The sequence below is a fragment of the Onychomys torridus genome, chromosome 1 (assembly GCF_903995425.1).
Source record: "Onychomys torridus chromosome 1, mOncTor1.1, whole genome shotgun sequence".
In the NCBI taxonomy this organism is placed as follows: Eukaryota; Metazoa; Chordata; class Mammalia; order Rodentia; family Cricetidae; genus Onychomys; species Onychomys torridus.
The window spans coordinates 15016932-15161110 of NC_050443.1; the positions used below are offsets into that span (position 1 = coordinate 15016932).

At 42.8% G+C, this 144179-nt stretch overlaps 2 protein-coding genes across 3 annotated transcripts; both read left to right on the forward strand.

Moving 5' to 3' along the window:
• Window positions 1-8747: 8747 nt before the first annotated feature.
• On the forward strand, window positions 8748-97646 carry LOC118588777 (cytochrome P450 2B1-like). Of its 2 annotated transcripts, none has more exons than XM_036195323.1 (9): window positions 8748-8800; window positions 9885-10047; window positions 10172-10321; window positions 79244-79404; window positions 82095-82310; window positions 82751-82892; window positions 84757-84944; window positions 85110-85251; window positions 97258-97646. In XM_036195323.1, exons 1-9 carry the CDS (start codon window positions 8765-8767, stop codon window positions 97437-97439), a joined length of 1380 nt encoding a protein of 459 aa, XP_036051216.1. In that variant the 5' UTR covers window positions 8748-8764; the 3' UTR covers window positions 97440-97646. The 2 variants fall into 2 exon arrangements, with proteins under 2 accessions (XP_036051216.1, XP_036051222.1); XM_036195329.1 differs by having other exon boundaries at window positions 82134-82310.
• A 3096-nt stretch (window positions 97647-100742) lies between these two features.
• Window positions 100743-112532, forward strand: LOC118588794 (cytochrome P450 2B1-like). Its single transcript, XM_036195339.1, has 9 exons — window positions 100743-100913; window positions 102939-103101; window positions 103223-103372; window positions 105364-105524; window positions 106210-106386; window positions 106832-106973; window positions 107928-108115; window positions 108288-108429; window positions 111725-112532. Exons 1-9 carry the CDS (start codon window positions 100743-100745, stop codon window positions 111904-111906), a joined length of 1476 nt encoding a protein of 491 aa, XP_036051232.1. The 3' UTR covers window positions 111907-112532.
• The last annotated feature ends 31647 nt before the right edge of the window (window positions 112533-144179 follow it).

A 144179-nucleotide genomic window follows, 5' to 3' on the forward strand; every position in this document is an offset into this window, starting at 1 on the left:
CTTTGACATCTTTGACTCTCATGTTGCAGCAAACACAGATAGGACATTTAGAGCAGAAGGAAGAGCAGATGGACACAAGCAGGTCTTGGAGCAAAGAAAAAGAAAGGAAGTGGAGAATTCTTCCTCAGTTACCCAGCTACCTCATCCAAGGAATACTGAGGCCAGTCTCACACCAGGGGGATGGTCAGAGGCAGGTAGCCCTGTCAGAGACCCAGTTGCTGCTACTGACTGGAAGGCAAAGCCATTAGTGAATGAGAAAGTAGATTTGTTGCAGGTGGAGAGAGAAGGTTGCAGGTAGAGAAGGAGGGTAGGGTTCCAGCATGAAGTGGGTACCTTTGGCGGGCCCTGCCAAGGTATGTCACCAAAATGCCACACACAACAGTTAGTGGAAGAGGTTTATTGGGGTAGGGGTGAAGTGGAAGAGTGAAGGGCCATGTCTGAGTGGGGACTTGAGAGAGGCAGGCAGACAAGAGGAAGAGAAATAAGAGAGAAGAGGCATGACAGGAAATAAGACACAAAGAGAGGAGTAAGGTAAGAGAAGAGGCAAAGAGCGAGCTCTGCCTGGTGGGCTCTTTTAAAAGGGCACAAGTAGCCTAGCAGATGGTGGAAAGGGACCTGGCGATTTTCTCCTTAGCAATTGCTCTGAGCAAAAGTGCTTTTACTTACCAAATGCTACACACTCTGACATAGGTTGCTTAGCCACTTAGCATATGTCCCCCTCTCTACCAGAAAGAAGCTGCAGCTGGGAAGGGAGGAGGGGAAGGCAGAGCCCAGGACATTTTACTTTCTAGTGACTTATTTTCCCCTAACAGTCTACCTAACCACTTCTAGATTTGAGCACAAAAATTACTTTTTAGAATTCCCCAATTGATCTTAGTTGATCCTACTAGAGAACTCCCCTTTAGTCACTCCCCCTTTTGGGTTGTTAATCTAAGTTGATAATTATTGCTTTATGTGTGGATCCTTATCACCTCTCTTTATTACCCTGAAAACTTCAAGCCTCTTCTTGCTTTGCCAAAGAATTACTGATTGTGTATATATACCTGTTCCCACAGAGCACTTGGGGAGTTGATTTAGAAGAACAAAGATTAGGACGAAGATGGAAAGACATGACAGACATGAGAGAGCAGCAGAAGGGACTGAGAGCAGGAGGGACTGAGAAGAGCTAAGTATGAAAACAGAGAAGAAACTGTGTAGATAGAATTGAATTAAGGAGAGAAAGTGAATGGATTAAAGAACTCAATGTGATTAGATTCATTCAATATCCCTCAGATTAGAATCCCAGCCATTTGTAGCTTTTGTTTGTTCTGGACCCTGGTAGAAATCTCAACGCAGGCACTTGGGGTGAATTCATTAGTTTAAGGCCTCTGGCTTCTGATACACCATCAATACTGGACCCTCACCAAAACTTCTCCCTGATATCCTGTTGTTGCCTCAAGTCATGGAGATCTTGCATCTATGATTCCACAGGCCCAATCTGTTCATGTGCTGCAACAGCTCATGGAAGGGGTAAATGTTGGGGTAGGCCAACTCAAAGTCCTGGATGTGGTCCTGGGTGGTAGCTAAGTTGGTCAGTCTGGGCCTCCATTGGGACTGACCCTTTCAGGTAAGGGTCAGCTCTCCTACATGCATGGTGAGGGGATGGGACCAACTCTCCTGAGTGTGGGGCCAGCTTTCCTGTTGTGGCAGCAGGTAAAGTTAGGGGCATTTCTCCCAGGGCCATTGGTGGTCAGGGCCAGCTCTTCTGTGCCCATACCATTGGGCCCATTTTTTTCCATTGGGGGAGCCCCTTCTGGTGTTATGGCCTGTAAGATGTGCTCTTGCATATTATTAAAAGACCAGCCTTAACAATATACTTCCCAGGGTCTCAGAAGAGAAACTACAAATGGTGAGATTTATTTTGGGAAATGAAACTAAGTACACCAAGCTCTTTGTCCTTCTCTTTTATTTCTCTGGGAATAAATCCTATCTACACAGCTAAAGTCCTATACTCAGGCCTAGTTCCCTCCTTGCCTGATTTCTCTATACCTTTATCTTTTGTCCCCTCTCAGTCCTATCTTAATTCTCACAGCTTAGTTCTGCCTCATCTAGGTCCTTCTCATCTCATTCTTATCCATTTAGTACTTCCCATCTTGCTCTTCCTCATCTTCCAGCTTGTCCTCAGTTCTCTAGTCAAAAATTCTCTCCAGCCCAAATCCTCAAGATCCTCTCTTCATTCTCTGTATACCTTAGTTCCCTGACTCTGAGGTGTTCAGTTATGTGTCTAAGCCATAGTGATCCTCTGGCAGAGCAAGGTCACCAGGCTTGATTGTATGGGATCATAAAGGCAGGTAAGAATTTTCCTAAGGCAATAGATGTCAGGCTTCCTTTTACAACCCAAATGAGTGCTAATGTTCGATTAATCAAAAAGGGAATTTATTTACTCAATCTACATTGCTAGAAGTTAAATAAGAAATTAGGAGTCTATTAGTAAGGCTATAAGGAGAGTCTCACCCTAAATTGCACAAGAAATAAAGCTATCCGCCTGACCTAGGAGACAGGTGTTGTTTCCTTTGGCCTTGGGTGCTTGATTGGTACTTTAGGTAAATACACTGTTAGGAGTTCTTGGAAGTATGCATAATATTGCAAGAAAATCACTGTAGGAACCAGATAATATATATACAAAATCTAAAATATTACCAAGACTTCTAAAGTCATGGCTTGGCCTTTGGAGAAGTCCTTGAATTTTCCAAGTAGCAGCTTTTGTGATAGTAGCTGAAGTCCATTACATTTTCCTGTGGCTTGCAGCAGTGTGCAGCCAGTTTTCCATTGCCCAGGCCTCCAGGGCCAATCTCCCATGGCTCCTAGGAGTAACATGTACCACAAACATCAACACTGACCCCATCTACCACTGAATTCTAGAGACAGACATGTCTCAGAGTACCCCAACACAGGCATCTGCTGTGGAATAATCCTTTTGTACCCTGTGATGTCTTGCTCTCATTGGTTTAATGAAAAGCTAACTGGCCAATAGCTAGGCAGAAAGAGGTTAGGCAAGAGAGCCAGAATGAAAGAATGTTGCAAAGAGGAATGTCAGAGTCTCCAGGAGACATAGGAAGAAGCAAGATGAACATGCCATGCTGAAAAAAAAAAGGTACCACCACATGGTAGAACATAGATAAGAAATATGGATTAATTTAAGTTATAAGAGCTAGTTAGAAATAGGCTTAAGCTATCAGCTGAGCTTTTATAGTTAATGAGAGGTCTCCATGTGGTTATTTTGGAGCTAGATGGTAGGACAGAATATTCTATCTACAAGCCACTTTGGAGCTTCTTCAGAATTCCACATTCTTTCCATAAATGAGTTCCAAAACCCATATTGTAGATGGACACTTTTCTCTGTCCTTCCTCAGTCCTGCAGTCCTGCAGCTGATTTTTGAATAATCCCTCAGAGGCTTAATATTAGTTACCACCTGTTTAGTCTATTGCCCAGGATTATTGATAACTAGCTCTTTTATTAACTCATTTCTATTATTTTATGTATTTCCATGTGGCCCATGACTTACCATTTCTTTCACATCTTGCTTCTTGGGTGGATCACAGTGTCTGACCCCACTCCATGCTTCTTCTCTCTGTACCTCTGCTTGGATTTCCCACCTAGCTTTACTCTGTCTTGCCATAGATCAGAGCAGCTTCTTTATTAACCAATGTTAGCAACACATATTCAGAGCATACAGAAAAATATCCCACAGTACCACATGGTCACATTTATTACAACGACAACCCTCTCTTGTACAAAATTTCAGGAGGAATTCCTTGTTAATTTCTGTGACTAAGAACCTGATAAATGTCAAGAGGAAGAGGAAAGTATTTGTTTTGAGAGTGCCATTCATGTAGGCAGGGAAGGTGTGGTGGCAGAAGTATGTCAGAAATTGTCACAATGTATCCATAGCCGTGAACCAGATGTAAATGTGCACTTGTGGTCATCATGAATTCTTCTTTTTATTTTGTTCAAGAACCACTCATTAAGGGTGGTATCCATAGTCAGGGTAGGGATTACCTATTCAATAAAAATTTGTAGAAGTTCTCTTCAAAAGACACACCCAGAAGTGTGGTTGATAAGATCCTAAATATAGTTGAGTTGACAATGAAAGTGAACCAAGTTATTCCAGTGAGTGAGGGAGAGGAGATGGTACTCTTCTTTCAACATTTAGTCAATATCTGTATTCATACAGGACATGACCTCCAGAGCAGAGTTACACTTCAGTGACCAAGGAGGGAGGGAACAGAGACATGTAGATTTCAGACACAGGACCTATACTTTCCTGAGTCTGGTATGGAGCCACCTTAGACTCAACTGACACCAGGACCTTGTTTTTGCCAAGCTGGGTGATCTGGCATTGAACTTGTGTCATTTTTCCAGCTCAGGATTCCTGGGGAAGCCATGAAGTGCATTCCATGCAGGAACTGACAATTAACACTTTGGAGAGGTATGTTGCCTTCCCCTACTAATATACAGAAGAGGTATAAAGAGGTTGTGAGATTACCTAAGGTCACACAGTGGATTACAACTACTTTGTGCGATAGGAAAGCTGCTTTCAAAACATGAAATGTGCCAGAGGTGATGGCACACATCTGTAATTTCAGCACTAGGAGGCTGTTAGAATAGCTTTGAGTTCAAGATGAACCTGGGATACATAGGGAGAACTTGTCTAAGACAAACAGATAAACCTACCAATTTAAAATGTGGGATGGATAATCAAATTCAAACTTGGAAGTTCTGTGATATGCTTGAAACAGCAGATATTTGAATTATCTTCTTTATATAATCAAATATTTCTGAAGGAAAATTATGATACAAATCAAGTTATCACTTTGAAGATATACATTGGATTTTACACACAGTATGAATACCATCACCACCACCACCAAAAACAAAATCATACCCACAGCTCATGGCATGAGCCTGTAGTCTTAGTTTCTAAAGAGAAAAGATCACAACTTCACAGTCAGTCCAAGCGGCAGAGCAAAACCCACCTGCAATCCAAGTGGAGGCAGGAGAATCAAGAGTTCAAATCCAGCCTGGAATACATAGTGATATTATGTTTCCTAAAATCAAATAAAGCCAAAACAAAAAAATGGGTTCTGTGGATTTGGCATAATTGGTAGAATGCTGGACTGCCTAGTGTACACGAAGCCCTGAGTTCAATCCCCAGCAGCATACACTATAACCATTGTGGTTCATGACTATGATCTCAGCACCAATAGAGGATCCAAGAGGATCAGGTGTATAAAATCATTGTTGGCCACACTGTGATACAAGGTGAGTAGGAATTCATGAGACCTTCACAACAAGAAAGAGAGAAAGAAGTCTATTGAAGTTTTAGGTTGCTTTTGGCCTGTTTGTCTATCAGGATGACAGTACACAATGGGTGATCCTTGGCCCCTGGGCCATAATGATGCTGGCATATGTAAGGGGGTAGATGATATTGGTGGTTTTGGGTCTTTGATAACAGAAATTTCTTGTATCAATACTTTTGGAAGGTCTGTAACTGGAATCTGATCCTTATGTGGTCAAGAATGACATTCAGGGTCCTGAGATTGTGTGTGTTCATTATCACACTCACTTGATGCAGTGATGAAGGCAAAATCTAAGTTGACATCTATCCATAAAATGTATTGTATGAACCAAGCTCACTTCCAGCAGGTTTTGCCCTTCAATGTTTGTGTAGCTCTGAAGATGTCAGTGTTGTTAGAATGGCTGGCTCTATTTCAATTTCTCCCTGGTCTTCCTCTTCCCTGAGGATGATTCAACACAGCCTTCCAAATTCTTCATCTGTCATCACTTCTTTTGTCAAAATGTCAAGTTAAGATACAATCTCCTGCCATAGAAAATGAAGGTTCCCTTCCAAGACAGACATGGACGCAGGTTGACCCCAGTGTGTATATGTTAGCTCTCCAGATTTATGCTAGTTTGTAGTTTACAATTGAATGATGAATAACAAAGTTGGTAAAAATAAGTGTTGGACCATGGGAAAGGCTTCAATTTAATTTAAATTTGGGGGTATTGGGATAGAATGGATATCTTTTATTTGAGAGAGTAGGATGTGTATTTTTTTTTTCAGCGCTGAGGACTGAACCCAGGGCCTTGTATTTACTAGGCAAGCGCTCTACCACTGAGCTAAATCCCATCCCCTGAGGATGTGTATTTTTAAAGGGTGGGAGCAGAGTGCTAATTTTTGAACAATCCCAGTAAAATTGAAGTTGAAATTCAGATGCGATTATAACTGCATTAAGAAGTGAGATGTGAACTGGGGATATGGTGCAGCAGTTAAGAGCACTTGCTGTTCTTGCAGAGGACCTGGGTTCAGTTCCCAGCACCTACATGGTACGTCAATCCATCTAAAACTCTTATTTGAGAGCATACAGTGTCCTCTTTTAACCATTTGGACACCAGATATGCATGGACTAAACATATGTATGTTCATATAAAACACTCATACACATGAAATGAAAAGTAGAAAAGAATAGAATGACAGTATGAAACTCTACACCTTCCAGATGCCTATTCTAAGTGAATAGATGTTGACCGAGATGCATAAACTGTGGATCTGGTCAATTTCTTTGTGTTATGTATTATAATACAGTTAGTTTACTAAAGCAGCCAAAGAAGAAATGAGAAGTTTATATTTTTGGTTGTGAGCCTAGCCTTTAATGGCTGAGCCATCTCTCCAGCCCGAAATGAGAAGTTTAAAGCATGATTGGTGTTTTGCCTTCATGTTATATTTTGGTTGTGGGATCTTCCTTACCAGCTTACTTATTTGATTACTTGGTCTTTAGTTGGTGGGGATTATTTGGGAGTTATCAAATATTTAAAGGTGGTAACAAGTTATTTAGATTGGGCTAATATTCATAGCTAGGTGTTCTCTCTCTCTCTCTCTCTCTCTCTCTCTCTCATGAATTTCTTTTTGCTAGTGATATTTGATGCTTCCCATGTCAAAGCTGGGGCTCAAATTACCAGAGAATTTCAAACTGGGAATTAAATGGTGAGTTTTATCACATACCAACCCCACTCCTGCTACTCAGTTTTATTGTTAGCTGCTTTGTCATGTGGTTAAATATCTGCTCAGAAACAAGTGTGAGGAAGAATTTATTTGAGGTCAGGTTCAAGACAGGAACTCAGGGCATCTGGACCTCTAGGTTTGCTGTGGGAGCATGTAGCAGGTGTGAGAAAGAGAGAGGAAGAGGTTCGCTCAAGTAGCCTACTTCTTTCTGTCAAGTCTGAGAACATCCTAAATATACTGTTAGTTAGAGATCAAGCATTCAAACACATGGAGTCATGGACGATATTTTACATTCTAACCATGATTCTTTGTGACTGGATTGGTGTCATTATCACAGGAGTGGGTCATCTTTAGGAATGTTCCGTCTCCTTTTTAGCTCTGTCAGTCTTAGGCACACTTGATTGTCCCATGTCATATTATAATGTAGCAGCACATGCCTCACTAGATACCAGTGTGGTGTTCTTGGAAATAACTGCTTCTAGAAGCACAAATTTAAAATGCCCACTAATTATAACTTCCCAGCCTCTGGTATTCTGCCTGAGTAGAAAACAGAGTAAGAGAGTCTCAGCATCCTGCAGCTCAGAGTCTACAGTGGACAGAGACACTTGCAGAGAGAGGGATGGGTCAGGGGGAAGGTCAGAGAGCTCCACGTGCTAAAAGCCAGACAGGAGGAGGAGGCAATCATCAGTCTCAGTGATGAGAGACTCAGAGGCTCCAACTGCTCTTCCGCCAGGCTGAAGCTTCCCTCTCCACCTGACTGCTGACCTGGTCACTTCTGTGTCTCTTGGCTCTGTACTTCTGCATGTTCTGCCATCTGTGGCTGTCCCAGGCCAGAGAGTGAAATGGCACTCTGGAGAAATCACACCGGCACTGGGGTTGGTGTATGTACAGACACACAGAGATTCACACGGTACCATGCACCTCTACTCCTGTCCCTCAAGTCACACCTGAAACTAAGAACATACAGAGCAGCCCCACAGTGCAAGAATGTACTTGTGAGCCACATGTGTAGTCTCACACTTTAATCTCAATATTCAAGAGGCAGAAGGAGGAGGCTCTCTGAATTGGAGGCCGCCATAGTCTACAGATTCAGTTCCAGCACAGCCAGAGCTACACAGAAATCCTGTCTTGAAAAACCAGCCAAGACACATCCCCTCGCACACACATGCATGCACCATCACAGACACAACACATATCTAGAGGAACACACAAAAGCACACATATGCACAGTCATATAAGAAATACCCCTTCACATATACAGCACACACAGGCCCATGCTTGAGTAAACAATCAGACAAACCTGAGCTAACACGTACACACTCACCCCCAGAAATCAAGATGCATTACTCCCAATGTTCTTTTGTCCTGTGTTCTGTTTGTCTCATTGTCCTTGGCAGCATTTATGGACTAACGAGTGATCAGGTCACCAGCAGCCCAAACAGGAAGTATGGGTGCTCACACTCCTGGACAATGATGAAATAGGAGGCGGGAACAGATCAAGTTGCTCAACTTGGTAGAGAGGCAGGTTCAGCATAAAATGTCCTGCTGGAGTGTGCAGTGAAGTCCACAGTGGTCAGACCAGGGCCATGGAGCCCAGTGTCCTGCTCTTCCTCTCTGTTCTCACCAGCTTTTTGCTACTCCTGGTCAGGGGACACAAAAAGGCTCATGGTCAACTTCCACCAGGACCATGTCCCCTACCCTTCTTGGGGAACCTCCTATAGATGGACAGAAGAGGCCTCCTCAACTCCTTCATGCAGGTGAGACATGCATATAGCCTGTGCTCTATTGGCTTAGCCTCATATTTGCTCCTGGAGGTCACTCAGCAGGATGAGCTAGGTACTCTTTTCAGGTAAAAGGTTCAGGTGGGAAGGTCACTGAGTGAAAAGTGAGGTGCTGATTGGTGATGGATGGTACTCAGATCAACAGGCGAGTCCACGCTATGTTGGATTCCTGTGGGGCACAGCACTTGGAATATAAAAGATGTTGAGGTGTGTGCAAGGGTTTACAATTTTCCTCTTTGGTGCTTCTTTATTCCAGAAAGAGAAAGAAAATGTCAGAGGCATCCACAGATAAAGTTTGCTTCTGCCAGCACAAGGGATTAGCCTGCCTTATTCAGGAGCAAACCAGAGAGGCAGGTCAGGAGGTGGGGTAGATAGGGAGTGCTTATCAATTATAAATACTATGGACCATCCAAGCAACTGACACTGGCACTATCTTTACCAGTCTTTACAAATGAGATTTTGTGTTCAATCACCACCTTTTTGTTAATATTCAATTAGTATCCTTGGCTGCACTTCCCATTTAGAGAGCTGATATAGTGGCAACAATCTCAACTTCCTGCTACCCCTTGGCTGTTAACAGATCACCTATCTGGATCATTTGTGTATTCATTTATTTTTATTTAGCTTTGTGGCAAACTCAAGATCCTCCAAGTTTAATATAATATCTTTGATCTGATCTGTGTATTGATAGTTCATTGCTGCTTAAGATTCACGTTGTGATGCAGCCTAAAAACATAAGTAGGCCAGGCTGGCTTCCAATTGGATACGTAGCCAAGGATGACCAGTGATTCTCTGTCCTCTACCTCTACAGTGCCAGGATTATAAACATGTGTTGCTCCTCCTCCCTACTCTACAGCACTGCTGTATTGAGCAGGAAGTCCAACCAATCAGTGCAGACCCTGGTATGTGGGGAATTAACCCTTCAATCTTAGGTCCCCAGAACAGGAAAGGTTGCCATAATTGAGGTGCCTATTGACCAGTCTGTGCCTAAGTGTTTTCACAGTGTAACAACAATGCTTGTGTGCACTAATCACAACCCTTGTGCCCTTATGCTTTTTAGCTTCGAGAAAAATATGGAGATGTGTTCACAGTGCACCTGGGACCTAGGCCTGTGGTCGTGCTGTGTGGGACAGAGGCCATAAGGAAGGCTCTGGTGGATCAAGCTGAGGCTTTCTCTGGTCGCGGGACAGTTGCTGTGGTTGAGCCAATTGTGAGGGGATATGGTGAGATATGGGACAGTGTCGAGTGGAGGATGTGCTCAAGGATGGTGGAATCTGAGTTGTGGGGAAGGACTCAGGTTCTCTGACCTTCCAGTGTAACCTACCCATATATCCCCTACTGTCAAAGGTGTGATCTTTGCCAATGGGGAACGCTGGAAGGCCCTTAGGCGATTTTCTGTGGCCACCATGAAGGACTTCGGGATGGGGAAGTGGAGTGTGGAGGAGCGAATAAAGGAGGAGGCCCAATGTCTGGTGGAGGAGCTGCAGAAATCCCAGGGTGAGTCTCTGAGAATGGGGGAAAAAGGAAGATGGTGATACAGGGACCTGAGTGCACAGCCAAAGAAAGAGAAAGAAGCACTATAAAGTAAAGAAGACAGGCAGACAGACAACATACACACACACAGAAACACAGACACACAGAGTATGGGGAGGATGAAATATGGACAGAGGTGTAAAGAGAGAAATACAAGGATGGGAAAGAAACATGAAGTGTATTGTGTCCACAATGACTCAGAAACATGTACTGACCATGATGATGATGTTTCTTCAGAAAATGAGTCTATGAATTTATTTTCTTTGTCATTTGTTTATGACTGGCACACACTTGTCCTCTTAGAACTTAGAAGGTGAGACAAGATGCTCATGAGTTCAAGGCCACTCCTGTCTACATTGTGAGGCCCTGCCTTTGGTGTGGCTATGGATGTATGTAGGTTGCTTCTAGCACCATACACAATGGGCATGATCATGCATGTTTATATTCCCAGCACTCCAGAGGTGGAGGCAAGAGGCTGAATTTCCCAAGGTCATCTTCTACTGCATAAAGAATTCAAGGACAATTTGGCTTAACCTTTGTTGTTGTCCCCCACCATGGTCTTATCAAATAAAAAGTAGACCTTAGGTATGAAAGAGAAGGGAGCAGGAGGAACTGCAGATGTGTTCTAAGCAGGGAACTGTGTTTTCTTCCTTGTGATTGTGCTGGAGCGCAGCAGTAAGCACAAAGGCTGATGGGAATTTGACTTTAGTTGAACACAGAGTCATATCTGGAGACATTAAGGTTCTTTTTATTAATAGATATTTTATTCATTTTATATGCCAACCACAGATTCCCCTGTCCTCTCCCTCCCCCAGTCTCCCCTCCCAATGCACACACCATTCCCACCTCCTTCTAGGCTAGGTCTCCCATGGGGAATCAGTAGACCTGGGTACATTCAGTTGAGCCAGGTCCAATCCCTCCTCCCTGCACCAAGGCTGGGCAAAGTGTCACACCATAGGCACTAGGCTCCAAAAATCCTGTTCATGCACTAGGGATGTGTGACAATTCCACTGTCTGGGGGCCCCCTACACAGTTCAAGCTAAAAACTGTCTCACCTATGCAGAGGGACTAGTCCAGTACCATGGGGGCTCCTCAGCTATTAGTCTACAGTTCATGCATTTTCACTAGTTTGGTTAGTCATCTCTGTACTTTCTCCTACCATGGTCTCTATGTCCCTTGCGCATAGAATCCCTCCTTTGTCTCATCAGCTGGACTCCTGGAGCTCAGCTTGGCACCTGGACATGGATCTGCTTCCATCAGTCACTGGATGAGCACTCTATGATGACAGTTAGGGTATTCAGCCCTTTGATCACCAGAGTAGGCCAGTTCAAGCACTCTTTTGACTATTGCCAGTAGTCTAATGTTTGGTCATCCTTGTGCATTCCTGGGAACTGCCCAGCACTCTGTTTCTCCCTATTCCCATGATGTCTTCACTTTTCATGGTATCTCTTTCCTTGCTCTCTCACTCTGTCTCTGTTCCAGCTCTAACTTCCCATTCCCCTATGTTTTCATGCCCCATCCATTCCCCTCCATTTCTCTTCTCACCCCCAGTTTACTCACGTAGATGTCATCTATTCTCTTTTGCTGGGCAATCCTTCAATCCTTCCCTGCTAGCTAGTCTCCCTGGAGCTGTGGGTTGCAGTTTGATTATCCCTTGTTTTATATATAGTATCCAGTTATGAGTGAGTACATGCCATGTTTGTCTTTCTGAGTTTGAGTTACCTCACTCAGGGTGGTATTTTCTAATTCCATCCATTTGTCTGCAGATTTCATTATGTCATTGTTTTCACTGCTGAGTAGTACTCCATTGTGTATATGTACCACATTTTCTTTATCCACTCTTCAGTTGAGGGGCATCTAGGTGGTTTCCAGGTTCTGGATACCATGAACAATGCTGCTATGAATGTAGTTGAGCATGTGTCCTTGTGGTATGTTTGAACATTCCTTGGGTATATGCCCAAGTGTGGTATATCATGGTCTTGAGGAAGATTGATTCCAAATTTTCTGAGAAATCGCCATACTGATTTCCAAAGTGACTGTATAAGTTTGCACTCCTACCAGCAGTGGAGGAGTGTTCCCCTTGCTCCATATCCTCTCCACATAAGCTGTCTTCACTGTTTTTTTAATCTTAGCCATTCTGACAGGTGTAAGATGATATCTCAGAGTTGTTTTGATCTGTATTTTCTTGATGACTAAGGATGTTAAGCAATTCCTTAAATGTCTTTTGAACCTTTGAAATTCTTCTGTTGAGAATTCTATTTAGCTCTGTAATATTAAGGTTCTTTATATCAAGGGTATATTAAGTGACACGACTGTTGTATGCACCTCCATTTCTTTTTATAAATTTATTTTTACTTTTTTATTAAGAAAATTTTTTATTCATTTCACATTCCAATCAAAGCTCCCCTCTTCCCTCCTCCTGCCTCTCTAGCCTCTCCCTCCCAACCAACTCCCCATTCCCTCCTACAAGAATGTAATGCCTCCCATGGGGAGGTACATTTAGTAGAGGCAGGTCCAAGTCCCTCCCTCTGCCTCAAGGGACAGCTGTGTGAGGTGTGCCGTCATAAGTAGTGGACTCCAAAAAGCCTGTTCATGCACCAGGGAGGGATTCTGATCCTACTGCCAGGGGGGCCCTTAAGCAGGTCAAACCACACAATTGTCTCACTATGCAGAGGGCCTAGTCAAGTTCCATGCAGACTACACAACTGTTGAACTAAATTTCATGAATTCCCACTAGTTTGGTTTGGTTGTCTCTGTAGGTTTTTCCATCATGAGCTTGAAGCCTTTGCTCATAGAATCTATCTTCTCTTTTTTTGACTGGACTCCTGGAGCTCAGCCTGCTGTTTGGCTGTGGATCTCTGCATCTGTTTCCATTAGTTACTCTAAAAATTCTCTATGATGATAGTTAGGGTATTTACTGATCTGATTCCTGGGATATTCCAGTTCAGGCACCCTCTCTACTATTGCTACTGTTCTAAGCTGAGGTCATCCTTGGGGATTCCTGAGAACTTCCCTAGCACCTGGTTTTTCCCTATTCCCATGATGTGTCCCTCTATTATGGTATCTCTTTCATTGCTCTCCCACTCCATTCCATTCTCTTATGTTCCCATCCCCCATCCCCTACCCTCCATTGCATACCCATCATCCCCAATTTATTCATGGAGAGCTCATCTATTGTCCCTTCCCAAGCCAATCTATGCATCCCTCTTTGGGTCCTCTTTGTTAGTAAGTTTCTTTGGAGCTGTGGGTGGTAGTCTGATTACCCTTTGCTTTACATATAGTATCCAATTATGGGTTAGTGCATACCATGTTCTTTTAAGTCTGGGTTCCCTTACTCAGGATGACATTTTCTAGTTCCATCTATTTGCCTGCAAATTTCATAATGTCATTTTTTTCACTGCTGAGTAGTACTCCATTGTGTATATGTACCACATTTCCTAAACCCACTCTTCAGTTGAGGGATATCTAGGTGGTTTCCAGGTTCTGGCTACCATGAACAATGCTGCTATGAATATAGTTGAGCATGTGTCCTTGTGGTATGTTTGAACATTCCTTGGGTATATGCCCAAGTGTGGTATATCATGGTCTTGAGGAAGATTGATCCCAATTTTTCTGAGAAAATGCCATACTGATTTCCAAAGTGACTGTATAAGTTTGCACTCCCACCAGCAGTGGAGGAATGTTCCCCTTGCTCCACATCCTCTCCACATAAGCTGTCTTCAGTGTTTTTGATCTTAGCCATTCTGACAGGTGTAAGATGATATCTCAGAGTTGTTTTGCTCTGTATTTTCCTGGTGACTAAGGATGTTGAGCTATTCCTTATATGTCTTTCCACCATTTGATATTCTTCTGTTGAGAATTCTCTGTTTAGCTCTGTAGCTCATTTTCTAATTGGATCGTTCATTATTTTGATGTCTAGTTTCTTGAATTCTTTGTATATTTTAGAGATCAGCCCTCTGTCAGATGTGGGGTTGGTGAATATTTTTTCCCATTCTGTAGTGTGTCTTTTTGTCTTATTTACTGTGTCCTTTGCCTTACAGAAGCTTCTCAGTTTCAAGAAGTCCCATTTATTAATTGTTCTCAGTGTCTGTGCTGTGGTGTTATACGTAGGAATTGGTCTTCTGTGCCAATGCATTCAAGACTACTTCCTAATTTCCCTTCTATCAGGTTCAGTGTAACTGGTTTTATATTGAATCTTTGATCCACTTGGACTTGACTTTTGTGCATGGTGATAGATATGGATCTATTTGAAATCTTCTACATGCTGACATCCAGTTATGCCAGCGCCATTTGATGAAGATGCTTTCTATTTTCCTTGGTATAGTTTTGTATTCTTTGTAAAATAAATAAATAAATAAGTAAATAAATAAATGAAATGTTCATAATTTCATTGGGTGTGGGTTATGTCCAGGGTCTTCAATTCAATTCCATTGGTCAACACATCAGTTTTTATGCCAATACCAAGCTGTTTTTATTTCTATAGCTCTATAGTAGAGGTTGAGATCAGGGATGGTGATGCCTCCAGAGCTGGCTTTATTGTAAAGGATAGTTTTAGTTATCCTGGGTTTTTTTGTTTTTCCATATGAAGTTGAGGATTGTTCTTTCCAGGTCTGTGAAGAATTGTGTTGGGATTTTGATGGGGATTGTACTGGATCTGTAGATTGCTTTTGATAAGACTGCCATTTTTTTTTTTTTACCATATTAATCCTACCTATCCATGAGCATAAGAAATCTGTTCATTTTCTGATATCTTCTTCAACTTCTCTCTTCAGCGACTTAAACTTCTTATCATACAGGTCTTTCACTTGCTTAGAGTTACATCAGGGTAACGTGGCTGTTAACTTGCTGTAAATTGCCTTTATTTTGTTTTAGTATGTTCCTTGTATTCCTGATCTCTCTAGAACCTTTATCATAATGGGGTGTTGGATTTTGTCAAAGTCTTTTTTCAGCATCTAATGAGGTGATCATGTGGCTTTTTTCTTTCAGTTTGTTTATGTGGTGTATTACATTGACAGATTTTCATATGTTGAACCATCTTTGCATCCTTGGGTTGAAGCCTAGTTGATCATGGTGGATAATTTTTTGATGTGTTCTTGGATTATGTTTGCCAGTATTTTATTGATTATTTTTGTGTCAATATTCATAAGGGAGATTGGTCTGTAATTCTCTTTCTTAGTTGTATCTTCATGTGGCTTGTGTATCAGAGTAACTGTAGCCTCATAAAAGGAGTTTGGTAAAATTTCTGCCATTTCTATTGTGAGCAACTATTTGCAGAATATTGGTATTAGCTCTTCTTTGAAAATATGGTAGAATTATGCACTGAAACCATCTGGTCCTGGGCTTTTTTTTGGTTGGTAGACTTTTAATGACTGTTTCTATTTCCTATTTAAATTGTTTATCTGGTCGTGATTTAACTTTGGTATGTGATCTTAGCCATTCTGACAGGTGTAAGGTGGTATCTCAGAGTTGTTTTCATTTGTGTTTTCCAGATAATTAGGGATGTTGAGCAATTCCTTAAATGTCTTTCAGCCATTTGAACTTCCTCTGTGGAGAATTCTCTGTTTAGTTCTAAAGCCCATTTCTTAATTGGACTGTTGGGCATTTTGATGTCTAATTTCTTAAGTTCTTTATATATTCTGGATATCAGCCCTCTGTCAGATGTGGGGTTGGTGAAGACCTTTTCCCATTCTGTAGGCTGTTGCTTTGTCTTGTTGACCGTGTCCTTTGCTCTACAAAAGCTTCTCAGTTTCAACAGGTCCCATCGATTGATTGTTTCTCTCAGTGTCTTATATGCAGCAGAAGGATGCATCCTGTTTTCTTATCCATTCTGTTAGTCTGTGTCTTTTTATAGGTGAGTTGAGACCATTGATATTGATGGATATTAATGACCAGTGATTGTTAGTTCTGTTATTTTTGTGGTCGTGTTGTGTTGTCCTTCTTTGGTGTTTGTTAGTGTGGGATTATCTGTTGCCTGAGTTTTCATAGGTGTGTTTAGCTTCTTTAGGTTGGATTTTTCCTTTTAGTGCTTTCTGTAGGGCTGGGTTTGTGGATAGGTATTGTTTCAATCTGGTTTTATCATGGAATATTTTGTTTACTCTGTCTATGGTGATTGAGAATTTTCTGGATTTAATAGTCTGGGTTGGCATCTATGGTCTCTTAGTGTCTGCATAACATTTATCGAGGACCTTCTAGCTTTCATAGTCTCTATTTAGAAGTCTGGTGTTATTCTGATGGGTTTGCCTGTATATATTACTTAGTTTTTTTCCTTTGCAGCTCTTAATATTTTTCTTTGTTTTGTATGTTTAGTGTTTTGATTATTATGTGGCTAGGGGACTTTTTTTTTTTTTTGGATCCAGCTTATTTGGTGTTCTGTAAGCTTCATGTATCTTCACAGGTATTTCTTTCTTTAGGTTAGGAAAGTTTTCTTCTATGATTTTGTTGAATATGTATTATTCTTAGGTTTGGTATTTTCATAGTGTCCCAAATTTCTTGGATTTTTTTGTTACTACTTCTTTGTCTTTAGTGTTTGCTTTGACTGATATATCTATTTTCTCTATTGTGTCTTCATTGTCCAAGATTCTCTGTTCCATCTCTTGCATTCAGTTGGTTATGCTTGCTTCTGTAGTTCCTGTTTGCTTAGTCAGGACTTCTATTTCCAGCATTCCCTCAGTTTGTGTTTTCTTTATTGTCTCAATTTCATTTTTCAGATCTTGGATTGTTTCCTTCATCTGTTCAATTACTTTTTCTTGGCTTTTTTGATTTCTTCCAATTTTTTGGTTTTTTTTTTCTTCTATTTCTTTAAGGGAATTTTTTATTTCCTCTCTAAGGGAGTTTTTCACTTCCTCTTTAATTTAGTTTTCCACTTCCTCTTTAAGGAAATTATTTATTTCCTCTTTAAAGGAACTTTAAGGGCCTCTATCATCTTCTTAAAGTCATTTTTACGGTTGATTTCTTCTGTTTCTTCTGCCTTGGGATGTTCAGGTCTTGTAGGTGTAGAATCACTAGGTTGTGATGTTGTCATATAGGTCTTCATGTTGTTGCCTGTGTTTTTGCACTGGTGTCTACTCATCTCTTCCTCTGTTCGGTGCAGGCAGTGTATGTGTCTGAAGGTGCCTCTCTTGTTCTAATTGTTAGTCTTGGTTCACTAGGATTTCTTTGTTAAATTGGTGCTGTTGGGCTCAGTTTCTTTGGGATGAGCTTAGTCAAATCAATGTTATTGGGGTCTGTCTCTGGGAGCAGTTGTTCCCGGTTGGTGTAGGGTGTGCTTATGGTTCCAGTGGTTGTTAGGTTCGTAGGGGTTAGTTTTGTTTGTTTGTTTTTTGTTTGGGGTTTTTTTTGGGGGGGGGAGGGAGTAGGGAAATGTAGCTGTCTGGTTGTTGGGACTACAATGGGTATGGCCTAGGAGTTAGAGACCTGATCTGCCGGTCTGGAGATGGGAGCTTACCTGTTCTCAGTTGGTGAAGTGTATACTTCCGATTCTGGTGATCTGGTTCGGTGGCTGAGCAGTGCCTTCTTTTGTGTTCTCTGGTCACGTTTTGCTCATTTGTGAACTCCTCAGCTGCTCTTGTTTCCTCAGGCTTCAAACTGTAGGTTTTTGATTCCTCTCCTGGATGGATTTCAGCTGAGTAGGGTAGTCTCAGCAACACCTCCAAGTTGTTGGGTTTCACAGGATCAGCAGCTGGGACCTGGGTTGGCCTCAGACAGTGTTCAGATCTGTTCTGGTCTCCTCCCATAGAGATGGCTGCTTCCCCGGGTGCTGGGATTAAAGGCGTCCCTGTTCCAAGCTCTTGATTAGTAACTTGTTTTCACTAACTCCTCAGCAGGTGGTAGCTCAGTTTCTGGTTTTTATTACAATTGCCTCCTGCCTCTCTGCCTGCCTGCCTCTGTGCCCCTGCCTGCTCCTCCTCAGGAGACTTTTAATGCCTGTTTCTATTTCCTTAGGGGTTATTGGACTATTTAAATGGTTTATCTGGTCTTGATTTAACTTAGGTATGTGGTACCAATCCAGAAAATTATCCATTTCTTTTAGATTTTCCAGTTTCATGGAGTAGAGGTTTTTGAAGTATGACCTGATGATTCTTTGGATTTCCTCATTGTCTGTTGTTATGTCTCCCTTTTCATTTCTGATTTTGTTAATTTGGATGCTCTCTCTCTGTCTTTTGGTTAGTTTGGATAAGGGATTGACTATCTTGTTGATTTTCTCAAAAAACCAACTCTTTGTTTCATTAATCTTTTGGATTGTTCTCTTTATTTCTATTTTATTGATTTCAGCTCTTAATTTGATAATTTCCTGGTGTCTATTCTTCCTGGGATACATTGCTTCTTCTTGTTCTAGAGCTTTCAGGTATGCTGTTAAGTCACTAGTGTGAGATTTCTCCAACTTCTTTATGTGGGCATTTAGTGCTATGAATTTTCCTCTTAGCACTGCTTTCATAGTGTCCCATAAGTTTGGGTATGTGGTATATTCATTTTCATTAATCTCTAGGAAGTCTTTAATTTCTTTCTTTATTTCTTCCTTAACCCATTGGTGATTCAGTTGAGCATTATTCAGTTTCCATGAGATTGTGGGTTTTCTGTAGTTTTTTTGTTGTTGAAATCTAACTTTAAACCATGGTGGTCTGATAGAACACAGTGGGTTATTCCAATTGTTTTGTATCTGTTGAGATTTGCTTTGTGGCCAAGTATGTGGTTGATTTTAGAGAAGGTTCCATGGGGAAAACAAGGTATATTCTTTTTTGTTTGGATGGAATGTTCTGTAGATATCGATTAAGTCCATTTGAGCCATAACATCAGATAAGACCATTATGTCTCTGTTAAGTTTCAATTTGGCCTGTCCAGAGGTGAAAGTGGGGTGTTGAAATCAACCACTATTAATTTGTGGGGTTTTATATGTGATTTAAGCTTTAGTAATGTTTCTTTTACATATGTGGGTGCCCTTGTGTTTGGGGCATAAATGTTCAGAATTGAGACTTCATCTTGGTGGATCTTTCCTGTGATGAGTATGTAATGTCCTTCCTCATCTCTTTTGATTGATTTTAGTTTGAAGTCTATTTTGCTGGATATTAAGATGGCTACACCAGCTTGCTTCTTAAGACCATTTGATTGGAAAGTCTTTTCCCAGCCTTTCATTCTTAGGATGTGTTTGTCTTTGAATTTGAGGTGTGTTTCTTGTATGCAGCAGAAAGTTGGGTCCTATTTTTTTAATCCATTCTGTTAGTCTGTGTCTTTTTATAGGTGAATTCAGTCCATTGATATTAAGGGATATTAATGAGCAGTGATTGTTCGTTCCTGTTATCATTTTTATTTCTTGGTGGTAGTGTGTGTGTGTACTTCTCTTCTTTGGGGTTTACTGCTGTGGTGTTATCTATTGCCTGTGTTTTCATGGGTATATCTGCCTTCCTTAGGTTGGAATTTTCCTTCTAGTGCTTTCTGTAGGGCTGGGTTTGTGGATAAGTATTGTTTAAATCTGACATTGTCTTGGAAGGTCTTGTTCACTCCATCTATGATGATTGAAAGTTTTGCTGGGTATATTAGCCTAGGCTGGCATCCATGGTCTCTTAGTGTCTGCATTATATCTGTCCAGGTCCTTCTGGCTTTCAAAGTCTCAAATGAGAAATCGGGTGTTATTCTGATGGGTTTGCCTTTATAAGTCACTTGGCCTTTTTCCTTTGCTGCCCTTAATATTCTTTCTTTATTCTGTATTTTTAGTTGTTTAATTATTATGTGGCGAGGTGACTTTTTTTTTGGTGGTCTAGTCTGTTTGGTGTTCTATAGGCTTCTTGTATCTTCATAGGCATTTCCTTCTTTAAGTTGGGAAAGTTTTCTTCTATGATCTTGTTAAATATATTTTCTGTGCCTTTGAGTTGGTAATCTTCTCCTTCCTCTATCCCTATTATTCCTAGGTTGGCTTTTTCATGGTGTCCCAAATTTCTTGGACATTTTGGGTCAAGACTTTGTTGGCTTTAGTGTTTCCTTTGACTGATGAATCTACCTCTTCTACCATATCTTCAACACCAGAGATCCTCTCTTCCATCTCTTGCATTCTGTTGGTTATACTTGCATCTGAAGTTCCTGTTTGTTTACTCAGATTTTCTATTTCCATCATTCCCTCTGCTAGTGTCTTCTTCATTTTTTCTATTTCCCTCTTCAGGTCTTGGACTGTTTCCCTCATCTCTTTCATTGCTTTTTCATGATTTTCTTTCAGGGACTTATTGTTTTCTTCTGCTTTATTTGTCCTTTCCTCTAGTTTTTTTATAGCGTTCTTCCCATTTTTTGTTTGTTTGTTCCCCCACTTCATTTTTTATTTCTTCTATATAAGGCTCTTGCCTCTTCATGATGTTATTTATTAGGTTGCTTTCTTCTGCTTCTTCCATTCTGTGATGTTCAGGTCTAGCTGTTGGAAGAGGTCTAGGTTCTGGTGATGCTGTATTGCTCTTTATTTTGTTGTATGTACTTCTGCCTTGACGTCTGCCCATCTCCTCTTGGATTTGTTCTTGGTCTTATCAGCGTACTTGGTCCAGACAGAGCTGACAGATTTAGGGAGCCTCTCTCTGGCCCAGATGGGAGTTCTGTTCCAGATGGGAGTGCTGGCCGGATGGGAGCTGGGGGCTGGTCTCTGAGTCTCAGGAAGTGGCTTGGGTCTTCAGCAGATGGGTGTAGGGGCAGGGTGTGGAGATTGAAGGGTCTACCTGCAGTCTTGGAAAAGGGGAACCTTCTTGTGGGCCCACTGGATGGCCAGAAACTGGGGCCAAGTTTGGCAGGTCTTCCCTGGGATGGCTGGTGCCATGGGGTGAGACCAAGGGGCAGGCTACTCTGGATACAACCCAGGCACTCACCTCTGGTCCAGATAGGAGTTCTGGGTTAGGATGGAAGCTGGGGCCTGGTTTCTAAGCCTCAGGAATTGGCTCGGGTCTCAGGTGGATGGGTATGGGGGCAGGGCATAGAGATTATAGGGTCTACCAGGGGTCTTGGAGAAGGGAAACCTTCCCTGTGGGGTTGAGGGGGTCCTGCCCTATGGCCAGAACCTGGGGCCAAGTTGGGCAGGTCTTCCCTGGAATGGCTGGTGCCCAGGGCTGGGACCTAGGGGCAGGCCTCTCTGGGTATGACCACAGGCATTCACCTCTGGTCCAGATGGGAGCTGGGGGCTGGTCTCTGAGTCTCAGCAAGTAGTTGAATCTCCATGTCTTGTCCAGAAGGGAGCTCCAGGGTAGGATGGGAGCTGGGGGCTCTGGTCCAGGTGGAAGTTCTGGGGCAGGATGGAAGCTGGGGGCTGGTTTCTAAGTCTCAGGAAGTGGCTGGGGTTTTGGGCAAATGGGTGTGGGAATAGGGTGTAGATTTTGTAGACTCCACTGGGGGTCTTGGAGAAGGCAATCCTTCCTGGTGGGGTTGGGGGGGGGTCCTGCCGAATGGTCAGAACATCTGGTCCAGATGGCAAGGTGTGTTTTTTGAGTGCAGTAGAAGGATAGATCCTGCTTTCATTATCCATGTGGTTAGCCTGTGTCTTTTTATAGGTGAATTGAGTCTATTGATATTAAAGGATATTAATAGCCAGTGAACATTAACTCCTGTTATATTTTGGTGGTAGTGTGTGTATTTATCTTCTTTGGGATTTACTGCTTTTGGGTTATTTATTGAACCTGTTCTTGTGGGTGCATCCGACTTCCTTACTTTGGATTTTTCCTTTTAGTGCTTTCTGTAGGGCTGGATTTGTGGATACGTATTGTTTAAATCTGGTTTTGTCTTGCATTGTCTTGTTCACTCTATCAATGGTGTTTTTCTGGGTATATGAGTCTTGGCTTGGATCTGTTGTCACTTAGTGTGAGCATTACATATGTCCAGGACCAGGATTGTGGGATGAGGTGGGGCTTGTAGGTTTTAGGGTCTGGTGGGGGATGGTGGTAATCCATCCTGCCTGCAGAAGTCCTGCTTGCTGGTCCGCAACTGGGACTTCAATGTGTGGGGACATGGGGGCACAGGTTGTGCCACTAGGTCTAAACCCTAGGGGCTGGGGTGATTGGCTAGGAAAACAAAGACTCCAACATCTTGAACTTCAGTTGCAACCTGCTGTTCCTCTGACACATCCACTGGCAGATATACATGGGATCAGAGACCACAGAAAAGCCAGCCCCAGGGTGAGGGGCAATGGTGGCCCTATATTGTTGGATGGACAACAGAGTCCTCCAACCACAAGTGTTCATGACTGAACCTGACATACAAAGGTAGCAGGCAGCAGGTGCTGATGGCTTCTGGAACACCACAGAGCCCAGAAGTCAGAGAAAGGATGACAGAGGGGCAAGGAGTGTGCAGGGCTTATAAATTCACACAGGCATTCCCTGAATCCTTCTCTGAACCAATCCTGCCAGTAGGAGTTAGCCATCAGCTCAGAGTCAGAATGTTGTCCTGGGAGGAGGTGCAGGGTGGAGACTGACTACACACACTGGACCTCTTCATCCTAGCATCCTAGTCCCAGCCATGATTAACTGGGTTGCCTTGGTGAAGGTAGCTTCCCTTTCTGTGTACACAAATAACATCCCACATTGTGTACAGTATTGAGGGAAGTTAAAAGAATGCATACACCTCTGAATAAAGAGCCTAGATTCACGTGCAAATGTGGTAGCTGCTGTTGCCATTCTTTGAGTAGTGAATGGTGGGGGCAGCCTCACAGAGATGGGGCTGAAGCCAAATGTGCCTTTTTTCTATATCCCCTGCTTCTTGTCCTGCATCCTCCTCCTCCAGGAGCCCCCATGGACCCCACCTTCCTCTTCCAGTGCATCACAGCCAACATCATCTGCTTCATTGTTTTTGGAGAGCGCTTTGACTACAAAGATCGCCAGTTCCTTCACCTGCTGGACCTGTTCTTTCAGACCTTCTCACTCATCAGTACATTCTCCAGCCAGGTCAGTGGATGGGAACAGAGGGGCATCTAGGGCAGAGGATAGAAGAGGCTGGTCTGTGGGCAAAGAAGGGAGTGTCTTAAGGCTGTAAGAAAGGCTGAGACAAATGGATAGGCAAGGAGGTGGAGAGCAGGAGGGAGAGAGGGATGGTAAGTAGGGTAGAGACCTGAATGCAGAAGTACAGAGCCATTGATACATGCAGACAATGGTGATGTGAGTGATGCAGTTATAGCTCAGAGGGTAGAAGACTTAGTTTTTATGCCTAAGGCCCAGACTGTGTATCCTGGAAATGGTAGTACACCATCCATGCAATTCCTGCACATGAAGGCATGGGGATGATAAATTCAGGGTGATTCTTAGCTACTTATTGAGTTTAAGGCTAGTCTGGCATGCATGATACCCTGTGTCCATAAAGCAAAACTCACAAATTAATAGAAACAATGATAATTCAGCACAAGGTATTGGGAGAGAGAGCAGAGGAGAGGAAAAAGGAGACACAGAGAATGCAAGGAGAGGCATAGAGACAGATTTAGAGATAAAGTGCAAAAGCATGCTTATGTATACTGTACACATACGAGGTGTGAGGTGTGTGTGTGTGTATGTGTGTGTGTGTGTGTGTGTGTGTGTGTGTGTGTGTGTGTGTATGTTTTATTTTACTTCATAAAATATATGGCCATCCTGGGAGCATGTGGTGGTTTGAATGAGATTGGCCCACATAGGCTAGTGTATTTGCATGCTTAAGTCCTAGGTGAAGAGCTGTTTGGAAGGATTAGGATCTGGGCCTTGTTGGAGGGGATGTGTTGATATGGGTGAACTTTGAAGTTCCAAAATGCCCTTGCAAGACCCAGTGTTCTCTCTAGTTCTGCCTGCCTGCCTGTGTATCATGATGTCAGCTCTCAGGCACATGCCTGTCTGCTTGCTGCCATGGTTCCTGCCATGATATTAATGGATTAACCTTCTGAAATGGTAGGCAAGCCCTCAAAAATACTTTTTTTGTGTAATTATCTTGGTCGTGGTGTCTTCATAGCAATAGAAGAGTGACTAAGTTGGAGCACTGTCCTCATCTTGTGACCAGGTAGCTTAAGGTGAGCTTCGGGTCCTTCTTTCTTACAGGTGTTTGAGCTCTTCTCTGGCTTCCTGAAGTACTTTCCTGGTGCCCACAAGCAAATCTTCAAAAATATGCAGGAAGTCCTTGACTACATTGGCCAGAGTGTGGAGAAACACAGGGCAACCTTGGACCCCAGCAATCCAAGGGACTTCATCGATACCTACCTTCTTCGCATGGAGAAGGTAAGTCCTCCATGCCTGAGAGAAGTGATGGGTGAGAGTGAAGGCTGAGGATGTGAGCAGAGGAAGAGGGGGCAGAGGGTGGGGAGGAGAGACAGGAAGTGGAGAGGAGGAGATGCAGAAGAATCTAGAAATTGAAGACTAGAGAAAGGGAGGAGAAAATGAAATAGGGAGGAAGAAGGCTGTGGAAGAAACACAGGGCAAGGGACAAAAAGCAGAAAAGACCTCAGAGGAAGAGAGAGCCTGGGAGACAAAACATGATACATACCAGAGAGCAAAGTCAAGAGAGAAGACAGAACAGAGAGCCAGTGACAATGTCAAGGATTGAGACTGGCAATGTGGCCCATACAGTATGTGACAGAAGGACAGTTCCCAGGATGTGTGAGCATCTCCCTGTAAGGGCACAGTCACCCCTGACTCTCCCTCCTCTCTCTCATCTGGAACCAGGAGAAGACCAACCCACACACGGAGTTCCATCACGAGAACCTCATGATCTCTGTGCTGTCTCTCTTCTTTGCTGGCACTGAGACCAGCAGCACCACACTCCGATATGGCTTCCTGCTCATGCTCAAATACCCCCATGTTGCAGGTGCGCCACAGGCTACCCACTGAGGGATCTTCTAGCTCCTTTCGGCTGCGGAGGTTTGTGTGGATGAGAGAGACATGGGCCTCTTACATCTGGAGTTCTGAAGGCTTTGGTTTACCTCTAAACTAGAGCAGTGCTGTGGATAAAGTGTAAATGAACATTGAGCTGGCCCATTTTCTGTTATCACTTAAAGGGTGATCTATCAATCTGTCCATCCATCCATCCATCCATCCATCCATCCATCCATCCATCCATCCTTCCATCCTTCCTCCCTTCTTTCCTTATGACTTTACATCCATCCATTCACTCATCTTACCGTCCATTCACCTCTGCACCCATTTACCCATTTATTTACCCATTCATCTAGTATCCACCCATCCATTTATCTATTTTTCTGTCCATCCAGATACACACCTATTCACACTCTCATGTAGTCCTCTGCCCATCTTCTATATATCCATAGATTATTAATCCTAGATTCTGCTTCACCCAGTGACAAATATTTCATTTATTTATTTTGATTAATCAACTCATGAGTTTTATGAGTGAGCTGTCTGTCATTAATTCATTAGTACATTCATATACAAATATTTTCATTCCTTAATCCTTCCAACTGACTTTTGAATTTTCCCTACATGTGTCCATCCATTCCTCCATGTATTTGTTTAATAACTCACTCATTCATCTATGAATTTTTATTCTTCAATACAACTTTCTGTTTATTCTTATATTTACTCATTCATTCATTCATTCATTCATTTATTCACATGTTCCTTTGTTAAATCTAACATTTGCTTGATCATTAGTTAGGGTGTTTGTTGATTTATTTATGTATGAATCATTTATTGATTCATTAATTGTTTAATGAGTGAAAAGTTATATTTATACATTTACTTGATTATTGGCTAATTGTGTTCATTGATTTATTTGTGTATGATCATGTATTGAATCACCAATATATTAATATAAATAGTCAAAAGTGGAATACATACATCCAGTGTTTAGCATGCTCATTTAATTCACTCAGCAACTTTCATTAACTGACTCATGTATTGCTTGATTGACTTACACATTCACATTCTAAAAATTTACAAATGATTTGCTGTTCCTGTGAGTGTGCCTGCCACAGCTCATGTGTGGAGGTAGAAGGACAACTCTGTGTAGTTGGGTCTCTCCTCCACCTTCTCATGGGTTCTGGGAGTCAAAATAAGGCTATCAGGATGCAAGTCAAGTATATTTACTGGTTGAACCATTTTATCAACCAATGTATTCACTCATGTATTCATATTTTCTATTCAGTTATACATAGATTAATTTGCTTCCTTCTATTTCTGAAGATATAGCCTTAGATTCTTAGCCTGAATTTTAAATTTAATTTACTAATGTACATTGTTGTTTTGCCTGTATGTATGTCTGTGTGAAGGTGTTGGATATTTTGAACCTGGAGTCATAGACATTGTGAGTCACCATGTGGGTGCTGGAAATTGAATCTGGGTCCTCAGGTATAGTGACCAGTGCTCTTAACCAATGAGCCCCCTGGAGTTTTAAACATAAATTCTATGCTAGGATGTCTGTCTGTCTGTCTCTCCTTATGTGTGTGTGTGTGTGTGTGTGTGTGTGTGTGTGTGTGTGTGTGTGTGTGTGTGTTATGCAGGAACACAATTTATAACATTCTACATATTTCAAAAGGAGAGAAATTTTACCATCTCTCCATTCAGCCTTCACTCCACATTGATAGATAAAATAGCCCTTTGCTGTAGGTTTTCCCTTTTTCTATTTACAAGCAAGGTTGGAGCTTTTGAGGGAGACTCTACTAAAGCTCTAAGTGTGGCTGGAGAGACAGGTGCCTGAGGGAAGCACAGGTGTGCGTGCCCAAGAGTGCACTGTGTCTTTCTCAGCAGTCTTCTTGCTCTGCACTGTTCCTTGGTGACTAGCTGGAAGCAAAAGGGTCACTGTGCATTGCCTGAATGATAGTGGGGTGGGCACTGTCTGTTGTTTCCCTCTTCTGTGCAGAGAGAGTCCAAAAGGAGATCGATCAGGTGATTGGATCACACCGACTCCCAACCCTTGAGGACCGCATGAAAATGCCTTACACTGAGGCTGTCATCCATGAGATTCAGAGATTTTCTGATCTCATCCCCATTGGCGTCCCGCACAAAGTCACCAAAGACACTTTGTTCCGAGGGTACCTGCTCCCCAAGGTGAGACCAGCTGCCATTCCACATATCTACTCCATGATTACCCTTCATATTCCTAATTACTAACTTCAGTCTGTTTCCTACATTCTGTTTCTCAGAGACAGACCATCTTTGTGTCTTATAATGTCTCCTAGAACACTGAAGTGTACCCCATCCTGAGCTCAGCTCTCCATGACCCACAGTACTTTGAACAACCAGACACCTTCAATCCTGACCACTTCCTGGATGCCAATGGGGCACTGAAGAAAAATGAAGCTTTTATGCCCTTCTCTATAGGTGAGACCCCCTTGTGCTTCCTTTCCCAGACACTAGAGGGCAGGCTCATCCTTCAGGACACAGACAGGACAAGGACCATGTTTACTGCTTTGCATGAACTATCCTATTCACAATGGCTATAGACCCCCCAGGGGAATCTTGAACTAAAAGAACATCCTGATTGTTGAGCCCACAAAGTTTTCCTGGTGAGATCTGAACTTGCTTTACACAGCAGGGCTGCATTAAGGGATTCCTGGACCATGTGCATGGTCACTGGGTGGCTGTGCTGGGGGGAGGTCTTTTGCTCCACACCTTGGCCTTCCTTTAAAAAGCCCTTTAGTAGAGATATAAGGGGCTGGTGGGTTTGGACCCAGGCCCTCCCAAGTCTATCCTATGTTATCTCTCTCTCTCTCTCTCTCTCTCTCTCTCTCTCTCTCTCTCTCCAATTTCCTCATTTCTCCCTGCTCAAGAATACCCTGAGGGAATAAGAGGGAGCTGGTCTCCCTCACCTGGTCAGGAGGTAATTGGAGAGATATTTAAAAGCCTCTAAACTCAAGCAAATTCATTTTCTTTCTTATTTTAATATGAGGGGGAAACCCTTTAAAATCAGTGAAAATATTTGTCTTTAATCATGATTAAATGCCTGGAAAAGGAGGACAAAGTATTTTACATAGAACAAAATGTACTAAGTACAAAACCAGGCTTCTACTGCTGCTCCCAACAATAAATACCAGATTAATTAATAGAGGGGATGGGAGCACAAATATTCCCATGTCATGTTGTTCAAGACATCTTTAAGGCCAATGCAGTAATTCCCATGTAAAGTCCTCAAAAGACAAGAAGACAGTGTCTCCCTTTAGAGAGTGTAATGATCAACATAATCCATCAGTTCCCTTTCAGTTGCATCAAATCCAGGAATGGAGTTGCTTTTCTTGTTAAACTTCTGTTTGCTATTTTTTCTTTTTTCCCCTCCTTTTTAAAAAATAGATTCTTTTCTTATACAATATATACTGATTACAGTTTCCCCTCCCTCTACTCTCATTCACTCCCCACCTGCCCAACTGTCCTGATCCACCCTATTTCTGCCACTCATTAGAAAGGAACAGGCTTCTAAGAGATAACAACCAAATATGACAGAATAAAACATAGCATAACACAAAACCCATCACATCGAAGATGTACAGTGCAAATGCACAGAAGGAAAAGAGCCCAAGAGAAGGCACTAGAATCAGAGACCACTCATTCACACACCCAGGAATCCCATGCAACACTAAACTGAAAGCTTTAACACATGCACAGAGGACCTGGTGTATAACTGTGCAGGCTCTGGGCATGCTGGCTCAGTCTGTGATTTCATATTAGCTTTGTTCAGTTGATTCAGAGGGCCTTGTTTTCCTGGTGTCCTCCATCCCCTCTGAGGATGTTACTGTGATGTGAGTGGATCTGGAGGAACAGAAGGAGAGGTAGGGATCCTTTGTCAGTCTACCTGCTTCACTGGCAGGAATGGTTAGTCTTTGGGCTAGTAAGGGGTGCCTTCTGGGGGAAGATCTGGGGGATCCACAAGACATGGAAGAAGGGTGGCTGGGAAGGTTGCAGAGTTGGGATGAAGGCTGGGGATTGGGTCTTGGGGAACAGAAGAAGAGGTGAAAATCTTCAGTCAGCCTACCTCCTACCTTGCAGGAATTGCTTGTGGGTTAGCAGACAGTGCAAATTCATTTGCTTAAGAAATAACAGCAAGAACAAATGACATCATCTATGAATGTCATGAGCTTGGTAGGGTCTTGGGGCTGGGGTGACATTTATCTGTGCAAACTGGAGAGATGGGACATGTGCTGGCACAGTTGTCTATTTGCATTAAATATTCTTTGTCTTGTTAAATTGTAAGAGAAATGAAAATTTCTAGCATGTATTTGAGCAAAAAAACCATTCATGATGGACAAAATCCTGAACCAAAGGAAATTCAGAGTTACAGTATAAGTTCAGAGTCATCCCACAGTTTCTACAGACAATAGGGAGCTGGGCATGGACACACAGCTTGAATGGTGCAAGCTCTGCTTTTGCCTACTTGGCCATGCTGGAGTAGTTGGCAGCCTGGGGTAGGTCAACTGCTATGAGAGACTGAGACTTCTACTTCATTGGAAGAATATAATCTCAAGTTGTTGATTAGTTCAGTTGCCTCTTATGTTTGGTTAGATTGTTACATACAGAAGCTGCCTCCAGCCAAATTTAATTCAATTTAATGGACTCTATTGGATATAAACATGGAAACTTTGTGTTCATGCTTTTGTCTTTTGGAGAAAGGGGCATTCTAGAAACAATTCCTTAGTCTTTCATTATACCCCCCTCCATGTCATGCTAGGGATGGGACCCAGGGCAGAGTGTGTGTTAAGCACGTTCTCTTTGAAATAGCCCACACCTCCAGCCTCTCCCTCCTGCATTCTAGAAGATGCTTTCCCGTGGAGCTTCTCTGTTCTCATCCTCTCACTGAGGGATTTTAGGCAAGAGCTCTCCTGCTGAGCCATGTGTCAGCTATGAATTGTCTAGTCTTGAGTGTTCAAGTGACTTCAGTGACCCTGGTCTCAGCCCTGCCCCTGAATTGTCCATAGAACAGTCCCAAGTCTAGAAAGGCAGGGATGTGGAGAAAGGGACAGAGACAAATAAACAATACAGTGGTAAGGACATTGTAACAGATCCCAATAAAGAGAGGTACACAGAGGACACAAGGAAGCTACAACAGGAGGAGATACATGGAAGGATTCAGAGAGTGGACACGAGACAGTGAAGAAGTGTGAGGAGTCAGGGTGAAGGGGGAAGACAGGAGGAGAAGAGGGGAGAGAGAAGGAAGGGTGAGAAATCAGAGGTGAGGGGGTAAGACAGGAGGAGAGGAGCAGGGAGAGAAGGAAGGGTGAGGAACCAGAGGTAAAGGGGGAAGACAGGAGGAGAGGAGAGGAGAGAGAAGGAAGGGTGAGGAATCAGAGGTGAGGGGGGAAGACAGGAAGAGAGGAGCGGGGAGAGAAGGAAGGGTGAGGAGTCAGAGGTGAAGGGGGGAAGACAGGAGGAGAGGAGAGGAGAGAAGGAAGGGCAGGAGACACAACTAGAAATAGACAAAGGAAGACACAGAAGGAACACGAGACAAGGTGTCCTTAGATAGAAAGGGGAGGGGCTAAGATGGTTTCTAGGGAATTTAGGAAGACACAAGTAGGTGGAATAGATAAAAGACAAATAGAGGTGATAGGAACAGGTTCAGGTAGTCTGCCAATGGAAGAAGGGAGAGACAGTGAGAGAGAGAGAGAGAGAGAGAGAGAGAGAGAGAGAGAGAGAGAGAGAAAGAAAGAAAGAAAGAAAGAACCAAGACAGAGACAAAGACAGAGAAAGCCAAAACCAAGAAGTGTTAGAGCCAAAGAGACATGAACAGTGTCCAAATGTCCAGCTCCAGGCATGGGGACATTGAGTTGAGAGTGAGATCAGCCATCAAAAACTGTTCTGAAAACAACTGGATCATAAAATGAGTTCTAGAACCATCTCAGAGAGATACTCCATGAATTTCTAAGCTCATGTCACCTAAATTCTGGAAAGGAGGTGCCCAATGGGATACAGTAATTTCATTAAATACTCCCACAAGGGCACAATTTTCCAACAACTGGAGGGTACTAGGGTTGCTGGGAAATCCCTCCTCCACCTTGAATCCTGAGGTGGTTGGTTACAGATTAAGAATCTCTGAAGGTCAGGGCAGGAGGTAGAACCCCTACCTGGTCTTTCAGGCTCCCATTGTTCTGTGGTGCTCCATGCCTGAGGTGACAAACCTTATGTCCCTGAGAATCCAATGGGTGCCATAGAATCCTTATCATGTGCTCCTGCCCTGATGAACTGTATGAACAATTGTGTTTGCAAACTTGTTGGATTTCTTTGATCTGAAGCTGAGGAAGCAAAGGGGAGAAAGGGAAAGAGAAAAGGAGGGGGTGGAGATGAGAGATAGAGAGGACAGAGAGAGGAGAGACAGAGAGGTTTTGCTCCGTAGCCCATCATCTTCCTGCTGCAGATTCCCAAATGCTGCACTTGCACACATGTGCCTCCATGTCTGGCTCATACAGAACCCTTAACACCATCCAGTTGTTAATCTAAGAGTCTTTGTAAACAGTACCTTCACCTTCAGGGAAGTCTTATGTCATGGGTACCAATCTGCCACATGAGAAAGGAGGGAACACTAAAGATGTTACATTATACATGTGTACACATACTACTATTCTAAGTGGGTTCTTACTGTTCTGGATAAAAGGACTCTGGTAATCTAACAAAAGCTAGAAATCTGTCAGAAGCGACCACAAGACATCCAACAACACTTTTTCCTGCATTATGGTTGATTTTTTGTATAAATGTTCCCATGCATATACATGTATGCTATGGTGGATGTGTATGTATTTATGTCAAAGGATAGACTTTGGGGGTTGGTTCTCTCCTCCCAGCATGTGGGTCCAGGGGATTGAACTCATGTCCTTAGGATTGATGGCAGGCTACTTTCCATGCTAAGGAGTCTCACAGGCCCTTGCACTAATTCTTTAAGGTTTTGGGAATCTCTTAATGTTTTCAAATTGCAGGTTAAAGGTCAAACTTGTAATGTGCAGAGTTGTCTAGGTTATAGGATGGGACAGTCTAAAGGTTGTATACTGCCCTGGGGCTCACATGGCTCATCCTCTGTGCCCACAGGAAAGCGAGTTTGTCTTGGTGAAGGAATTGCCCGCAATGAATTGTTTCTATTCTTCACCACCATCCTCCAGAAGTTCTCCGTGTCCAGTCCCATGGCTCCTGAGGACATTGACCTCAGTCCAAAAGAGAGTGGCTTTGGCAAAGTGCCTCCAACATACCAGATCTGCTTCTTAGCCCGCTGACTGGACTGAGGTGGCCAGGTCTCCCCTCTCCTGTTGAGAATGGCCCCATCTTTCTGCCTCTGAGAGACCTGCTGGAAATAAGACCCTAGGTCATTGCTCACTTCCCTCCTTCTTCCTGCAGCTTCTGCAAAGCTATAGGTGTGTTCTTCTTCCCTGTGAATGCCACTGGAGAAGTCAATCAAATGCCTTTCTTGATGTGTGAACAGAAAGATTTCTGGAGGCCACATTTCATACTGAGTCACTCCCAACAGCCACGGTCCCCATGTATCAGCTCCTAGTGACCCATGACCTATGCTGATGGACTCTGCATATGATCTGAATTCCATGTCTATTGATTTGCCTAATATGTATGGTTCACGTCAACAGAATCACATAGTGTGTGATCTTTTGTGTCTGGTGTCTTTTCTTCACACAGTATTATCGAGGTCCCTGGGCTTCTTTGCAGGCCACAGTCACAAACCTTCATGGACTTCTCTCATGAGCTTTCTCAGCCAAAAGCACAATTACCTTCTTTCCTGTGTTCTGCCAGCAGAAGGTGTGGTCCTGACTTAGGGTGGGTCTTCCTGCTTCTAAGACTCTGATAAGAAATCTCTCACAGCATGCCCAGCAGCTTGGGCTCTAGTTGATGCCCAGCAGATGCAGTCAAGTCAACACTCAAGAGCAGTCATCAAAAAGCCAAGTTCTTTGACCTCCTGGCTACTTTTCCAGGTGACATCTTGATTGGTAACTAAGGTTTCTTTTCAAAAAGACATCTGGATGCAAATTTCATCACATCCAGGGCAGGTTGGTGAAGGGACAACATGTTGCCTGCTCTGGTTTGAGAACCTTGAAGAATATGGCTGATGCCAGGCATTTAATATAATGGAAGTGTAAAAATTAACTAAACAAACAACTCAATGATGAAATATCATGATTCACTCCATAAACTTGCCCAATATGCAGCCAGATCAAGTATCTCTAATGTCTGTCACTCCCTTCAGATGACCAGAGCAATTCCTTGTCCCCAAACTTTCCAGACTGACCCAGCTCTGTGAGTCATCTGCTCTTGCTGTCTTGTCACCTTCTGACAGAAGTGTCTTGAGTCACCCTTTGAGCAGTGTCCCCAGAAACTAAGTCTCTACACACCACACTGCTGGGACAAACAAGTATTTGTGGGAAGTGTCATTTATTTAACATCATCACCTAGGAAGGTGTCTCTAGGAATCCATTGGCCAATCAGTAGGCAGCTCTCAACTCACCTCTGAGATACTAAATTTCCACCTGGGTTACCAAGCTCCCTGCAGCCTACAGAGAGTTTCCAGGAGCTTTGCCAAGGTAGATTCCTGGCACACTCTCTTCCACCAACCACAGAAATAATACAACAAACAGGACAGTGTGTCTTCAAGAAAAATGGGACTTGCTACATGCCAAGGTAGGACCATGGCATTCTGGCTTCTCCTAAATCTTACTAGTCTGGATCTGGGGTGGCTCTAGCTCAAGGGCTGACTCTTTTCTGCCTTTGCTGGAGAACATTTTGCAAACAGACCCATGAGTTACTCAAATACTCCCAAGGGGTGAGATTTGGAGGATGTCAGGGTGAGGAGGCAGGAGGTGGGAGGAAAGAAGTGATGCTCACAGGCAGCAAAGTGTTGCAAGTCCATGGTTAAACTGGCAAATATAAAAAATATAAATTAGGTTTGTAATTCTCTTCCAGCTGTGCTGTGGCACTAGAGAAGCTTCTAGAATTGTGATGAGGAGGAAGAGTGGGAAGGTAGCTAAGGTTCTGGTGGACATAGTATGGTCTCCATCCTGGAGAGCCACATTTTTCATGTATGGAGCCTGTGAGTCTCATAAAATCCAAAGCTGAAAAGGTTCTCAGAAAATCTCAGACCATGGCCTCAGGGAAAGATATGAGAGATGGTCATGTGAAACCATAGAACTAAAATTTGGATTCTTCCCTGATGGTGGAGTGTGATGCAGTGAGAGGAAGGACTCATCACCAGGGTCAGCTTGTGAAGTTTGGGCTCTGCCTTGTAGCCAGGAGGGGAATATGGAGATACTGTCACAACCCACATGGGTCTCAACCTGTTCTAGTCCTGGGTGGATATGAGGCCCTAGTGGATCAGGCTGAGGCTTTCCCTGGACAAGGGCTCCTGGCTATCATTGATACTTTTTCCAGGAAATGGCGGATGGGAATTGGTCCTGAAGATAGGGAGAGGGAAGATCCCACCCAAACCAATTCTTAGGTATGTTTTTAATTGTTATTATTTTATTTTGTGGTAAGAAGACTTGGAGTTTCCTCAAGGGGTTCTGTCTTCCACCACAAAGGACTTTGTAGCAAAAAATGGAGCATGGAGGCTGAAATCAATGTGGAGGATCTGGGTCTGCTGGTGGAGCTTTGGAAAATGAGCTGAGTCCCAGGTGTGTGTGCAGGAGGTCAACATGATGAAGACACAGAAATGGAGAGTGTGGTTGCTAAAGATACAGAAGAGCGATGTAGAGACAGGTTCATTTAGGGGTGGAGGTGGGGATGACAAGTTAAAGATCCAAGGATACATTTCAAAATAGAAATTTCATAGAAAATATTAGAACTAAAATATATGATACTAGAAACAGTTATCAGAGACACAAAGTATCTGGGTGGGAAGGACAGATGGATGTGAGACTAACTAGGATGTGGTAGTTTGAATGAGAATAACCCCCATTGGCTCATATATTTGAATACTTGGTTCCAATTTGGTAGAAATCTTTGGAAAGTATTAGAAGTTGTGGCCTGATGGAGGAGGTTTGTCAATGGGGATGGGCTTTGAGGTTTCCAAAGCCCATGCCTTTCCCAATTAGTGCTCTTTCTGCCTCCTGACGTGGATGAGATGTAAGCTCTCAGCTACTTCTTTAGCACCATGACTGTCCACCTGCTTGCAACTTCTCAGCATGGTTGGTTTTGAACTCACCCCTGAAACTGTAAGCTGCTGGGGATGGCATATAAGATGGCTGACATGCTGCCAGTAGACACTGGAGAAAAAGGGACCCGAGATTGTGGACTATCAACCCTCTGTGTGTTCCCCTCTGGATCTTCTGCTTAGTATTTCTCTAGAGGGCCAAGGCAGAAATGCCTACATGTCCCAAGGTCATGCTTTGTGGTGTGCACATGTCATGTCCTTCTCCATATAAATACTTCTTGTAATACTAGTCTTTTTCTTCTATCTGATCTTCATGTTCTGTGTTCCTAGATGAATGGTGATTTCTGTGATTCAGGAAAGGAGTGAAGTAAATTTTACAAGAAATTACACAGAGATGATTACTCAGGCTGGGCTTAAGGCAGTTACGTAGTTCATGGAAAAGAACCTGCAGCCTGGAAAAGCTTTTTAGGCTTGGATAAACCATTCCGAATGTGTGGTCAACTATAGCACATGGTATGATGTGTATCAACACACTGGACTTAAATTGGCCATGATGATTCAGTTTCTGGTGATATTCCAAGGGCATTGTGTAAAACTTGGCTGAAGACTGTGGATGGAGTAACATATATATGGGATGACAAACTAAAAGTGTAGGAACCTAGAATAGGAGGAAAATAGTTGCCTCCACCAAGAAAGGGAGATGGCAACTTTAATTCAGATATTTTTTATTCCTCCTGAAGGAGTGTGGAGACAATGTGACAATTTATGGAGTGATTGTTACAAGCTTTATTGGGTTCCTAGATTGAAAAGAGCTGCCAAGAAAGGTGAGCTTCCTTCCATAGAAGCTCTGAAAATTAGATTAGGTCTTCCTTGGAATTGTTGGATATAGAAGGACAGAAGTTGCTGACGTGCAGGGACAGATTTCTTGTGTGTGGTCATTGTGGCCCACCAGTCATGAGGCTTGGTGTTTGCAGAGGGCTGAGGAAGATCTTAGGTGGCTACAGGGGTCTTAAGGGGGAGCAGACTGTGTGAGAAGGAAATGACTGTCTGGTACATTGACCACTGTTCTTATTTTTACCTTTTTTGTGAAATTGCATGTTGCTAGCCTTTGGGTCAATTGCTCAAACAATTGTATAATCATTAATAATAAAAATAGATGATGCTTGCTTTGGTGTTAAGTCTGTGATAGTTCCTGTGTTTAGTAAAAGATGAAGAATATATTGGTGATTTTCTAAGAATAACCTTTGAAATCATGAGAATGTTTTGTATTGGGTGATTTCCCCTTTTCTTTCTGTTCCCCTTTACTTATAATAAAAGACTGAGGTTACCAGGGCAAAAGCAGAAGCTAAAGAAAGAGAATCTAAGAGGAGTTAGAGAAGCTAAGAGAAGAGAAACTAAGAGAAGCTAAGGGAAACTAGGGAAGCAAAAGAAACTTAGCAACTGCAGAAGCCCAAAGTGACCTGTGAGCTTGCATGAACATTGTCTCTGAGTCGTTATTGTGCCTTGCAGGTATCCCAACCTTCAGGCCCCCAAAACTGCTGAGGCTGGCCCCAAGCAGTAAGCCCCAGTAAATTCTGTTATTTTCCTCTCTAAGCTGAGCTGGTCATGGTGTCTCAGCAGAGCAACAGAAGAGTAATCAAGACAAAAGGTTGAAAGGAGAACAGACTCTCAGAGAGACAGAGATGAGACCAGAGAGACACAGGTGCACCAGGAGTCACACCATGATAGATGCCTGGAGCAAAATAGACACAGTAAGGTTTCAGAAGTTCAGGCAAAACAGGAGATGGCAGCAGCCATGTGAGAGTCAGCGAAAGGGACAATGTAGGGAAATGAGACCAAGACAGAAGGTACAGTACTGGAAGGTTAATATGATTGACCAGATTGGAATAGACACACACACATGAGAGACAGAGACAAAGAGAGACATAGAGTGATAGAAATAGATGAGAGACACACACACAGATTAATACTGCTTGTATTGATGAGTGTAATAGGAAAAGAAAAGTGCCATATGCATTTATGCAAATTGCATGTAGATACTGTTTAGTTAAAGAATGCTGGAAGGAAATTTTGATGGGTTGGAGCAAAGTAGACAACAAAATTACACCATTTAACAGAACTCACCTGGGAGGTTTATTGGAGAGGAGGAAGGGAGAGGAGTGGAGGAACGGAAGAAGGGTTGCAGAGGAAGCCTCCAGAGACAGGAAGAGGAGAGAAGGAGGGGGAAATGGGCAGGGTTTGTTTTTTGTAAGTGGATTTAGTGTATGAGCCTGTGGAGAGCTCTACATAGTGGTGAAGCTGATGACATATTCTGGCAGGACACTGAGCAAGCCAGTGTAGATGCCTGAGTACTAATGTTCCTCCCTTTTGTTTAAGATAAAAAGATGAGGAGGTAGGAAGAGGGCAGATGAGGCAGGTTGGAGGGCACTATGTTCTTGAGACTGCTTCCTGCTGAACTGGGTGCATTGGCATCTTTGGGGTACCTGAGAAAGCTGGGATGCTGGCCATGTCCTAGGGTAGGTGGATGTTTCATTTCACCGTCAAGGCTCTGTGGAACTTTCCAGTGATGCTTGGACCTGGCAAGATGCTTAAGCAGAAGATAAAGTTAAGTTTAGGGGAAAGAATTTTTTTTCTTAGCGTCTGGTAGTTGAGGGAGGGGAGTCCCAAGGCCAGAAAAAGGTGGGGACAGTACTTATCTGTAGTGCATCTGACCGATTTGAGGTGGATCCAAGTCTTAAATCCACACTGTAGAAAAGGTAGTACAAGAAAAGAGATAAGTTTTAGACACATTATTATTCTCACTGTTTGTAATCTGTACAGAAATCCACACTGCTTTTCTACAGTATACACATACCTTTGAGCCATTAGAAAGCAACCAAAGGGAATTTAGTCATAGAATTGTAGAGTGGTAGTATAGTAGTGTGTACTCTGCCAGAGCTAGATTAATAGCTTGTCAGAATTCCATCAATTAATATTAAGGCTATGAATTGTTGGAATCTTCGTGTGACAATAGCACATCAAGAGAGAGAAGCCTGGAACATGTTTCATTCTTTCCTGCATCTCAAGTCACTTTCTCCTTGTCAGCACTCAAGCTTTTCTTTCTTCACATAAACAAACCCTAAAGCACCTTCTTAGACTCTAATATGTTTTTCTTAGACCCTCAACTTAAGCTTTCATATCTTCACATAAACTCTACACCTTAAAACACCTTCTTTCTTAAACATGCAGATCTGTTATAACAGTGATGAGCACTGCTACTACTGTTTCTGGGATTGCCATTTCATAACTGGTTACTACAGCTAGCACAGTGGAGACCCTGGCAGCAAAAGTAGCTATCACAGTTAACTAATTTCTCATTCTATTAGGCATGACAAATTTAAATCAATAGTTATATACATTTCAATTGGTTTTGAGAGTTATATATTTACAAACTTAAGTTCCATTTGCTCTTGGGATACCATCTTACAAGGACCCCAGTTTGCAGTAAGGGTCATTAAGGAAGTGAATGGCTCAGTTGCCTTTAGCCTACTGGCTATGGGTGGGTTAAGACTTCTGTTGATCTTTTCTGTGTTGAACACACAGATTGCAAGCCCAGTGCCACTTAGAGATCTTTGGCAACAGTTAACTCTGCAGCTCTCACACAATTGAGCCTGTAGATAATGAGTATTCAGAGACGGGTAATGCCTGGGGGGGGCGGCGCTCACCAACCTAAGACAGAACGCCTGTGTGGCCTGGACAGGTGTCTCCATGTCAGGTAAGGTGACCTGCTGATGTCCCACAAAACCTAAGTCAGAAGCTCATTTTTATAGTAAAAGGGGGACCTGTAGGTCCCTGGCCCCCGTTTTGGGCAACTGTTGCCTTGCTTGCCAACCTTGACCATGATATCCTCCCTATGCTAATTCCCTGCAAGATTCCACCCTCCTGAATTCTTAAGGGAAGCTCCTTATCTGTGTATCCAGCATATTGGGTGTTAACAGCTTAGATGCAAGATTGTAAAACATCAGAAGTGGGGGTGGGGATTTAGCTCAGTGGTAGAGCACTTGCCTAGCAAGCACAAGACTGGGGGTTCAATTCTCAGCTCAAAAAAAAAAAAATCAGAAGTAAACTTCTGCTGTCTGGAGTTCTCCCATTGTGCTATAAGCCTGTATTTAATACCTCTTCCCTCCTTCAACAAACAGCATTTGGCATTAAAAAAATAAGAGAAAGAAGGAGGAGGAGGAGGAGGAGGAGGAGGAGGAGGAGGAGGAGGAGGAGAAGGGATCAAGATCATGATGGGGAAACCCACAGAGACAGCTGACCAATGCTAGTTGGAGCTCACTGACTCTGGACTGACAGCTCTGGAACCTGAATGGGACCAAACTAGGCCCGCTGAATGTGGGTGACAGTTGTGTGGCTTGATCCTGGTCCCTGGCATCAGGACCAGGACTTATCCCAGGTGCATGAACTGACTTTTTGGAACCCATTCCCTGTGGTGGGATACGTTGCTTATCCTTGATACAATGGGGAGGGGCTAGGCTCTCCTTCAACTTGGTATGCTATACTTTGTTGATTACCATGGGAAGCCTTACCCACTCTGAGGAGTGGATGGGGGCAGAGTGGGAGGGAGGTGATGAGGTGGGAGAAGGGGAGGGAAGGGGAACTGGGGTTGGTATGTAAAGTGAAAAAAATTTTAATAAATAAATATATTTTAAAAACTTCTTTCTATCTAATTCATCAGGAGATAGAGATGGCTGAGATCAGTCACTGTATAGCAAGCTCCTTTAAATAAAGGGATGGTAAAAAGTTACACTGAAATCTGTGAGTTTATCTCATTTATGAGTCTGGTAATAGAGTCAGTTGTGTCTAGACTTAGTATTGTCTCTAGGAGAGTGAGGCCTGCACCTTGGATTTTATACAGAGAACTGGGAAGGTGGCTGAAGCCTTGGCTGCTGCTGTTCTACTGACAACGCTGTCACAGCCAAGTCATCAAGCAGCATCAGAGTCTGAGAAGATTTTTACCTGAGTAAGCTGCAGACCAAGCATCTTCTGAATGTATTAAAAATAACAGAATCTTGCTGGCTACCTAGACAGCTACCTCAAGGTCCTCCAGGGTCATTGGTGGCAGAGGTCTTAGAGTAGTTGCCAGGACCAGAAGATTCAACAGACTTTCCTGTGGAGTAGGAACTTGTGGGAGGGCCAGCCTACCATGTCTAGGAAACTTGGGGCAGTTGATTGCCCAGTGTCCTATTGTCCACAATCTGGACAGGGTCTTGACAGCAGTTGAGGTGAAAGGTAGTTTTTTGTTCAGTTGCTGGTGTTGTCACATTTACAACAAGCTCTGGGTGGAGGTCTTTCTGTGCCCCTTTATCTTCTTTGTAGGAAACAGGAGCTGGCAGGTCTTTCTATCATGTAAAGCTTTTTTATTAAAGGCATATTCTGCAGATCTCTGAAGCATTTGAGGACTATCTATCTATTAGGTATATCTGACTAGACAAATTTGGTTTGTTTCTAGTTACTTGTTTTAACTTAGAAAACATATACAATGTACTAAATAAGGCGTATCCCTGTATTTAGCTATATTAGTTCTCAGCATGACTACAATTAAAGAATTTGATCATGTATAATATGACTATTTACTTGTGTCCTTAACCATCTACAATATGTTAGGAGCTCTGATAAGACTAGGACTTGAAACTCCATCCACCCTCTGAGACTGCAACTGTTCCCTGAGACAGCACCCACAAGTGACTAAGAGGTGAGTCTTTGTCCTCATAGCCAAACACCACAGCCTCTAGGCTTTGGGCCCAGGGGCACAGCCTTGTATACCCACACAGCCACCAATTGCAGTCTAAGTTTCAGGCCAATAGGCAGGTGTCCTGCAGACAGGTCAGACTACCACCATCCCCCACCAGACCCTGTAACCCACAAACCCACCCCTCCCATACCCATCCACCTTCTAAGACAGCAGCTGCTCCCTGAGACAGAGCCTGTCAGCACTGATTGGACTAAGAGCTGCTCCCTGAGACAAAGAGTTCACCAGCACTGGTTAGACCAAGGGCTCCCAATGGACAAAGAGTATCAATAGGACTCAGAGAGGCTCCCACAGACACAGAAACCACTTGAACCAAGTGGAGAAAGAGATAGGTAAACACCAGTGTAAAAATACAGTCAACAACATAAAGACAAATATGGTGCCATCAGAACCTAGTGGTTCTACAACAGCAAGAGCTGAACACCCCAAAACAGAAGAAATATACCTTAAAATTACTTTAAGAAGATAATAGAGAGGCCTTTGAAGAGGAAATGAAAAATTCTCTTAAAGAAATCAAGGAAAAGACAAACAAAAAATTGCAAGAAATCAATAAACCCCTTAAAGAAAGCCAAGAAAAAGCAATTAAGCAGGTAAATACTTTAAGATATGGAAACTAAAACTGAGACACTAAAGAAGACACAAACTGAGGGAATGGTGGAAATGGAAAATCTGAGTAAATGAATGGGAATTACAGATGTAAGCATAAATAACAGAATACAAGAGATAGAAGAGAGAATCTCTGGCATTGAAGATACAATAGAAGAAACAGATTCATCAGTCAAAGAAAAAAATAAAACCAACAAAGTCATAACAAAAAACATCCAGAAAATCTGGAACACCATGAAAAGACTAACCTAAGAATAATAGGGATAATAGAAGGAGAAGAATACCAACATAAAATCACAGAAAATATATTTAACAAAATCATAGAAGAAAACTTTCTCAACCTAAAGAATGAAATGCCTATAAAGATACAAGAAGGTTACAGAACACCAAATAGACTGGATCAAAAAAAAAGTCCCCTTACCACAAAATAATCAAACCACTAAACATACAGAATAAAGAAAAATATTAAGAGCTACAAAGGAAAAAGCCCAAGTAACATGTAAAGGCTGATCTATAAGAATAACACCTGATGTCTCAATGGAGACTCTAAAAGCCAAAAGGTCCTGGACAGATGTTATGCAGACACTAAGAGACCATAGATGCCAACTCAGACTATTATACAGAGCAAAACTTTCAAACGCTATAGATGGAGTAAATAAAATATTGCATGTTAAAACCATATTTAAACAATATCTTTACACAAATCCAGCCCTACAGAAAGCACTTAAAAAATCCAACCTAAGGAAGTTAGATACACCCATGAAAACACAGGCAATAGATAGTCCCACACCAAGAAATACGAAAGAAGGGAAACAAACACTACCACCAAAAATAACAGGAATTAACAATCACTGGTCATTAGTATTTATTAATATCAATGGTCTCAATTTGCCCATAAAAAGACCCAGATTAACAGAATGGATAAGAAAATAAGATCCATCCTTCTGTTGCACACAAGAAACACACCTCAACTTCAAAGACAGACACTACCTCAGAGTAAAAGGCTGGGAAAAGCCTTTCCAATCAAAAGGACTTAAGAAGCAGTTGGTGTGACTATCCTAATATTTAATAAAATAGACTTCAAACTAAAATCAATCAAAAGAAACCTGAAAGTACATTACATATTTATCACAGGGAAAAACCATCAACATGAAATCACAATTTTGAACATTTATGCTCCAAATACAAGGGCTTCCACATTTGTAAAAGAAGCATTAATAAAGCTTAAATCACATGTCAAACCCCATACACTAGTAGTAGGAGACTTCAACACCCCACACTCAACAATGGACAGGTCTGCCAGACAGAAACTTAACAGAGAAATAAGGGAACTAACAGACATTATGACTCAAATGGACTTAATACATATCTACAGAATATTCCACCTTAACACAAAATAGTATACTTTCTTGTCAGCATCCCATAGAAATATCTCTAAAATTGACCATATGCTCAGTCACAACGCAAATCTCAACAGATACAAAAAAAATTGAATAACCTCCTGTGTCTTATTGGACTACCATGGCTTAAAGTTAGATTTCAACAACGACAAAAATTACAAAAAGCCTACAATCCCATGGAAACTAAATAATGCCCAAATGAATCACCAATGGGTCAAGGAATAAAGAAACAAAGAAATTAAAGACTTCCTAGAATTCAGTAAAAACAAATGTACAACATAACCAAACTTATGGGACACCATGAAAGCAATGCTTTGAGGAAAATTCTTAGCACTAAATGCCCACATAAAGAAGATGGAGAAACCCCCCATTCTAGGGACTTAATAGCACACCAGAAAGTTCTAGAACAAAAAGAAGCAAACTCACCCAGGGGAAATAGATGCCAGGAAATAATCAAATTGAGGCCTGAAATCAATAAAATAGAAACAAAGAGAACAATACAAAGAATCAATAAAACAAAGAGTTGGTTCTTTGAGAAAATCAACATGATAGACAAACTCTTATCCAAATTAACCAAAAGACAGAGAGAGAGAGAGCATCCAAATTAACAAAATCAGAAATGAAAAGGGAGACAGAACAAGAGACAATGAGAAAATCCAGAGGATCATCAGGTCATACTTCAAAAACTTGTGCTCCACAAAATTGGAAAATCTGAAAGATATGGACAATTTTCTGAATAGGTACCACATAACAAACTTAAATCAAGACCAGATAAATGATTTAAATAGAACAATAGCTGCTGTGGATATCGCTCTGTGTAAATAAAGTTCTGATTGGCCAGTGGCCAGGCAGGAAGTATAGGCGGGAGAAGAGAGAAGGGAATTCTGGGAGGTGGAAGGCTGGGCGGAGAAAGACACTGCCAGCTGCTGCCATGACAAGATGTAAGGTACTGGTAAGCCACAAGTCATGTGGCAAGTATAGATAAATAGAAATGGGTTAATTTAAGATAGAAAAAGTAGATAACAAGCAGCCTGCCACGGCCATACAGTTTATAAGCAATATAAGTTTCTGTGTGCTTTCTTGGTTGGGTCTGAGCAACTGTGGGACTGGCGGGTAAGAGAGATTTGTCCTGACTGGGCCAGGCAGGAAAACTCCAACTACAAATAGCTCCTAAGGAAATAGAAACAGTCATTAAAAGTTTCCCAATCAAAAAATACCTAGGACCACATGGTTTCAGAATTCTACCAGATTTTCAAAGAAGAACTAATACTCCTCAAATTGTTCCACACAATAGAAACAGAAAGAACATTATCAAATTCTTTTTATGAGGCTACAGTTACCCTGATACACAAATCTCACAAAGATGCAACAAAGTAAGCGAATTAAAGACCAATCTCCTTCATGAACATTGATGCAAAAATACTCAATAAAATAAAGGTAAACTGAATCCAGGAACACATAAAAAAAATTATCCACCATGACCAAGTAGGCTTTATCCCATGGATGCAAGGATGGTTCAACATACAAAAATCTGTCAAAGTAATACATCATAAAAAAAAAACTGAAAGAAAAAAAAGCACATGATCATCTCATTAGATGCTGAAAAATCTTGTGACAAAATCCAAATCCCTTCATGATAAAGGTTCTAGAGAGTTCAGGAATACAAAGAACATACCTAAATATAATAAAGGCAATTTATAGCAAGCTGACAGCCACCATCAAATTAAATGGAGAGAAACTCAAAGCATTTCCACTAAAATCAGGAATAAGACAAGGCTGTCCATTCTCCCAATATTTATTTAATACAGTACTTGAAATTCTAGATAAAGCAATAGGATGACAAAAGGAGATCAAGGGGATACAAATTGGAAAGGAAGAAGATGAACTTTCACTTTTTGCAGATGATATGATAGTACACATAAGTGATCCCAAAAATTCTACCAGGGAACTCCTACAGCTGATAAACTCTTTCAGTAATGTGGCAGGATACACGATTAAATAAAAAAAATCAGTATACCTCCTATATTCAAGTGATAAATGGGCTGAGGAAGATCAGAGAAACATCACCCTTTACAATAGCCACAAATAATATAAAATACCTTAGGGTAACTCTAAGCAAGTGAAAGACCTGTATGATAAGAATTTTAAGTCTCTGAAGAAAGAAATTAAAGAGGATATCAGAAAATGGAAAGATTTCTCATGCTTATGGATAAGTAGGATAAACATGGTAAAAATGGCTATCTTACGAAAAGCTTTCTACAGATCCAATGCAATCCTCATCAAAATCCCAACATAATTCTTCACAGATCTGGAAAGAACAATACTTAACTACATATGGAAAAACAAAAAACCTAGGATAGCTAAAAGAATCCTCTATAATAAAGCAACCTCTGGAGGCATCACAATTCCTCAGATCTATTATAGAGCTATAGTAATAAAAACAGCTTGGTACTAGCATAAAAACCAACGTGTGGACCAATGTAATCGAATTGAAGATCCTGACATTAATCTACACAACTATCAACACCTGATTTTTGACAAAGAATCCAAAACTGTACCATGGAAAATAGAAAGCATTTTCAACAAATGGTGCTGGCATAACTGGATGTCAACATGTAAAGATTACAAATAGATCCATATCTGTCACCATGCACAAAACTCGCGTCTAAGTAAATCAAAGACCTCAACATAAATGCAGTTACACTAAACTTGATAGAAGAGAAAGTAGGATGTGGTCTTAAATGCATTGACACAGGACACCACTTCCTAAATAAACAGCATAGACACTGATAGCAACAATTAATAAATGGGACCTCTTGAAACTGAGAAGCCTTTGTAGGGCAAAGGACATGGTCAATAAGACAAAAAACAACAGCCTACAGAATGGGAAAAGATCTTCACCAACCCCACATCTGACAGAGCATTGATCTCCACAGTATATAAAGAACTCAAGAAACTAGACATCAAAACACCGAACAATCCAATTAAAAAATGGACTACAGATCTAATCAGAAAATTCTCAACAGAAGAATATCAAATGACTGAAAGACATTTAAGGAACTGCTCAACATCCTTAGTTATCAGGGAAATGAAAATCAAACGACTCTGAGATGCCATCTTACACCTGTCAGAATGGCTAGATTGAAAACACTGCAGACATCTTATGTTGGAGAGGAAGCAGAGCAAGGGGAACACTCCTCTACTGTTGGTGGGAATGCAAACTTGTACATCCATTTTGGAAGTCAGTATGGCGGTTTCTCAGAAAATTGCAAATCTATCTACCTCAAGACCCAGCTATACCACTCTTGGGCATATACCCAAGGAATGCCCAATCTTACCACAAAGACACATGTTCAACTATGTTCATAGCAGCATTTTTTGTAATATCTAGAACCTGGAAACAACCTAGATGTCCCTCAACCAAAGAATGGATAAAGAACAGGTGGCACATATACACAATGGAGTACTACACAGCATTAAAAAATGATATCATGAAATTTACAGGCAAATGGATGGAACTAGAAAATATCATCCTGAATGAGGTAAGCCAGACTCAGAAAGACAAACATGGTATTTACTCACTCATAAGTGGTTATCAAAAGGTAACCAGACTCACAGCTCCAGAGAAGCTAGCTAACAAGGAGGACCCTAGGAGTGACACATAGATAGCCCAAGGAAGGAGAAATAGATGAGATCTTCATGGGTAAACTCAGAGTGAGGGGGGGCAATGAAGGGCAAAGAATGTGGGTTAAGAACATAAGGAAATTGGAGGTTCCAGCTGGAACAGGGACAGAGTGGGAGAGCAAGAAAAGAGATACTATGATAAATAAAAGACATCATGGGAATAAGAAGAAGCAGGGTGATGGGGAATTTCCCAGGAATCCACAAGGACGATGCCACATTAGACTTCTAGCAATAGTCAAGAGGGTGCCTGAACTGGTCTACTGGGGTAACCAGATTACTGAATACCCTAACTATCATCATAAAGATTTCATCCAGTTACTGATGGAAGCAGATACAGAAATCCACAGATGGGCATCTGGCTGAACTCCAGGAGTCCAATTGATGAGAGAGAGTAGGGATTCTATAAGCAAGGGACATTGAGGTCATGATGGGAAAATGTTTAGAGACCATCACAGTAATGGAAACCCATGAACTGTGGACCAATAACTGTGGAGCCCCCATGGGACTGGACTAGGCCCTTTGCATGTATGAGACAGTTGTTTAGTTTGAACTGTTTTGGGGTATCTTAGGCACGGGGGTCGAGAACCATCCCTGATGCATGAGCATGCTTTTTGGAGCCCAGTGCCTAAGGTGTGACACCTGGCACAGCCTTGGTGCAGGGGGAGGGGCTTGTCTCAACTGAATGTACCAGGGTCTGCTTGACTTGGAGGAGGTGGGGATGAGGGGTGGGTTGTGGGGGAAGGCTGGGTGACAAAAGGAGGGAGGAGGGGGGATCTGTGGTTAGTATGTAAATGAAAAGAAAATTTCTTAATTAAAAAAAGTCTAGGACTTTATGTTCCGTTCCTATGAGAATAAATATTAAAATAAAAGTTTCTGATCACAGATAATGGGCTCTGTAAAGTAACCAAAATAGTCATTTTGTGGGTAAAAGCAGAACAAGTCTGTTTCAAACTGCTAAGGCTGTCTGTCTTCTGAGATAGCAAGGAATAGTGACAGGGGGAAGATCCCAGGGTGAAGTGGGAACAGGGAAAAGGGGGCTTGTGAGTTGGGGTGTGGCCCATGAGCAGGAATTGAGGGAGTCCATAGGCCAACACTGCCCTTGACAAACTGTGTGGTCCTCTGCCCAAATGCCCAACGCTGAGAAAATCACCCTCTTTGGGGATCAGAAACTCCATTATAAAATATGTTTCTTATTTATCAAATGCCTTAATTATCAAACACATGTTGTCACTTACCTAAGTTCTCTAGAAGCTTGGTGTTGAACATTTGGCAAAGACATAAGTGCTTAGATGTAAATCTCTGAATTAGCTTTTGTTGATTTGAATAGATCTTTATAACCTTGAATTTTTATCATCATACAGAGTATATTCTAAACCAGCGTTGAATCACATATGCATTATGTTGTAATAAATCCAACCATTTATTTTTGTCACCATACAAAAGTTTACACCAATCCAAAATATTTGAGACGTATTGCTTCTTTAGTCTAAAAGGAGATACAATACAATGAACATAGAGCTTATTAGCACTAAGAGGTGTACTCTTTAACCTTAGTAAAAGATGACAGCCAGCCATATGGCTACCTACATCATGATGAGTCACCAGCCAATGTGGAGGAGAGCCACATGGTTACTGTTTAAAACACATTTTTCCAAACAATAGTTACATGCACATATACACAGAGTTGAATCCAAGTTACTTACACATACGTGCAAAGTTAGGTTCAGCTTACATTCACACACAGAGAGTTAAATCCAAGTCACATACATGTACACACACACACACACACACACACACACACACAAAATCTAGCTTCTCCATCTTTGACTGTCATGTTGCAGCAAACACAGATAGGACATTTAGAGAGAAAGAGCAGACGGACACAAGCAGGTCTTGGAGTGAAGAAAAAGAAATTGGAGAATTCTTTCTCAGTTCCCCAGCTACCTCATCCAAGGAATACTGAGGCCAGTCTCACACCAGGGGGATGGTCAGAGGCAGGTAGCCCTGTCAGAGACCCAGCTGCTACTATTGACTGGAAGCCAAAGCCATCAGTGAATGAGAAAGTAGATTTGTTGCAGGTGGAGAGAGAAGGTTGCAGGTAGAGAAGGAGGGTAGGGTTCCAGCATGAAGTGGGTACCTTTGGCGGGCCCTGCCAAGGTATGCCACCAAAATGCCACACACAACAGTTAGTGGAAGAGGTTTATTGGGGTAGGGGTGAAGTGGAAGAGTTAAGGACCACGTCTCAGTGGGGACTTGAGAGAGGCAGGCAGACAAGAGGAAGAGAAACGAGAGAAAAGAAGAGGCATGACAGGAAATAAGACACAAAGAGAGGAGTAAGGTAAGAGAAGAGGCAAAGAGCGAGCTCTGCCTGGTGGGCTCTTTTAAAAGGGCACATGTAGCATAGCGGATGGTGGAAAGGGACCTGGTGACAGGTGATGCTGTAACTGCTTTGATGATAGAGGCAGGCTGCTTCTGTGGTTGCCAAAACTAACATTGTAATTCTTTAATGAAAGGAGCAGATAGATGCATAAGACCTCAGTTTTTTTTCTCTATTTGACCCTGCAACCTATCCCTTTATTTGTAAGTTACCCCACAAAATAAACCTCCCTTTTAATTATGGAGTGGCCTTAATAATTTCACCAATGTCTGGCACCCAACATGGGGTATGAACCCATGACCCTGAGATTAAGAGTCTCAAAGGTATGGCGCAGTCTGGTGGTGTTCTCTGGAGAACTCTGCTCGGTCTACCTCCAGCGTCCAGGGTCCCGAAACCAAGCAAAGCCTCTCCTCTCAATCCTGGGTCTTCAGCGTCCTCCCTCTGCCCCACTTTGTGGGCGTGACCATTACCAAGCCTCAATGGGGGTTGGAACTTCCAGGCCAACACTGGGATGGCTACCCACTACACTTAGCCATTGGCCATAATATTAAGCCTCTGAGTGATTATTGCATAAGTGGCTGTGGGACCGGGGGCTGAGCAGGACCTGAGAAAACCTTCCAACTACATTTGGTTCCCAGATGTAGTAGCAAGAATTTCCACCAAAAACCTGAGAAACCTTTTTAAAAAAAGATTCTAAAATGGAGCTAAAAACAGCTTCCTAAATGTGTCTCTCAAGCAAGCTGTGAACTACTTTATAGCAGGTTCATGGCATATAGGCTTGAGCTACAACATGGTGGATGCCCACCAAGGTAAACAGAGGTTTTTCCAAGTCATGCAGTATACTGCATGGCAGATTTAGCTTTTGCTAGTCTAGACCAAAAAAATAAAAATAAAAAAGGTTCCTGGGCTACACGCTGCTTGTTGGGGGCATAGGCCCTCTGCTTCCCAGAGTTGGCAGTAATCATGACTCTCCTGGGTACCTCGGCCACATTGGGAAGCTGAGGTGGGTGGAGTCGGCAGTCAAGGCTGCTGCATTGGTTCTAGTCATGCAATCTAGCATTTTAAAATCTCTCCTGGTCAGAGAAGGATTATAGATTCACAATAAGACAAATTTAGATGAAATAAAACTCTAAATTGTTTACAGTGTGTATAAAAATGTACATAGGCTTGGAAGAGACAGGAAAAGGAGTATATGGAGTTATATAAAGAAACTGATAATTTTAAAAAATAAAGTCTGGGGAGATACCAGCCTGCCACCCAAGGAACAACATGTCAGCAGACAGGTAAGCCACACAACACATGGCAAAACATAGAGTAATAGAAATGGGTTAATTTAAGATATAAGAGCTAGCTAGCAAGGGACCTGTCATAGACCACACAGTTTGTAAATAATATTAAGCCTCTGAGTGATTATTTTATAAGCAGCTGCGGGACCAAAGGGCTAGGCAGGACTGGAGAAAACTTTCTACATTTGGTTGCCCAATGTGTCCTTCCTGCTCTACATGTCATTCTCAAGCCAGATCAGTGTGTGGGAAGAAACATCTGGTTTATTGACCAGGTGAAGAGCTGGCATTTATATTGACTGGATTGGTCCATATCAGTTTCTAGTAAGTTCAGGGCTCATAGTCATGTGGAGTAGTTCGTCATCAGCAAACGATGCTTGGATGTGTCTGTCAGCCAAGTGGTAACCTGTTGAGACAGATATAAACTAGGAACAGGCATTAAAATTGATGAACTTCTTTGGAAATTTGAGACCCATAGTGTTGGTAATTGAGGAAGTGGAGGAGTCCTAAGACCAGGAGAGAGAAAAATACCATGCTCAGGAATTGAGAGGTGGGGAAACTTAGGCTGTATTTATCTGGAATCCCTTTGACCAAGTTTTTATGACTTTACCAACTTTTTTGACGTTTATGTGAATTTCCTTTTTGTGAAATACATAAAAGTTCCAGATATATTAGCATTCTCAATCTGTTTTGAAATTCATATTGTAGAAAAAACAGGTAACAGGTATCTGTAAAACAGCAGGAGTAGACTCATACCCTTGAGTCCTAGCAAAAGATTGGGGTTTTAAAAAATGAGTATTTTCCCTCTGTCTAGAGAGCCAGCTATAAATTGGACTGAAATGTCTTTGGCCTGATGAAAATCTTCTGTAAGACTATTCTCAGAAAACAACCAAAGAAATATAAAATCTTGAGCTCATAACCCAAACAGTAAGCAGTTGTTGCTCTATTAGATTGTCAGAATTTTATTAATGAATAGAATGAAAGTTAATAAAACTTTTGAAATTTCAACACAATGACAGTATGGCAAATGAAAGAAATTTTATAATATCTTTTATATATTTTCCTCAGATCTTTAAATTCTAATCTTGAAAACATCTCTGAGTTTGGTAACAATAACTAGGCCAATTTGTTATCCTGAAAATGTATTAGTCAAATGGACCTCTTGTTCTTTTTTCTCTTATTTAAATAGATTGTAATTTATGTAAGAGTTAACAGTTTATGTTTTAACTAGTAGCCAGATAATCGATGACTTGTTTTAACAAGCCCCCAACACCTTGCCCATAGCACTTGTCTCTGCTTGTCTATACCTAGAGCATGAACCTCTAACCCCTTTGAGAGCTACTGGCTGGCTCCAGACCTCTACTGCAGAACAAGACCAGCCCTGCCTTTGCTGCAGGCCTAACAGCAAAAAATAAAATAAAATAAAATAAAATAAAATAAAATAAAATAAAATAAAATAAAATAAAATAAAGGCTATGGAGGGAGGTGGCCCTTGCTGTGCCTCTCTCATTCTTTTCCAGGAAAATAAAGGAGGTTAGCAGACAGAAGCAAGTAACAGTGACATAGATATAAGTACAATATCGCAGCACTAAGATGGCAGCCTCACTGGTGGTTATCAAAAGTAAACAACTGGCTGAAGCTTGAGTGGTCAGAGTATATGCAGGTAGAGAGCTACTGCAAGGACTTTCCAGAAACTACTTCCTCAAGTATCAGGAAACTAAAATTATTGCCTGTTTTCTGATAGAAAACTGAGCACCCTCTTATGGCATCTGGTTGGCCCTTTCATCAGAAATACAGGTAAATCACGAGATGGCACCAGCCATATGAGAGTCAGCCGGAGGGACAATGTAGGGGATACCTAGATCTTTGTGATTTAGCTCTTTGTTGTCAGGGGCCTATCATAACCCAGCCCTCCTCTCTCACTCTGCCATGGTCAATATCATCTGCTCCATTGTTTTTGGTAAGCACTTTAATTTCTAGGATCCAAAATTGACACATTCACTAAGTACACTGGGTAAAGTTTCACTATCATCAGCTCTTTTTGTAACCAGCTAAGGTCAGAGATTCCACAATGGGCCGAGAATTGGTGTGGGTGGATTCTGGGAAGTGACCAGATGTCTCCTGTCTATAACACAGAAGCAAGAAAGCCCCCCAGAGGTCAGATTTCCAGAAGAGTGGAGATTTTTTTTTTCTGTCTCTCCGTGCTTCTGAGTATGGTATCACTCAACAGGTAACTGCCAGCCTCCACAGAGACTGAACTAAAGGAGATATTCTGAGGCATGCTCAGATCATAGAGTGTGTGCCCAGCATGCATGGAGCCTGGGTCTGCATCACATAAAAAGATGGTGCTGGGACAAGCCTGTTATCCTAGTCTTTGGAAGGTTGAAGCAGGGACTAGGGAGTTCAGGGTTATCCTCAGTACCGTAAGTGGAGGCCAGCCCAGAGAACACAAAACTCTATCTGAAAAAAAAAAAAATACACAAAATTCACCTCCTTCTCAAGGAAATACATTGTGGACTTGTTTACAGAAGTCTGAGATAGCACTTCTGGTTCTGGTTTGTTCATTCTCACATCCCTGGACTCCCACGAATGCACCTTACCTTCCAAGTGAGGTGACAAGTCATGTTGGGCATCGATTTAAATCCGAAAAGGATGGACTGTGAGAGAAGAGGCTTTAGTGACCTTGTGGTGATTTTAGGTAGCCGAAGTTGTGGAGGTAGCAGTGTGTGTGTGTGTGTGTGTGTGTGTGTGTGTGTGTGTGTGTGTACCCACATGATCACCTACATTCAGCGGGGAGCACACTCCTCAAGTCTCTGTGGTGTCCTTGAGATACTGGTGTGTTGTGCAGGGCACAGGCTTAAGCACTAACTATTTATGGGATCAAAATCTGTTTTGTGGGTGTTCATGGCTTTCTCTGAGTTGTGAACTTCTTGAACTCCTCCCTGGCATCTTGAAGCATTTCCTGGCCCCTATACTTTCTTGTACAACAACATTTAAGAACTGAATGCTTTCATTACTGAGAATGTGAGTTATGCCAGGAATCATTGAACCCCAGTACCCTTCAGTCCTTCACTGACCCCTTCCTTCACATAAATTCTTTAACGAAAAAGGAGCAGAGTCTCAACAGTTACAAAAACTCCCTCCTTGATTCCTGTGCTGACGTCTTCAAACTGAACTTGGAAAAACCTTTGTCTAATGGAGCCCCTTTATTTTATTAATGAATACAGCACCTTTGGGGCACATGATTTATTCAAGGTCACATGGTGAGGTCAGCATGAAAAAGGCTGGGATATCCATTCTATCCACAACTCAACCTCAGTAAAATATGAGGGCCAGGCAAGTTCTCCCAGTGTTGAATTGATTCCCATCCACCAACTGTTTCATAAGCAAATCTCCCTCACAATTGGGATGCAAACACTGGATAAGATGTCTCCATAAAGAGTCCACTGGCAGTCCTTCTAGGTGCTTCATTGATGAGTGACAACCCAGCATCTTTGTGAAGAGATTTTTCCTTCCTTCTTTTTTTCCTTCCTTTCTTTCTTTCTTCCTTCCTTCCTTCCTTCCTTCCTTCCTTCTTTCCTTCCTTCCTTCCTTCCTTCCTTCTTTCCTTCCTTCCTTCTTTCCATCCTTCTCCCATCCCTTCCTCCCTCCTTTATTTCCTTCCTCCCTCCCTTCTTGTTGAGATTTGAAAGAAAATGGCCCCCAAAGGGAGTGGCACTATTGGGAGATGTGGCCTTGTTAGAGGAAGTGTGTCACTGTGTGTGGGGGGGGTGGTGGGGGTGCTTTGAGGTCTCTTTTGTTTAAGCTTCTCTCAGTGTCATTTAACTTCCTGTTCCCTGAAAAATGTATCACTCTCAGCTTCAGCTCCACATCTGCCTGCACACTTCCATGATCCATGACATGATGATAATGAACTAAACCTCTGTAACTGTAAGCAAGCCATCCCAATTAAATGTTTTCCTTATTAGAGTTGCCATGTTCATGGTCTCTTCACAGCCATGGAAACCCTAATTAAGACACTTCTTTTCTTCTTTCTTTCTTTGGTATATATGTGTTGTATACCTGCTTGTATGTTTGTGTGTTTGCATGTATGTGAGTACACCTGTGTGTAGAAGGGCAAGTCCACATTCACATTTGCCTGTGGGCCCACAGTTAGTGTCAGATATCTTCCTTGATGGTGCCCTACTTCAATGACCCAGAATCTACGCTAGCCATCTTTCCCCAGAGATCCCATGTCTGCCTGCCAAGTATTGGTATTACACAGGGAGCCAAACCTTCCTCATTTTTTATGTGACTTATGGGCTCTAAATGTCAGTATTTATGCTTGTGTGGCAAGCACTTAATTGGTGGAGTCATCTTCCTAGCCCCTTTGTTCATTTGTGAAAAGTTCTGAAGACTCATTCCAGTTGTGTGTGTGTGTGTGTGTGTGTGTGTGTGTGTGTGTGTGTGTATGCACATGCGTGTGTGTGTGTATGTGTGATGTAGTCTAAGTTTTCTTGAGCTTACAGTAGCCCTGGTTAGCTTCAGTCTCCTGACAGTTCTCCAGACTCATGATTCAGATTGCTGGGATCTTCATAGGCATTTTGTTCTTTAAGGTGGGAAAGTTTTCTTCTATGATCTTGTTAAATATATTTTCTGAGCCTTTGAGTTGGTATTTTTCTCCTCTCTCTATCCCTATTATTTGTAGGTTTGGTCTTTTCATGGTGTCCCAAATTTCTTGGACATTTTGGGTCATGACTTTGTTGGTTTTAGTGTTTTCTTTGACTGATGAATCTATTTCTTCTACCATATCTTCAACACCAGAGATCCTCTCTTCCATCTCTTGCATTCTGTTGGTTATACTTGCCTCTGAAGTTCCTGTTTGTTTACTCAGATTTTCTATTTCCAACATTCCTTCTGCTAGTGTCTTCTTCATTTTTTCCTATGTCCTTCTTCAGGTTTTGGACTGTTTCCCTTGCTTTTTCATGATTTTCTTTCAGGGACTTATTGTTTTCTTCTGCCTTAATTGTCCTTTCCTCTAGTGGTTTTTAGCATTATTCCCATTTTTTGTTTGTCTGTTCCTCTACTTTATTTTTGATTTCTTCTATATAAGGCTCTAGCCTCTTCATGATGTTACTTATAAGGTTGTTTTCTTCTTCTTCTTCTTCTTCTTCTTCTTCTTCTTCTTCTTCTTCTTCTTCTTCTTCTTCTTCTTCTTCCATTCCATGATGTTCAGGTCTAGCTGTGGGAGAAGGGCTAGGTTCTGGTGATGCTGTATTGCTCTTTATTTTGTTATATGTACTTCTGCCTTGGTGTCTGCCCATCTCCTTGTGGGTTCGTTCTTGGTCTTATCAGTGTACTTGGTCCAGACAGAGCTGACAGATTTAAGGAGCCTCTCTCTGGTCCAGATGGAAGCTCTGGGCCAGATGGGAGCTCTGGTCCAGATGAGAGTGCTGGCCGGATAGGAGCTGGGGGGCTGGACTCTGAGTCTCAGGAAGTCCCTGGGGTCTCCTTATCTTGTCCAGATGGGAGCTCCTCTTGTCCAGATGGGAGTTCCGGGACAGGATGGAAGCTCTAGTGCAGATGATAGTTCCAGGGTGGATGGGAGCTGGGGGCTCTCTGGTCCAGATGGGAGTTCCAGGGCAGGATGGAATACTGGACACTGGTCTCTAAGGCTCTGGAAGTAGCTGGGGTCTCCAGCAGATGGGTGTGGGGGCAAGGCGTTGAGGCTGTAGTGTCCACCGGAGGGTTTCTGTGGTCCAGTTGGGAGTTCCAGGGTGGATGGGAGCTGGGGGCTGGTCTGTGAGTCTGAGGAAGTGGCAGGGGTCTCGGGCAAATGGGTGTGGAGGCAGGGATCACAGGTGGGAGCCACCATGCCTGGCTTGCTTATCCCTTCTGGGGTCCTTTGTTGAGCACTGCTTTGAGTGCGTACTCATGTGCCTCTCCCCACCCTGTCCATCTCAGGGACATTCCAGGCAGAGACTAATGGTGTGATTAACAGCCACCAATTTTCCAGCCTTTGAACACTGGGGAAAAAGTGCATTATACTTGTGCTGCCATCCTCAAGATTCAGAGTTACAGTGACCTCAACCCATTGGTCTCTCACTGTGTCATCCAGGACCCACTTCCAGTGGCATATGAATATCTTCAGAAGTAATTGATTTTTCTAGAATCTAATGAAAACATGTTACTTTCCTCTAAGGCCCCTTCTGACTTTTCCCCAACAGAGCATGTCTTAGTTAGGGTTTCTATTGCTGTGAAGAGACACCATGACCACAGCAACCCTTATAAAGGAAAACATGAAATTGGGACTGGCATACAGTTTTATAGGTTCAGTCCATTATCATCATGGCAGGACATGGTGCTGGGAAGGAGCTCAGAGTTCTGCATCTTGATCCACTGGCAAGAGGAAGTGAACTGCCACACTGGGCTTGACTTGAGCAGGTCTGAGACCTAAACACCCACCTCTACAGTGACACACTTTCTCCAACAAAGCCACACTTCCTAATAGTGCCACTCCCTATAGATTAAGCATTCAAATGCATGAGTCTAGGGGGGGCCATACTTATTCAAACCACCACAGAATGTTTGCAGTGATTCTTCTGTGTTTTCATATTTTTTTTCACAAACTGGCCTATTTGATGCTGTGTGACTTTTCCTGGGTAGATGTGAATCAACATATTTGTATCAGATAAGTGACAGGTGACAGACCCAAGAAATGACCTCACCTGAGTCCATCTTGGTAGACCAGTGGGTTATATTGAAATTAATTACAGGAATCTGGGGGAGGGCTAATTTATAGGGCTTGGATGACTCAAAGGTAGCTGAGTCACCTCAATCCCACCCCAGCATGGGTGACAACTCATCAAATCTGTATCTTTGGAACTCTCTGCCAACCTCGTAGACAAAGGTTGCTGCTTTTTAATGTGAATTTGGGACCTTTCTGAACTTCCTGAGCTTAGGATCCTTCATTCTTCCTCCAGGGAAGCACACTTCAGTTCAGAGGAAATAGCTCCACAACCCTTGAAAATATACTTAACCAGAGACACCAGAGAAAGATAGAGAATGAAATCAAGAGAGAAGGTACTGTAGAGGAAATGAAACAGATTAATGCGGCTTGTATTGATAAGTAGAATAGGAAAAGAAATATGTGATTTAATTTATGCAAATTACGTGCAGATCCTGTTGTAGTTTAATTAAAAATGGTAGAAGGTGACCTTGGCAGGTTGGAGCCAAGAGGTACCACAAAATTACACCATACAACAGAACTCACCTGGGAGGTTTCCTGGAGGGGAGGAAGGGAGGGAGAGGGAAAGAAGGGGATGCAGAGTTGTCAAGAAGAGAGAGAGAAGGAAACAGGCAGAGCTTGCTCTTTGTTAAGGGATTTAGCACAGGCACCCAGACAGAGAGCTCTATTCTGTCAGGACTCTTGTTGGAACCCATGGACCTGAGTATAGGTGTCAGCACTTGGTTGTGCTGGGGAGAGGTCTTTTGCTCCACCCCTTTAAATACCCTAAGGCAGAGATAGCTGGGGCCCAATGGATTAGGATCCAGGTGCTCTTGAGGCTATCTGGTATTTTCTATCTGTTTCTCTCCCCTCTATCATTCTAATATTTCCTGCTGCTTCTACTCAAGAGTAGTCTGGGGAAATTTGGGGATGAAGGATGGCCTCCTACAGATGGTGCCACTGAATATGGGACTAAGAATATAGATTGTTGAAAGTAGGAGTCAGGGTTAGACCCTGCCAGTTTGGAACTGTCAGTTTTGTAGTGAAAAAAAGTTAAATGGGGCAGGGGGGTTTATCCTTGAAAGAAAAAGAAAAAAATGCACTAGAGGGATGTCTGAGAATGAGACTGAGGCACAGGATTTTCTCTATCAAGATTTCTCTCTTCTCTCTTTCTCTTAATTTCTATCTATAAAAATAAGGAAGGTAGAGTGTAGCAATTTAGTGCAGGAAGAAATTTAGAGTAAGGTAGTGTAGAAAACAATTATTAAAATAGCATAAAGAAAACAGGATAAGATAGGGAACTAGGCAGAGAAACTAAGTCTTTAATTTTCTAACTTTGGGGCTATGAACACAAGCTGGGAAAAATCAGAGGAGAAGAAAAAACAGGCAGAAAAAAAATTCCTGTGGCAGGCAAAAGTAATTCTCTCCCTAAGGCAAAATTGCAGATGAAATAAACCAAAGTTTAGAGGTCTTGTGGAAACTTGATGGTCTCTCTCAAACTATACTTGGGAAAAACTTGGTAAAATCTCTAAAAAACTAGAAATCTTTCAGCTCTCAGATTTTCTTTCTGTAAAGGACAAAAATAAGAATTACCTGGAGATATTACTACAGGAAACCACCTGTGATTCTCTCTAAGGAAAAACAACAGTCCTCTTAGAGGGAAGAACCTCTCCAAGTTCCATCTTTCTTTTAAGCCAGAAAAAAAATAAAACAAACAAACAAAACAAAACAAACAAACAAACAAAAAAACCAGCAGCCAGAACCAGAAAGTCCCCTATGGTTATAGTCTAGCAAAAAGAATGTAGGCTGTGTGGGGGATTTAGCTCAGTGGTAGAGCACTTGCCTAGCAAGCACAAGGCCCTGAGTTCGATCCCTGGGTTCGATCCTCAGCTAAATAAATAAATAAATATTCTAAGCCTCATTTGCCTGGCGGTGGTAGCGCACGCCTTTAATCCCAGCACTCGGGAGGCAGAGGCAGGCGGATCTTTGTGAGTTTGAGGCCAGCCTGGTCTACAGAGCGAGTTCCAGGAAAGGCGCACAAGCTACACAGAGAAACCCTGTCTTAAAAAACCAAAAAAAAAAAAAAAAAAAAAAAAAAAATGTAGGCTGAGAACTGCAAAGAGCCAAGGGAGATTTCCCCCTGATGGGAGGGGCCGCTGGTATGGGGAAAGCAATGAAGCAAAGCTATGTGTGCAGTTGCAGCAGTGACAGCATCAGAAACTCTGTGTGTGTGTGTGTGTGTGTGTGTGTGTGTGTACCACGAGCAGGACTAGATAAAGGTCTATCACGGAAAGTCTCTCTGAAGGAGCTGTAGGAAAGCTTTGCTTTACATGCTTTTGTTTGTTTTCACTGACTGGGGCAAATGAGCAAGCCCTGAGGAATTTTTAGTATCAGGAATGCCCCGCCTATATGAGTCTAATCCGGGGCTGGTATCAGATGAAAGGAAAGCACATAGCAATGCCTATTGGTGAAATTATTAAGGCCACTCCACGTAGTTAAAAGGGAAGTTTATTTTGTCGGGTAACTTACAAATGAAGGGGTAGGTTGCAGGGTCTGGCAAAGGTATAGCGCAGTTCTGTGGTGTTCTCTGGAGAACTCTGCTAGGTCTACCTCCAGTGTCCAGGGTCCCGGAACCAAGAGAGCGCCCTCCTCTTGAACCTCAGTCTTCCGCTCCCTCCTCTGCCCTGCCTTGTGGCCGTGATCATTACCGAAGCCTCAATGGGGGTTGGAACTTCCAGGCCAATGCTGGGATGGCTATCCACTACAAATGCCAGCTCAGGGAGAACAGAAATCTCTCGGATCTTCCATGGTGAAAAAGCAAAAAGCTTGGTTCACACCTCCCGCGCTGTGAAGCTTGACTTTTGTAGTGCAGAGGGAAACAGGAATGGCAGACCTGAAAAGAATTATGGGAAATGGAGTCTCAAAGGTAGCTCATAATAGCATTTTGGGAAAGGTAGTTTTTCTGCTAAAGATGGCTACTGCCTGTTAAAACTGTTTTTCCAACTCGAAATGAAGTTTCTTTCCTAAGCATAGCTAGAAAGCTTAGATTTACTTCCCAAAACATTGAGAGCAGACAAACAGCTTGCCTCACAGGAGATAATTAAAAGGAAAAAAAAAAAGCTTACAAGATTGAGTTGTGTTTAAGATTCCAGAGAAACATTGATAGCATTAAATGATGCTCATGGTGATATGAAGTCACAACATGCCCATACGGTTGGGCATGCCCGGCGGACCTAGACACTTCCACTTAGTTATTTCCACTTCAAAATAGCCATTTCCAGGTCAAAACATCTTGCGTGACTAAGGACCCCATGGCTTTGCATGGTTGTGTAAAGCACACACACAGCCATGTAATCTATGCGCATGTGTGGAGTAGCCACATGAGTTCCTGTACACATGTGCGGCCCACCCTTTATAAGCCAGCGCCATTTTTGCACTGGTCTCTCTCTCTCTCCTTTCCTCTTGACCACATGTGTTTCCTACAGGCAAGTTCACATCTGTCTCTTTCTCTCTTATCTTAATAAAAACTCTTCTGTGGATCTGTGGTGTTTTGGGACGTTTCCTCACAGGATAAGAGCACCGTAAATAACTAACATTCTGGTGCCGTGACAGAACGGGTGCTTCTGGGTGCCCTGTGCCTGGAATCCCGGGAACCAGGGACTCTGCTCCGTACGCAACAGACCACTGTCCATTTGCCTGGCCACACAAACTTGCATCCAACACCGCTCCTCTGATTGGTGAGTTTTCCACTTTTCAGTTAGCGTAAATGGTTTCCTGAATCCATGAGACCATTGAGCGCCTGGCGCCTCACTGGTTATTCTTGGAACCGGGGCAACCCTGGCCATGGTCTTCACTGGCTATGGTCGGCCCCTATTGCAGGCCTAAATTTCTAGCCATCTCCCATGTCTGCAGCTTGACATATTTCTCGCAATTGGACCACCACTGTCGGGTGCATCCTGGGGCTGTGTGAAGGTGGCACATTTTTTACGCTCAACAGAGTGGTTAGACATTGTCAAGGATTCCCAGGGAATTCTTGCTTCACACAGCGGGGCCCCTGCTTCTCAGCTGATGAGCCGTGAAGTGGACTGTGCCCGGGATCCATCCTTGGCCTTGGGGACGCCTGGGGTCTTGGCTCCGGATCACATTTGTTTTTTTATTTTTATTTTTTATTTTTCTACCTCTCCGCTGCAGACATGGGAAATAAGACTTCCAACCCCATCAGTCCTTCCTCTCCCTTAGGCTGTCTTCTTGAAGCTTTAAAACCTCTTAGCTTAATGCCTTACTTAAAGATTCCTGAGCTTATCCGTCTCTATACTAAGAGATGGCCCAAATATGCTTTAGAAAATAACAAAAAATCTCGATATTTTATGGGAGTTATCTAATTTTGGCCAGCAAACAGGCAAATGGAAAGAGCTGCTCTATATCATCGTTTTTTTTTTCTTTCTCAATGCTAAACTGTCTCTTCTGGATTCCTTCTCTCCTGATCATGTGCTCCTAGCTATGCCTAAACCGGAAGAGTCTCTGACTCCAGAATCTCTGACTCTAGATCCTGCTAACAAACCTCTACCCATCCAACCTCCGGCTCCCAACCCTATTTGTAAGCCGGTTTTGGTGGCACATGCCAGTAGGATTTGCTGAAGGAGGTGGAGGCAGGAGGATCACAAGTTCGAGGCCAGCCTGGGCTACACAAGGCCCTTCTGTGCCCCTTTCCTCCCTTCCCCTTTCCCCCTTCTCTCTCCCCTCTCCCCTCTGCCTGGTCTCTGTCTCTCTCTCTCTCTGTGTCCCCTTCTCTCTCTGTCTCTTTCTGTCTCTCTCTCTATCTCCCTCTCTCTCAATAAAGCTCCAGAAAGACTCAATACAACAACCGAGGACCTGCTGACTTGCTGCCGCTTGCCGCCTCCTCCCCTGTCCAGTGAGAACGCGAGACCGCAAGCGCGCATGTGTCCCTCGCCTCCGCTGGACCCTATACAACTACCCTGCTACCACCATGATTCTTCACAGTGAGTCTGCCGTTCTCACAGCTGTAGTCTGAGCTATATTCTTTGCAATGGACATCCCAGGGGTTGTCCTCAGGCTGTGCTGGCAATGGCAGGCACATTTTTGCTCCTGATGAGGAGAAAAATGTTGTCTGGAGTCTACCACGTAGACCACTGCAGCACAGTCGCAGCCCTTCCCATCCCTTGATGAAGAGGATGATGAACTTGAGCTGATTCTTAGATCTCTCTCCATTCTTTGGGGACTCCCAAGATTGGAGTCTGATCCTGGTTTGTTATTTTAATTTTTTATTTTTCTCTTGGCTACAGCCATGGGACAAAGGGGCAGATACATTTACCACCTACATTGGTGAATAGGGGTGGGTACTGGTAAACCTGACCGCATAACAGCATCGCAGGAACTTCTGCCATCAAAGGGGCAAGTAAGAGTTACTTTATGTCCAAGCTTTCTGCTAAAGCTCTAAACCCTTCTCCCTCCCCACTTCTGTGTCTGCCACATGCAACCTTTTCTGTCTGACTTCCGCCAGCAGTGGGCGGGCTCGAATGTGCACGCTTGGTGGTTTCTAAGACTCTCCCCCAACTCACCTTGACTCCACCCATTCATTCTCAAACTGCTTTGAGAAGCACAGGAGGGTCTAAAAGCGGCTGAGATCTAAACAAATGAATTTACAGTAGTCAGGATGGCTCCTAAGCCAAAAAATCAGTTTATAGCCTCAGACAAGTCTTCCAAAAGGATCGGTTTACAGTTTGCCTACTGGCAGATCTTCCAAAAGTTGTCCTTAAGCCACCAATCATCAGGAAAAAAAATTCAGGACACGGAGTAAAATCGTCTCTTGTTCCCCAGACCTCCCAGCTAAAAGTTAAGTATCTGGAGAACAAGGCTCCTGACCCCACAGGCAAAAGAGTCATCTGTGGCATTTAAAGTATGCCAGGGAAGAGATAAAAGCCTGAAAACAAAGTTGCCAAGTGCTGGCACTCACTGACTCCCAAAATCTGTTGGGTCCCTGTTTTAAGTGAAAAAAGGCCACAGGCTAGCGAATGCCCTGCCAGGCCATCAACAGCCTTGTTAAAGGTGCTACCTAGAAAGACAGTCAGCTGACTGCCCCCAGGTGCCAAGATGCATGGGTACATCAAGCTAAGACCTCCAGCAAACCTAGGCTTGGCTACAGACATGACAGGGAACCCAGAACACAGCAGGGAAGCAATCTGTTTCTTTCCTTTCAGACACCAGAGCCACTGACTTAGTCCTGGAAGTTTTAGGATGTCACTTCTCCTTTCTATTGTCAGGTACAGAGGACAGCGTTACTTACCTCACCAGATTTAGTTGTACTTTCAGAGTTACTTAATGAGAAAGATTTCCAACTAAGATAAGAGCTCATTGTCTCACTTCAAAGTTACCACCTGTGTTTCTCATGTGCATCCAGACAGGGCCATGATCTTTGCCTTGTCCCTAATTAAAAAAAAAAAAAAAGTTCTCATGCACTCTCAAGCTCCAGATGACATCTGGATCCACTGCCTTGTCACCAATTCCACAGGAATAAGGTATCACTCCTTCCTTTCCCAACTAGGGCCACACAGAGCCTGAGGCAAAAGGCCCATCAAAATATCCAGGCGGTAAGGATATAACAGTCTATCACTGTTCAATACTCAGCAACTGATCACCTGTGTCTCCTAAATGCTAAACTAATAAAACAAACAGGTGCCTTAAATAAACTACCTGGAAGAAGGCTTGTCTCAGATAAAAATTAAGCAGAGTACTAAAACACCATAATAATCATTAATTTTATCATAGCCACCTTTTTAACATGTCTTCATCTAGACAGACCAGATATACCTCAGATAAATGTCAACTCCAAAAATAAAATAATAATGATTCTTTTCTCTAAGCTTTTTATGTCATCAGTATCTTGTCAGACAGAAGGTTCCCAGCCACATCATGAAGGACGGACAGCTGCAGGACAAGGGATGACAGAACTTCATCCCAGGACTTCAGGAGGCAGCCTCCCCCATTTCCCCCAAGAGCCAACTGATGCCCACCATTCAGCCTGAAGCAGTCTTTGAGAGAAATGGCTCCCCATACCCATTCATCCACATTTTTTTCTTTTTTTAGAGAAATCAAGTCAGGGATGATATGAAGTCATAACATGCCCATATGGTTGGGCATGCCCAGCGGACCTAGACACTTCCACTTAGTTATTTCCACTTCAAAATAGCCATTTCCAGGTCAAAACATCTTGCGTGACTAGGACCCCATGGCTTTGCATGGTTGTGTAAAGCATGCACACAGCCATGTGATCTATGCGCATGTGTGGAGTAGCCACATGAGTTCCTGTACACATGTGCGGCCCACCCTTTATAAGCCAGCGCCATTTTTGCACTGGTCTCTCTCTCTCTCCTTTCCTCTTGACCACATGTGTTTCCCACAGGCATGTTCACATCTGTCTCTTTCTCTCTTATCTTAATAAAAAATCTTCTGTGGATTTGTTGTGTTTTGGGATGTTTCCTCGCAGGGTAAGAGTGCCAAAAAACTAACACATGGTAAACTTAAAAATACAGCTTTTTAAAAAAATTAAGAAGGAGGAAAATTGTCTAGAGTTTGTTGAATGTCAGCTCCTGTGAAAAACTGTAAGGAAATGGAGCTTGGAGCAATGCAGCTTTGGGCTTTACAGGCTCCTTTGAGAAAATATCTTATATTGCCTAATAGCTGCACACATGTTTTTTATGGTAGCTGGATGACAAAGAGCTACCTATAAGAGCAATGAAGTCACTTAGAAACTCATTAAGCTTTCAAGACAAATAGTCTAGCAGGGGAACCTGCTAAATGATGCAGGTCTGGAACCCCACTCCAACTTAGACAATTATCTTCTCCTGATGGGATATTGACTATTATGGAATGACTAGCTGAGCAATTTAGAAGGGAGTGTTTCTTACAAGGATTTTCTACTCATTCTCTTTTCTTCTTATTCTCTTTTTGGGTTTGAAATGAAGTCCAAAGAAAATTACTCTCACTCTTGTTGGAAGTGTTAAGAGATCTTTAGGTGTTTGCTAAGTTAGATACATGCTAATGGTACCCCAATAGAGAGTTTGCTTAATAGTTCTTATTAGTATGTTTGTATAGTAGACCTCTAGAATTTCTTTAAGGGATGTTATAATAAGCTTGTAAGAAGTACAGACATGTAGTAAATAGCTAGCTGTAATGTAAGTTTAAATAAGACTATAAAAAGTATATTTGCTAAGGTAGTCTTATAGAGATTCTTTAAGAATATAAGCTTGTAAGAAATGTAAATAAGTATATGTCGAATGTGAGTTTGTGAAAAAGTGTAAATGTTGAATGTGAATCTATGATTAATGTACATGGTGAGGGAACTTGGGGTGCAGAAAACAGCATCCATAGAAGGCTACACACCTGGCAGTCTGAGTGGTTTCAGAAGCTCCAGAAGCTACTAAGAATGATGGACCCCAGAGCCACCACATCACAGCCAGGCATCCTCAGCTGAGACCCAAGGAACATCAATGCAGCACAGAAAAACCTGAGATAACAGTAAAAATGTTGCAGTTTCTATTTGATGGCTAAAAGAAAGTCTCTTTTGAGAGGACTTTGCACCAACCAGCTCTTGTGGAGCTAATAGCTTTTTCTCTGAGGGAAAACTTGCCATAAAATGTTACTATAACTAAAAATGTCTCTGGCCTGAGAACGAAAGTTGCAGAAACACTTGTTTGAACTCAAAGTGTTAACTGCAAAAAGGTTCTGGTTGTAAAACAATTCTTCATATTTGGAAGTGGAAGTCCAGTACCAGAATTTGTTGGAACTTTATGAACTTAAAAAAAAAAAAAAAAAGAAATGAGATAAAACTACCAAAAGGTTTTGGTTATAAAACAATTCTTCATATTTGGAAGTGGAAGTCCAGTACCAGAATTTGTTTGAACTTTTTGAATGTAAAAAAATGAAATGAGATAAAACTACAAAAAAGTTTTGGTTAGGGGTTTCTTCATATATGAAAGGCTGGTACCAGAATTTATCATTTGAATTCATGTCTAATTAAGACATGAATTAGACAGGAGTGATATCATTGCAAGGGGACAATTTTGAATATACTTATGTATATAGACACTATCAGTGCTGATGATTTATTGAACTGTTTATGTAAAAATGTAACTGCTTAAAATGAAACTGTTTAAATAGAGAAGTTTGTTTTTTTTCTAAAAAATTTATAAAGAAAAAGGGGAATGTTAACATTCCTCAGTCTATTTAATTAAAAAAAAAATTTAGTGTTACTTGAGTGAATTAATGTTCTGTTTTGTATAGTTCTATAAGAAATTATTTTTGAATGTAGGTTTGTAAGAAAGTTTTAATGGTTATATTGAAATTAGGTTTGTAGAAATTATAATTTTGTATAGTAATGTTCATGTTAGAATTATTATGTTAACTTATTGATATTGTTGAACTATGGTTTGGTGAAGTTAAGGAAATATTTAAGTTTGATGTGAATACATCAGAAGTTTATCCTATGTTTTGTTAGCAAGAAATTCAAATGGATCTATTAAGAGGTTGCTTTAAGTTGTAAGATTGAGAGAATTGTAACTATGTACAGCAATATTTATGTTAGAGTTATGTTAACCTGTTAATGTTAATGATGAAGCTAAGGGAGTTTTTAAATTTGATGCCGTTGCATCAAAAGCTTTTTTTTTTATTTATTTATTTAAAGGGCTCGATGCAGCTAAGTCTGCTGTAGTCACCTTATACCCATTCCAAAAAAGAAATGTCATCTTTATCATCCTCTACTCCTATAATGGGAGGTGGGACAGCTATGAGCTCTTAATGTGAAGTTGTTTTTATATAAAAAGAAAGGGGGACCTGTAGGAGCTCATTTTCCCTGGTGGCTTTACCCAGCAAGTCTCCATAAAGAGGATGATTGAACCATAGACCTGAGTACAGATGTCTGAGGGCCTCTGTACTTGGCTGTGCTGGGGGGAGGTCTTTTTCCCCACCCTCTGGCATTCCTTTAAATACCATAGGAAGCAGACAGCCAAGGCTGATGAGTGGATTAGGATCCAGGCCCCTCCCGAGGCTATCCTGTATTTCTGTCTTTCCTTTCATCATCTGGGTGTCTCTTTCTAGCTAATATTCCTCACTTTTCCCTAATCAAGAGTTCCCTGGGTCGTAGAAGTAGTGGCTGGTCCACCACAGACACTGACCAGGCCAGCATAGATATCTATGTACTAACATACACATTGGATACCTGGGTTCTCCACAAGTAGTCCTCAAATATCATATTCTCCCTCAGCTCCTAGAAAAAAATGTGTTTGTTCAAGAGGCTGTCCTAATGTGAGCCCTTCTTCTTGACCACCACAGTGAAAAACTTGTCCTTGGGCTGCAGTGTTTCACAGGAGACCTGGTCTCCAGACCAAAGTGGAAAGGGCTTGGAAGTTGCCGTTTCTTTACCAGCTCTTCCTCTTGCCTGTGGGACAAAGGAAGAAGGGATTTGGCCACCTCAGGATCCACAGCTCAACTCCCAGATCTTTAAAGGATGTGTTTGTTAGTCTCCTAATCTCTTTAATGTGTACTCTTGACTGTAGAAAATGCCATTTCATTTCCACGCAGCCCACAGTAGTCACCATATCCCTCTAGATCAGTGGTTCTCAATCTTTCTAATGCTGCAACCCTTTAATACAATTCCTCATGGTGTGGTGAACCCCAACCATAAAATTATTATGGTTGCTACTTTATAATTGTCATCGTGCTACTCTTAGGAATCATAATGTAAATATCTGGGTTTTCTGATGGTCTTAGGTGACCCCTGTGAAAGGGGTTGTGACCCACATGCTGAGACCACTGATCTAGATTGTCTTCAGTGTTGATCAAGGAGCAACCCTTACAGTTTCAATAGAGAAAATACCTTTAGGAATTAATGTGACTTTTAACCCTTGCAATTAGAGCCCTGAGGCCAACATGAGAGAAATATGTACAACAGGGATGTGATGGCAAGACTGGTCATGCTAGTTCCCTCCTTGTCATTCACACCCCACAACCTCCCCTTCCTTTCTTGATTGAGAGAGCTTGTTCTTTTCTCAGACTCTGTGTCATGTACCTCAAAGTATCTTCATTAAGTCTCTGATCCTAGTTCTTTTAAAAGTCTTGGTTTACAATAAAGTCCAACTACTTCTAAACCCAAGTGCTGTGTTTCCTTTCTGCTCTACTCTTTTTGGGAAAAGGACTAAAAAAAATCATCTATGTTTTTGTAATCTCTTCCACTGATTATTCCCAAATAACCATTCAGAGGCTTATATTCATTATAAATGTTTGGCCAATGTCTCAGGCTTATTATTAGCTAGTTCTTACATCTTAAATTATCACATTTCTATTAATCTATTTATTGACACATGGCTGAGACCTTACTGAACCTATGGCATGTTGCTCTTTGAGCAGTTGGCTGGCACCTCTCCTGACTCCACCCTTCTTTCTCCCTCAATTCAGTTTGGCTTTCCCACCTACCTATATTCTGCCTGGTTATAGTTCAAATCAGCTTCAGTATCAACCAATGAGAGCAATACATATTCACAGACCACAGAAATACATCCCACAACATTTTTTTTTTCTGAAAGAATCTCACTGTGTAGCTCTGGGTGGTCTAGAACTACCTTCATTTTGTTAATACATTTCCCAGTGGACACACACACACACACACACACACACACACACACATACACACACATACACACACACACACACACACACACACACACACACACACACACACACTGGGTCTCAGTATGCAGCCAAGGATGGTCTTGAGTCCTAATCTACCAGCCTTGTACTCCCAAGTAGCTGAGATAAGATATGTATCATAATGTCTGGTCAGTTGTGTCCATTTTTTCAGCAGTTAAGTAAAAGCACTTGCTATTCTTGCAGAGGACCTGGGTTCAGTTCCCATCACCTACATGATGGCTCATAGCCATCTAAAACTCTAATTTGAAAGCATGCAGTGTCCTCTTCTAACTTCTTGGGCACCAGACATGCATGTACTAAACATATGTATGTTCAGATGAAAGACTCATACACATAAAATCAAAATAAAAAATGAATAAAATGACAACATGCAGCTCTACAGCTTCATAATGCCTATTCTAAGTGAATAGATGTTCACTGAGATGTATAGATTGTAGATCTGATCAATTCCTTTGTGTTATGTCTTATAATGCAGTTAATTTAATAAAGCAACAAAAGAAGAAATGAGATGTTTACATGTGATTGAGGCTTTGCCTTAAGATGTGTGTGTGTGTGTGTGTGTGTGTGTGTGTGTGTGTGTGTGTGTGTGTTTTCCAGGAGAAATTCTAATCATTTAAAGGATTACAGGTTGTCACCCTCCAGCCCACTCAAATGTGCTATCTAGCTGCAGCTCTGCATTCCATTCTCCAGCCCATAAGACAGGGACTCCTGCTATACTACTACATGTCTCACAGACCCTGAAACAGCCTGCTCCTCCTGGGTTTCCACTACATTCTAGCCTTCAGGACCCCCAGCTTTGCCCACATATCAGTAGAAAGCAATCATGAGTGATTTCTACAGCCCTTTGTCACTAACCCTTCCTTATTGAACTCTCCAGGCCAGGGGCTAGATTGCACTTAAAATTTGTTCTATTATTAATTGTATAAATTCTGCCCATGATCTTGAAATGTATATACTATCAGATAATCTCCTCATGTACTTCTGACAATTGTTCTGAATGTAAGTCTTGCTATGTATACCCTGACACAGGTTGTTACTATCTTCTCATAGCTAAATGGTTTAATATTGCCTTGACTACAAATTTAAATTATTAGGTCAACTTCATCTGAAGCCTTGGTCCCACAGATGTTCCTGACTAACTCAGGTAACTCTTTATCTAACAGTGCCTCTTAAAATAAGTTCAACCAAATCAATATCACTAATCAAAGATTAATAGATAGAGTTGATGTTCCAAACTAAACATTTATTTCTGATAACTCAGATTTATGCTATTCAGAAACACTTAACATGTTATACCATACTAGCTAATGATAGCTTAGTTAGGACTAGGAACATAAGAGGACAGGAAGAGAAGGGACAGAGAGGAGCTGAGTGTAAGAAGAGACCAGAAGCCATGTTAGAGAGAACTGACTCGGAAAAATAAAGTGAATGGACTAAGTTTTGAATGCAAAGATTCATTTAGTGTCATCAAAGACTAGATTATCAGCTGCTTGTATATTCTTCCTGGACTCTGGGAGAGGGCTATCAATGGGCTGGACACTCCATTGTCCCCATTAAAAGAGCAGCATTTGCTTGGGTGGAGTCTGGGAATTTCATAAGTCCAAAACTGAGAAGGTTCTCAGAAAAGCTTGGACAGGGCCCTCAGGGAAGGGTATGTGAGAGATGGTCAAGAGAAACTACTGAGTTCAAATTGTGGTTTTTCCCATGATGAGACCCAGACAACACTGGGCCATGTGATCCAGTGAGAAGGACCCATCACTGTCATCAGCTTGTGAGGTCTGGGCCCTTCCTTGTAGCCAGGAGGAAAATATGGAATAACTGTAACAAACTACAATGGGAGATCCTTAGTCACTGGGCCACAATGATGCTGATATACATGAGGAGTAGATGACATTGATGGTTTTGGGTCTTTGATAACTGAAATTTCTTGGGTTGAAATAGTTTTGGAAGGTCTGTGACTGGAATCTGATCCTTATAGAGTCAAGAATGACCTTCAGAGTCCCAAACTCGTATCTGTCCATTTTCACACTCACTTGATGCAGATATGAAGGTGAAATCCTAGTTGTCATCTATGCACAGAATGTATTCTATCAACTGAGCCCATCTCCAGCAGGTTTTGCCCTTGAATGTGTATGTAGCTCTGTAGATATCAGTGTTGTCAGAATGGCTGGCTCTATTTCAGTTTCTCTCCCTCTTCCTCTTCTCTGAGGATGACTCAACACATCCTTCCTGGTTCTTCATCTGTCATCACCTCTTTTATCAAAATGTCAAGATAAGATACAATCTCCTGCCATAGAGGTCGAAGGTTCTCTTCCAAGACACAGACATGGATGCAGCTTGACCCCAGTGTGTATATGTTAGCTCTCTAGATTTATGCTAGTTTGTAATTTACAACTTAATGATGACTAACAAAGCTGGTAAAATAAGTGTCAGACTATGGGGAAAGCTTTAATTCAGTTTAAAGTTTGGGATATTGGGATAGAATGAATGTCTTTTTTGAGAGAGCAGGATGGGTTATTTTTAAGGGGGGATCACAGTGCTAATTGTTAATTATTCCTTCTAAAATTGAAGTTGAAATTTAAATGGCTTTATAACTGCATTAAGAAATGAGATATGAACTGGGCAGGTGGCTCAGCAGTTAAGTAAGAGCATTTGCTGTTCTTGTAGAGGACCTGGGTGTAGTTGGAGATCTTCTCTCCAGATGCCACCAAGGCCCTGCAGTCCCACAACCCATGTATAAAATAATCACTCAGATGCTTATATAAAACTATATGGCCATTGCAGGCTTCTTGTTATCTAGTTCTTTTATCTTAAATTAATCCATTTCTATTAGTCTATACTTTGCCACTTGGTTTGTGGCTTACCTGTATCTTACATCTTTCTTGTCATGGAGGTGGCTGGCAGCATCTCTCTCTCAGCCTTCTATTTCCCACCATTCTCCTCCTCCTTGTCCCGCCTACCCTAACCTTCCTGCCTGACTACTGGCCAATTAGCACTTTATTTATTTTAACCAATCAGAGCAACACATTTGACATACAGAACATCCCACAGCACCTGGATTCAGTTCCTAGTACCTACATGGTGGCTCACAGCCATCTATAACTCTAATTTTAAGAGCATACATTGTAGTCTTCTAACTTCTTGGGAACCAGACATGCATGTACTAAACATATGTATGTTCAAATGAAACATTCATACTCATAAAATCAAAATTAAAAAAAGAATAAAATGACAACATGCAGCTCTACAGCTTCATAATGCCTATTCTACTTAAATAGATCTCCACTGAGATGTATAGACTGTAGATCTGATCAATTTCTTTGTGTTATATCTTATAATACAATTACTTTTATAAAGCAATAAAAGAAGAAGTTGGATGTTTAAAATTTGATTCAGGCTTTGCCTTTATGTTATGTTTGGTTGTGGAATGTTCCTTATGAGCTTACTTATTTGATCAGTTGGTCTTTAGTTGGTAATCATTTTTGGGAGTTGTAGAGTACTTGAAGGGAAGGGTAACCAGTGGTAGCAAGTTATTTAGATTGGGCTATCATTCATAGCTAAGCTCTCTCTCTCCCACATGGATTTCTTTTTTGATACTGATATGTGATCCTTCCCATGTCAAAGCTGGGGCCAAAACTAACAGAGAATTTCAAACAAGGAACTGAAAGTTGAGTTTAATCACATAACAACCCTCTCCTGATACTGATTTTCTGCATTAGTTGCTTTGTCACTGTGGTAAAATATCTGCACAAAAGCAAGTGTGAGGAAAGATTTATTTGGGGTCAGTTTCAAGGCAGGAAGGCAGGGCAGCTGGGCCACAAATCATGGCCACACCTTTAATCTCAGTATTCAGGAGACAAAGACAGGAGGTTCTCTGAGTTTAAGGCCAGCCTGGTCTACAGAGTAAGTTCCAGGGCAGCCAGAGCTGCATAGAGAAACCCTGTCTTGAAAAAACCAACCAACCCCCCCCCCACACACACACACATCTAAAGGAACACACAAAAGCACACACATGCACATTCACATAAGAAATATCCCTTCACATATGCAGCACACACAGGCCCATGGCTGAGTAAATAATCAGACAAACCTGAGCTGACAAGTACACACTCACCCCCAGAAATCAAGATGCATTACTCCCAATGTTCTTTTGTCCTGTGTTCTGTTTCATTGTCTTTGCCAACATCTATGGACTAGAGAGTGATCAGGTCACCAGCAGCTCAAACAGGAAGTATGGGTGCTCACACTCCTGGACAATGATGAGACAGGAGGTAGGAACAGCTCAAGTTGCTCACTGAGCAAAGAGGCAGGTTCAGCATAAAAAGTCCTGCTGTGGTGTGCAGTGAAGTCCACAGTGGTCAGACCAGGACCATGGAGCCCAGTGTCCTGCTCTTCCTCATTCTTCTCACCAGCTTTTTGCTACTCCTAGTCAGGGGCCACACAAAAGCCCGTGGCCACCTACCACCAGGACCACGTCCCCTGCCCATCTTGGGGAACCTCCTGCAGATGGACAGAAGAGGTCTCCTCAACTCATTTATGCAGGTGAGACATGCACAGGGCCTGTGCCCTATGGGTTTAGACCCATATTTGCTCCTGGACATCACTAAGCTGGATGAGCAAGGACTCTTTCCAGGCCATAGGTTCAGATGGGATGGTCACTGAGTGAAAGCTGAAATGCTGATTGGTGATTGACGGTGCCCAGATCAATAGGAGAATCCTCCTTAGGTTTGAATTGTGTGGGTCACTGTGCTTGGAGTATGAAAGGTATTGAAGTGTATGCAAGTGGTTTTTTTTTTCTTTTTCTTTTTTTTTTTAATTTCTTTTCTTTTCTTTCTTTCTTTTTTTTTTTTTTGATGCTTCTTAGTTCCAGAAGAGAAAGAAAGATGTCAGAGGCATCAACAGATAAAGTTTGCTTCTGCCAGCACAAGGGACTAGCCTGCCTTGTTCAGGAACAAAGGGGAGAAGAGGTATATCAGAGATCTAATAGGTAGGGAGTGCTTATCAGTTATAAACACCATGGACCATCCAAGCATCTGACCATGGCACCATCTTTACCAGCCTTCGCAGGGGAGATTTCATGTTCAACTATCACTTACTAGTTAATAATCAATCAGCATCCTTGACTGCACTTCTCCTTAGAGAGCTGATATAATGGCAACAATCCCAACTTCATGCAACCCCTTGGTTGTTACACACCTGGATCATTGTTGTAGTCATTTATTATTATCTAGCTTTTGAAACAAGGTTGTCTTACTTTTCCCATGTTAACCTCAAACTCATGATCCTCCTTCAAAGTTTTACATAACATCTTTGATCTTATCTGTGTATGGATAGTTCACTGTTGCTTAAGATTTGACATTGTGACCCGGCATAAAAACATAAGTAGATCAATATCAAATATGTGTAGAGCTTTTCCTTATCATGATCCCCTAAACAACACTGGACACTGACCATTGTCATAGCCTTTCATTTCTATTAGCTGCAATGCAGTCTAGAGTGAGTTAAAGGTTACGAGAGGACAATGTGGGTTATGTGTAAACCATTCTCTTCAAGGGCTTTCAGCCCTTGAGGTTATGACATTTTTGTGATCAATTCCCTGTAGATGCCCAGATGGTTACATTGTCAGGTATTTTCCCAGATGTGTGTACTTTAGTCATGACTCACATTAAGGTCCACCTCTAGGTGTCTATCACTTTCTCTTCCCATGTAACCCAGTGGGTGGGTCAGGGCCATTCTCTGAATGTTGTCAGAAGGCACTGAACAGGTTTATGCTGGGTCACAGGAAGCATGGTTCAGATGGCCAGACTGAAGGGTGTGGGCATGGAGCCACATGCATTGTTGCATCCATATCTCTATCTATTTTTGTTTGTTCGTTTGTTTGTTTACATAATTGTATGAAGCTGAGGCTGGCTTCCAAATGGATGTGTAGCCAAGGATGACCAGTGATTCTCTGGCCTCTACATTCATAGTGCTAGGTTTATATACATGTGCTACCCTTCCTCCCTACACTACAGTACTGCTGTACTGATCAGGAGTTCCAGCCAATCAGTGCAGATCCTGCATATGTGGAGAATTAACTCTTCAACTCTTAAGTCTCCAGAATGGGAAGTTTGGCCATATGAGCGGTTCCTATTTTCAAGTCTCTGTGTAAGTGTTTTCACAGTGTAACATCATCATGTGAACTGACTAAGGACGACCCTGGTGACCTTATGTTTGGCAGTTTTGAGAAAAAATATGGAGATGTGTTTACAGTGCAGCTGGGCCCAAGGCCTGAAGTGTGTGCTGTATGAGAGAGAGGGCATAAGGGCGGCTCTGGTGGACCAAGCTGAGGCTTTCTCTGGCCGGGGGACAGTTGCTGTGGTTGAGCTGTTTCTATAGGGATATGGTGAGATATGGGACAGGGTGGAGTGGAGGATGTGGTTCAGGAAGGTGGAGCCAGAGCTTTGTGGAAGAACTCAGGTTCTCCGACCTTCCAGTGTAACCTACCCATGCTTCCCCTAATACCTTAGTTGTAATCTTTGCCAATAGGGAACCCTGGAAAGTCCTTAGGTGATTCTCTGTGGCCACCATGAAGGACTTTGGGATGGGGAAGCGGAGTGTGGAGGAGGCCCGATGTCTGGTGGAGGAGCTGCAGAAATTCCAGGGTGAGTCCCTGAGAATGGGCATAAAGGAAGATGGTGATACAGGAACCTGAGTGCACAATTGTGAAAAGAGAAAGAGACAGTCTAGGGTAGATAACAAGGCAGACAGACTGACAGACATGCAGACACACACAGAGAGAGAGAAGAGAATGGGGAGGATACGATATGGACAGAGGTGGATAAGAGAGAAAAATACAAGGGCAGGGAAGAAACATGAGGTATATTGTATCCAAAATAACTCAGATACATGTACTGACTCTAGTGGTCATGTTTCTTCAGAAAATCAATCTATGAATTATGTCAAATGGGTATGACTGGTACATACTCTTTCTCTCAGAACTCAGAAAGTGAGGCAAGATGGTGATGAGTTCAAGGCTATGTACATTGTGAGGCCCTGCCTTTGATGTGACTGTGGCTGAGTGTAAGTTGCTTCTAGCACCACATACAGAGGGCATAATCGTAACTATACATGTTTGTAATCTCAGCACTTCAGAGGTGGAGGCAGGAGGCTGAGATTTCCAAAGTTGTCTTTTAATGCACATAGAGTTCAAGGTCACTTTGGTTTAATCTTTCTTGTTGCCCCCCACTCAAGTTCTTATCAAAGACAAATACAGACTCTAGCTAAATGAAAGGGAAGGGTGCAGGAGGAACTGCAGACATGTTCTGTTATGCCGAGACTATGGGGACTCCAGAAAGACCACCACAGAGACCAGAGACCAAATCCCACATATAAAAACAGAGCAGCCTTTATTCTCAAGCTTGGAACTTGGGCTTTCTGTCTGATGCAGCAGTAAGAGCAGAAAGCCCCAAGCCCAGGCAGAGTGGGCTTTTTATCATAGAAGAGGTTGGGGTGAGGAGACCCTGACTAGCTGACATTTGTCTAGGGGTATAGGAATTGTCGGGAATTTCCTCTTAGAGGCAGGCCCCACTGGGTGGGGTCAGCTTATGGCTTTTCCTGGGTCTAGGTGTTGCCTGCCTGAAGCTGTGTCTGGGTCTCTAAGCCTGTCATGGCAGCTGTGTAGTCAAGCTGTTTTGGGACACCACACACAATTCTAAGCAGGGAACTGTGTTTCTTCCTTGTGGTTGTGCTGGTGAGCAGCAGTGAGCACACAGGCTGGTGGGAGTTTGACTCTGGGTGAACTCAGAGGCACCTCTGGGGACTTGAGGGGGGTCTTTACATCAAGGGTGTATTGGTGACATGACTGTTGTTTGCACCTCCATTTCTGTACACGGGACATTTGCCATCTTATTGACCTTTCTCAGGAGATCTGAGAGGTCAGTGCAGAGGCAGGAGGGAAGAAAGGTGCAGAGGCTGGGAAGAAGGACTGGAAAGAGCAGTCAGAGATGGAGGAAGCCAAAGGAAGAGAAGTGAGCTCTAAGGCTGAGAGTGAAGGTGATGAGCCCTAGGGCAGGACCTATATCGCTGTCTGGAGGACCAGGCTCCAGGCAGCCCAGGACTCAAATGGAAATCCACAGCGTCAGCACACTGGACTGTTTTTATCTGAGGAGGTTAGGTGAAAACACACACACATCCTTGATGGTTTTCTTTCTTCTTCTCCTTCTCCCTCTCCATCTTCTTCTCCCCCTCCTCCTCCTCCTCCTTCTTCTTTGCCTCTACAGATTATATTCCCCCAACAAAGTCTTTTAGGCAATATCGGCTTCAAAATGTGGTTACATTTCATTATTCAAGTGAACGATTATAATAAATATATGTAAAAATATTTTTTATCTCCCTTACGTGAATAAAAAGAGAATCACCTGAATAACCCACATATATTACATCTAAGAAACTTGTTACAGATTAATAGGATATTAGCAAACAAGGACCATTTGTTCTCATTCCACTCTTTGGTTGGCAGGCAGCATATTACTGTTACAAAGAAAGAATCAGCCAGACAGCACTTGGGAGGCAGAGCCAGGCAGAACTTTGTGAGTTCGAGGCCAGCCTGGGATACCAAGTGAGTTCCAGGACAGGTGCAAAGCTACACAGAGAAAAACCAAAAACCAAACAAACAAACAAAAACGAAAGAAAGAAAGAATCAACCATTTTATTATCTATATTGGATGGTAATGTTATAATGAATCTTAAAGGAGCTGTAAGTCTAAACTTTTATACATAAAAACAAGTCAGTCAGCTGAACCATGAATCATGAGGGTACATACCCATTTATAAATAGTTTCTTATATCAGAAAATGAAGGTCAGGAACGGGTAAAAGGAATTAATTAATCGTCACCTTTGATCACCAACCAGATCTAGCAAGGAAAGTACTTCAGCTAGCTAATATCAGGCTGCTCTGTATTTTTGATATTAACATAATGAATCTACAACTCAGCTGTGTGTCCTTGTGAACTTCAGATTGTTTTCTGGCGTTCTTCATCTTAAAACTATTCTCAAAGCATCGGGTCTACTTTGAAGTTATTAAGAGGCTTTGTTTGAATTAATGGTGGACACAGAAAACTGTTACTGTATCTTTCAGCATTAAGAGAATTAGAGCCAGCCTGGATCCTGGGAACTCAATTGTTTTCCTTAATCATTATCCTGAACTCTGATCTAAAGCAGCTCCTCAGGTGAAACTCATAGGCTTTAGCTCATAGGCCCTAACTGTGTAACATTTCTTTGTATTTATTTTTATTCATCAAAACTCTGTATAATCATCATCATCATCATCATCATCATCATTATTATATCATTATTATTATTATTATTATCAATTTGAGAGAACAATTTATGTAGGAGTCATTTTCATGACAATCCACAGATAAAAATGCCCAGTAGAATGAGATGTTTCCATGGGATATAGACAGCAGGCACTGTGGATCTCAACACATCTGTTAACACCATGCCAGATACCAGAGGAGGACAGCAATAGAAACATGTAAAGGCACAGCAGAAGCAAAAGGCATTAGGAGGTCTGGGGTATTGTGGCCTTGCCTAACCAAGATTCACCCATTCACCCATCAGAGAGTTTCCTCCTGGTGGGCTGACACCTTGAACTTCAATTGTTACCTGCTGCTCCTCTGACACAGCCACTGGCAGATCTACATGGGATCAGACCACAAACAAGCCATCCCCAGGGTGAGGGGCAATGGTGGCCCAATATTGTTGGAGGGACAACAGTCCTTCAACCAGCAGGGTCCCTGCCTGACCTGACATACGAAGGTGGCAGGCAGCAGGTGCTGATGGCTTCTGGAACACCACAGAGCCCAGAAGTCAGAGAAGGGATGGCAGATTGGCATGCAGTGTTCAGGGATTGTAAATTCACACAGGCATTTCCTGAATCCTTCTCTGCACCATTCCAGCCAGTGGGAGTTAGGTATCAGCTCAGAGTCAGAATGTTGTCCTGGGAGGAGGTGCAGGGTAGAGACTGACTACATACACTGTTCTCTCCATCCTAGTATCCTAGTCCCAACAATAATAGCTAAGTTGCCTTGGTGAAGGTAGCATTCCTTTCTGTATATATGAATACCATTCCATATTCTGTACAATATTGAGAGAAGTCAAATAAAATGATGTATACATTTCTAAGTGAAGGACCTAGACTCATATGTATGTCATATGTATAAATGTGGTAGCCACTGTTGCTGTTCTTAGAGTACTGAGTGGTGGGGGCAGCCTCACAGAGCTGGGGCTGAAGCCAAGTGTTCCCTGGTTCTTTATCCTCTGCCTCCTGTCCTGCATCCTCCTCCTCCAGGAACCCCCATGGACCCCACCTTCCTCTTCCAGTACATCACAGCCAACATCATCTGTTCCATTGTCTTTGGAGAGCGCTTTGACTACAAAGACCACCAGTTCCTGCGCCTCCTGGACCTGATCTATCAGACCTTTACACTGTACAGCTCATTCTCCAGCCAGGTCAGTGGATGGGAAGAGAGGAGCATCCAGGACAGAGGAAAGAAGAGGCTGCTCTGTGGGCAAAGAAGGGAGTGTCCTAGGGCTGGAAGAAAGGCCGAGACAGGATGGAGAGGAAAGGATGTTGAGAGCAGGAGGGAGAGAGGGATGGGGAGAGGGCAGAGACCTGAATGCAGAAATACAGAGCCATAGACACATGCAGAAAATGGTGATGTGGGTGATGCAGCTGGAGCTGAGAGGGTAGAGGACTTGGTTTTCATGCCTGAGGCTCAGACTGTATATCCTGGGTGTCATGGTACACAACTCATGCAATTCCTGTACATGAAGGTAGGGGATGAGAAACTCAGGGTGATCCTTAGCTACATATTGAATTTAAGGACAGTCTGGAATGCATGAGATCCTGTGTCCATAAAGCAGAACTCCCAAATTAAAACAAACGATGACAATTCATCACAGGGTAATGGGAGAAAGAGCAGAGGAGAGGAAAGAGAGATACAGAGAAGGGCAAGGTTTATCGCAGCCTAGGAGAACAAGCTCCAAGGCTGCACATAGGGCTTGCAAGGAATTCATGGAGTTGCACAGCTAATACTTTTTATTGGAGGGATTTTCAAGGAATAGGGAAAAAACTCAAATCCATGTTAAAGCTTACTTTCTTTATCCATTCATGTTGAATCTCTCTTTCTTTGTTCTACATAACTAAATATACCCAACATAAATCTTTCAGGCAATACAAAAGTTACATTTGACGGTCACATTTCATTTGACATGAAACAGAGCCATCCATACAACAACACACTTGTTACAAATCTTAGGTTTCTAATTGGTGTAGTTATAATCTGCAGCTGTAGCATAGAGAAATAACTGGTCATTGTTATCTATTTAGAGAAATAGCCTTATAAGAGATTTTAGAGGATTTATAAAACTAAATTATTGAGGAGTCTAAGAAAAGTAAGAAAATCATCAACTATCCTATATTTCTGAGTGTAACACACATAAAAAAAATAAATAAAGTAACATTTTGTGATTAGGACAAATGCCAGGAGTTCTTTAAGTCTCTGTACTAAATGCTTTGGTTGGATCTCAGGTTTATCTTAAATATCCTAATATAATCCTACTTGACATTTTCCAAGGTACAGTGACATTAAAAGTGTTTTAGTTCTTGAAATATATTCCTATGTCCTGTGTGTAACTCTAGATCATAAAAAAGGAAATTTGTAACTTTTTTTCACCTGTGCAATTTTAGGACTCAACATAAAAACAGTTAGTTGGCTGAACTTTGAGTTTTTAGGTATGTGCCCGTATCATAAAACTGAGATTAGGAGTTTGTGCAGAGAGTTAATCACTAGCTTATGTTATCAGTAAAACATAGCAAGAGAGACTGGCATAGTAATTAGGTTGCTTCACCTGTAACCTTGGTTCAACAAATCAGACAGCTGCTATTTTGTCCTTGTGAATTAGACTGCTTTTCCTGGGAAATGTTTATCTTAAAACTCACTAGAAAGGCACCTGGTCTAATTTGAACTTACTTTGAATCCTGAAACTAACTGATAGTATACAGCTGTCTTAGTAACTGGAAATACAACACTTTTCCTGTGTCAGCCTGAGCTATGATATAAAACAAGTCCTAAGTATATGACAATACTCATGGAACAATAGGCCTAGATATGAAAAATATCCTAGTATTATTTCTATTCATCAAAATTATACAGCTTAAGAAGAAATCATCTTCCTGATAATCCACAGATATAAATGTGTCCAGTAGATGGGATACATGCATGAGATGAACACATTAAAATACAGGCAGTAGAAGACTCCCAATACCATACATATACAGCAGCAAGCATGCAGAAACACAACAGAAGAAAATATATTCTGGAGTCTGTTTTCTGCAAGCCTTGCTTGAGCAAGACAATCCCATCAAAGAGTTGAACTTCTGGTGGGCTGACACCTTGATTATTAATTGCCATCTGCTATTGCTCTGACATATCTATAGACTACTAGCAAAAGTTAGAGTCAGATTTAGAGACAAAGTTCAAAAGCATGCATATGTATAGTGTTCACATATGAGAGGGGTATATATGTTTTGCCTGTTTCTTCATGAAATCTGGGACCTAGGAGCATGTGGTTGTTTGAATGAGATTGGCCCACATAGGCCAGTGTCTTTGCATGCTTGAGTTCCAACTGAAGAGGCGTTTGGAAGGATTAGGATTTGTGACCTTATTGGAGGAAATGTGCTACTAGGGGTAAACTTTGAGGTTTCCAATGTTCTCTTTAGTTATGTCTGTCTGTCTCTATATCATGATGTCATTTCTCAGGGACATGCCTGTCTGCCTGTACATCATGATGTCAGCTCTCAGGCACATGCCTGTCTGTTTGTATATCATGATGTCATTTCTCAGGCACATGCCTGTCTGTTTGTATATCATGATGTCATTTCTCAGGCACATGCCTGTCTGCCTGTACATCATGATGTCAGCTCTCAGGCACATGCCTGTCTGTCTGTATATCATGATGTCAGCTCTCAGGCTCATGCCTGTCTGCCTGCTGCCATGGTTCCTAGTGGACTAACCTTCTGAAACTGTAGGCAAGCTCTCAAAAATACTTTTATTTATAAGAATTGCCTTGATCATGGAGACTCTTCATAGCAATAGAAGAGTGACTAAGTTAGATCACTGTCCTCATCTTGTGACCAGGTAGCTCCAGGTGGCCTCCTGGGTCCTTCTTTCTTGCAGATGTTTGAACTCTTCTCTGGCTTCCTGAAGTACTTTCCTGGTGCCCACAAGCAAATCTTCAAAAACATGCAGGAAGTTCTCAACTACATTGGCCAGAGTGTGGAGAAGCACAGGGCAACCTTGGACCCCAGCAATCCAAGAGACTTCATCGATACCTACCTTCTACGCATGGAGAAGGTAAGTCCTGCATGCATGAGAGAAGTGATGGGTGAGAGTGAAGGCTGAGGATGTGAGCAGAGGAAGAGGGGGCAGAGGATGGGGAGGAGAGACAGGAAGTGGAGTGGAGGAGATGCAGAAGAATCTAGAAATTGAAGACTAGAGAAAGGGAGGAGAAAATGAAATAGGGAGGAAGAAGGCTGGGGAAGAAACATAGGGCAAAAGACAAAAAGCAGAAAAGACCTCAGGAAGAGAGAGCTTGGGAGACAAAACATGATAAACTACAGAGAACAGTCGAGAGAGAAGGAGACAGAGCAGAGAGCGTGTCATTGTTGAGGATTGAGAACTGTCATGTGGTCCATATAATGTGTGACAGAAGGACAGTTCCCAGGATGTGTGAGCATCTTCCTGTAAGGACCCAGTCACTCTGACTCTCCCTTCTCTCTCCCATCTGGAACCAGGAGATGTCCAACCCCCACACAGAGTTCCATCACCAGAACCTCATGATCTCCGTGTTGTCTCTCTTCTTTGCTGGCACTGAGACCACCAGCACCACGCTCCACTACGGCTTCCTGCTCATGCTCAAATATCCCCATATTGCAGGTGCATTACAGGCTGCCATTTGGGGGATCATCTAGCTCCTTTTTGGCTGTGGAGGTTTGTGTGGATGAGAGAGACATGGGCCTCTTACATCTGGAGCTCTGAAGGCTTTGGGCTACTTCAAAACTATGGCAGTGCTGTAGGTAGTGTGTGAATGAACACTCAGCTGGTGTTATCACTTAAAGGTTGATCCATCCATCCATCAATCCTTCCCTCCTTTTTTTCTTTCTGTCTTTACATCCATCCATTCATTCATCTTCCTGTCCACCCACCTCTTTCCCATTTACCCATTCTATTCATTTACCCATCCATCTATTAACCACTCATCTATTTATCCATTTTTCTATCCACCCAGCTACACACCTATTCACCTACAAATGTGGTCATCTGCACATCTTCTCTTCATCTATAGATTATTAATCCTTGATTTTTTCATCTCTGCTTCACCGAATGACAAATATTTCATTCATTTATTTCAATTAATCAACTCATGAATGTTATGAGTGAACTATATTTTGTTGATACATTGGTTTATTCATATACAAATCTTTTCATTCCTTAAGCCTTCCAAATGTCCTTTGAATTTACTGTTCATGTATCCATCCATTCTTCTATTTATCTATGTAATAACTCACTCATTTACCTGTGATTTATTTATCATTCAATACACCTACCTGTTTATTCCTATATTTACTCGTTCATTCATTCACATATTACCTTATTGAACATAAATTTTGCTTGATTATTGGTTAGTTGTGTTCATTGATTTATTTATTGTTTCATTATAAATCATTTATTGATTCATTAATTGTTTAATATAATAAGTAAAAAGTGGAATATTTAAATCCAGTTTTTAATTTGCACATTTTTTTGCTCAGCAATATTTCCTTCTATTAACTGACTCATTCATTGCTTTGTTGACTTACACACACTCACATTCTAAAAATTTCAAGATGATTTGCTGTTACTATGAGCATGTCTGCTGCAGCTCCTGTGTGGAAGTTGAAGGACAACTCTGTGTAGTTGCGCCTCTCCTGTATCTTCACATGGGTTCTGGATGTCAGGCTGTCAGGATGCAAACCCAGTGCATTTACTGGTAGAGCCATTTTATCAGCCAACATACTTACCAACATATTCATATTTTGTATTCAATTCTACATAGATTAATTTACTTCCTTTTATTTCTGAGATACAGCCTCAGATTCTTAGCCTGGGTTGTTTAAATTTATTTTACTAAAGTACATTGTTGTTTTGCTTGCATATATGTATGTGTGAGAGCGTCAGATCTTCTGGACCTGGAGTATGAGCCACCATGTTGGTGCTGGGAATTGAACCTGGGTCTTCTGCAAGAGTAGCCAGTGCTCGCTCTTATCTTCTAAGCCATATCTCCCACCCATCGGATTTTTAAACTTTAATTTAGTGTAAAGATGTCCATCTGCCTGCCTGTCTATCTGTCACTCTTTGTGTGTTTGTATATTTGTATGTGTGTATGTATGAATGATATGCAGTAATACAAAATATAACATTACATTTCAAAAGGAGAAATTTCTTACTATTTCCCTCTCCAGCCCTCACTCCAGATTGATAGATAAAAATATCCCTCTGCTGTAGGTTTTCCCTTTTTCTATTTACAAGCTAGGTTGGAGCTTTTGAGAGAGACTCTACTAAAGCTCTAAGTGTGGCTGGAGAGACAGGTGCCTGAGGAAAGCACAGGTGTGCGTGTCCAAGAGTGCACTGTGTCTTTCTCAGCAGAGTCTACTTGCTCTGCACTGTTCCTCGGCTACTAGCTGGCAGAAAACAGGGTCACTGTGCATTGCCTGCATGATATGGGGGTGGGCACTGTCTGTTGTCTCCCTTTTCTGTGTAGAGAGAGTCCAAAAGGAGATCGATCAGGTGATCGGCTCACACCGTCTACCAACCCTTGATGACCGCACCAAAATGCCTTACACTGAGGCTGTCATCAATGAGATTCAGAGATTTTCAGATCTCGCCCCGATTGGTGTCCCACACAAAGTCACCAAAGACACTTTGTTCCGAGGGTACCTGCTCCCCAAGGTGAGACCAGCTGCCATTCCACACCTCTACACCATGATCTTCCTCCACTCTCCTCATTGCCTGTTTGTGGTTTCCCAGCCTTCTCTAGTTCTTATTCATTGGTTGAATGTCTGAAGATGGGAGTCAGGGTATGCTAATATCTTTGTGTCTCATAATGTCTCCTAGAACACTGAAGTGTACCCCATCCTGAGCTCAGCTCTCCATGACCCACAGTACTTTGAACAACCAGACACCTTCAATCCTGACCACTTCCTGGATGCCAATGGGGCTCTGAAGAAAAATGAAGCTTTTATGCCCTTCTCTATAGGTGAGACCCCCTTGTGCTTCCTTTCCCAGACACTAGAGGGCAGGCTCATCCTGCGGGACACAAACAGGACTAGTCCATGTTTACTGACCTGTCCCTGCTGCTTTGCCTATTTCACTCTGACTACAGTCCCAGGAGAGGAATGTTGAACTAAGGGAGCATCTTGGTCAGGAGGATTTGGGAGAGGGATTTAAAAGCCTTTAAACTCAAGCAAATTCATTTTCTTTCTTATTTTATTGTGAGGAGAAAACCTTTTAAAATGAGTGAAAATATTTAATCCTGATTAAATGCCTGGAAAAGGAGAACAAAGTGTCTTTACAGAGAACAAAAATGTGCTAAGCATAAACAAGGTTTCTACTGCTGCTCCCAACAATAAATAACAGATTAACTAATAGAGGGGTTGGGAGCACAGATATTCCCATGTCACAATGTTCAAAATGTCTTTAAACCAATGGGGTAATTCCCATGTAAAGTCCTCAAAAGACCAGAAGTCAGTTTCTCCCCTCTAGGGAGTGTAACGATCAACATAATCCATCAGTTTTTTTTCTGGTTGCATCAAATCCTTCAATGGAGTTGCTTTTCCTGTTAGACTTCTACTTATTTATTTTTCTTTCCCCCCTTTTATTAAAAATAGATTATTTTCTCATACAATATTTACTGATTACAATTTCCCCTCTATCTACTTCTCCCAGTCTCTTCGCACCAACCCCTCCTTCTGGATCTACCCTATTTCTGCCTCTCATTAGAAAACGACAGGTTTCTTTCTTTCTTTCTTTCTTTCTTTCTTTCTTTCTCTCTCTCTCTCTCTCTCTCTCTCTTTCTTTCTTTCTTTCTTTCTTTCTTTCTTCTTTCTTTCTTTCTTTTGAGCTGAGACATGAACCCAGGACCTTGCACTTGCTAGGCAAGTGCTCTACCACTGAGCTAAATCCCCAACCCAAAGAACAGGCTTCTAAGAGATAACAACCAAACACAACAAGATAAAACAAAAACCATCACATCAAAGATGTACAGTGCAGACGCACAGAAGGAAAAGAGCCCAAGAGAAGGCACTAGAATCAGAGACCACTCATTCACACACCCAGGAAACCTATGAAAACACTAAACTGAATTTTATAATATATGCACAGGGGACCTGGTGCAGACCCAAACTGGCCTGTCTCTGTCTGTGAGTTCAAAAGAGCCCTGCTCAGTTGATTCAGAGGACCTTGTTCTCCTGGTGTCCTCCATCCTCTCTAGCTCTTATATTCTCTGCCTCCTTTCCCTCAAGGTTCCCTGAGCTCTGGGGATGCTTTGGATCAAGACAATACATTTTGAGTGGTGTGTTCCAAGGTTTTTCTCTCTCTGTGGAATGTCTAGCGGTGGATCTCTGAATTTATTCCCAACTGCTGCAGGAGGAAGATTCTCTAATAACAGATGAATGGGGAAGGCACTGATCTATGAGTGTAGCAGAGTATCTTTTGGTGTCTCCTTATTGTTATTATTATTTTTTTTTGGACCCATAGCATTTGATTTTATCCTATGTCTCTTGGCTATCTAGTGTCTGGTTCATGGCCACCCAAGCAGTGTTGCATATTCAAACCAGATATTGGATAGTTGCTCCTACATATTGAGCCCTAGCCACTGTTAAGCCCTAGCATATCTTGCAGGCAGAACAGCTTTGTTCATCAAAGGTTTTGTGGCTGGGTTGGTGTATACATTTTACTTTTGTTGGCCTGCAGAATACCTTCCTATATCAAAGACACAAGAACATGGGGGTGAATGTTCTATATGTAGGCACCAGCTCAATGTCTCCAAGTTCATTGAGTTCTGTGGGTGTTCTCTTCAGCAATGGGGCCTTGTTGTCAGTTTGTGGAGAGCAACCTATTGTCTTAGCAACACTGTGGGTTGTTTGTAGTTTTCCATGTGACCCCTTTGGCCAGAAACTCAATAGAATTTAACCCAGTCCCAGTACTAGAAGCATCATTTAGTGACAAGAGATGACCAGTTGGGACTATGTCTCTCTCATTTCTTGGAGACTTCATTAGGATCACCTTCACATAGTTTAGGAAGTTTCTGCAGTAGGTATCCATACCACCACTCAATGCTCCTCAATGCTAGTGGATTCTCCCCACATTCTATCCCTCCAACCCACCTCTCTGGCCTACCTGATCCTCTCATTCCTGTTCCCTCTGATGTCCCTAGTCCACCCATCAAATCTATTTTATTTTCCCCTCCCATGGAGATCTACATATCCTTCCTAGTCCCTTCATCTATACCTAACCTTTCTGGGTCTATGGATTGTAGCTTGGTTATCATTTACTTAATGGATAATATCCACATATAAGTGAATACACACCTTGTTTATCTTTCTTGGTCTGGGCTTCCTCACTCAAGATTTTTTTCTAGTTCCATCCATTTGCCTGCAAATTTTGTGTTGCCATTTTTTTTTAAGCAGCTAGATAATACTCCATTGTATAAATGCACCACATTTTCTTTATCCTTCTGTTGAGGACCATGTAGGTTGGTTCCAGTTCTGGCTATTATGAATAGAGCAGCAATGAACATGGTTGAGCAAGTGTCCTTACAGTAGAATTAAATGTCCATTGGGTATATACCCAAGAGTGGTATCGCTGTATCTTAAAGTCTATCAATTCCTAACTTTCTAAAGAAACACAACACCGATTTCCATAGTGGCTGTATAAGTTTACTCTCTCACCAGCAATGGAGGAGTGTTTCCCTTACTCCACATCCTTGAGAGCATATGTTGTTTCTTTGTGTTACTAATCCTAGCCATTCTGGCAGGTATAAAATGGAATCTCAAAGTCATTTTGATTTACATTTCCCTGACGGCTAGGGTTGTTTCTTTAAGTGTTTCTCAGCCATTTGAGTTTTCTTTATTGAGAATTCTCTGTTTCAATCTGCATCCCATTTTTTAAATTTAATTGTCTGTTTTTTATATATAATTTCTTAAATTCTTTATATATTTTATATTTTGGATATTAGTCCTCTAATGGATGTGGAGCTGTAAAAAATCTTTCCCATTCTGCAGATTGCCACTTTGTCCAAATAATGGTGTCCTTTGCCTTGCAAAAGCTTTTCAATTATATGAAGTCCCACTTTTAATTATTTTTCTAAGATCTTTATTGACAGATAATTCACATAGCATACAATTTTCCTGTTTGCACAATTTGATAGACTTTAGTCCAGCATCCCCATATGCCTATGACACTATCACCACTTCCTGTTTTAGAGTATCACTGTCTTCAATTTCTTCCTTCCTTCCTTCCTTCCTTCCTTCCTCCCTCCTCCTCCTTCCTTCCTTTCTTTCTTTCTTTCTTTCTTTCTTTCTTTCTTTCTTTCTTTCTTTCTTTCTTTTATGCCAAATGTCGTTTATTGAAGGAGGGAGGAGGTCTTAAATACAGGCTTACAGCATAATGGGAGAACACTGGAGGGCAGAAGTTCGCTTCTTGATGTTTTACAATCTTGCATCTAAGTTGTTAATGCCAAATATGCAGGATACACAGACAAGGCACTTCCCTTAAGCATTCAGGAGAGTGGAACCCTGCAGGGAATTAGCATAGGGAGGATATCAAGGTCAAGGTCAGCAAGCAAGGCAACAGTTACCCAAAACAGGGGCCAGGGCCCTACAGGTCCACCCCACCTTTTACTAAAAAATGAGCTTCTGACTTAGGTTGTATGGGATGTCAGCAGGTCCCCTTACCCATCATGGAGACACCTGCTGGTCTTTTCTGTGTCGAACACACAGATTACAAGCCCAACACCACTTTGAGATCTTTGGCAACAGTTAACTCTGCAGCTCACACACTAATGAGCCTGTATGATAATGAGTATTCAGAGATGGGTAATTCCTGGGGGGTGCTCACCAACCTAAGACAGAATGCCTGGGTGGCCTGAGCAGGTGTCTCCACTTTTAATTATAAATCTTAATGTCTGTGCTATTCTTATTCTGTACAGGAAGTTGTCACCTGTGCTGAGTTCAAGGCTGTTCTCCACTTTCTCTTCTATTAGGTTCAGTGTATCTGGTTTTATATTGTGGTTTTGATCCATTTAGAGTTGAGTTTTGTGCAGTTTAATAAGTATGGATATAGTTGCATTCTTCTACATTCAGTCATCTAATTTGACCAGCACCATTTGTTGAGGATGCTGTCTTTATTCCCAATGTGTATTTCTGGCTTCTTTTGGAAGGATGGCCATTTTTACTATGCTAATCCTATGGATTCATCAGCATGGGAGACTCTTCCATCTTTCAATATTTTCTCTAATTGTTGTTGAGAGAGTTGAAGTTTTTCTTGTACAAGGCTTTCACTTTCTTGGTTAGAGTTACCCCAAGATATTTATATTATTTGAAGCTATTGTGAAAAATGTTGTTTCCCTCGTTTCTTTCTAAGTTCGTTTGTCATTTGTATATAAAGAGCTACTGGATTTTGTGAGTTAATTTTGTATCTAGTCATTTTGCTGAAAGTGTTTATCAGCTGTAGGAATTCCCTAGTGGAATTTTGGGGTAACACATATAGTATATATTCATATTATCATATCATCTGCAAATAAATATACTTTGACTTCTTCCTTTCTAATTTGTATGCCTTGATCTCCTTCAGTTTTCTTATTGCTCTAGCTGAAACTTCAAGTACTCTATTGGATAGATATGGATATAGTAGACAACCTTGTCTTGTTCTGAATTTTAGTGGAATTGCTTTGGATTCCTCTCTATTTAATTTGATGTTGGCTGTAGGCTTTCTGTAAACTGTCTTTAATTATGTTTAGATATGTCTCTTGTATCTCTAATCACTCCAGGACTTTTTTATCATTAAGGGCCATTGGATATTGTCAAAGGCCTTTTCTGCATCTAATGAGATGACCGTGCAGTTTTTCTTTGTTTCAGTTTGTTTCTATGGTGGATTACAGGTATTAATGTTTCATATATTGAACCATCTCTGGATCCTTGCAATAAATTCTACTTGATCATGGTGGATGATCTTTTTGATATGGTCTTGCAATTGGTTTGTAAGTATTTTATTAAGTCTTTTTGCATCTATAAGGGAAATTAGTCTGTGATTCTCTTTCTTTGTGGAGTCTTTGTGTGGCTTGGGTATCATGGTAACTGTGACTTCATAGAATGAAATGGACAATGTTCCTTCTGTCTCTGTTTCATGGAATAATTTAAGGAGCATTGACATGAACTGTTCTTTGAAAGTCTGGTAGAATTCTGTGCTAAAACCATCTGATCCTGGGCTTTTTTTAGGGGGTGGGGTTGGAAGACTTTTAATGACTGATTCTATTTCACTAGAAGTCTGTTTAAATTTCTTATCTGATCTTGATTTAACTTTGGTAAGTAGTACCTATTGAAAAAATTATCCATTTCTTTTATATTTTCCAATTTAGTGAGGCACAAGCTTTTAAAGTATGTCCTTAAAATACTTCTGATTTCCTCAGTGTCTGTTATGTCTCCCTTTTTACTTCTGGTTTTGTTAATTTGTATAGTCTCCTTCCACATTTTAATTTGGATAAGGGTTTGTCAATCTTATGAATTTTTCTCAAAGAACCAATTCTTTGTTTCATTGATTCTTTGTATTGTTCTCTCTTATTGATTTCAACCCTGTGTTTGATTATTTTTTGCCATCTACTCCTTTTGAGTGTGACTTCTTTTTGTTCTAGAGCAGTGGTTTTCACCCTTCCTAATGTTGTGACTCTAAAACCCTCATGGTAACCCCCAAGCATAAAATTATTTTGTTGCTACTTCATAACTGTGATTTTTCTACTGTTATAAACTATAATGTAAATATCTGGTATGTAGGATAATAGTGTCCCACAGGTTAAGAACTGATGTTCTAGAGCTTTCAGGTGTGCTATTAAGTTGCTAGTAGAGATCACTCCAGTTTTTGTTTGTTTGTTTGTATTTTTAATGTAGGCACTTAGTGCTATGAACTTGCCTCTTAGAACTGCATCCATTGTGTCCCATGAGTTTGGGTATGCTGTGTAATCATTTTCATTGAATTCTTGAAAGTCTTTAATTCCTTTCCGTATTTCTATCTTGACCCATTTTCATTTGGTAGAGAGTTTTCCAGTTTCTTTGGGTTTGTATGCTTTCTGTTATTGTTGATATCCAGTTTTAATCCATAGTGGTCTGATCTGATTCATGGATTAAAGGTCTTTTTCTTGGGCTTCAGCCACAGTTGACTACAATTTTGTTGTATCTGTTGAGACTTATCTTGTGACCCAGTAAGTGGTCAGTTTTGGAGAAAGTTCCATGGGGTGCTGACAAGAAGTTATATCCTTTTGAGTTTGGGTGAAATGTTCTGTAAATACCTTCTAAGTACATTTGGTTTATAACATCAGTTAGCTCTAGCATTTCTCTGTTTAGTTTTTGTTGGGATGGCTTACTGATGAGAGTGGAGTATTAAAGACTCCCGGCATCAGTGTGTGAGGGTCAATGTGTGATTTAAGCTCTGGTAGTGCTTATTTTACAAACTTGGCTGTCCTTGTGTTTGGAGCATAGATGTTAGGAATTGAAATGTCCTCTTGGTGGATTTTTCCTTTGAGTATGTAGTATCCTTCCCTATGTCTGCTGATTGGTTTTAAATCTATTTTGTTAGCTACTAAAATGAGTACACCAGCTCATTTCTTAGGTCCATTTGCTTGGTGTTGGTGCTGGCGTGTGTGTTTCTGTCAGGAGCCATGATCATGAGCTGTTGCAGCCTGCAGGATTATGCAGTGAGAATTCAGCCATCATTTACAAGGTCAACCCACCAAAATCAAGGATTCTGATGAAGGATTAAACCAAAACACAAGGCATTTTGGAATTATTCCTTTTGAGTGAATTGGCTGTTTCTTGTTATAGATTTCTTGTGCAATTACAGCAACCATATCTCTCTATTACCACACATCTTCATGTGATGTGTATAAGTAATCTCATGATTACATCTCAATCTTATGGACACATACACACACACACGGATGGTCAGGATGATGACTGCTCATTATCTGTACAGTTTTGATATATAGAAAACATACCAGAATATGCTTCATAACTAGATAAATTGTTCCACAAGACTGTAGACACTTAAAGCCTGCCTTGTTCCTTGTATTCACACTAACAAAAATAACCATCTCTCCTCAGTCTAACACAAACTGCACACCTTTAGCTCATTTTTATCTCAGAGAAAGTTCAAACTAGACTAAAGGCCTTTGTAAATAGATTATAAGTTTTCAACTTTACGGTTATGCACAAGGGCAGAGTCACAGGTGCCAAGATTACTAACACAAAGCACTCCAAGAAAAGCATGCCAGCCAATTCTTCACTGGCCAAATCTGCTGATAATAGACCTATGTCTCAAAGTTTGTCTCATCTGGGCACTATGGTCTTCCCTCTTACTCCTGAAACCTTGAAAATGTGTGCGACCATGGTAAATGGCTCAGCTCCCTATTACTTACCCTAGGAATGTGCTTTTGACCAATGAGAGGTAACTATAGTAATTTTTTTCTGTTGCTTTGAGCCACTTCTAGAGGAGACATTTTAGGCTAGATGAAAGAAGAAGCTAAGGAATTAGGAACTAGAATAAGAATAAGAGTTAGAACCAAGAAATTACAGACACAAAGGAAGAGAATTAGAATTAAAGTCAGAAGAATAAAGAAACATGCATAGAAAGAACATAGTGTGAGCAAATTTATTCCTTCATCTCAGATTCTTAGGTTTTTTGTTTGTTTGGTTTTTGTTTTTGTTTTTGTTTTTTTTGTTTGTTTGTCTGTTTGTTTTTTGCTTATCATAGCATCACCTTTTGAACCCTAAAAAGAAGGCTTTAAGGCTGGTCCTTAAAAGCCTTCCTTATGTTTCTGTACTTTAAGGATCTCTATCACCTCTGTAAGGCCTTTTTTAAGGTCTTTTTCTTGGACTTGAGCTATGTTGGAATGTTCAGGGCCAACTGTGGTAGGGTTGCTGGGTTCTAGTGAAGACATACTGTCCTGGCTGTTCCTAGTTGTGTTTTTGTGCTGGCATCCACGAATCTCAGATTGGGGTGATTATAAGTCTAGGTGCTGATTTCTGGGTTTGTCTGTGTTGAATGGGTGTTTTGTTTCTTGGTCTTTGTTTCCTTTCTGGGTTTTAGGTGAGCATAATGTCTGTGTTGCCTAGGGGACATTTTCTGTGGACTTATTTCCTTGTCTGCCCAGCTGGTGTGTTCCCAAGGACTGCCTGCTGGTTTTGGAGGCAAGGACAATGGGATGAGTTGGGGGAAGGTAGGGTGGAGGAGAGGATCTTTGTGATTCATTGGGTATGGGGTCAGGGAGGACAGGAAGAGCACAGGAGGCATTCTGCTACAGAGCTGTGGATAAGACTGGGATGTGGGTAGATCAGGAGAAGCAGAAGGAGAGGTGTGGATCATCTGTGAGCTTACCTGCTTCCTTAGCAGGAATGGTCTTTGGGTTAGTAAGGGGTGCCTTCTGGGGATGATCTGGGAGATCCACAGGAGATGTACAAAGAGGAGCAGGGAAAGCTGCAGCAAATATTTTGTTGCAGAGTTGGGATGAAGGCTGGGGATTGGGTCTTAGAGAACAGAGGAAGAGGTGAAGATCTGCAGTCAGCATAGCTGGTTCCCTGGCAGGAGTTGCCTGTGGGTTAGCAGAGAGTGCAAATTCATTTGCTTAAGAAATAACAGCAAGAACAAATGACATCATCTATGAATGTCATGAGCTTGGTAAGGTCTTTGGTCTAGGGAGGCATTTATCTGTGAGCACTGGGGAGATGGGACATGTGCTGGCACAGTTGTCTGTTTGCATTAAATACTCTTTGTCTTGTTAAACTGTAAGAGAAATGAAAATTACTAGCATGCATTTGCACAAAGAAACCATTCGTGATGGACAATATCCTGAACCAGAGAAAGTTCAGAGTTACAGCACCCAACACAGTCAGCCCACGGTATCTATAGACAATAGGGAGCTGGGCATGGACACACAGCTTGATTGGTGCCAGCTCTACTTTTGCCTTACTTGGCCATGATGGCATAGTTGGCAGCCTGGAGTAGGTCAACTGCCATGAGTGACTGAGACTTGTTCTTCATTGGAAGATATAATCTCAAGTTAGTATGTAGTTGGTTGCCTGTTGTGTTTTGTTAGTGTGTTATATACAGAAGCTGCCTTTGGCCAAATTTAATTTAGTTTAATGGACTCCGTGAGATATAAACATGGAAAATTTGTGTTCAGGTTTCATATCTTTTGGAGACAGAAAGGTTCTAGACATAATTTCTTAGCCTTTAGTTGAGCCCCCACCCATGCTAGGGATGGAACCCAGGGCCAAGTGTATGTTAAGCAAGTTCTCTTGAATGAACCCACACTTCCAAGCCTCTCCTTGGTGCATTCTAGAGGATGCGGTCCTACTAAGCCAGTCTACCATACTCCTCTCACTAAGGGATTTTAGGCAAGTTCTCTTCCCTTCCCCACCCTTAGTCATGTCTCAGCTAAGAAGTGTCAAGTCTTGAGTGTCCAAGTGACTTCAGTGACCCTGGGCTTAGCTCGGCTCCTGAACTGTCCATAGAACAGTCCCAAGTCAAGAAAGGCAGGGATGTGGAGAAAAGGGACAGAGACAAATAAACAATACAATGGTAAGTACATTATAACATCCCAATAAAGAGAGAGGTACACAGAAGACACAAGGAAGCTACAATAGGAGGAGATACATGGAAGGATTCAGAGAGTGGACACGAGACAGTGAAGAAGCATGAGGAGTCAGGGTGAAGGGGGAAGACAGGAGGAGAGGAGGGGAGAGAAAAGGAAGGGTGAGGAACCAGAGGTGAGGGGGGAAGACAGGAAGAGAGGAAAGGGAGAGAGAAGGAAGGGTGAGGAACCAGAGGTGAGGGGGAAGACAGGAAGAGAGGAAAGGGAGAGAGAAAGAAGGGTGAGGAACCAGAGGTGAGGGGGGAAGACAGGAGGAGAGGAGGGGAGAGAAGGAAGGGCAGGAGACACAACTAGAAATAAACAAAGGAAGACACAGAAGGAACACAAGACAAGGTGTCCTTAGATAGAAAGGGGAGGGGCTAAGATGGTTTCTAGGGAATTTAGGAAGACACAAGTGGGTGGAATAGATAAAAGACAAATAGAGGAGGTAAGAACAGGTTCAGGTAGTCTGCCAATGGAAGAAAGGAAAGAGAAAGGGAGAGAGAGAGAGAGAGAGAGAGAGAAAGACAGAGAGAGAATGTTAGAGCCAAAGAGACATGAACAGTGTCCAAATCACCAGTTCCAGTCATGGGGACATTGTGTTGAGAGTGAGATCAGCCATTAAAAACTGCTCTGGAAAAAATTTGGGTCACAAAACCAGTTCTGAAAGAACCATTTCAGAGAAATACTCCATGCATTTCTAAGCTCATGTCACCTAAGTTCTGAAAAGGAGGTGCCCAAAGGGATAGGGTGTTTTCTCTAAATACTCCCACACAGGCACAATTTCCCAACAACTGGAGGGCACAGGGGTTGCTGGGAAATCCCTCCTCCACCAAAGTAAGGGAGAATTTCAAGGCCACAGCAAAACCTAGGAAAGGGTAGGGCTTTTAGGCTTTTGCCCTAACTTTTTCCAGGAGGACGCCTTCACACTGGACCATACTTACCATGACTATCAATATGCAGGAGGGTGTTTATTTTTCATTCATTTTTCTTTAAGAGACAAGCCACAGACTGCCACCTAAACTATTCTTGAATTTACAATCATCCCAATTCAACTTCTAGAGGCATGCACCAGAACACCCAGCCTTCTTAGGTGGCAAAAGATGAACGTGTTACCAAGTTTGGCCAATAATGGCCAGTTTAGAAATTTCTTGACACACAGAAAGACCAGAGTGGCAGGGCTAGCCCACATAAGGCAAGCACTGAGGGTTTCTAGCTACACCCTGTAATAACTGCTCCTAGCATCTGCAGTGGCTCCCTTCTAGCCTACACATCACCTGTGCCCTAACAGAAAACTGTAGCATCCATTCCATCAAAGTGTGAAATTCTCCTGAGCAGTTACTGTACAACATGCAAAATGGTTTTTCTGGGCTCACAAAGTAGATCCAACAGTTCTGAAATTAATACAGTACCTAGGCTTCTTATATCTCAGAGAATCCTGTGGGTTCCATAGACTCCTTATCATGTGCTCCTGCCCATTCTCAATTGTATGAGCAATTGTGTCTGGGAACTTGCTGAATTTCTATGGCCTCAAGCTGAAGAAGCAAAGGGAGCAGAGAGAAAGAGAAAAGGAGGGGGTTGGGATGAGAGACAGAGGTGACAGAGAAAGGGGAAAGACAGAGGTTTTGCTCTATAGTCTATCAACTTCCTGCTTCAGTTTCCCAAGTGCTGCACTTCCAGGTATGTGCCTTCATGTCTGGCTTATATGGGACCCTTACCACCATCCAGTTGTTAATCTAAGGGTCTTTGTAAACAGTACCTTCACCCTCAGTGCAGTCCTATGCGATCCCTCACATGAGAAAGGAGGGAACACTAAAGATGTTGCATTAAACATGTGTACACATACATACTTTGCTCCTACTTAAGTGGGTTCTTACAATTCTGGAATGACGGATTCTCATAATCTAACAAAAGCTAGAAATCTGTCAGAAGTGACCATGAGACACCCACCAACAGTTTGTCTTGAATTTTATGACTAATTTATTATGTATATGTTTGCATGCATATACATGTATGCTATGGTGTGTGTGTGTGTGTGTGTGTGTGTGTGTGTGTGTGTGTGTGTGTTTATGTCAAAGGACAGACTGTGGACATTAGTTCTCTCCTTGCAACATATGGGTCCAGGGGATTGAACTCAGGTCCTCAGGGTTGACAGCAGGCTACTTTCCATGCTAAGAAGTCTCACCGGCCCTTGCACCAATTCTTTAAGGTTTTGGAACTTTTTAATGTTTTCAAATTGCAGGTTGAAGGTCAAACTCACTCTTATTCATTGCATTGGGCAGAATTGTCTGGGTTTAGGGATGGGACAGTCTGAAGGTTGTATACTGCCTTGGGGCTCACATGGCTCATCCTCTGTGCCCACAGGAAAGCGCATTTGTCTTGGCGAAGGCATTGCCCGCAACGAATTGTTCCTTTTCTTCGCCACCATCCTCCAGAACTTCTCCATGTCCAGTCCCGTGGCTCCTGAGGACATTGACATCAGTCCCAAGGAGATTGGCTTCGGCAAAGTGCCCCCAACATACCAGATCTGCTTCTTGGCCCGCTGATTGGGCTAAGGTGGCCGGGTCTCCCCGCTCCTGTTGAGATGGCCCCATCTTTATGCCTCTGAGAAACCTGCTGGAAACCAGGCCCTCAGTCACTGCTCACTTCCTTCCACCTCACTGCAGCTTCTGCAAAGCTCTAAGATGTGTTCTACTCCCCTGTGAATGGCACTGGAGAAATCAAACAAATAAATGTCTTTCTAGAAGTACAAAGAGACTTCTGGAGGCCATATCTCATACTAAGTCACTTCCAACAGCCATAGTCCCCATGTAACAGCTCCCGGTGATCCATGCTCTATGCTGATGGACTCTGTGTATGGTTGAATTCTTTGTCTCTGGACTTGCCTAATATGCATGGTTCATGTCAACAGAATCACACAGTATGTGATCTTTGGTGTCTGGTGTCTTTTACTTCACAGAATATTATCTAGGTTCCTGAGCTTTGCAGGCCACAGTCACATACCTTCATGTTCTTTTATCATGATCTTCTTAGCATCCACTCTCTGGGCAGAGGCCTCCTCAGCCCATGGTCCCTGAGCTTTGTGATTCTTAACACCGACTTCATGTTCCCTTATATGTCTCACAAGAATCACACCAATACCTTTATTAGTCACGTTCTCTAAAGGAACAGGACTGACAGGATCAATCAGTCTGTCTGCCTATCTATCTATCTATCTATCTATCTATCTGTCTATCTATCATTATCTACATCTATCTACTTATCATCCATCCATCTACTATCAATACATCTATCTGTATGTATATATATATATATATATATCCATTTATCTATTTATTTATCATCTATCATCCTTCTATCCATCTATCTTCTATTATCTATCTACATCTATCCATCTATCTACATCTATCTATCCATCCATTCATCTATCTACTATCTTTCTATATACCTACCTATATGTATGTATGTATATGTATATATACATCTATCTATTTATCTATCATCTATCTATCACCCATTCATCTATCCATCTATCTATTTACTTCTATCCATCTATCTGCATCTATTTATCTATCCATCTACTATCTATCTATATACCTATCTGTGTGTGTATGATGTGTGTGTGTGTGTGTGTGTGTGTGTGTGTGTATCCAGTTGTCGCACATGGTTCTGCAGTCCTGGAAGATATCTGGAGAGCTGATGGTTTTCAGTCTCTGTTGAAATCCAAAAGAATCTGGATTTAATGCTAGCCACAGCAACAGATTAGACGAACTTGAGTTAGGGAAGGCAGTCAAAAATACTTTCCTTATGGCCCTGGTTCCAGTTCAAGTCAGCCTCACTGTCTTTGCCTCTGTGTCTCCTATCTCTAGATAGAGATAAGATGTGTTGTATGAGAGTAGAATTATTTCAGTCTTTCTGTCTATATCTGTTTCTCTGTCTGTCTCTCTGTCCCTCTATTTTTTCTCTGCCTCTGCTATGTGATCGGTGGTAAGTTCTCATATCAAAAGTGTAGCCTAAACTACTAAAGAATTTCAGCCTAGGAACAAAATGGTGAGTTTTATCATGTAACAACCCCACTCCTGGTACTGATTTCCTGAATTAGCTACCTTGTTGCTGTGGTTAAGTATCTGCTCAGAAGCAAGTATGAGGAAGAATTTATTTGGGGTCAGTTTCAAGGCAGGAAGGCAGGGCACCTGGACCTCTAGGTTTGCTGCAGGAGCATATGGCAGGTGGGCAGGAGAAAGAAAAGGGTGTCAGGAAGAGGTTCCCTCAAGTAACCTACTTCTTTCTGTCAAGTCTGAGAACAGCCTAAAACTACTGTTAACTAAAGATCAAGCATTCAAACAAATGGAGTCATGGGAGATATTTCATATTCTTTTCTTTCTTTTTTTCTTTTTATTTATTCTATTCTAATACAATACATCCTGACCACAGCCTCCCCTCCCTCCTTTCCTCCCACCACATGCACCCTCTCCCCTAGATCCACTGATCCTCCATTTTGCTTCAGAAAAGAAGGAGGCCTCCCAGGGATATCACCAAACATGGCTTAACAAAATGCAAAAAAAAAAAAAAAAAAAAAACTAGATAGAAACCATCATATGAAGGCTGAACAATGCAACCTAGCTCAGGGCCCCAAGAGTAGGCAAAAGGTCAGAAACACTCCCACTCCCATCTAACCATGGCATTTTGTAAATGGATTGGTGTCATTATCACAGGAGTGGGTCATCTATAGGAGTGTTCAGTCTCCTTTTTAGCTCTGTCAGTCTTAGGCACACTTGATTGCCCCATGTCATGTTATAGTACAGCAGCAAATGCCTCACCAGACCAGTGCGGTGCTCCTGGAATTAACTGCTTCCAGAAGCACAAATTTAAAATGTCTACTAACTATAACTTCCCAGCCTCTGGTATTCTGCCTCAGTAGAAAACAGAGTAAGAAAGTCTCAGCATCCTGCAGCTCAGAGTCTACAGGGGAAAGAGACACTTCAGAGAGAGATGAGGGGGAAGATCAGAGAGCCAGACATGAGGAGGATCACCAGTCACAGTGATCAGAGACCCAGAGGCTGCAACTGCTCCTCTGCCAGGCTGAAGTCTCCCTCTCCACCTGGCTGCTGAGCCTCACCACCACTCTGTCTCTTGTCTCCCTACTTCTCTGCTTTCTGCCATCTGTGGCTGTCACAGGCAAGAGAGTGAAATGGGAACTCCACTCAAGTCACATGTGAAATTAAGAATACACAGAGTAGCCCTACAATGCAAGAATGTATTTGTGAGCAACATGTCATGGCCCACACCTTTAATCTCAATATTTAGGAGGCAAAAGGAGGAGGTTCTTCGAGTTTGAGGCCAGTGAAGTCTACAGAATCAGTTCCAGGGCAGCCAGAGCTACACAGAGAAATCCTATCTTGAAAAACCAACTAATACACACACCACCACCACCACCACCATTACCACAACATACACACATATCTAAAGGAACACACAAAAGCACACACATGCACATTCACATAAGAAATATTCCTTCACATATGCAGCACAAACAGGTCCATGCCTGGGGAAATAAACAGACAAACCTGAGCTGACAAGTACACGCTCACCCCCAGAAATCAAGATGCATTACTCCCAATGTTCTTTTGTCCTGTGTTCTGTTTCATTGTCTTTGGCAACATCTGTGGACTAGAGAGTGATCAGGTCACTATCAATCCAAGCAGGAAGTATGGGTGCTCACACTCCTGGACAATGATGAGACAGGAGGTAGGAACAGCTCAAGTTGCTCAACTGGGCGGAGAGGCAGGTTCAGCATAAAATGTCCTGCTGGAGTGTGCCGTGAAGTCCACAGTGGTCAGACCAGGACCATGGAGCCCAGTGCCCTGCTCCTCCTCACTCTCCTCATGGGCTTTTTGCTGCTCCTTGTCAGGGGCCACACAAAGGCCCGTGGTCAACTCCCACCTGGACCCCATCCCCTGCCCCTCTTGGGGAACCTCCTGCAGATGGACAGAAAAGGCCTCCTCAACTCCTTCATTCAGGTGAGACATGTGTCTTATGGGTTTAGATCCATATTTGCTCCTGGACATCACTCAGAGAGAGGCGCAAGGGACTTCTTCTAGGCTGTAGGTTCAGGTGGGAAGGTTGCTGGATGAAAGCTAAGATGCTGATTGGTGATGGATGGTGCTCAGATCAACAGAAGAGACCTTATTAGGTTGGAATTGTGTGGGTCACTGTGCTTGGAGTGTGAAAGGTGACAGGGGTGTCAAGGTGTGTGCCAAGGGTTTATAATTTTTCTCTTTGATGCTTCTTTGTTCCTGAAGAGAAAGAAAGATGTCAGAGGCATCCACAGATAAGGTTTGCTTCTACCAGCACAACGGATTAACCTGCCATGTTCTGGAGCAAAGGGGAGGAGAGGCAGGTCAGGAGGTGGGGGTAGGTAGGGAGTACTTATTAGTTATAAACACCATGGACCATCCAAGCAGCTGACCCTGGCACCATCTTTACCAGTCTCCACAAGGGAGATTTCATGTTCAATTACTACTTGTTTATTAATAATCAATTATCATCCTTGGCTTCACTTCCCATTTAGAGAGCTGATATAATGGCAACAATCCCAACCTCCCGCTACCCCTTCGTTGTTAACACATCACCTATCTGGATCATTGATGTATCCATTTATTTTTATCTAGCTTTTGAAACAAGGTAGCCCTATTTTTCCCAGGTTAATCTCAAACTCATGGTCCTCCTTCAAGTTTCATAAAATATCTTTGATCTTATCTCTGTGTTGATAGCTCATTGTTGCTTAAGATTCCATGAGTGACTCGGCCTAAAAACATAAGTAGGTCAACATTAAACATGTAGAGCTTTTCCTTAGTGTTGTCCCCAAACAACACGGGACACTGAACATTGTCATAGCCTTTCATTTCTATTAGCTGCATTGCAATCTAGAGTGAGCTAAAGATTATGAGAGGCCGATGTGGGTTATGTGTAAACCATTCTCTTCAAGGGCTTTCAGCACTTGAGGATTGTGACATTCTTGGGATCAATTCCCTGTAGATGCCAAGATGGTTGCATTGTCAGGTATTTTCCAACTGCATGTACTTTAGTCATGACTCACATTCAGGTCCACCACTAGGGGACTATCACTTTCCCTTCTCATGTAACCCAGTGGGTGGGTCAGTGCCATTCTCTAGAACATTGTGAGAAGGCATTGAACAAGTTGAAGCTGGGTCACAGGAAACATGGTTCTTGATTGAGATTTCAGGGACAGATGGCCAGACTGAATGGTATGAGCAAGGTTCTGCATCTATATCTGTATTTATATTCATACCTATATCTAGATCATATCCATTTACTTTATTTTGAGATATTGTTTTAAATCAGGTGTGGGCGTAGGTTCACTCAGGTCTGTAAAATCATGAGAGAGAAGCACCTCAAGGATGACTCCTTAGTCTCACCCAGCTGCAGAGGGAATTTGTCTCTATGGTCCACTCTTGCTGAGCAATGGCCCTTTTATTATTACACACATCACACCCTTAGCAAGTCAACTCCAGACAATGCCAAATTCTCAGTAATAATTCCACAGTGTTCTGAGTTGTTCTTAAACTCAGTTTGAGAAGGCTTTCATCCCCTAGGAAAACTCTCAGCTAATACTTCAAACAGAATATATGGAGACAGGAGGCAGCAATCACAAAAGGCAGATCAAGCCTAGGTGCTAACACTCCAGAGTCAAGATAGAGCCTTAGGTAGCCCAGGCTGGCTTCTAACTGGATATATACCCAAACATGACTACTGATTATCTGGGCTCTACCACCTCAAAGCTTGGATTAGAAACATGTGTCTAGAGCTCAATCTCACCTCTACAGTACTGGTGTACTGATTAGAACATCCAACCAATCAATGCAGACCCTGGCTATGTGGGGAACTAACTCTTAGGTTCCCAGAAGGGGAAGGGTGGCCATATGAGAGGTTCCTATTTACCAGTCTATGTCTAAGTGTTTTCACAGTGTAACAATATCATCTGCACTGACTAACGACAACCCTTGTGCCCTTATGCTTTTTAGCTTCGAGAAAAATATGGAGATGTGTTCACAGTGCACCTGGGACCGAGGCCTGTGGTCATGCTGTGTGGGACAGAGGCCATAAGGGAGGCTCTGCTGGACCAAGCTGAGGCTTTCTCTGGCCGGGGGACAATTGCTGTGTTTGAGCCAATTGTACAGGGATATGGTGAGATATGGGACAGGGTGGAGTGGAGGATGTGGTTCCGGAAGGTGGAGCCAGAGCTGTGGGGAAGGACTCGGGTTCTCTGAACTTCCAGTGTATCCTACACATGCTTCTCCTTTCTTAGGATTGATCTTTGCCAATGGGGAACGCTGGAAGACCCTGAGGCGATTCTCTCTGGCCACCATGAAGGATTTGGGAATGGGGAAGCGGACTGTGGAGGAGCGGATAAAGGAGGAGGCCCAATGTCTGGTGGAGAAGCTGCAGAAATCCCAGGGTGAGTCTCTGAGAATGAGCATAAAGGAAGATGGTGATACAGGATCTGAGTGCACAAACATGGAAAAAGAAAGAAGCATATAAGGGTAGAGAAACACACATACATGCACAGAGAGAGAAAGAGAATTAGAGACAGAAAAGAGATGTGGTGTGTGTGTGTGTGTGTGTGTGTGTGTGTGTGTGTGTGTGTAAAGGAGTGGGTATGGACAAATGTGTAGATAGAGACATACAGAGACAGAAAAAGAATTATGAGGTCCATATTGTGCACAAATAACTCAGAGACACAGATTGACCATGGTGGTCACTTTTGTTCAGAAAAATCATTCCATGCATTAGTTTTCTTTGTCAGTTGGTTGGTACACACTGGTCCTCTCAGGACTCAAAAGGCAAAAATAAATAAATAAATAAATAAATAAATAAATAAATAAATAAATGTGGTTATCAATTCAAGTACAGTCCTGTCTACATTGTAAGGTTCTGTCTCAAAAAGGTATTGCGTGCTAGTATAAGTGCGTTGTAGAGTGTTTCAGCAGCATATATAGTGGGCATGGTCATATATGTTTGTAATCCCAGAACTCTGGAGGTGGAGCCAGGATGTTGAGATTTTCAAGGTCATCTTCTACTGCATATAGAGTTCAAGACCACTTTGGCTTATCCTTTGCCACACCACCACCCAGATGGTCTTAATCCAGTGATTCTCAGGCTTCCTAATGCTGCAACATTTTAATATAGTTCCTCATGTTGTGGTGACCCCTTACCAAAAAATCATTTTTGTTGCTCCTTCATAACTGTAATTTTGTTACTGTTATGAATAGTAATATAAATATCTGTATTTTCCAACAGTCGTAGGCAACTCTTTTGTTGTTTGAACCCCAGAGGGGTCATGACCCACAGGTTGAGAACTGGTGGTCTTAGTCAAAGACAAACACAGAGTGTAAGTAACCGAGAGGGAAGGGAGCAGGAGGGACTGCAGACGTGTTCTAAGCAGGGAACTGTGTTTCTTCCTTGTGGTTGTGCTGGTGAGCAGCAGTGAGCACACAGGCCGGTGGGAGTTTGACTCTGGGTGAACTCAGAGGCACCTCTGGGGACTTGAGGGGTCTTTACATCAAGGGTGTATTGGTGACATGACTGTTGTTTGCACCTCCATTTCTGTACACGGGACATTTGCCATCTCTTATTGACCTTTCTCAGGAGATCTGAGAGGTCAGTGCAGAGGCAGGAGGGAAGAAAGGTGCAGAGGCTGGGAAGAAGGACTGGAAAGAGCAGTCAGAGATGGAGGAAGCCAAAGGAAGAGAAGTGAGCTCTAAGGCTGAGAGTGAGGGTGATGAGCCCCAGGGAAGGACCTACATGGAATCAGAGACCACAGACAAGCCAGACCCAGAGTGAGGGGAAATAAGAGCTCAATACTGTTGGAGAGACAACAGTCATCCAACCATCAGGGTTCATGACTGAACCTGACATACAAAGGCGGCAGGCACTGATGACTTCTGGAACACCACAGAGCCCAGACGTCAGAGAAGGGATGGAGGACTGGCAGATGGGAATGGAGTGTGCAGGGCTTGTAAATTCACACAGGCATTCCCTGAATCCTTCTCTGCACCATCCCTACCAGCATGAGTTAGCCATCAGCTCAGAGTCAGATGTTGTCCCGGGGGTAGGTGCAGGGTGGAGACTGACTACACACACTCTGCCTCTCCATCTTGCATCTTAATCCCAGCCGTGATAAGCTGAGTTAGTGAAAGTCCCTCCCTTTCTGTGTATATGAATAGCATCCCATATTCTGTATCGTATTGAGAGAAGATAAATAAAAGGATGCATGCATCTCTGAATGAAGAGCCTAGACTCATGTGCATCATATGTGGAAATGTGGTAGCCACTCTTGCTGTTCTTCAAGTAGTGAGTGGTGGAGACAGCCTCACAGAGCTAGGGCTGAAACCAAATGTTCCCTGGTTCTATATCCTCTGCCTTCTGACCTGCATCCTTCTTCTCCAGGAGCCCCCATGGACCCCACCTTCCTCTTCCAGTGCATCACAGCCAACATCATCTGCTCCATTGTCTTTGGAGAGCGCTTTGACTACAAAGACTGCCAGTTCCTTCACCTGCTGGACCTGTTCTTTCAGACTGTCTCACTCATCAGCACATTCTCCAGCCAGGTCAGTGGGTGGGAAGGGAGGAGCATCCAGAGTAGAGGAAAGAAGAGGCTGCTCTGTAGGCAAAGAAGGGTGTGTCTTAGGGCTGGAAGAAAGGCAGAGACAACATGGAGAGGCAAGGAGCCTGAGGCCTGGAAAGAGGGAGGAATGTTAAACAGGGTGGAGAGACTTGAATGCAGAAATACAGAGCCATCCAGACATGAGAAAATGATGGTATGGGTGGTGCAGCTGTGCCTTCGGGAACAAAGGACTTCACATTTCATGCATGAACTCCTGAGTTCATTACCAGGATTTGGTGGTATATAACACATGAGATTCCACTATTTTGATAGTGGAGACTGGAGTATCAGAAATCTGGGGTGATTTTTTGCTACATTCTGAGTTTAAAGCCAGTCTGGCATAAATGTGTCCAAAAAAATAATACCCTGCAACTTAAAACTAATGAAGACAAAACAGCAAGAGGGATTGGAAGAGAGAGCAGGGATTGGAGAGGGAAAGGGAGAATGTAAAAAAAGGTTAGAGACTGATTCAAAGGCATACATGTGTACGGTGTACATAAAGTGTGTGTGTGTGTGTGTGTGTGTGTGTGTGTGTGTGTTCCTTCATAAAATCCATGGACATAGGATCACTGCCTACTTCCTGACACCTGCTAGCTCCAGGTGGCCTCCTGGGTCCTTCTTTCTTGCAGATGTTTGAACTCTTCTCTGGCTTCCTGAAGTACTTTCCTGGTGCCCACAAGCAAATCTTCAAAAACCTGCAGGAAATCCTCAACTACATTGGTGAGAGTGTGGAGCAGCACAGGGCAACCTTGGACCCCAGCAATCCAAGGGACTTCATCGATACCTACCTTCTACGCATGGAGAAGGTAAGTCCTGCATGCATGAGAGAAGTGATGGGTGAGAGTGAAGGCTGAGGATGTGAGCAGAAGAAGAGGAGGCAGAGGATGGGGAGGAGAGACAGGAAGTGGAGTGGAGGAGATGCAGAAGAATCTAGAAATTGAAGACTAGAGAAAGGGAGGAGAAAATGAAATAGGGAGGAAGAAGGCTGTGGAAGAAACACAGGGCAAGGGACAAAAAGCAGAAAAGAGCTCAGAGGAAGAGAGAGCCTGGGAGACAAAACGTGATAAATACCAGAGAACAAAGTCAAGAGAGGAGGAGACAGAACAAACAGAGAGCCAGAGACGAGGACTGAGAAATGCCATGTGGTCCATATAGTGTGAAACAGAAGGACAGTTCCCAGGATGTGTGAGCATCTCCCTGCAAGGCTCCAGTCACTCCTGACCTTCTCTTCTCTCTCTCATCTGGAACCAGGAGAAGACCAACCCCCACACGGAGTTCCATCACCAGAACCTCATGATCTCTGTGCTGTCTCTCCTCTTTGCTGGCACTGAGACCAGCAGCACCACTCTCTGCAATGGCTTCCTGCTCATGCTCAAATACCCCCATGTTGCAGGTGGGCCACAGGTGGCCAATTGGGGAATGTTCTAGCTCTCTTTTGGCTGTGGAGATTTGTGTGAATGAGACTTACACAGTCACATTCTAAAAATTTTAAAACGATGTGAGGTTACTGTGAGTGTGCCTGCCCTAGCTCATATGTAGAGGTGGGAAGACAACTCTGTGTAGTTAGGTCTCTCCTCCACCTTCACATGGGTTCTGGATGTCAAAGTCAGGCTGTCAGGATGCAAATCAAGTTCATTTACAGGCTGAGCAATTTTATTGGTCAACATATTCATATTTGATATTCAATTATACACAGATTAATTTACTTCCCTTTATTACTGAGGCTATAGCCTCAGATTATTTGCCTGCATATATGTCTGTGTGAGAGTGTCGGATATCCTAGACCTGGGGTCACAGAAGTGTGAGCCACCATGTTGGTGCTGGGAATTGAACCCAGGTCCTCTGTAAGGGCAGCCAGTTCTCTTATCCATTGAACCATCTCTCTAGTCACCTGGATTTTTAAATTCCAAGCAAAGGCATGCATGCGTGTGTGTGTGTGTGTGTGTGTGTGTGTGTGTGTGTGTGTGTGTGTGTGTGTGATATGTAGGAATACAATTTATAGCACTCATTACATTTCAAATGGGGAAATTCTTACCATCACCCCCTCCAGTCCTCACTCCACATTGATAGATGAAAAAGCCCTCTGCTGCAGGTTTTCCATTTCTATCTTTTACAAGCAAGGTTGGAGCTTTTGAGAGAGACTCTACTATAGCTCTAAGTGTGGCTGGAGAGGCAGGTGCTTCAGAGAAGCACAGGTGTGCGTGCCCAAGAGTGCACTGTGTCTTTGTCAGCAGAGTCTACTTGCTCTGCACTGTTCCTAAGCTATTAGCTGGCAGAAAACAGGGTCCCCATGCATTGCATCCATGAAAGAGGAGCAGGCATTGTCTGTTGTCTCTTTTCTTTGCAGAGAAAGTCCAAAAGGAGATTGATCAGGTGATTGGATCACATCGACCCCCAACCCTTGATGACCGCATGAAAATGCCTTACACTGAGGCTGTCATCCATGAGATTCAGAGATTTTCAGATCTTATCCCGATTGGTCTGCCACACAGGGTCACCAAAGACACATTGTTCCGAGGGTACCTGCTTCCCAAGGTGAGACCACCAGATGGGATTCCACATCTCTACTCCATGATCACCCTCCACTCTCCACATCACCAACCTCAGCCTGTTTGTGGTTTCCTACATTCTGTGTTTTTCAGGGACTGACTGTCTGAGATGGGAGTCAGGGTATGCTAATATCTTTGTGTCTCATAATGTCTCCTAGAACACTGAAGTGTACCCCATCCTGAGTTCAGCTCTCCATGACCCACGGTACTTTAAACAACCAGACACCTTCAATCCTGACCACTTCCTGGATGCCAATGGGGCTCTGAAGAAAAATGAAGCTTTCATGCCCTTCTCTATAGGTGAGACCCACTTGTGCTTCCTTTTCCAGACACTAGAGGGCAGGCTTATCCTGCAGGACACAGACAGGTCTAGGTCCATGTTTGCTGAGTCTGTTCCAGCTGCTTTGCCTGAATCGTCCTATTCATCATGGCTATAGCTAACTAAACTAAAGGAGCATTCTGGCCATCAGGACTTTGGGGAATTATTTAAAAGCCTCTAAACCTGAGCAAATGCATTTTCTTAAAAACAGCAGCAAGAACAACTGACATCATGTATGAACACTACTGTGAACACGGGTCTTGATGGCCGAGGAGGCATTGACTTCAGCTGTGAGCACTGGGGAGATGGGACATGTCTTGACATGCTTGTCTCTGTGTACAGTAAATACTCTGACTTGTTAAATTGTAAGAGAAATCAAAATTACTAGCATTTTTTTTTTTTTGAGCAAAGAAACCATCCATGATGGATAATACCCTGAAGCAGAGAAAGTTATCAGTTAGTAGTGTGGGTAGAGGGTGAGCTATATGGAGTGGGGCATATGGATACAACTTGATTTGTGCCAGCTCCACTTTTCTTTTACCTGGCCATGCTGTAGTTGTTGGCATCCTGGAATTGGCTCACTGCTAAGTTTGGCTCTGACCCAGTTACTTGCTGGCAGAATAGCTGCTTGCTGACACAATATAATCTCGATTTATTTTACAGTTCACTACTAATGAAGTTTGGATAGTTCCTGTTGTGTATATGGTCAGCCTTATGCCAAACTGAATTCATTTTAACAAGCTCTAGTCATGAAAAACTCCTTTCATGTAGATAGATTCCTTATCTTGGGGAAGAAAGGAAAGTCTAAGAAAGGACTCCTTAGAACTTTTCCTTATGTGATCATTATTAAACCTAGGGCTTTGAAAATGTTAGGGAGGTGCTCTACCACTGAGCCACACCCCCAGCCCCTCACTGGGGGATTCTAGGCAGGTGTTCTACCACCAAACCACATCTCTAGGCAAAAACTGTCTAGAGTTGAGTGTCATAGTGACTTGAGGGACCCAGGGCTCAGCTCCACCCTGAAATGTCCAATGTATGGGTTTTATCCCCTATTTAATTTTCATTCAGTGTGAGGACATGTAAAGTGGGATAAAAGTGAATTTCTCCATTTCGTAGTTGTAAGTTTAGAGGACATCAGGAATGCAGAGAATTAGGTCTGGAAACAACTAGGCAATGGACAGACAATGGAATTGAAACAGAGATCTTAACAAGGAGAGGCACAGTGAGACAGGGACAAGGTGCACTGCTCAGTGTTGTCAACATGACAATCTAGAATCATCTGGGGAGAGGGTTTCAGTTGAGGAATTGCCTATCTTATGATAATCTGTGGGAGGTTTGCTTGTTTGATAATTGATATGGGAAGACCCAGGCCATGTGAGTGGTGTTACTCCTAGTTTGGGGCCCAGGCCCATGTAAGAGATGTGAGGTCTAAGCTGAGCTCTGAGGAAATAGGCGGCATGCTCTTGCCTGTGGATGTGGGTTGACCAGTTGTCTCTAGCTCTTGTTTCTTTGATTCCTCCAATGTGGCAGTTAATGATTTGGACCTGTAACTGAAAAAAAGCCCTTTCCTCAACTCTGCTGCTTTTTTGTTAGGATATTTGTTATAACAACAGAATTGGAATCAAGACATAAGAAGACCATGCAGGAAGAGGCATTTTATGAGAGATGGAGAGTGAAATGAGACAATAGAAGAATGGGAGGGAGAGATGTAATAAGGAGGCAGAAGTGTAAGAACAGGAGAGAGGGAGTGATGGAAAATGAGGAGGGAGAGGATAAGAATAAGAAATAGACCAAAGGGACATAAAAAAGAAGATGCTGAATGAGCAAGTGATGAGGGGGGAATAGAAGGGGGAAGAGAGAGGAGAGGGGGAGAGAGAGAAAGGGAGAGGAGAGAGAGAAGGGGAAGAGAGAGACAGAGAGGGGAAGGGGAAGGAAGAGAAAGAAACAATAGGGAGTTTAGACACAAAAGCAGAAAAGGGAAAATGTGAAAGAAAAATAGTTTCTGGGGGGGTAAAAATATACAAGTTGATTGCCCTGGCTGGCAAGAAAAAAATGGAGCCAAAATACATTAGAGCTAAAGAGACATGAACAGTGTCCAAATCGCCAGCTCCAGGCATGGGGACATTGTTCAGAGAGTGAGATAAGCAAATCAAAAGCTGCTCTAGAACAATCTGGGTCACAAAACCAGTTCTGAGAGAACTGTCTCAGAGAGATGCTCCATCAATTTCTAAACTCATGTCACCTAAGTTCTGAAAAGGAGGTGCCCTAGTAGATAGGGTGCTTTCCCTAGACACCCCTACACAGGCACAATTTCCCAACAACTGGAGGTTGCTGGGAAATCTCTTCTCTACCTGGAGGCCTGAGGTGGTCAATTGCAGATTAGAATTTCTGAGGTACAGGGCAGGAGGTGGAGCCTCTTCCTGGGCTTTCAGAGTCCCATTGCTCTGTGGTGCTCCATGCCTGAGGTGACAAATCAATAGGGCTCCTTATACCTCAGAGAATCCTGTAGGTGCCATAGGCTCCTTATCATGTGCCCCCGCCCATTCTCAACTGTGTGAACAATTGTCTTCAGGAACTTGTGAAGTTCATTGATCTAGGGCTGAGACCAGAAAGGGGTGGGGGGAGTGGGGAAGATCCAGGGCATCTTCCTCTTCCTTTCTCTTCTCTCTCATGCTCCCTTCTTTCCTCTTCATCCTCCTCACCTTCCTTCTCCTCCTGTTGGTTTCTATGATGGGGTCTTGTGTTACAGCCCAGGCAGTTTTGAACTCATGATCCACCTGCATCAACCTCTCACATGCTGGGATGATTATCCATGCACAATCATGCCTGGCTCATATATAACTATTAGTATCAGCCAGGTGTCAATTGAAGAGTCATTACAAACATCGACTTCGTGCTCACAATAGCCTTATGAACTGGGTGCCATTGTCCTCATGAGAGAAATTAAGAATACTAACAAATGTGTACACACACACACACACACACACACACACACACACCCTATCCATACCCAACTCCAAGTTGGTTCTGGGGCAATGGATGCTTTGGAAATCCAACTCTATCCCTAGTAAATGCTGGTCATCCATCTAATATTTTACAACCATTATTTGAGGTATGGAGAACTTCTTTATAGTGTCTTAGAACTGCAGGTCAAGAGTCAAACTCATACTTATTCATTGTAATGCGTACAGTTGTCTGGGTGTGGGGATGGGCTGGGACAGTCTGAAGGTTGTGTACTGCTCTGGGACTCACATGATTTGTCCTTTGTGCCCACAGGAAAGCGTATTTGTCTTGGCGAAAGCATTGCCCGAAATGAGTTGTTCCTTTTCTTTACCACCATCCTCCAGAACTTCTCTGTGTCCAGTCCTGTGGCTCCTGAGGATATTGACCTCACTCCCAAGAACAGTGGTGTAAGCAAAATACCCCCTACATACCAGATTCACTTCCTGCCCCGTTGAATGAGCTGAGGAACGAGTGTCAATGGATTTCAGTGTCCCCACTTCTGTCCATCTGTGGCATCATGTTCTCCCCTGGGAATGGAATTGAAAAAAAAAAATAGTCAAGTGCCTGCCTTGAAGTATGAACAGAGAGACTCCTGGAGGCCACAGCTAATTCTGTGTCACTTTTCTCATGCTTTTAGCAGCTACAGTCCCAACTTATCCACACCCTGTGCTCCTTGATCTGTGCTAATAGATAATAGACTGCTTATTGTCTCTCTTGAGTCATCTCCATCCTATTCCTGTGTGTTTAGGGTCACGATCCCCTTTACTGATGAGTGACAGAGGTCACACACACCATCACACTGCAAGTGAGCAGGGGAGCAAGACTGCACTGGGAGTCCAGAGCAAACTCTTTGCTATGGCAACTCTCAGCCCTCGTGTGTGTTTAAATTGAGATGAAATTTATACACCAAAACTAACTAATTTTTTTAGTTTAGTATTTCAAGACAGAGTCTTATGTAGCTCAGACCAGCCTCAAAATTTATATGTGTTCAAAGATGACTTGAACTCTTGGACCCACTTTCCTTCATTACCCAAATACTGGCATTATAGGTACGTGGACCTACATCCAGATTTTAAAATGACTGTATTTTAACATTTACATTATAATGTCTTTTTTTGTTATTTATTATATTTGTGTTTTAATTTTATACATCAGCCATGGGTTCCCCTGTCCTTCCCCCTCCCGTGCCTGCCCCCACCTTCTCCCCAGCCCCTCCCCTCCATTCCCATCTCCTCCAGGGCTAAGACTCCCCTGAGGATTCATTTAAACCTGGTGGATTTAGTACAAGAAGGTCCAGTCCCCTCCTTCCAGGCTGAGCAAAGTGTCCCTGTGTAAGCCCAAGGTTCCAAACAGCCAGCTCATGCACTAAGGACAGGTCCCAGTCCCACAGCCTGTCTTTTAACTTATTTACAACACTGTAAAACTATGGTGTCTAATTCCAGATATTTTGTCACACTTAACCATCCCCTCAGGCCCAACCTGTTAAGAAATCTCTCCCCCCACTTTATCTCACACCATGTTTTCCAGGTTTCTGTGTGTTGCAGGGCACAGCCACACGCCTTCGTAGGCCTTCTGCATTCTCTTCCTTAGCAACTTCTTGCACCTTCTCTCTGGGCAAGGACTTCTCAGCCCACAGCTCTGGCTACATGAGTCTGTTTAGATTCTCTTACGTTCCCTTCCAAGTCCTCCAAGGATCTCATAAATACACAAAGCCTTCTCCCTGCTTGGGGTGGGGTGAGGTGGGTTGGATGGGTGGGTCCCTGCTGTGTTTTGTTGTTTTGGGGTGAGGGTTACTCATTTGTGTGTTGAGACAGGATCTCACTATGTGGCCCTGGCTGGCCTTGAACTCACTAAAATCCAAGTCTCCTGAGTGCTGAGATTAAAGGACTATGCCATCACATCCTGATTAAACACTGTTGGATTTTTTGTTCTGTTTTGTTATTGTTTGCTGTTATTTTGGGGTGTGTGTGGGGGAGGTGTTGGTGTTTTGTCTGCATATATGTCTGTATAATATATGAGTGTCTGGTGCCCATGGAAGCCAGAAGAGGGCATCTGATCCCTTGAGACTGGAGGTACAGATGGTTGTGAATATGGTTGCTGGGCATTGAACTCATGTCCAGAAGATAAAGAACAGCCAGTACTCTTAATTACTGAGACATTTCTCCATCCTTATTGTGTATGTTGGTTCTCAGATACCTAAGGATTTTTTCCAGAAGTTCTTTTGGTGATAACTTCTCTGTCACAGCCATGCCAGGTTTGTGAACGGTCAACATATGTCTTGTTCACTGCTGTATTGTAAGAACCTGGAACAATATGTGACTGATGCCAGATGTTCAAAACATCTGCCAAGCAAGGAATAAGTCAATACATACATAAAGTGATGAGACGGCCACTCATTCAACTCACCCACCGTGTGGCCAGACCTATCTCTAATCTGTCTCACTTTCTTATGACGCCCAGAATTAATCCCTGTCTCCAAAGGGTCCAGGTTTGCCCCAGTTCCTCAATCCATTTACTCTTGATTCCTCTCTTTGTCTTGTCACTTTCTGACAGAGGTGGCCAGGAACCACACTTTCGTTAGAGCCATCTGAAATCCTCAGACTCCATACACCACACTGTTGGGACCCACAGGCTCCCTTAAGGGAAAAATTGTTGATTAAACATCCACAAATACGATCAATTTGCCAATGGGTAGCTGACTTTCAGCCTCAAATCTGAGATACTAAATTTCTGCATGGGCTCTCTATAGCCTATACAGAGTTACCAGGCGCTTTGTCAAGGTAGATTCCTGGCACATCCTTATTCACCAACCACACACAAAAAAAAATAAAAAGAAAAGAAAAGAAAAAACAGAAAAGCCTGCCCTTCAAGCTACAACGTGTGTGTGTGTGTGTGTGTGTGTGTGTGTGTGTGTGTGTGTGTGTGTTTCTAAATACATAATTACAACCTGCTCGGTCTGTATAGTGTTAACTTGTATGTATGTGTTCAGGGTTGATCATTTGGTATTGAATGACTTGGAAAAGCTATTTCTCCAGCTATTTCTCTCATCATTCCTTAGCTGCCTATAGTTCTTTGTGCAGGGTTGAGACCTTTTGGATTTTCCCCACCCCTTCATCTATAACAAGTCTATTGATGTCCTTGTCCATGTTGGTGAGACATTGCAGGCATAGCTTCTGACATTCCTTGGAGACACTATTTCACAGCAAACTCCTCGATCCTCTGGCTCTTACAGTCTTTCCACCCCATCTTCCACAGTGTCCCCTGTGGCTTCCCCTTCTCAGTTTTTCTCCTCAGCATCTTTCTAATCTGGATCTGGGGTGGCTCCAGCTCAAGGACTGTCTCTCTCCTGGACAACGGCTTCTGCCTTTGCTGGAGAACATTTCACAAACAGGCCTCGTGAACTTACTCAAATCCTTCCAAGGAGTGAGATGTGGAGGTCAGGGTGAGGAGGCAGGAGGTGGGAGGAAAGAAGTGATGCTCACAGGCAGCAAAAAGTTACAAGTCCATGGTAAAACAGGCATCTCCAGATCAGGCTGGGAATTCTCTTCCAGCTGTGCTGTGGCACTAGAGAAACTTCTAGAATTCTTATGAGGAGGAACAGTGGGAAGGGAGGGAGGGAGATAGGCTCTGGTAGAGGCACTGTGGTCTCCATTGTGGAGAGCAGCATTGCATATGTGCGGTCTGTGAAACTCGTAATGTCCAAAGCTGGGGAGGTTCTCAGAAAATCTGGGACCGGGGCCTGGGGGAAGGGGATGTGAGAGATAGTCACATGAAACCACAGAGCTCAAGTTTGGGTTCTTATCTGATGAGACCTAAACAACACTGGGGAGTGTTATACAGTGAGAGGAAGGACCCATTGCTAAGGTCAGCTTGGAGGTCTGGGCCTTGTAGCCAGGAGGGAAATATGGAGATACTGTCACAGCCTACATGGGCCTCAGCCTATCCTAGTCCTGGTGGACATGAGGCAATATGGGGGTCCCTAGAGGACCAAGCTGAGACTTTCTCTGGATAAAACTCATCATTATCATCTATCCCATCTTCCAGGAAAGTGGTGGGTCGGGGGACAGGGCTAGCACCTGGAGGAGACAAAATAATGTGAGTCCTCATGGCCTTCCTGCCATGCCTACCACACCAGTCGAGTTTGGTCTTAGACAGTGGAAAGCCTTGGGAAGTTCTTGAGCATTTCTGTCTGAGACCCACAAAGGACCTCTGGGATGGAGAAATGGAGTGTGGAGCAGTGAATCAGGAGGAAGACCGTGTTTGGTGGAGATGCTTCAGAATCTGGGCAGGAGGTCAAGAAGACCGGGACATGGAGAAAGAGAACAGAGCTGGTAAAAATCCAGATAGAGAAACATAGAAAGCTGTAGTGATCCATCGACTCAGGCTCTTCCTACTGTTCCAGTCCTTCTTCAGGGATGACCTCTGAGCCTGAGGAAGAGGGAGGGGTGTGATATTGCTGTCCCATGTAGGGCTGAGCACTCTATGGTCCCTTATTCTCTGCACCTTGGCCAGTTGTGGTTCTCTGTGTCAATTACCATCTACTGCAAAAAATTAGCATCTCTTATTTATTTATTTACTTATTTTGTTTTTGATTTTTAGAGACAGGTCTCTCTTCTTAGCCCAAACTGTTCTGGAACTCACTCTGTAGACCAGGCTGGCCTCAAACTCACAGACAATCCACCTACCTCTGCCTCCTGAGTGCTGGGATTGAAGCAGTATGCCACCATACCTGGCTAAGAAGCTTCTCTGATGGCAGAGGGGGAGACACACTGATCTGTGGCTATACAAATAAATATTTAGGAGTGGGTTCAATACCATATCCAAGTAGCAGAACAGTAGTAGGTTCTCCCCTAGGGCTGACGATCCACCTGGCCATGGGTTCTTGGCATCCTTAACGGTGCTAGGCCTGGATTTTATCTTGTGAGGTGGACCTTAAATCTAACCAGAAAGTGTTCCAACCCAAGCAGTCACTCCCACGATGTTAGTTGGCCTGTTGCACAGTGGGCATGTCTTTCCAGGTTGGTCATTACTGTAGCTCACAGGGTTTGCTGCTGAGTCACACTGATGATCGCATTCCTCCCCTGGTAATGTGCTTCATACCTTCCAGCTAGCCAGTAGAGGTAGAGCTTCCTGGTTTCTCCATGTCCTGTGATTCTAATATGTGGTGTCTTCAGCAATGGGGTCTTACCATCCATCAAGTCTAGAGGGTAACCAAGAGCAACAGCAATTGCCTGTAACGTTTGGGGGTTATGAGACCCTTCTGGCCAAAAACTCAGAGAGGCAACCTAATCCCATCACTTGGCATCCTGGTCAGTGTTCTATTGCTGAGTGAGAATACACCATAATCATGGAAACTTTTTTGTTGTTGTTGTTTTCTTTTTTTTCAAGACAGGGTTTCTCTGTATAGCTTTGGAGCATGTCCTGGAACTCGCTCTGTAGCCTAGGCTAGCCTCAAACTCACAGAGATCCGCCCAGACCATGGCAACTCTTATAAAAGAAAGCACTTAATTGGGCTGGTTTACAGTTTCAAAGGTTTAGTCCACTATCCTCATGGCAGGGGGCATGGCAGCATGCAGGCAGATGTGGTAGCTGGGAGTTCTACATCCAGATCTGAAGGCAGCTGGAAGAGAGACTCTTGGCCTGGCACGGCCTTCTGAAACCTCAAAGCCCAGCCCCCAGTGACTCGCCTCCTAATCCTTTCAAATAGTACCACTCCCATAGCATTCAAATATATTAGGCTTTGGGGACCATTCCTAGTCAAACCCCCACATTTGGCTTTTTATCTGATAGCCTGTGGTGTCTAATTGAGGCATTGTCTCCATCTAAATGCTTTAAAAATGTATATATAGTTCAGAAAGCTGCTTCTACAGTAGTTGCAGCTTCTCCAAGGGTCCTTAGCATTAATCATACCTCTGTGTACTCCCTCCCTTACCCTGCCTTCATGCCCCTCACACCACTTAATCCTTCATGCTCCGTTCCTCCCCATTCCACCTCCATGCTGCCTGCATTCTGTCTCCCGAACCTCAGAAGCTGTGCTGCCTGTGAGAGGGTCCTCGGGTGGTAGGGTCTGTCTGGGTCAGTAGATGGCCAGTGACACTTTATGAGGTGCATTGATTGACAATGTGTTCAGGTAGTGAGGGCCTGGGTCAGCAGGGCATCAGGGATACACTGTGAGGCTCTCTGGTGGCAGGCACTGGGGTTTATGGGTGAGCATGGACACCTGGGAGGTAGAGATGAAGAGAAACAAAGGAAGTTTTAGAGCTCTGCCACAGACTTATTTTTAAAGAAAAGGAGGAGAAAGATCTATGGGAGCCTCCCAAGCTCCTTGACTATGTAAAGTCCCTTCTCCATCCAGTCCAATGTTGTTCCCAGATTCCCTCTGGACAGACTCCACGGTTGACCCAGGAGGAACCTTCAGGATCTCAAGGTTGAGAAATACTTCCATAGACTTGGTATTAGCATTGCCATTAGCAATTTGGGGTTGGAGACACAGTTCAGTAGAGAAGAGCACTTGCTACTAGTGCAAGGGACTGGGATTTAGTTCCCTGCACCCTTGCTGGGTGGCTGACAACTGCCAGTGAGAACAGCTGCAGGGATCTGGAGCCCTCAACAAAGCAAGACAGAAAAAGAAGAAAGAAAAGGAGAGGGAGGGAAGGAAGAGAGTGGGGAGGCTGGGACCATCTGCAGTGCAGGCATGAGGACCTGAGTTTGGATCTCCAGTACCCACATAAAGAAAAAAAGCTGCATGCACGCACACACACACACACCACACACACACACACACACACACACACACATACACACATACATATCACACACACACACACATACACACATAGCACATACATATCACACACACACACACATACACACATACATATCACACACACATACCACATACATACACACACATACACACACACACACACACCATACCACATACATACCGTACACCACACACATCATACACACACCACACATCTCACACACCACACATACATATACACACCACACATACACACTCACACCACACACACATCACACTGCACACACACCACATACAACACACACATCACACACTGCACGCAAACACACACCATATACAAAAAACCACACATATACCATACACATCACACACTATACCCACACCACATAATACACATACACAACACACTCACACCACACACACCACACATCACACGCACACAAAACTCACACATACAGGGTTGGGGATTTAACTCAGCGGTAGAGCACTTGCCTAGCAAGCACAAAGCCCTGGGTTCAGTCCTCAGCTCCGAGGGGGAAAAAAAAAGAAAACACACACATATACATACAACACACATACACACTACACACTACACACATCACACACACATACACACACATCACACATGCACACACTCAGATAAAAATAAAATATAATAAAAATCTAAAGAATACTTTCTAATTAAAAAGGAATTCAATGCAGCTGGAGTTCATTACATTTAAAAAAAAAAAAAAAAAAAAGATGTTGCCTTCATGCACTTGCCTGGTGTTTACAGTTCACTCTACCATATAAAAATCCTGGTGTTTGTAGAACATCTTGTGGTTTTAAAAGAGCTTGGACATTTACAAAGCCCTTTAAACTTTACAGTTCTGCATTGTGCACAGGGCTGGACCTTCTAAACACCATTGAATTATAAACAAGTTTCGTTTACAAACCTCCTTTGACAATATTCATTCTCATAAAGTGATTTTCCATTCCACAAAGTAAATATTTTGTCGATTCTTTTGTAATGTTCACAAAGAAACTGCCGTGAATAAGGAGCTTAATTTTGCCTACAAAGCACATTAAATGGAAAACCACTCGACGATTGCTTAAATGTTTTCAACACCCTTGAAGGGAGGGAATTTTTTTTTCAGTCTTCCCATATTGATTTGGCGCGTCTCCTGAATGTCCACGAGGGGGCAGGCAAGACACTAAGTGTGGGATTTGGCTGTCAAACCAAGGACACTCTGTTCTAGTTCATTCTGTTGCCTTGATAAATGCCCTGACAAACAACACCACAGGGGAGGAATGGTTACTCTGCGTACAATTCCAGGTTTTAGCCCACTAGTGGAGGGGAAGTCAAGGCAGGAACTTCAAACAGGTTCACATCACATCCACAGTCAATAGCAGAAGGAAATGAACACACGCACCCTTGCTTGCTTGGGCTTAGCTAATTTTCCCAAGTCTTACATAGTCTAGGTCCCCAAACTGGGGAATGGTGGGCTGGGTCTTACTACACCAATAACAACCATGACAACACCACCCCAGCGCGCACGCGCGCGCAGAGAGAGAAAGAGAGAGAGAGAGAGAGAGAGAGAGAGAGAGAGAGAGAGAGAGAGAGAAAGGGGGCAGGCAAGATGCTGAGTGTGGGATTTGGCTGTCAAACCACTAAGACATTCTTTCCAAGCAATTCTACCTAGTGAGACCCTGCCTCAAAACAAAACAAATGAATAAAAAAATCCTACCACATTCCCCGGTCCCTGGAAAATTTGGTATGGAGATGTAAATAAAGACAGGTGCAACCCAGGCTGTCCTCAAACGCTATTGCCCCATCCTTCTGAGTGCTAATAGTATAGGCCTGAGCTACCCACTGGGCTTGGCATAAGCTTAAACTTTAGTGCAGGACACATCCTTTTAGCCTAAGATCCTGTGTTGCTGTCTCTAGAATCCTTTCTTCCCTGAGTTACTCTTGCAGTTCCAGAACTTGCCCTACAGGGGGAGCACCAGCTCCAGGAGAACACCCTCGGAGCTCAGACTGTCCATTCTCGGTTCTCCACCATTATAAGGGCTACAGCTGAGACAACTAATTTACACGGAGAAAAGTTAATATGGGCTCACAGTTTTGAAGGCCCCACTGTAAGCCGGTGCCCAGCTGATGGACGTGTTGTATAGCAGTGGTGGGGGACATTTGGTGTAGCAAGTGACTTACTTCATGAACAGGGAAGTAGAAAGAGGAAGAGATGAGGATCTGCAAAGCCTCTTCAGAGATACCCCCAGGACTAAGGACATCTCACAAAGCCCCACTTTCAAAAAGTTCCATCATCTCCAAACAGGGCCATCCTGAGGATCAAGTTAACATATAAACCTACAGTGGACATTCAACTTCCCCTACTCTTTAAAAACCTCCCTGTAACACACCGAGCTGCTATTTCTCCTGCCCTTAGTCAGCTTTGGGGAAGACGCTGGAAGCTAGAAAGTAAAAACTGGATTGGAGGGGCATCTCTCTGGGTAAGAGTGTTGCTACGCGAGCATGAGAATCCGAGTCCAAATCCCCGTCATTTGTGTAAATACCTGGTGTGGCCATGTGCACCTGTAACCCTAGCACTGGTAGGGCAGTGGAGACAGAGCATTGCTTGGGCTTCTTCATTGGGAGACCCGGTTTGAAGTGAATAAGGTGGAAAATGATAGCCTCTACACATGCATGCACACACAGACACTCATACAAAGAAGGATTGTTCAAAATGTTTACCCAAACCTGTCAGTGCTGCCCTACCTTGCTTTTCTATGGAAATCTCAATGAATACATCTCTTTTCCTTTGTGGAGCTGTGGATGGAATGAACCCAGTACCATGAGAATGCTAGAAAGGTGTTCTACCACTGAGCCACACCCCAGCCCCTCACTGGGGGATTCTAGGCAGGGGCTCTACCACTGAGCCACACCCCAGCCCTCACTGGGGGATTCTAGGCAGGGGCTCTACCACTGAACCACACCCCAGCCCCTCACTGGAGGATTCTAGGCAGGGGCTCTACCACTGAGCCACACCCCAGCCCCTCACTGGGGGATTCTAGGCAGGGGATCTACCACTGAGCCACACCCCAGCCCCTCACTGGAGGATTCTGGGCAATTGTTCTGTTAATGACTCCATTCCCTTCCTTGCAAATCACAACACAAGTTGTAACCTGTGCCTCCCCCTTGCTCCTTTATGTCCCCTGATCTACTATGGTGCTTCTCCTCTGTCACATGCCACATTCTCACTTCTAGGAGAATCTAAACTTCGATGGTACTCATCTTAAAATACATATTTTTAGATTCATTTATTTTTACTTTATGTGTATGAATGTTTTGCCTGCATGCATTTATGCGCACCACATGTATGCATATTGGATCCCTTAGAACTGGAGTTACAGGTGGTTGTGAGCCACCATGTGGTCACTGAGAATCAAATGCTCTTAACCACTGAGCAATCCTTCCAACCCCACATTCACCTTTTTCTGTCATCCTGTCTTTATATTAAAATCTCCACACACAGTTTCAGAGGCTTGTGAATCAAATCTATTACAGTATTGAGTGTGGTCCCATCATGGCAAGCTAGAGCTAGGACGGGAACATAGATTTGCATATCCAGCAGAATGGCAAGGAACAGACTCAGGAGCCAAGAATGAGTGCACATCAGGAACTCAGCGTTTTCCTTTTTTCTTCCTTCCTTCCTTCCTCCCCTTCTTCCTTCCTTTTTTTCCTTCCTTCCTTCCTTCCTTCCCTTCCTTCCTTCCTTCCTTCCTTTCTTCCTTCCTTTCTTTCTTTCTTTCTTTCTTTCTTTCTTTCTTGTTTTGTTTTTGAGACAGAATTTCTCTGTGTAATAGCCCTGACTGTCCTAGAACTCACTCTGTAGACCAGGCTGGCCTTGAACTCACAGAGATCTCCCTGCCTCTGTCTCCTGAGTGCTGGGTTTAAAGGCGTGCACCACCACCTCCCGGCTGACATTTTCTAGTTGCATTGAGTTGAAGCAAGTTTTCAAAACTGAGCCACCACTTTCCAAATCTATAATTAATCTCTATCTTCAATGGCTGTTGGGAGGGCTATATAGACAAATTTAGCCTACATCCATATGTGCCAGGGTGATAAAGGTCGATTAAAACTGATTTTGGTATAGACTGAGCCCTACTCTGCTTTGTGGGCAAAGACAATAACAACCTAAGAATATACTCTGGGGTCATCAAGCAACCAAGTCTCAATCACAGCATTGGACCTTCAGCAATCACAGGCTGACAATTGACTAGCCCATTTCCATGGGAAGCCAATTGCAGCCAATCAAGTTATTTCTTTTAAAAAATAATTTATTCTTTGAGAATTTCATTGTTATACCTAGCCCATTATGCACCATGAAGAAGGAGAGAGACAACCATTATGGGTTCCAAAGATTTTATTAAATCACCACACAAGCAGGGTCACTGATTGATCAGAACTGCAGGAAGAGGACTAGGGAGCCGTGCTACTCCTGACAGCCCCGAGCAGGGGCAGAAGTGAGGTTTATAAGCACACACACACACACACACACACACACACACACACACACACACACACCAAAAAAAAAAAATCACAAACATCTGTTGCCAAGTTACAGTTACAATTTTCACCAATCAGGATTTAGAGATTAGGGGCATCCTTGAATTTTCCATCATAGTCAGTCGATATACAATGCAAGCTTTTCAGTCCAGCCAATCAGATTCATTTGTTCCTTCTGTGGTTAGGAACAGCCATGATGTGTCTAAAGAAATAAAGATGCATAACGACTATTTCTATGGTTTAGGAAGGAGGTTGATCAGCCATTGGAAAGTTCTCAGCTCCCCGAGGGCTTGGGGACCTGAACTGTATTTCACCCTGCAGGTAAAATGGAGTCTGAAGTCCAAATGGCAGTACTCAGGTCAAGGTGCTTTTGCCTGCTCCCTTCATTCATAAAGTATTTTTAAAATCATATTCTTTCCTGTTCACTTCCAACCTCCCACAGATTTTTGCCACTTCCCTACCCAACCAACTTCATTTTCCATCTTAAAAAAAAAAAAAAAGAAGAAGCCAGGCGGTGGTGGCACACGCCTGTAATCCCAGCGCTCGGGAGGCAGAGGCAGGTGGATCTCTGTGAGTTCGAGGCCCGCCTGGGCTACAGAGTGAGTTCCAGGACAGCCTCCAAAGCTACAGAGAAACCCTGTCTCGGAAAAAAACAAAAAACAAAAAACAAAAAAGAAAAGAAAAGAAAAGAAAAGCCACTAAAAACATGGAATCTGATTTGAGTTGACCAACTCCTCCTAAGTATGGTGGCTGTCCTACAGTGTAGTTGAAGTGTCAGTCCATTGAAGAAGAGTACCCCTCCATCTTCCAGCAGCTATTATCTGTGAATAGCTCCTTGGCTAGGGGTGGGTCTGTGCCCACTGCTCCTCCTCCATACTGGGATTTTGTCTGGCTTAGTTTGTGCAGGTCCTGTGGATGCTGTCACAGCCTCTTTGAGTGCATATGTGCATCTGCTGTGTTGTGTCTGGAAAATGCTGCTCTAGAACAGTGCCAGCACATGGTGGGGCTCACAATAAATATTCACAAAGTAAATAATAGCCATGTGCTCACAGGATGTGAATATACTTGGACACAGTTTTTCCAGGTGGGTACAATAGTCTTGGGGAGTTCATAGATTTCTTCGGAAAATCTCTAGATTCTAGCCTATCTCCCATGTCTATAGACTCAGAGATCAGGCTATCTCCCATGTCTACAGGCTGTCTCTCATGTCTAACAGACTTGGAGATCATGTCTCTAGCATTCTCAGCTCTCCTCAGCACAGGCATCCTAACAACAGATTCTACCTATGTTATCTCAGTGTTGAATCTGAGCTACTAAGTTAAGTCATTCTGTGCTGCGATTCATCCCCACCTCAGCCTTATTTTTGCATTTGTGAAGTGGTGGAGATAACAGGGCTTGTTTACACGGAACAGCCACTCATGGGATTAGCTGCAGCGTGTAGAAGTGTTTATAGATCTGGGATTCAGCCAGCGCACTGAAGAACTGGCTGTCCTCAGTGTCGAAGCCTGTCGTTGGGGTTAAGTGAGATTCAGTTTGCCGTGAACTGACACTAAAAAGGAGCCAGCGAAATGACTGTGCTGGCTGCTCCTAGGGCTTTTGAGGCCATGCTGGCACAGGGCTTGTTCTTCTGATTGGTTTATGCCTCCCCTCCCAGCCTTCCACCCTGTTTCTGCCCAATCACATTCTTCCTGCTTTCCAGATTCTGTCTTTCTCTAGTCCATTCAAATGACTCTGATATTTGAATCTCTGTTTCTTTCATGTCAAGGTCTTCCCATGGCTCCAAGTCACTCTGCCTTTATCTGTCTCTTTAGCTGTGCATTTCTCCCTGCCTCTGTCTTTCTTTCCATCTTCATGTATCCTCTGTGCTTTGTGTCTTCCTTCCTTCCTTCCTTCCTTCCTTCCTTCCTTCCTTCCTTCCTTCCTTCCTTCCTTCTTTTCTTCCTTCCTTCTTTCTACATGTACCCCAGGCTTTCCTTGAACTCTCCATGTGGCAGATGATGGTCTTGAATGTCTGATCTTCTTGCCTCTACTAGGTGTTCTTGACCTAAACATCATCCCCTTCTGACTTGGTGCTTATAGAAAGATCTAGGTGTTGGTCCTTATATGATGTCATGAACCTGGAAAGGGGTAGAGAGAAATGATGAAGAGGTCTAGAGAATGAGAGGTCATAAAGAAACAGTATCTTTCTCTTCCCTCTACTTCTCACTTTTCCTCAGTCCACTAACCCAGCCTTTAAAAAAAAAAAAAAATCTCCTTCAGCCAGGCCCATGGGGCATGCATATGATCTCTGATTCTAGGAAGCATAGGGGAGGGGATTCAATGTTCAACACCTACATGGGCTACAGAGAGAGTTCAAAGCCAGCACAGGCAATTTAGCAAAAGGTCTGTATCAAAAAGAGAGAGAGGGAGAGGCAGGGGAGGAAGGAAGGGAGGGAGGGAGGGAGGGATAGAGGGAGGGAAGAAGGGAGGGAGGGAGAAAGAGGGGTCACTGTGACAGAGGACTTGTCAAGCATGTGTGAAGCAATGGATCCAGGCCCCAGGACCACAAAAACAAAATGAAGACAACCTTAAATGGGACTTCCAAAACCCTTCCCACATCTGTTATTCTTAGATTGGGCAGAGAGATTGGATGACTATCTCTCTCATGTGAGATATTCTGAAAAGGAATATCACAGGACCAAATGTTCAGAGAGGCCAGCCTTGCAGCCAAGTAGAGCTTCCTAGAGGAGAAAGGTAAGGCTCCTCTCCAACTTCAGACAAAAGCACAGAGTAATACAATTAGATATCATTGGAGTTTGAAGGGTGCCCTCAGAATGGTCAGGGTCTACTGCTCCATTTTCTAAGCACCCAAAGCAAGATCCCTGAAGGCAGAAGGCATGCCTGGCTTCCTCCTAGCATATTGCTTCTGGGTTTCAACAAGAAGAGAATGCTTATCTTCTTTGTGTGTGGGGGGTGGGGTGGGGGAGTTGATGGTTTTTGGAGGGACAGACTGGTGGGCTGACCCCTATAGTGATATTTTATTTGTACTGAAATGTGATTTTATTTGTATATTAATAAAGTTGCTTTGGGGTCAGAGCAAGCCAGAGCAGAAGCTGGGCAGTGGTGGTGCACGCCTTTAATCTCAGCACTTGGGAGGCAGAGCTAGGCAAGATCTCTGTGTGTTCAAGGATACAGACAGCATGGCAGCATATGCCTTTAATCTCAATACCAACCATAGAAGACCTGGAGGTCTGTATGACAGGCAGTGATGAGGAGATTATGTGGCTGGGTTTACAACCAATGAGAAGGCAGAACAGAAAGTCTATATAAAAGACAGGACACAAGAAGTAGGTCTCGGGTGGAGAGGAATGACAGAGCAGCACTGAAGGGTAAGGTTTTCAGCTCTCAGCTATTGCTCTGACCCGTTGGCTTTTAACTCTGTAAGTGGCTCTGTGTTTCTTATTTAACAAGGTGGTTACATCTACAGACCCCAGCTCTGCTCCTTTAGAGTCAGGTTCAGGACTAGGGAGATAGTGGGTAGAAGATTTTGCTGTGTGAACACAAGGAGCTGAGTTTACATGGGTGATCTCCAACATCCATGTAAAAAACTCAAGCATGCTGACGGGCATCTATAATCCCAGTGTTTTGGAGGCAGAGACAGATGGACCACTGGAGCTTGCTGGTCAACCAGCCCAGCCAAAGCAGTGAGTTCTCAGTTCAGTGAGAGACCTGTCTCCAAAAGTACAACAGTAGGCCAGGCATAGTGGTGCATGCCTTTAATCCCAGCACTCGGAATGCAGAGGCAGGTGGATCTCTGTGGCCAATCTGGACTACGTATTCAGCCAGAACTGAATAAAGAGACCCTGTCTCAAAGAACCAAATGAACAAAAATGGTGGAAAGCAATAGAGGAAGACATACCTAAGGTTAATCTCTGACCTCCACATGTATGCATCGCACATGTGCACATACAGACATGCAGAGCCAAGTGGCCTCAGCAAGCCTCAGTGTGTCTATATGTAGAATAAGACTGATACACAAATTCCTATCCAAATAAGGATGTTCATCCTTGGCAGTGGCTGGTTCTCTTTCTCCCAGCAGCCATTAGTTGCCTGTAGCTCTTTGTCATTGGATGGGACCCCACGAAATTTTCTCCTTCCAACAGATTATGTTTGTTTGATAGTGCCATTGTTCCTGTCTTGTTTATGCAGCTGGAAGAGACTGTTTCTTAATAGACTTCCTGGCATTCCATTTCCTACACTCCTCCCATCAGGATAATTCTCAACAGGAAAGGCCATTCACATTTTCTCTTATAGGAATGTATCTCTGTCTCGTGGACATTTCTTCTGAATTCAAACATTCCTTCCCAGAGGAAAAAAAGCAGATTCATAAAATCCAGGAAGTTAATCAAAACTTACCAGTCTTGGCTAGTATGGAGTCACAAACTTTACAAGGCCCCTCATCCAAGGATATGGAATCCGTTCGCAGTTGCCTGAAGAGGAGGCTCATTTAGTGTTTGCAATAACTATGGGGTAGGAACGCTGGTGCTTGCTCAGTATCTGCAGTAATTGAAGCTGACTAGCTCTTGGTCTCAGTTGTGAGCTGTGTACACTGAACAGCTGTGACACAGAGATTGCGTGGTGCAGGGACCAGGCTTTCCGAGTTGTGTTCAGCACCCTTTCCACTGACTCCAATCAGGGAAGTCAGAAGAAGAGCTAGAAGGACCTCTGATGCAAAGACACTCATGCAAATAGTGGATTATGGGAACCCAAAGCCTCCAGGTCACACAGCTGAGAACTGGCTATACCGAAATTTAAAGTTAACTAATTAACTGTAGACTGAGATCATTATGGTGTTCTGCCAGGTCTGGTCTCTGTTTTGTTTTGTTTTGTGTTTTTGTTTTTGCTCTATGATTTCTACTTCCAACATCACATAAGAGTGCAGAACACCTCATAGAGTTCCAGTTGTTGATTCTTTGTCCTGGCCTGGCTATTAGAAATGTGTGTGTGTGTGTGTGTGTGTGTGTGTGTGTGTGTGTGTGTGTGAGAGAGAGAGAGAGAGAGAGAGAGAGAGAGAGAGAGAGAGAGAGAGGGAGAGAGAAGTCAAATTTGTTCGTGCAAGTACCAATGTAACAGGCCCCCAGGCCTTAGCACAACTAACACCATTTTAGAAACAATCACACACCATTCTGACTGAAGAGGCCAGCACACAGACCCACACACCTGCCAAAAATGAGAACAAATGCCTACTCCATCAAAGTCAAAGTCCATAGTTCTGGGAAAGTCCTTAAATGTACTAACCTTCCTTTTTGGCTTCTGTAGCTCCACTTATTGCTAACTATACTGGTTAAATGAAGTATGTCAACCAAGTTATGGATTTTTTGCATAAAAGACCAAGAACAGTGAGGCTACCCATTTTGAGTAAGTTACCTATGCAGCTTGTTGGCTGGCAAATAAAAATTTTCTATTGGCTTTAAGAGTCTGTGTTCACTGAAGAAGTTACTTCTCAATACCAAGAAGGTCCCACATGAACTTCTGCCCTGTGCTGTGATCCACAACCTGCTTACGTTCTCTCTCCCTCTCTCTGTCCTGCTCTCTTTCCCTCCCCTTCTCTTTCTAACTTTATTTCTTTACACACAAAACTTGCACAAAAATATTTTCAACAGCTTTATTCATAGCAATCAAACCAAAATACCATTACCACCACCACCACAACAACAACAAAGGAGAGAAAAGCCCAGATGTCCCTCTATAAGAAAATGGATAAACAAACTGCAGTGTGTTTGGCCAATGGGCTCAGCCACAGTTAACTATTGATAAACATGACAAGAATGAATCTCAATCAAGCTGAGCTAGAGAGGCTGCATACTGGGGCTGGGAGTATAGCTCAGTGGTAGAGCACTTGGGTAGAATGTTCAAGGCCCTGGGTTTAATCTTCACATCACCAAAACAAAATTAAAAACAAAAAAACAAAAAAAACATTTGTTCATAACAGCTAAAATGAGAAACAATCCAAGGGTCCATGGGTGGATGAGCAGATAAATCTGAATGTAGTATGCAGAAGGAAGGGACTTCTATACAAGCCAATAAACCTAGAAGGCAATCTGCCAAGTGAGATAAGCCAGTCAGAAAAGCAGAAATACCACCAGATATGGTCAGCAGGAGTTCAAGTTTAAGGCCTGCTGGATTTATATAGTGAGTACAAAGTTGACCAGATCACCATAGTCAGATTCTGAACTACTTTTCACAATGGCATTATTTTATTTTTATTTAATCTTTGACAATTTCATGCGTGTATACAGTGTATTTTGAGCATATCCACCTCCCGCTATTACCCTCTCATAGCACCCCCAGACACTCTTATGTCCACAGCTGCTGTGAGTTCATGATTACATTGGTCATGTCATATGAAGATGTCAGAATTTCACAGTGGTCTTTCCCATCCTCTGGCTTTTACACTCTTTCCCTCCCTCCTCTGTGGTGTTCCTTGGGCATTGTGGGAAGTGATGCAAACGTCCCCTGGGCTGAGCACCTAACAGCCTCTTACTCTCTACTCTGACCAGTTATGTGTCTCTGCGTTAACCACCATCAAATGATGCTTCTCTGACCAAGGCTGAGAGCAGCACTGGACATCCTGACTTCAAAAAGGAAAGTAAGCTTGTGGAGTAGAGAAAAGCACAGAGACAAAAGAGGACTTGGATCTTCCAGAAACTAGAGGGAGTCTGAGGAGTCATTATTCATTGGGGACATAGATGGATAGTGGTAACACTTGGGCATTGTGAATGTACTTAATGTCATTGAACTGTACGATCAGAAGTGGCTTTGATGGGAAGTATTGTGTTAGCTGTGTTTTGATAGGATTTTTTAAGGCTTATGTAATTGGGTACATTCTGAACGAGAAATGCTAGAACAGGTGAAAATAATCTATTATGAAAGAGTAGAGCTTCTAATACTGTAAATGCTACCACTTGATGTTATTCTTGTGAAAGCCCAAATGCTTTTTTTCTTGAAGGCTGAGAATGAAAGAGCTTTGTGCATGCTAGACAAGCACTCTACCACTGAGCCACACCCCCAGCCCCTCACTGGGGGATTCTAGGCAGGGGCTCTACCACTGAGCCACACCCCAGCCCCTCACTGGGGGATTCTAGGCAGGGGCTCTACCACTGAGCCACACCCCAGCCCCTCACTGGGAGGATTCTAGGCAGGGGCTCTACCACTGAGCCACACCCCAGCCCCTCACTGGGGGATTCTAGGCAGGGGCTCTACCACAGAGCCACACCCCAGCCCCTCACTGGGGGATTCTAGGCAGGGGCTCTACCACTGAGCCACACCCCCAGCCCCTCACTGGGGGACTCTAGGCAGGGGCTCTACCACTGAGCCACACCCCCAGCCCCTCACTGGGGAACTCTAGGCAGGGGCTCTACCACTGAGCCACACCCCAGCCCCTCACTGGGGAACTCTAGGCAGGGGCTCTACCACTGAGTCACACTCCAGCCCCTCACTGGGGGATTCTAGGCAGAGGCTCTACCACTGAGCCACACCCCAGCCCCTCACTGGGGGATTCTAGGCAGGGGCTCTACCACAGAGCCACACCCCAGCCCCTCACTGGGGGATTCTAGGCAGGGGCTCTACCACTGAGTCACACCCCAGCCCCTCACTGGGGGATTCTAGGCAGGGGCTCTACCACTGACCACACCCCCAGCCCCTCACTGGGGGATTCTAGGCAGGGGCTCTACCACTGACCACACCCCAGCCCCTCACTGGGGGATTCTAGGCAGGGGCTCTACCACTGACCACACCCCCAGCCCCCCACTGGGGGATTCTAGGCAGGGGCTCTACCACTGACCACACCCCAGCCCCTCACTGGGGGATTCTAGGCAGGGGCTCCACCACTGAGCCTTTCCTTCTCTTCTTTCCTTTCTCTTTCTCCACTCTCCCCCTCCTTTATCCCTCTTTTCTCTTTTCTTCAGTCAGTACATTTTTATCCCCTCCCCGGATCTTTTATTTTCCTGTCCCGGGCATGGAACCCAGAACCTTGTACATGCCAGGCAAATGCTCTGCCACTGAGCTACAGCCCATGCTCTCTTTTACTATCTTAATAATTTACATTATTGGATTTTGAAACTGAGAAAACTTATAATTTATTGATTCATTTTGAGATAATGATAATGGCAGTAGTGGTGCACACCTTTAATCCCAGCACTTGGGAGGCAGAGGCAGGCAGATTTCCTAGTTTGAGGCCAACCTGGTCTACAGAGTGAGTTTCAGGACAGCCAGAGCTACACAGAGAAACCCTGTCTTAAAAAAAAAACAAAAGAAGATGATGACAACAGTGATGCTGAATGCATTGCATATTTGCATAAAGATCATCTCTGAATCAATCATCATCGTATTTGATCTTGTATTTGGGGGGAGGGGAGAAGCTACCCTAAGGTAACCTATCAGCTTGTTTTGGAATATGGAAGAACAAAATTTGGAAAATGCATGCAATGCCTGAGGAGGCCAGAAGAGGGCACTGGATTCCCTGGGACTAGAGTTTTAGACTTGTGAATCACAGCATGGGTGCTGAGAATTGAACCTGGGTCCACTGGAAGGACAGCCAGTGCTTTTAACCACTGAGCTGTCTCTCCAGCTCCAACTTGTGATGTTCTTAGTCAGCAGTGATGTGGCCTATGATAAAAAGTTCTTTTCTTTTCCTGTAATATATCTAGAATTCAAAGATTCTGTCCCTTACTGGAATAGCCTTTCATGCTTTGTGTTGAGTTAATTTTATACTTGAGTATTCAAGGAGCAAAATGAAAACAATGAGAATGGTGCCTCATTAATGAACCATTAAGGTTCTTACAGTTATGTTGTCTGTTTATTTTTACATGCTGCATCACTGTAACTGGGTAAACAAGTATTGTTTCCCAGGTTGTGGTTGCCTCACCCAAACTGAATCTTAAGTATGGAAAACATAAAAAGCCAAGCATGGGAGTGGGCTGTGGGAGGTGGGCACAAGAGGAACTCTGGGATTTCGTGGCCATCCAGGAAAGACCCCATTTCAAGAGAGTAAGGCAGAGAGTGATCACGAGGCAGATATGTGTTGAATTCCTACATAAGCATGAACACATCAGAGAGAGAGAGAGAGAGAGAGAGAGAGAGAGAGAGAGAGAGAGAGAGAGAGAATATAGAAAAGAAAAATAGGCCAAGAATGTTAGATAAAATGAAGTTAAGATGGGGGAACAAATGGTCAGAGCAATCAAGTAGGGGTACGGTCCCTGGGCACTCAACACCACTATCAGGATATCAGGAGTCTAATGATACTCTGTTGCTGTGTCACATCATCCAGGTTGAAAATTTCAAGCAAACATTGGGCGGTGGTGGCGCACGTCTTTAATCCCAGCACTCGGGAGGCAGAGCCAGGCAGATCTCTGTGAGTTCAAGGCCAGCCTGGGCTACCAAGTGAGTTCCAGGAAAGGCGCAAAGCTACACAGAGAAACCCTGTCTCGAAAAACCAAAAAGAAAAAGAAAAGAAAAGAAAATTTCAAGCAAGATGATCCTCATATACATATATATGAGGAGAAACTGCAGCTGAGATGTAAAATGAATGAATGAATGAATGAATGAATGAATGAACGAACGAATGAATGAGTTTATTTAAAAATACTTGGAGACAATCCTGCTGTGGCTTCCCAAACACCCAGACCTCAGGTGTGCATTACCGTATCTGGCTCCAGTTAGCCACACTTTTTTTCATTCTTACTTTTTTAATTCTTTAACGATTTCACAGAGTCATTTACCTCCCCCCACACACATTGCCCTCTCTCATTCTCCATTTTCCTACTAAAAGCAGTTTTATTTAAGCAAGCCTCCTCTGACTTTGAATTCTTTTGGTGAGTTTATGTCACTAGAATATGGGCTCCGCACAATGGCTACATAACTGAGGAAAATGACAAACTCCCAAGCACCTATTAATTACTCATGGTTTCTCAAGGGGAGGGAGGCCTGGGGAGCCTCTCCACCCATGCATGATGACATAATGGCAGGCATGACATTGCAATGGTCTTGTGTGATTAGTCGCTGTCACGGTGACATCATGAGTTCAGTGGCCATGTTCAGGGGACACTACTGTAGAGCAGTCCTTCCTAACTTCTGACTCTCACACTCATCCTGCTCCTTCTTCTGTAACATTCCCTGAGCCTTGAAGAGTGTGATGTAGATGTTCCATTCAGGGATAGGTACTATACTCTCACTTTTTCACAGTTTTGAGTATCTACATGAATCACAGCCAATGGTGATCAGAAGATGCTTTGATGAAGGCTGAGAGCAACTAATCGATAAGCATTAAGTGCTGAGAAGGCAGTTTGACACCATGTGTACTTAGCAAGACAGCAATAACAGACTCATCCCTAAGGCCTATAACCTCCCAATCCACAAGCTTTTGACCAAGTTTCCATGATGGCAATATGAATTCCCTCCTATAGAGCAGGCCTCAAATCCAGACAGAAGGCAGTTGATTATCCCAATAACAGCCATGCCACTATTGGACCAGTGAGCATACCATTATAGCTTGTGATATCCATTCTCCATACAGCCTTTGATAATCCCCCTGCAGCAGCTTGCACAGCACTTTCTGGCATTGTGAAAGCTGACCAGAGGATAGATTCCAGGTCAGTTCCGCCTTGATATTTTACACCCTACAAACAAAATATTAGTGTCTTCATTTAATAGTTTCTTATGATATAGTTCTGGTGGGCAGACAGGGACATTTGCAGTAGCCTACAATATTTTGGAGACCCCTGGGGCCTCCTTGACCCATAGTTCATAGGAAGGCATTCCATACCTGGTGCTGGAATTTGCATTTAATGACTTTTGGCTTCTGGGAGGAGCATTGTCCATTCAATCAGGGTGCCTCTGTACAAACATTTTTAAATTATATTTTTAAATAGACTTACAAAATAATAGGTTTCTATAGGACTTTTGCATTACATACTTTGTTGTAGTTAACCCACCTGCTCCTATTCCTTATCCCCTACTCTGTTGTCACTTAACCCATTCCACCCCAGTAATTTTCCCTCTCTAAAGTTATATTACATGTAATTCTTTGGCCCTCCCCTCTTAAGGTCACTGTATTTCTCTCCTCCTTCGTCTTATGGCCCCTTTCTAGTTTCTTGACCTTTACAGGACCTCCAAGCTTAACACACTTGTCTAAGAACTCAAAGCTAGCATCCACATATGAGGGAGAACAGGTGACTGATAATTGTCTTTCTGTGCATGAGTCATTTCAGTATAATTTTTCTAATTTTGTTTATTTCCTGGAAATCTCTCATTTCATATTTTTTACAACTGAATAAAGTTTCATTGTGTATCTATACCCCAATATCATGGTCCATTCATCAAGTGATGGATGGATTCCAATTCCTACCTATTGTGAATGAACGTGGACTTACCCATACCTCTGTAGCAGGTTACATGCCCAGGAGTGGTGTAGCTGGGTCATACTGCAGATCTTTTTTTACCCGTTTGAGAATCCTCCACACAGTTGTCCACTGTGGCTGCACCAGTTCACACTCCCACCCACCAAGTTTTTCTCTCCGCCTTACCCTTGCCAGCTTTTGTTGTCATTTTTTACAGTAGCCATTCTGACTAGGGTGATACAGAATTTCAAAATAGTTTTAATTTGTATTTCCCTGATAGTTAAGGATTTTGAATACTTTTTGAAACGATTCCTAACTACTTGTATTTCTTATTTTGAGAACACTCTCCTTAGTTCCACAGACCATTTTTTTTTTTGAGCAGATCATTTTTATGTTTGATGTTTAAGGTTTTGTATCCTCTAGACTTTAATGCTCTGTCAAATGTACAGTTGACAAAGACTTTCTTTAATTCTTTAGGCTAACTCTTCATTCAATTAACAATTTACTCTGCTGCACAGAAGACTTTAAATTTCATGAGGTTTTATTGTTGGTCTTATTCCCTGTTTCCTGAGCGACCAGGTCCATTTATAAAGTCCTTACTTATGCCGATGCCTGCCTCAGAAGGTACTCTCTACTTAGTCATCTCCTGGACCCTGATTTTAGTTCTTACACCGAGGTCCTTAATCTTTCGGGAATTGACTGGTGTGTGTTAAGAGGTAAGGATCTCCTTTTGTTCTTCTACGCATCGGTGTTGAGTTTCTCCAGGACCATTTGTCTTTCTCTAGTGTGTATTTCTGTCCTATGTGTCAAGAATCATGGGGCTGTAGTTGTGTGGACTTCTGTCTGGCCTGCTATTCCATTCCATTAGCCTACATATTTGCCAACACATATTACATTTTACATTTGCCTACTCATACAATAGTCGCGTGACTGTTATAGAATAACTACCATGCCTGGTACTGTAATCCTAGCCAAAATCTCACAGCTGGTGTCTTAGTTAAGGTTACTATTGCTGCGATGAAACACCATGACCAAAGCAACTTGAGGAGGAAATGGTTCATTTGGCTTACACTTCCACAGCACTGTTCATCAAAAGAAGTCAGGACAGGAACTCAAACAGGGCAGGAACCTGGAGGCAGGAGCCAATATAGAGGCCATGGAGGGGTGCTGCTTACTGGCTTGCTCCTCATGGCTTGCTCAGCCTGTTTTCTTATAGAACCCAAGTCCATCAGCCCAGGGATGATACCACCCACAATGGGCTGGGCCCTCCCCAATCAATTGATAATTTTAAATAAAATGCCTTAGGGCTTACCTACAGCCTGATCTTATGAAGGCAGTTTCTGAATTGAGGTTCCCTCTTCTCAGCTGACACAAAATTATCCAACACAGCTGGGGAGGTCATAGGTCCTAAGGTAAAAGGTGATATTGTTATTTTGCTAAGTGGTGTTATTGTCAAATTGCCTTCTAACTACCTATATTAATGTCCATAGACCTGGGCTGCTCCCAGAGTTGGTCAGAGAGGCTTCTCGTGGGTAGCCATCAGTGCAGAGGTTCTTAATTGCTCAAATTGTTGAGAATAAAAGACCGAGCAATTAGCCCTAAATGGGCCATCTTTATCAACCAGTGAGGCTCATGGAAGAGGACATAGGAAGGATGTAGGAGCCAGAGGAAGAGTGTGATGAATTGCAAACTTCTGGACATGACATGCCTATAAAACTGATAAATGGACAGAAACTATGGATAAGACTTAAATAGAATCGAGCCACCTAACTTTGGAGTTCATGAGGGAGGTGCTCTCCAGGCCCCATACCTGAGTGAAGAGCTACTGGGAGTTGAGAGCTGCTGGGAAAGGGAAAATCATTATCTTTAAGAGTATGACATGGTTCCCCAGGCTCTGGTGCGTGGCCCCATACCCATATACATATGGGCAACACTAATAGTACTTAGTGGGTTATCAAAAAAAAAAAAGTTTTGAGGGAAATAGGTTACATGATTGGGGGATATGGAAAGAACTTGAGGAGGAAAATGGACAGTGATTGTGGACATATTTCATTGTATATATGCACATAATTCTCAAGAACAAAGAGAAATGTTTCTTTACATTGCCTGATTCTGATTATACCACCTTCCAGTTAGTCACATTAATACTCCATGTTTGTGAGCAATGGTTTGTGAACTGAGAAAACAGCATCAGCGGTAAGTATACTAGCAAATGCAGGAAAGCAAACAGCGTATAAAGTCTGATTCATGAGATATTGGAAATACAGAAATACCAGTGTTGGGACTGTTAGCCTTTTGTGTTTATTTTATATTTTCTAAAATAAATAACTTTGAATTAAATTTTTGTTTGTTTGTTTGTTTTTATTTTTCAAAGTAGGGTTTCTCTCTGTGACCCCAGCTGTCCTAGAACTCACTCTGTAGACCAGGCTGACCTCAAACTCACAGAAATCCCATCCCCTTGCCTCTGCCTCCCAAGTGCTGGGTTTTAAAGGTATACGCCACCACTGTATGTATGTTAGCGTGTGGGTATGTGCACATGGATGAAATATGTGGGAAACACAGAAAAGGGCCTCCGAACTGTCTGGAGCTCTGGTTCCAGGCATTTGTGAGCTGCCCAATGAAGGTGCTGGGAACCAAATTTGTGAGCTGCCACCACAGTGATTTACGTAATTTAGGTTAAACCTTCAAATAGCTCGATGAATGCTTGTTGTTGACTTGACATTAAGAAATGAGACATAGGGAACACAGCTGGCAATACAAACCCAGCGGTTCCTAGGTGCAAGGCCACAGTGACCCGTTACCTTTTCATATAGGATGCAATGCAATCACCATAGAACAAAACATTGTCTATTATCATTGCTAACACTGTACAAATGAAGAATCTAAGTCCTAGATATCTGAAGTGGTTTGACCTAAGGAGGCATCATTCATGTAAAGTGTAAACCCCACAATATGCCTCTATGGTCCCTCTCCCAAATTTTTCTTGCATGGGAGAAGGTATAAATTCTGCAACTAAAACAAAACAAGGCAAAACAAATTGTGCATGCACAAAACCATGGAGCCCATCCTATTGGGCTTTTCGTTTGTTTGTTTGTTTGTTTGTTTGTTTGTTTGTAGGTTTGTTTTGATTTTCACTTTTTGAGAAGGAGAAAGAACATGAAGTTGGGTGGCTGAGAAGGTGGGAAGGAACTGGGATGAGTTGGGAAAGGAGAAAGAATGCGATTAAACTATATTACAAGGGGGCTGGAGAGATGGTTCAGGAGTTAAGAGCACTGGCTATTCTTCCAGAGGACCTGGGTTCAATTCCCAGCACCCACATGGCAGCTCAGAATTGTCTGTGGCTCCAGTTTCAGGGGACCTGACACCAACACCCTCACACAGACATACATGGAGGCAAAACATCATTGCACATAAAGTAAAAATAAAATAAACTATAAAAATATGTTGTACAGAAAATTTTATTGTTAAAATTTTAAATAATGAAGGACCACATACAAATGAAAAGTTCTATGACTAAAGAGAATTTACAGAGACAACAATGGACGTGATGGTGTGAGACTTCACCAACTGCACGTGTGTGGTCATTTCTCTGTCACCTTTTGCAGGCCTGTGCAGTGGTGCCCAGAGCTTGTGAACAAATAGACAACCTTCCATGCTCTTGACTTGATTTATTGTTCCTTTTTAAAAGTTTTATCACATTTATTTATTGTGTGGGTGTGCATATGAATTGGCACATTCAAGCCATGCTATACATGTAAAGGTCAGGTGATAATTCTGAGGATGTGCTCCTGGAAACTGAGCTTGGGTTGTCAGGCTGGGTAGAAAGCATCTTTACTGAGGAGCTATCCCACCAGCCTGGTTTCTTGTTCTTTGATAGTGAAGTTCTGTCTACTCTAGTTGCATCACTTTGGAGGTGTGTGTGTGTGTGTGTGTGTGTGTGTGTGTGTGTGTGTGTGTGTGTGTTTATTTTTAGTTAATATGTGAAACTCTGGTCCATGCCTTTGACTGCATCCTCTACTTGTTCTCTGCATACTTTGCCCCTTTATCTCTGTTCCTAGATAACATAACTTTGCAGTTCTTTGACCTCCTTCAGTGACTCATGTTCAAGGGCACACATACTTCTCTCATACTGTGGACAAATCAGTTCCACATTTCACTTTTCTTAGCCCCTGTGAGTTCCAGAGTCCTATAGAAAGCCCAATCATGTTCCTCGATGCCTCTTCAAGCATGTAGCCCAAACACTGACCCATAGCAAAAAAAAAAAAAATGTTTTCCCAGGGATACCCAGAAAATCTGCTCTTGGGGATCTGGTACTTGATAAAAACTCTACCTCTGGGACCAGAAGACAAACCATGCAGGAATGTTTCCTCCTTGCTCATCAAAGTGATTCCAAAAGTCAAAAAAAACCTGTGAGATCTCCTTTTCAGAGTCAAAATCTTATGTTTCAAAGTTGCCGGTGTCTCTGTGGGCCAGGTCACACAGAAAGCTCTGGGAAGCAGTCCGTGTCTTTGTCCTCCTTCTGCACCTCTGATACAGAATCCGTGAAGGGCTCCTGAGAGAAAGTCTCTGACATATATGGATAGTCTTCATATACTCTGCTTGTAGCAAGAAGGCCAGAAGCACCAGAAGCCTTTTTCTTCTTGCATTCTCATGGATAGACTTGGTGATAGAACATCCAACTAGTGAGCACAGTGGTCACCGCAAGACACTTGTGGACAGGTGTGTGAGCATTTCAGAAGCTGCTTCCTGAAAAGTACCTGGAAGGGCTGGAGGGATGGCTCAGAGGTTAAGAAAACTGGCTACTCTTCCAGAGGGCCTGAGTTCAATTCCCAGCAACCACATTCTAAGACAAGTTTAGAAAGTTGCATATGAACAGATCATAGAGAAATTCAGACCCAGATACATAAAGAGTATCTCAGCATCAACAAAGAGAGGAGGGGAGGCAGGGGGCAAGGGGCAGGAGGACAAGGAGACAGGGCTGGGGGTATAGGCGAAAGGAGGAGGGGAGCTGTCCTTAGGTAAAGTTCTAACTTGTTTGAGAATATGAAGGAGGAAACTGAATAGCTAAAACTTGGAGAGTGAGCCTTGCCTGGCTTTGATTATAGTTTCTGAGTTTGGGTAGAAATCAAGAAATGTTGAAATGCTGACAGAGTCCATTCAGCTTTGATGTTCTTAATCATTAATGATCTGGTCTGTGTAAGAAAGGTTACTCTTATTTTTTATGTAGTAGGTCCAAACACTAAGTGTTCTGTTCCTCACTAGAATAACTCCCCATGCTTTACATTGACTTTATTCACCATCTTCACTGGGCGTTGTTTCTCAGATAAGATTCTGCTTAGCATCCAGTTCTCTGATTTTTACCTTCCCAAATGGAAATCAAAATAAACAAATAAAAGCTTTGTGCTATCTTTTGCACTTAAAATTACTTTTGTAGTTTCTGAGAGGGGATTTGGGGTGGGGGTGGAGAATCACAGATTGTCTTTTTCAAGGTACAATATTATAATAAAATAATTATACAAGTTTAGAAAGTTGCATATGAAGATGGGCCAAGACAAAATTTAAGTCAGATCTTCCCTAATTTCAGTTGCTGTGAATAAGTTTTCTGTGGGTAAAAGCATGATGAAATTGTATGTTTTATGGAGATACTTTGATGTTTTGTCAATGTTCTGTCCAAAGTATGCTGTCATCAAGATGAACATGTTATCATCCAAAAGCTCTGTTCAGTTTTCCTATATTTATCAAAGACATGTTAGTCTTGGGCCTAATGTCAGATAAGATTATCATTAAACTGTCATTCATAATTTCAGGTATTATATGAAATGTTTGGTTGGCCATGACCTTTCCTTTTTAGCCTATATCTAGCATCTTCTAAAGCTGTGTATCTGAATTATTATGTAGTGTATCTTTTTATTACTTGAGAATTTCTTACAATGTGTTTTGATCAAGTCCACCCCCATTCTTTCCTCTCCAATTTCTTCCCACCCCACACTTCTGTTCCCTCACCATTTTATGTCTTTTTTTTTTTTAAATCTTCTGAGTCCACTTAGTGCTACTAGTGTGTTCCTAAGTATTGGACCTACTGGATCATAGATGGCCTCTCAGGGGATACAACCTTAAAGAAAACTGACATTTTCTCTCTCCAGCAGATGTCAATTGCTAATACCTCCTCAGATGGGGGTAGGCCTTTGTGACTACCTCCTATATCCATGGCTTGATCTTTCATTAGCCTTGTGCATGCTGTCACAACCATTGTGAGCTCCTACATAAAACTGCCTGGTTGTGTCCAGAAAACACTGTCTCAAACTAGTCATCCACTGCTTTTGTCTCTTACTGTCTTTCTACCCCATCTTCCACAATGATCCCTGAGCCTTGAGAGGGTATGATATTGTGGAATATTGTGGTGATATATTGTATACCCCAATAAAGCTTACCTGGGGGTCAGAGGACAGAGCCAGCCACTAAATTTTAGATAGAGGTCAGGCAGTGATGGCACACACCTTTAATCCTGTCACTCAGGAGGCAGAGATCTGTTTGGATCTCTGTCAGTTCAAGGCCACACTGAGCTGCATGAGAGAAACAGAACCAGGCAGTGGTGATACACGCCTTTAATCCCAGGAAGTAATATGGCAAAACACAGAAAGATATATAAGGCTGGAGGAAACAGGAACTCATTCTCTTGGGGCTGACGATTTTGTAGAGGTAAGCTAATCGCTGGTTGTTCTGCTTCTCTGATCTTTCAGATTTCACTCCAGTATCTGGCTCTGGTTTTTTTTTTTTTTTTATTATAAGACCTTCTAAGATTTATGTTACAGAATATTCCTTTACATTGTGTGAATAAATGTCACTGTGATTGGGTTAATAAAGAAGCTGACTGGCCAATAGCTGGATAATTAGATGTTGTGGGACTTGAAGACAAAAAGAGAGCTCAAAGAAGAAGAGGAGGAAAGAAGCAGAGAAGGAGATGAACTTGCCATACTGAGAAAATGTACCAAGCCAAGTGGCAGAGCATAGATAATAAATATGGGTTAATTTAAAATGTAAGTATTAGCTAGTAACAAGCCCGAGCTATTGGTTGAGCATTTAAAATGATAATAAGTCTCAGTCTGGTTATTTGGGAGCAGCTTCTGGGACACAGAGAAAATATGCCTACATGATATAGATAAACATTTAGAGCTGAACTTGAGACAATTGAGAGATGGAAACCCTTGCACCTAAAAATCTTCTGCACAGCAAAGAACACTACCATTTGATACAGTCCACAGAATGGGGAAAATCCTACCCAGCTGGCTATACATCTAACAGTGGTTTAGTATCTATAATATACAAAGAGCTAAAAACCTAAACATCAAGAAAACAAATAACCCAATCAAAAGTTTGGGTAGGAAGAAAGAGTGAAACATGGAACTAAACAGAAGATTATCAAAAGATGAACTACAAATGCAAATGGCTAAGACATATTTTTGATAGTTTTAGCTATTGCAAAAAATGCAAATTAAAACTATTTTGAGATTTCATCTTACCATAGTCAGAATGGCTAACATAAAAAAATGACAACAAGTGTTGGATGTGGATGTGGAAAAGGGGAACACTTAGTCACTGTTGGTAACAGTGCAAATTTGCTGTTGCCATGATGAGAATCAGTGTGAAGATCCCTCAAAAATCGAGAGGTTTACTGTATGGTCCAGCTATACAATTCTTGGGCATATGCCCAAGGGACTCTATATCCTACTACAGAGATATTTATTCATCCATGTTCATGGCTGCTCTATATAGGCAGAGTTTCCTATCCTTACTGCCTGGTCCCAAATAATCACTCAGAGGCTTAATGTTATTTATAAATGCTCCAATAGCTCAGGCTTGTTACTAGCTAACTCTTACATTTAAATTAGCCCATGTTTCTTACCTATGCTTTGCCACATGGATCATGGCTTATTGCCTCATTTTCTACATGTCCTGCTTCCTCAAAGGCTGGCTGGTGTGCCCTTGACTCTACTCTTCTTCATCCTAGAGTCCTCTGTGTCTAGCTGTCCCACCTATATTTCTTGCCAGGCTACTGGCCTGTCAGCTTTTTTTTTTTTTTAAACCAATGAGAGTAATACATATTCATAGTATACAGAAAGATTACTCCACAGCATTGGTCTATTAACAATAATCAGAAAATGGCAACAACCTAGATAAGACTGCAAGAGCCAGAGGACCAGGAGACCTGTTGCAAGAGAGTATCTTCTAGACATGACAGAGAAGTCATACCCATGACATCTTAACAATGTGGTTGTCTAAGTAAGGCCCACATAATGACAACTGCAGTTGACATGGATAGAGAAAATGTCACAAGACTCCAACCCTATGTGAAAAGCTTCAGACAACCTGGCTATTGAGAGCCAGAGAATCTGTTCTGTCCAGGGAGGATGAGCCCTCTGATAGGTGTGGGGGCTTTCTGAAAAAGCAGCAAAGAAATGAAATGCCTTTATTATTGATTCATTGAACTATTCTGAAGACCCCCCAAAGATCAGTGCATATTTTTGAACCATTTTCTGGGTAGAAACGTCAAGGCATAAAACTGTCCAAGTCTTTATTCCTGGGGAACAGTTAGATAATGTAATTTTTTTTCTCTTTCACATTATTTATTTTTTATTAAGAAATTTTTTTCATTCATTTTACACACCAATCAAAGATCCCCCTCTTCCCTCCTCCCACCCCCAGCCTCCCACTCAACCCACTCCCTACTGCCAACAGGGAGGCATATCCAGTAGAGGCAAGTCCAAGCCCTTCCCCCTGCCTCAAGATTGCACGAGGTAGTCCCATCATAGGTAGTGGGCTCCAAAAAGCCCCCTAATGCATGAGGGATGGATTCTGATTCTACCGCCAGAGGGCCTCCCAAGCAGATCAAGCTACACAATTGTCTCGCCATGCGGAAGGCCTAGTCCAGTCCCATGCAAGCTACACAGCCATTGATCCAACTTTCAAGAGTTCCCACTACTTTGGTTTGGTCATCTCTGCAGGTTTCCTGATGCACTTGCTCATAGAATCCCTCCTCTCTCTCTCCTACTGGACTCCCGGAGCTCTGCCTGGTGTTTGGCTGTGGATCTCTGCATCTGCCTTCATCAGTCATTGGAGAAAAGTTCTGTGATTAGAGTTAGGGTATTCACCGATCTGATCACTGGGACAGGCACCCTTTCCACTATTTCTAGTAGTCTATGCTAGGATCATCCTTGGGGATTCCTGGCAACTTACCTAGCACTGGGTTTCTCGCTCTCTCTCTATGATATCTCCCTCCATTATAGTATCTCTCTCATTGCTTTCCCACTCCATTCTTGATACCAGATTAACTCAAAAAATCAGTAGCCCTCCTATATACAAATGATAAACAGGCTGAGAAAGAAATGAGAGAAACATCGCCTTTTACAATAGCCACAAATAATATAAAATACCTTGGGGGTAACTCTAGCAAGTGACAAATCTGTATGACAAGAACTTTAAGTCCCTGAAGAAAGAAATTGAAGAAATATCAGAAAATGGAAAGATCTCCCATGCTCATGGGTAGGTAAGAATAACATAGTAAAAATGTCAATCTTACCAACAATAATCTACAGATTCAATGCAATCCCCATCAAAATCCCACCACAATTCTTCACAGACCTGGAAAGAAAAATACTCAACTTCATATGGAAAAACAGAAAACCCAGGATAGCCAAAAGAATCCTATACAACAAAGCCACCTCTGGAGGCATCACTATCCCTGGCATCAAGTTCTACTACAGAGCTATAGTAATAAAAAAAAAAAAAAAAAACAGCTTGGTATTGGCATAAAAACCAACATGTGGACCAATAGAATCAAATTGAAGACCCTGACATTAACCCACACACCTATGAACACCTGATTTTTGACGAAGAAGCCAAAACTGTATAATGGAAAAAAGAAAGCATCTTCAACAAATGGTGCTGTCATAACTGGATGTCAATATGTAGAAGATTGCAAATAGATCCATATCTATCACCATGCACAAAAGTCAAGTCCAAGTAGATCAAAGATTCAATATA

Excerpts from the sequence above, each read along its gene's own strand:
- LOC118588777 (XM_036195323.1), top strand. The coding sequence starts at position 8,765 with ATGGACAGAAGAGGCCTCCTCAACTCCTTCATGCAG. Across the intron at positions 82,893-84,756 it reads CAAATATCCCCATATTGCAG|AGAGAGTCCAAAAGGAGATC; the intron begins GTGCATTACAGG and ends TTTTCTGTGTAG. Across the intron at positions 84,945-85,109 it reads GAGGGTACCTGCTCCCCAAG|AACACTGAAGTGTACCCCAT; the intron begins GTGAGACCAGCT and ends AATGTCTCCTAG.
- LOC118588794 (XM_036195339.1), top strand. The coding sequence starts at position 100,743 with ATGGAGCCCAGTGCCCTGCTCCTCCTCACTCTCCTCATGGGCTTTTTG. Across the intron at positions 100,914-102,938 it reads TCCTCAACTCCTTCATTCAG|CTTCGAGAAAAATATGGAGA; the intron begins GTGAGACATGTG and ends TATGCTTTTTAG. Across the intron at positions 103,102-103,222 it reads GCCAATTGTACAGGGATATG|GATTGATCTTTGCCAATGGG; the intron begins GTGAGATATGGG and ends CTCCTTTCTTAG.